Source organism: Myotis myotis, unplaced genomic scaffold (assembly GCF_014108235.1).
Source record: "Myotis myotis isolate mMyoMyo1 unplaced genomic scaffold, mMyoMyo1.p scaffold_m19_p_1, whole genome shotgun sequence".
NCBI classification, from domain to species: Eukaryota; Metazoa; Chordata; class Mammalia; order Chiroptera; family Vespertilionidae; genus Myotis; species Myotis myotis.
In genome coordinates, this window is record NW_023416313.1 from 206,094,024 (window position 1) to 206,195,911 (window position 101,888).

At 41.7% G+C, this 101,888-nt stretch overlaps 3 protein-coding genes across 6 annotated transcripts; 1 reads left to right on the forward strand and 2 right to left on the reverse strand.

Moving 5' to 3' along the window:
* Positions 1 to 228: 228 nt before the first annotated feature.
* On the reverse strand, positions 229 to 25,592 carry ALKBH1 (alkB homolog 1, histone H2A dioxygenase). Of its 4 annotated transcripts, none has more exons than XM_036314254.1 (6): positions 25,392 to 25,592; positions 21,801 to 21,909; positions 17,567 to 17,696; positions 8,202 to 8,292; positions 6,550 to 6,743; positions 229 to 4,513 (listed from the first exon to the last, which is right to left on the reverse strand). In XM_036314254.1, exons 1-6 carry the CDS (start codon positions 25,563 to 25,565, stop codon positions 4,084 to 4,086), a joined length of 1,128 nt encoding a protein of 375 aa, XP_036170147.1. In that variant the 5' UTR covers positions 25,566 to 25,592; the 3' UTR covers positions 229 to 4,083. The 4 variants fall into 4 exon arrangements, with proteins under 4 accessions (XP_036170147.1, XP_036170139.1, XP_036170155.1 ...); XM_036314246.1 differs by having other exon boundaries at positions 17,567 to 17,729; XM_036314262.1 differs by having other exon boundaries at positions 17,567 to 17,729; positions 21,779 to 21,909; positions 25,392 to 25,513.
* On the forward strand, positions 25,503 to 34,270 carry LOC118658710 (SRA stem-loop interacting RNA binding protein). The gene is made up of 4 exons (XM_036314286.1): positions 25,503 to 25,768; positions 30,495 to 30,553; positions 33,443 to 33,550; positions 34,165 to 34,270. Exons 1-4 carry the CDS (start codon positions 25,672 to 25,674, stop codon positions 34,234 to 34,236), a joined length of 336 nt encoding a protein of 111 aa, XP_036170179.1. The 5' UTR covers positions 25,503 to 25,671; the 3' UTR covers positions 34,237 to 34,270.
* SNW1 (SNW domain containing 1) lies at positions 34,271 to 72,264 on the reverse strand. Its single transcript, XM_036314234.1, has 14 exons — positions 72,177 to 72,264; positions 65,628 to 65,781; positions 61,222 to 61,383; positions 49,885 to 49,980; positions 49,686 to 49,792; positions 48,562 to 48,666; positions 47,708 to 47,777; positions 46,983 to 47,048; positions 45,352 to 45,468; positions 43,778 to 43,919; positions 40,257 to 40,353; positions 37,123 to 37,240; positions 35,035 to 35,198; positions 34,271 to 34,950 (listed from the first exon to the last, which is right to left on the reverse strand). Exons 1-14 carry the CDS (start codon positions 72,188 to 72,190, stop codon positions 34,752 to 34,754), a joined length of 1,611 nt encoding a protein of 536 aa, XP_036170127.1. The 5' UTR covers positions 72,191 to 72,264; the 3' UTR covers positions 34,271 to 34,751.
* Positions 72,265 to 101,888: the final 29,624 nt, after the last annotated feature.

The window sequence follows — 101,888 nt, forward strand, 5'->3', positions numbered from 1 at the left end:
CCCCACCTGCTCCACCATCCCTCGCAGCCAACACTCACCATGTTCCGTGCATGCCCCCTGGTGCTCAGCGCATGTCATAGTGACCAGTTGTTCCACTGTTCAGTCTATTTGCATATTAGCCTTTTATTATATAGGATATGATTCTTTATAGGGTTTTCTATGCCTAATTAAAACATTTCTGTAATGTGTAAATATGTTCTTATAAAAATATCACACAACACAAAAGCATCAAGAGTAAAAGTCTTTTTATCACCTCCCAACCTTTCTTCTCCCAACTATTACATTTGGATGTATCTTTCCCCCATTTCCTTACAAATATGTATGTGCATATTCAGAAAATAGTCTTGTTTAGTTTTTACATATTAGTTTTTTTTACTTACATAATAGTTTTACATAGTTTTTACATTATACATATAATCTTCCATTTCATGTTTTTCAATAACCAGTGCATCTTGGAGCCCTTTTCATGTCAGTACATTCTTGTAAAGAGCTGCATTGTATTAATATTCCATAGAATGTATGAACATAATTTAAATAACTCTTTCCCACTGATTAAAATTTGGGTGTTTCCAGTTTTCCACTATTATGAACAACATGATAATGAACATCTTTTTACACATTTCATTGTGTCCCTGTTTAGGCATTTCCATAGGGAAAATACCTAAAATCCCTGGGTCAAAATTTAGCTAAACACTGATAATAGCTTTATAAATTTACATTCCAAATAACTTTATCAATTTACTTCTCACAGTAGTGAATGAGTGCCCATTTTCACACATCCCACCAACACTGGACATCCATCCATTCAACAAATATGTATTGAGCAACTACTATGTGCCAGTCACTGTTCTAGAAAATTAGGGCACATCTATCCCGGTGGCACCTATAGCCTGGTAGAAGAAAACACTAATTATCATTTATCATATTCTCTTAAAAAGCATAATTTTCTAAGAGGACATATGTAATACTTTCAATAATAAATTTTTAAAAAGCATTCTTTTCTTATTTTGTCACTTATGTAGAATGTTGTCATAAATATTATGAAAAAAATACAATATGGTAAAGAAAATTAGGAATGCCAGTGGGACTGAGATTTGGAATAGTCAATATTTGAGCCTCCTTTGAGGGACATGAGTGCAAATCTTGAGGAGTGTCCTAGGCAAAGGAAACAAACCGCCTAGTGCAGAGGCTTGGCTAGGAATGTCCTGGGCCTGTTCAGAGGTGCAACAAGGAGGAAGCGTGGCTTGAACGGAGTTGGTGAAAGAACCAAGAGGAAACAGAGAGGTCAGATTAGGTAGGGACTTGCAAGCAACTGAAAGGATTTGGCTTCAACTCCGACGAGAAGTGACATTAAAGTTTTGAGCATGAGTGACATAATCTGTCTTGGGTGTTAATAGCCTCACTCTGGCTGCTATGTTAAGAACAAACTATGAGAGTAGGCGGTGGAGACAAGCATGGAAGAAGTCAGTTAGGCGGGTATAGCAATAATGTAGTTGAGAGATTATAGTGGCTTGGGCCAGTGCAGTAACAGTGAGGTGAATAGAGATAGGGTGTGAGTGATAGAGGAGTTGAGAGATTGTTTAATTTTGCCAAATGAATGGGTACAAATTTATATTTCATGCTTTAATTTATATTTCCCTAACTACTAATGAGTTTAGCATCTTTTCACATGTTTACTGGCTATTGTTCTCCTAAAAAGTTCATTTTGTTTACCTTTCCTATCCTTTGGTTGATTTCCTTACCAAAAATCTTGCCCATGGGGTAGCTTTGTTTGCTGTTTATCCAAACTCTGAAATTAATTTCTCATTTTAAAATGACAGCATTGCAGAGCTGGTACGTAATAGAGGATTACTTGGTAAAACCTCCTTATAGACGAGCAAACTGGGTCTTAAAAATAGTAATTGTGGCTTAAAAAAGGTCAACTGGGCCTCAGTTGAGTGACTTATTCAAGGTACACAGGTAAGTAATGGAGGTGTTATTAAAACTTAGCTTTCCTGATAACCACTCAATTTTACTTTCCATCGACAGTATCATTTTATCTTATTAAGAACTCTGTTTTTACCAATAAAACAAATTGAGACCTAACAAACTCTGCCCCATGAGGACTCAGATTTGGATAGGATAGTTGGTCAAAAGGGCTATCAATAAAAATTTACTACCCAGGCTAAGAAAATAGACTTGCATTGCTTTGTCTCCCACTGTAACCTTTGAAACGGAAGAAAACAGGTGAGAGGTTTTCCTGCCTAGCTCCTCTCGCCCGTCACGCTGAGATCAATAATCATTCCCCAGGCTCCTTTCTGCCTCATTACCATTCTAATTTGTCTTAGTCGAATCCACTTAGGGTATTAGGGTTTTATTTTTTTCCCTACTGTAATCAAAAGAAAAGAGAAAGGGGAAAAGAGAAAAGGATAAGACCAGCTTTATTTTAGTGAAAAGGGAACTGGGAATATTAGAACATGTGAACCAAGTCCTGCCGAGCCTGTCCTGTTCAGCAATACGTGCATGTCTCACTGAGGGCCTGGGACCCTTCTAGGAAAAACCCGATGCTGGAGGCTAGAAACAGGCAAGAGGCTCTGAGATAAGCAAGAGGGGTGAGAGGATCCATCTTAGCCAGACATATTTTAAAGCAATTGGAAGATCAGAGACGGAAAGGGCTTCAGACGGGAACAAAACTGATGAGAGCACATTTAGAAAGGTGGGTGGACACTTTACAAAGGTGCTGCTGCTGAGCTCAGTGTGTGCCTGCCTTCAAAACATCTCGAAAGCCCAGGTGGCGTGGCTCAGTGGTTGAGCATCGACCTATGAACCAGGAGGTCACAGTTTGAGTCCCGGTCAGGGCACATGCCTGGGTTGTGGGCTCGATCCCCAATGTGGGGTGTGTGGGAGGCGGCCAATCAGTGATTCCTTTCATTATTGATGTTTCTATTTCTTTCCCTCTCCCTTCCTCTCTAAAATCAATAAAAATATATTTTTAAAAAACCCCACAAAACAAACATCACAAAGGCCTTTTTCAAAAGTAATGTATGTTCACTATAGAGAATTTGGAATATATATTATGTATTAAAGACCTAGCCTTTTCTGTACATGTGCACACTACACACACGAACACTGGTAAAATGGTGTGGTCCAAAGAAATGTACAGTAATTTAGCTTAGGGTATAGTGAGTTGAGTTGGTGAGGGTAGAGAGATTAAAACTCACACTTTCATGTATTTTCCAAGTTGTCTGCAATCAAAAAAAGCCAGCAGTGACTGGGACACCAAGGAAAATTCTCTCCTCTGAGACAGCCCCAAAGAATACCTAGGGCAGAGCAGGATAGTGCAAGCATGTGAAGCTTGCAGCCCGTAGGCTGCATGCCTCCTTTACATAAATGAGGCATGTGGCCCGCCGATCACGAGTTTGACATGCTTGGTAGGGCTTCAACAGCTATGGGGCTTCAACAGTGAGAATAATACAGCAAGTAGAAATAGAAAAAAACGAATCCCAGATACACTAACCCTCAAAGACAGATACAGATCTTTAATTTAAAATTGAGTAAGTTTAATCACGGAGAAGAGAGTTACAGGACATCCTTGGACTTTTTTAGTCTAACAATTAAAATTGCATTTAAAAGCCAACAGCAAGAAGGCCAGAAAAGATGGAAGATCAAAAGATTTGATGTTAATTGGAATAATGGAGTGAGATGGATGGTTGATTCATGGAACCACAATTTTATCATAAAATCACTAGATGGGGTGGTAGGAGGGCTATTACGTTTCCCATCAATAAAATGTGAGATATTTAAAGACTCCACAGACATGGAAACTCACTTCTACCTCCCTCAGAGGTACTGGCAGGGGCTGAGAAGACTGTTGTGGAATGTCACACCTCCTTGGACTTCACATACATTACTGCTTGAGCAGGACTGAACACCTGTCTGGTCCAGTCCTGGTTAGGGAGGCATGTATGTGATGTCAGTTAACTAGCCAGAATGGGTTCCAAGGCAACAGTGTGATCAAGATGAGTTCTTCTTGTCTCTGTTTTTGGCTTGTCTTGGTGCTAAAGTAAATGCAATACAACAGCATGGTCATTTACACTCCAAGTCTCAGCTGTCAGGGTTTAACCTCGCTCGCTTTACGTGGCTCTTCTCGTCGTCCAGATGGCAGTAACCTTCGGTGGTGATGCCTCTTTTATTCTCCTCCATGGGTTCCAAAGGGAAGTCCTGGTCTGTGGCCAGCACCTGTCGGACAGTCATGTTAACACGAGCAGTTTTCAAGTAGCTGGCGCACACCTGCCAGTCCTCCATGGAACAGCACTCTACCACCGCGTCCCTGGGGAGGACAGCTGGGGGAGGTGTTTCTAGGCAGCAGGGCAGACTTTCCCCCTGTGAACTTGGAAGGACCTTTGGAACTGCATGGTTCAACAGGCGGCTGAAACCTGACATTACCATGATGTCACCGCTGTGCATAAACATGGCTGTGGGGGCTTCATCTCTTTTGAGGCCACCCAGGAGAAAGATGGCAGACTGCCCAAAGCTACAAAAAAAAAAAAAAAAATAAGTAAAACAATATAAGACAGTAAGTTTCTGTTACTAACCATGTAGGGAAAGTTATTGCTAATTGCATTATTTTCTAATTTCAACTTGATACTTATTAATTGTAAATCTTCCCTTTTTTTGGGTAAAATCTTCCTTTTTAAACTGTTCTATGATCCTTTCCTTTTGGCTTGTGTCTATAAATGACCAATCCATGATCTGCTACTTAGACTTATAGCCCACAGGATTATGGTGAAATAAAATATGAAGCAGTTAAATAAGCAAAATAAGCTTTTTTTAAAAAAAATCCTTACCTGAGGAGATTCATTGAGTTTTAGAGAGACAGGGAGGGGAGAAAGAGAGAGAGAGAGAAATATCAAACGCCCCCCCAACTAGGGAAAAACCCTGCAATCTAGGTATGTACCTGGGCCGGGAATCGAAACTGAGACCTTTTAGTGTAGTGGAGGACACGTCAACAAACTGAGCCCCGCCAGTCTGGGAAGAATTTATTTTTTTTGTTTTATTTTTAAAACTGATTTTAGAGAAAGAGAGACAAAGTGAGACAGGCAGGCAGATAGAGAGAAAAAAACAACAACAAAGCATTGATGAGTTGCCTCCAGTACACTCCCCACCGGGGATCAAATCCACAATCTGCGTATGTGCCCTGACTGGGAATTGAACCCACCACCTTTTGGTGTACAGGACAATGCTCCGGTTGGGAAGAATTCAGTTTTAATATTACCCATATAAGTTTTATTGATGATTCTGTAAGATTCAAGTCTTTCAATAAAATTAAAGTAGTCACCCTTTATCCAGTTTCACTTCCTGCAGTTTGTTACCTGTGGCTGACCGTGGTCCGAAAATATTAAATAGAAATAAACAATTCCAGAAATAAACTTCAATAAACAATTCATAAGTTTCAAATTGCATGCCATTCTGCCTTATTTTACTTACTAATGGCTCCAAAGAACAAAGCGATGGTGGCAAATCAGATACACCAAGAGAAGCCATATAGTGGTTCCTTTAAGTGAAAAGGTGAAAGTCTTGACTTAAGGAAAGAAAAAGAATTGTTGCTAAGATATGCAGTCAGAATGAATCTATCTGTGAACTAGTGAAGAACGAAAAAGACTTTTGTGCTAGTTCTGTTGTTGCACCTCCAACTGCAAAAGTTACGGCCACAGTGCCTGATAAGTGTGTAGTTAAGATGAAAAAGACATCAGATTTGTGGGTGGAAGTCATGAACAGAAAATGTGTTCTGACCAACAGCAGCGTGCTGCACCCAAAAGCACTGAGCCTATACAAAGACTTCAGCAAGGCTCCCATGAAACTAGTGACCACATTCACATAACTTTTATTACAACGTATTGTTATAATTATTCTACTTTATTAGTTATTGTTAATCTCTTACTGTGTCTAATTTATAAATTAAACTTTATCATAGGTATGTATGTATAGAGAAAAAAAGCATATGTACCGTTTGGTATTATCTGTAGTTTCAGGTATCCCCTGGGGGGGTCTTAGGATGTATCCCCTGTGGATAAGAGGGGACTATTGTGTTTAAGTTCTTTACTGTATTTATCACTCCTGTTCACTTTGAAGATAAGGTAATAATAAAAAATTCTGTTCAGGCACGTTCTCAGTTGGAACCAGAGGCAGTACTTTGCACAACTGTAAAGTTACGCTTAGGGAGACAAGAGGAGTAAGCTGTTCAGGCTTTTGTGCTTTGCTTTTCTCTATTCCAAAACAGATGTATGGCCTTCCCTCTGCCTATTCCACTGACACTTACGATACCTCTCATTACAAAAGGCAGACTCCATGCATCTTAAACAGAAATATTAACTGTAATTTGGCCATGATTCTTAGAGGATTAGCCTAATTTTACTTATGACGCATTGTTAAAATACCCAGAAGTGAAAGATTATAGAGTCCAGCCATTTTTTTTAAGTTTAATGTTTTTATTTTATTTTAGTTCAAAAATGCTTTAAAAAATGGAATGAGGTTATAAAACATAATACCAAATCCCCAGAACTAACTTACCTGAATGACAGCAGGGGTTTGGAGTGATCTAGTTCAGATTTGTCCACGTGAATTCCCAGTGTAGAATCTAATCGGTAGTAATTCAGGATACCTGCTTCTGCTTGGAAACCCTGAAATCCACAGGCAGCAGCTACTTGCTCTGAGAGGAAAGCCAGGTCAGAAGGGAAAGGTGTATAATGATCTGCTGAGTATTTCTTTAATAAAAGTAGGGAAAATAAGAAAAATAAACAATGATCTCAGGAAAGTAAAAAACTGTGCTATAAGATTAATTACCACTTAAAAATCATCCCGCCTACATGTAATATTAGCATGGCATGATTCAGTCATCCATATTTTGAATGGCTCATTATTAGATTACCGGATGCCTCAAAATATGGATGAATAAATCATGCTATTCTAGCACTACATCACCTATGCTATAATGAAATAATTACTTCTTTTGAGCGTGAACCCTCTCCAAGCTGTCTATGCACTATTCTTTCTTCTCTGATTACTCAATTTTTGATAATTTTCACTCCATGTTTTTCTTAGTAAATGAGGCCCATTTTGAGGTTCTTGGAGAATAACAATGTCAACAATAAAAATAATATAAAAAGCAATCAGCTAACATTTATTGTTAATGCATTTAACTGCTTAGAACAGCCAGGCACTGTTGTAATCACTACACAGGCATTAATCATTTAATTATCACAACTACCATCAAGGTAGGTACTATCCTTGTTGAAGGCATAATTCAAACCCAGGTTGTCTAACCTGAAGAAAATCATATGGCCATTTCCCCAAATACAGTTAATCTAGTTTTCCATTACTTGGCATCACTAAAACATAAGAGTTTTATAATGAACATTTTTGGGCAACACATCATTATTTTGATCAGTTAATATACTTGTTAATAAGCTGGGTTGACTGAAACTATAGAGCTTTTAGAAAGTAACTGGTTAGAAGCAAGGTGGTCTATTCCATTCTGTTTTATTCAGTTTACTCTCAGAATTAGTCTTTTTACTTGGTGGCAAATATCTCATTGAGACAAGAGGCACTGTGCTGCCACTGATAAAGGAGGCATTCTGTGAAGCAGAGGTCAGGAAAAAAACTACCTCAAACAAAACAAAACAAAGCAAAGCAAAGCAAAAACACACAACCATGAGATTTTGTTAATTTTAGGACATTCTTTCCCATCTCTCTCCTGCTCAGACCTATGTAGCAGGCAGTGGTATTTAGATTCTGAAAGTCCTTTTGTGAATTGATGAGAACACCAGAAGTATAGGGATCCACTTTTATTCCAGGAAGATATTACATAGAAAATAAATGCTCAACAATAAACAATGGAAACAAAGATCATAATTGACAACTGCTCTTGAGTATAGTATAAAAAAAAAAAAAATCGATATTCCTGAAACCTACTTAGAGAAAACACGGATAGTCTTTGATAAAATAACATAATGTGAGGGCATATGAAAAAGAAATTTTCTCTTGGTAAATTATCCATGTCTCTTGAGATTCTGTATCAAGGGGATTTTAGAAGGGAATAAATAAGAGAGATGCTTCCTAAAATAGATATGATATTGTAAGCTTGGCTAGGAAGAAATCCCACTATGTGTGCCCAAGAAGCATAAAAATGGAAAATAATGGAATTAGCAAGAAAATTTGAATACCTTACTGTCCCAGTTATAATGGTAGCCTAGGGTCACCCACCGCAGTTTCTCAAGTAAGCTTCGGGGTCTCCGTTTATTCACTTCTTTATATCTGCAAAAATTAGAGGATTTATTAAGATATATACATCGTAAATGGCAGCAACAACTGTTTGTATGGACCCTAGAATCCAAATTTTTGTATTCTATGGAATAAGCTGTTAGCCAAGGTCTTGATAGGGGAAATTAGAACAGAAAAGTGAGTTGACCAAGAATATAATATTAAAAAACACCTGGCCAGTGTGGCTCAATTGTTGAGCATTGACCCATGAACCAGGAAGTTACAGTTCGATTCCCAATCAGGGCACATGCCCAGGTTGAGGGCTCCATCCCCAATAGGGGGTGTGCAGGAGGCAGCTCATTCTCTCTCATCACTGATGTTTCTATTGTTCCCTCTCCCTTCATCTCCCTGAAATCAATAAAAACATAAACACAAGGTGACCAAGAAGGCTCAGTGTCGACAGAGTTGCCATATCCACCCATAGGAATGCAGGGAATATTTTGGCATCTAACCTAACTTTAAATCTTTATTCAATCATCTAAAAGAATGTTTTCAAGCAAGCGTGACACTAATTATTGGTTCTTACTGCCAACAGAAATGCTATGCTCCCTGCCCCTGCTGCTCCTCCAGCTACTAGCAGGATGATGGATGGGTGGACTGGTCACCTTCTTCCCTGGTGAATGTGCCCACACAGCAGTTTGCTCAATTTCTGTCATGGGTAAATGCTTTAGGTAAGTGTTGGCATTTCTCTCAGCAATCATGTTGCACAGCACTGCTTCAGCCAAACCCTAACTGTAGAAATAAACTCCTGTCCTGCTTGTCTACTCTCTGTGCAGTGGCTAGTTTGGGTGTCAAAATTAAGCACTGGTATTTTTTTTCTTGCCTCAAGGGACATTAGTGAATCATTGTGAAAACAAAAGTACTCAGGACATAAAAAGTCTAAAGCCGTTTATTAAACACACACACACACACACAAAACAAACAAAAAACCCTTTAAAATCCTATGGCAGGTATTTTTATTTTTTTATTTTTACAGGCTTGGGAATTGTATCTTTCACAACTGTGAATATTTCCCTCCATAACCACCGCTTTCTGTCCCAAAGTTCCATCTCTTGTCCCCAGAATTCCATTTTTTTCCCCCTGTATTTGAGTGCTTTCAGTTTGTCTCCTTTCTCAACCTGAATCTCCTGGTCGTCAATCACTGCAAATGAACATCAAATTTTATCTTAATTGCTAACATCCTTCTGCTATTTTGCAAATATTTGGTCTTATCTAATCTTTTGCCTTTTGCTTTGAACCTTCACCATTCATCTCAAGTTCTCAGTCCTTATTCCCTTCTAGGACACTGAGAACAGCAGTCTGATGAAATTGATACTGTTGTAATTAGCTAGTTATTAGTAATAAGAAAGGAGCGAAGGGAAGGGCAGACATATAGGCACGTCCCCTGCAAAACACCAGGGGAGGGATCCAATGAAGGGAAAATAGATGTATGTCCAGTAAAGTTGGGATGACATAGGGAAGGTACTTGCCTGCCACACCTGGGGACAGAGATGATTAGCCAGAATGGGCATGGCCATTGCAAGCACACTGAAATTTGGGATAGGAGTGAAGGAAGAAGTTCACTCTTGCTTCCTCTTGGCACACTTGGCTCATGGCTCATGCTTGGCTTTCCTGTGTGGCCCACGGCCATGCGGACCCTCACACGCAATAGACTAATGGACTGCAACTAACCTGATGCTGAACTGGACCCGGCTCCAACTTGGAAAGGAAACTGGACACTGGCTCTGATTTCAGCTCTAGTGAAATCCCACCTATACTTCTTCCATGACTGGACTAAGGGTAATGGGACTTTGGAAATTCAGGGGTGTAATTCCACAAAAATAAATATCTCATCCTCTGTAGGGCCCTCCGGAAATGCTTATTCCAGCGGTACCCCAAGAATCCCACTCCCATGAACACCAAGAGGAGACGAGGCATTTTTTCTGGTAACAAAATGATCCAGTGAACAATTTCAATTTTCCTCCCCTACACTTCTAAACTTTTCAAAATCTTTACTCCATCCTTCCCTCCTGGGGAAGCAGTGGAGTGGTCCCACTTCTTTCCACAAAGGCCAGCTTTCCAACTTGACCTCTCCATACCTAAGCAATAAAACCCCAATAAAAACTCAAGTCTGTCTATGCCCTGCTTTCCTCTGCCTCGTATCTCTTTCCCTTTACAATCAAACTTTTCTAAATGTGCTCAGTTTTTGCCACCCTCACTCTCCCCCATTTCCTGCAATCTGACTTTTGCTAACACCTCTCTACCCAAACTAGTTTCTTAGTTTAAATTAAGTGGTAATTGTCAAATTCTAGGCCTATAGAGATGGTTGGCTCTTCTCTTAGTCTGGAAACATATTCCTATCTTGGCTTCTAACAGCACATTTTTTGGGTTTTATTTTTTATATTTATTTTTTTCATCCAGAGCTCTTGCTTCCTTGAGCCATGACTGGACTCACTATAACAAATGCTATAATAGCTCCATAACAAAGTCTTGAAGGAGTAGAAAAGGGAAAGGATTAGTTCTGTTTCCACATTGAGAATATCAATTAAAAAAGCTTTCACACATAAAAAAATGGATACAAGGCATTTTATAAGCTTATGGAACAAAGTTGCTTTATTTAAGTTTATATTTCTTCTTGACTTATTCTTTAAAGTTATTTTTTATTAGATAATATATTCACAAAATCCAAAAGGTATAAAAAGGTATCCATTAACTAATTAATTCCATAAATATTTGTTAACTACCATGCACTGAAGAATAAAGCCATAGGGCAAGGGGATAAAGGAGGAGGGAAAAGAGGACTATTGTTAACAGAATGGTAAGGAAATCATTTCTCATAAGGTGATATTATAACAAAGACCTGAAGGAAGCAAGCCATTGGTTATCTAAAGAAAAAGCTTTCTAGGCAGAAGACCGTGCTGTGTTTAAGGAATGGAATGGAGGCCAGTATGTCTAGAGAGTTAAGAAAGAAGGAATGGTAGGAGATGAGATTGGAGAGATGGCTGGGGGCCAAATCATCTGGGTTTTGTAGGCTATGGTAATGACTTCTAATTTTTTTCTTTTTTCTAAGTATTTGGAGATTGTGATGTTAGGTCGGAGAGAGCCCAGGATCAGATACATGCATACGTGTGATGAGATAATAGACCCCACCCTCCTGGAATTTCTAACAGATCAACGTGCCAGACACAGATAGCAGCTTCTCCCTGGAATCCACACGACCCCCCCACACATACTGGCTCCTTCCAGAATACCCTGCTGACCCCCTGTGGCAGGGACTTCCTCAGTTCATGTCCCCGCCCCTCACTCAACTGCAGTATAAAACAAAGCCCCCCCTCCCTGTGGGCGAGAATCCACTGGCCCTGTCTTTGGGGTCTGTGGGTTGCCCGGGACGCAGAATAAACCTTTCCTTTTCTTTCTTTAACTTGGCTCTCTTTATTTCCTCCGCCTCCTGAGCCACCTAACATGTATAACAAAGAATTTGACTGGCCTTTGTCCTTGATATGTGGGAGGTTTTTAAACCCTAGGGAGACAGGATGTCTCTGTTATTCACTTGGGTCCCAGGACCACACCTGAGTTTATGCTAAAATGACTCATGATGTAGGCTTGTTCTGCTAGAAAAACCAACCATCTGATTAGAGGATTGAGTCTTTTGAGTAGTGAAATTAATTAGCCAGACCTCAGGGGATAGGTGGGAGCCAGAAATTGAGTTCAACTATGTGACTAATGATTCAACCAATCACGCTTAAGCAGTAAAAACCCAATAAAAACTCTGAACACTAAGGCCTGGGAGAGTTTCCTGGGTGACCCATCCTGAGTCCATGGGAAGAGGATATGGAGGCTCTGCATTCAGGACCCTTCCAGACATTGCCCTGTGTGTCCCTTCATTGGGTGGTCCTGATTTGTAACCTTTATAATAAAACTGTAATCATAGGTACATGAATGGTTCAAGAGAGCTACTGAACTGAGTCATGGGAACTCCCCTAAATCTGTAACCAGTTGGTCAGAAGTGTGGGTAACTTGGGGATCTCCCAAACTTGTGGCTGGTGAGAGCAGTTTGGTTGGAGACCACACCCATAATTTGCGATGTCCTGGCTTAACTCTGATGGTTTGCATCAGAAACGAATTGTGGTACTGCTGATGTGAAGCTGTGAGAAGTGACATGATTTCCACACTGTGAAAACAGATTGAAGAGGCACAGGAACAGACACCGGGAAATGGTGGTGGCTTAGATTAAGGTGGTAGTGATGGAGATGCTTAGAAATGATTTTATTCACTGTAACTGCAGACCCTACCAGATTTGCTAGAGGGCTGGAAGTAAGATTTTGTAGTGGCTGCATTCTGCTGCTAGGGTATATCATACCTGATTTATCTGACCCCCTGCTGACACTTAGGTTGTTTTTCATTTCCTCCCTCTTATAGACAATGTGGCAATGAAGATGTTTACACCTAACTATTATACTCTTAGTTAAGAATCTCTAGCTAGCCCTAACCGGTTTGCCTCAGTGGATAGAGCGTCGGCCTGTGGACTCAAGGATCCCAGGTTCGATTCCGGCCAAGGGCATGTACCTTGGTTGCGGGCACATCCCCAGTAGGGAGTGTGCAGGAGGCAGCTGATCAATGTTTCTTTTTCAACTGATGTTTCTAACTCTCCCTCTCCCTTCCTCTCTGTAAAGAAAATCAATAAAATATATTAAAAAAAAAAAAAAAAAAAGAATCTCTAGCTACAGTATTCCCTGACAATAAATTTTGAACAAAACAGAATTGAGGTGCCCTAATTTTGTGAACAGTCTATTTTTGCTTCTAAGTTCAAGTATTTCTTACTCATTTTCTACTTAAAAGTTTTGTTTTCCCTGACCATAGAAACGTAGAAAGTTGAAATTAAAAGTTGAAAAGATCCTCAGAGGTGCCCTAGTTCAATGGTTCTCCATGTGGATGACATGGTAAATAATCAGAATCTACAAGGGAATAATTTTAAACGACAGACCCCCTCTCTTTCTGATGTGCTCTGGGAACATGGGAAAAGCTGGCATTACTGTCCAGCTGGCATATACCCTAACTGACCATGATTCTACCACCTCAAATGGCTTATCCAGTACAATCCTTTTGTTTCCCAGATGAGGAAACAAACACATTATCAGGGAGTGACAGAAGAACTCAGTCCCTAATCTATTTTTAATGCTGTCAGCAATGTCTGAGCATATCAATTTCTTCCACCCTTCACAATAGAAGGTATGACTTTAACATTTTTTATTTCTTGTAATTTATTAGACAAAAGAACTATCTCACTATTGTTTACAGAATGATTTATTAAAGAGATTCGTCTGACCTATCTTAGAAGATGACAACTGGAATTTGTTGTCACAAGGAAAAAAACCCAATTATTTGAAAACACAGGCTGGTTTAATAACAAACTCTAAGCTCTCTTTAACTAACCCTTTGCGGTCGTATTAAATTTGGACATGGGTGTCGTACTGGTCGGAATTAATTTCCATTGAAAGAGCAGTGACACATAACATGCAAGATTATGAAGGATAAACAAGATTTATTAATTCATTGTTACTTTCAGATTCGCAGTACACTTCTTTCGGTAACTTTCTTTTTGCCATTTTGGAGTATTATTTTGAAATAACAAGCGAGAATGCCTAATTACAGTTAGACGTAATCTGTAAAGCTTTATTTGAAATTCTGCGAAGTATCTCTGAAGCTTGTCGATTTCTTCACTCTCAAAAGGCGACTGACTCGCCACGGTGTTTTGCATGGCGAGTGTGGAACGACCGCGTTTGTTTATATTGAGTTTCGATATCTCCGATTTGTCAGGGCAATGTTTTGGTTCGTGACAAGGTCGCTAAGACACTTATGAGCTTTCAGAGAAATTATGAACTGATACATGAATGAATAGAGTTAAGATTCGTACGGTTCCTTGCTGTGGTGGCGGAGAGCAGACATACGACCGGAACGGTAAAAAAGCTTTGGTGGCTGAGAGTAGACAAACGACAGCAAATGGCTAATTTCACTCAAACCGCACCATTAGAACCATTAAACTACAAATAGAACACACAAAACTGGTATAGAGTCTTAAGAGGCTGTTCTAGGACTTCTCACATACTACCTTATTTAATCCTCACATTATCAAATGAGGAAAGGATTACTATAAGGCACAGAAAAGTTAAGAAACTTGCCCTAACTGGTTTGGCTCAGTGGATAGAGCATTGGCCTGAGGACTGAAGGGTCCCAGGTTTGATTCCGGTCAGGGGCATGTACCTTGGTTGTGGGCACATCCTCAGTAGGGGGTGTGCAAGAGGCAGCTGATCCATGTTTCTCTCTCACTGATGTTTCTAACTCTATCCCTCTCCCTTCATCTCTGTAAAAAATCAATAAAATATATTTTAAAAAAAAGAAAAGAAAAGTTAAGAAACTTGCTCAATGGAACAGAGTGAGGAGTCTCAGAGGGAAGGCAGGGAAAGAAGGATGGGGAGGACCATAAAAAGACCATAGAAACTTTCTACATTTCTATGGTCAGGGAAAACGAAACTTTTAAGTAGAAAATGAGTAAGAAATACTTGAACTTAGAAGCAAAAATAGGTCTGTTCACAAAATTAGGGCACCTCAATTCTATGTTTTGTTCAACCAAAGACCTTGTATGCATATATGCATAATCCATGTACACAGACAATAAGATGCTGAAGGCCTGGGCAGGGGGCCGGGGATGGGCTGGAGGAGATCAATGGGGGGAAAAGGAGGACAAATGTAATACTTTCAACAATAAAGAATTATTAAAACAAAACAAATAAAAAAAAAAATTTGCTCAAGTTTACAGCTTTTAAATGGCAGAACCAGGATTTGAACCTAGGCAATCTGATTCTAGAACCAGTGCTTTACATAGCACTAAACCCTTTATACAGACAGTTCTCGGGTTATGTCAGACTCGACATATGTCATTTTGTGGATACATCCCCATCTCCCATTTATTTATATATGTATTAAAAAAGTTCCATCATTTCGACGTATGTACATATGTGCTTTGTTTTTTATTTATTTACAAGTAAAGGTCAGGAATTATCTTTCTTTTAAATTTTTTTTACTGTTTCACTTCATTACTGCTGTGTATGTGCTCCATGTGAGTGACGTAGGTGCTTATGTAGGTGGGTTCCAACTTACGGCAAAAATTACATTGCGCCGTAGGAATGGATCTCCGATGTAACCCAAGGACCTACTATAATCTGGTCTTAACATTCTCTTTCTGCTTCTCCTCTTGACAATTCTATTCATGACTTCCAGGAAGCATTTTCCATAATCTACCTCAATCTAGCTTCCTGACCATTCCCATAATCCTATATAATAAAAGCCTAATGTACAAATCGACCAAATGGCAGAATGACCAGTGGCTATGACACACACTGACCACCAGGGGGCAGACGCTCAACGCAGGAGCTGTCCCTGGCGGTCAGTGTGCTCCCATAAGGGGAGTGCCGCTCAGACAGAAGCTGGGCTCACGGCTGGTGAGTGCAGCGGCAGTGGTGGGTACCTCTCCTGCCTCCGCTGCAGGCGGGTGGTAAGAAGCAAGGGGGCCCAGACGACGAGAGCCCCGGACTGAGAGAGGGATGTCTGCCTGCCGGCTTACGCCCAGGGGACGCTCCTGCATTGAGCATCTGCCCCCTGGTGGTCAGTGCGCGTCATAGTAGCTGGTCATTCCGCTGTTTGGTTAATTTCCATATTAGCTTTTTGTTATATAGGATTCCTGTACCTGCCAAATTACATTATATGGTTACTGGAGGCCTGATGCATGAATTCGTGCACAGGTGGGGTCCGGCCAGCCTGCCCCAATTGGGGCTGATTGGGCTGGGCAGGCCAGGGGGAGGGGCTGCGGGAGGTTGGCTGGCCACAGTGCATGTCATAGTGACTGGTTGTTCTAGTTGCTTGGGTTTTATATATATAGATGTCTCTGTCCTTAACTAACCTACAAATTCCTGAAAGGCAGGAAGTGTCTTTGAATCTCTAACACTTAAACACAGTTATCTGACACATAGCAGAAACTCAGTAATTGTTGAATAAATGCACACATCCTGTGCTCCTATCTCACAGAACTTAATTTTTTACATATTACTTCTTTTTGAAGGCTACTTTCTGTACCCAAAACAGTGGTTTTGCTTTTCTGACTGGCCAAACTCCTAGTCATTTTTGAAGACCCAGTTCAAATAGACAGAGGGGAAAAGGAAGACAATGAACTAAAAATATCACTTTTTAATTCTCTGACACCTCCTTCCTGCCTGAAAGAATTATTTCTTCTTCTGGCCCCACAGCATTTTTCTTGCTGAGCTCTATTATAATTATTCCTGGTCATATTGAGTTCCTGCCACAGATGATGCATTCCAGAATACAGGGACAGTGGCCTACATATCTTTGTATTGCCAATGCTCAGCAATATGCCTGGTACATGACTGGCCCGTAAGAAATATTTGTGGAATGAAGGAATGTTGAAACAACATTAAGGTAAACATTAGTTCTCATGAAGAACAACTGACCTACCATAAAACAGCTGCTAGAATTGATTTTGTCTAGAAGAGCAGAAGTAAAGAGCTTTCAATGTTACTTTTTGCCAGGATACCAGTCTTCACAGGAACTCATTTTAAGTAGAAAAAAGGGCTGAAGGTGAATGAAAATGGATTATCTGATGATCACTGAGGATGAACTTGATATCTAAGCTATGATTAGCAAATCTTTGAAATGGACTTCAATCCTATATAAAAGCCTAATATGTAAATGACCAAACAGCAAAACAACTGGTTGCTATGACACACACTGACCCCAGGGAGCAGATGCTCAACACAGGAGCTGCCCCCTGGTGGTCAGTAGGCTCCCACAAGGGGGAGCGCTGCTCAGCCAGAAGCCGGGCTCAGCCTCTCCTACTTCCGCTGCAGGCAGGCAGTAAGGAGCAAGGGGTCCCAGACTGCGAGAGGGATGGGGGAATCCAGCTGAGGGGATCGGGCCTAAGCCGGCAGGCGACATCCCCCAAGGCATCCAGGACTGAGAGAGGGAGCAGGCCAGGCTGAGGGACACCCACCCCCAAGTGCACGAATATCGTGCACCAGGCCGCTAGTTTAATATAATTGTCAAAGCATCTGCCCAAATGTTCCAGAGGGAAGAATATAATTTTGCTGCATTTGCGTGGAAATGAGGGAAAAATAAACAGGCCAGTTACTTTCATTGCATTGTTATAAAATAGTTCCTTTAAAGATCTGTGATGACTTGAGCTGAATGCTAACATTTCATTGTGACTGATAAAACCTACCTTAGAAACTCTTTGCTCTGTTCCCATAGATCTTGGGTATCTTCTTTAGTCATGTGTTTGTCCAGGTTACATACATTAGGTTTCTGGGAATATAACTTAAGGCACTGCTTCACCCAGTGCCACTGGTAACCTGGGAGGAAGGGGTTTGGGATGAAAATAAAACCTATATAAAAGATGGGTGGGAAAGAAAGGAGAGGAGGAAATTCTCCATCAGTTACTCAGATAGTTTACTTCTGTTGACTTCCTTATACCCTCTACTTTATATTTACTTTCCATCTTCTTTTGCTCATGCTTCTAGTGGCTTCCATTCTTACAAGCAAATGTTCTCATTCCTATTCTCCAATTTTAGAAGAAGAGGAATTCCTTCAAGTTAGTAAAAAGTAAGTTTGATGATCACTAGCCATCTACTATTATGCAAATACCTTGGCTTTTTGGGTTACTCTCAAGAGAAACAAACATTCCACAATTATCATTTGTGTTATCCCAAAGCAAACTTTAGAACTGAAATCGCCAAAGTCACCCTTCAAATTTTCACCCAGTGTCACCATGTACAGAGGTGGTGGCTGCTTCTGCAGTTAATACCTTTAATATTTCAGTGTGCCCTTTTTGCCCTTTCCATTTTCTATTTTCTGGCTAATGAGTCTATAAATTATCACGGTTAAAATAATTGCTGTGATTTCTGCCTCCTGACTAATATAGCAGAGAAGGAATATGGTATGTACATCTGCTCAGTATGGCATGATGCAAATACCTACAGCATGTATGCTGAGAAGATCCTTATAACTTTGAAAGTAATTTCACCTCACTTTTCTCCTTTGTAAAAGAGCAATAATAACATTTAACTAGAATCCTATGCATGGCAAGGATTAATCCATCAAGCATTCAACAGACACACACTGTGCACTTTCTTAAGAACCAGAGATAAAGAGATGAAAAATTTTATCCTTCGTGAAATACCTGGAGATAGGACAATAGACAGTAATACAGATAATGTCATATATTTTTTAATTTTAATTGAATTTATTGGAGTGACATTGGTTAATAAAATTATATAGAGTTCAGGTATACAATTCTGCAATACATCATTTGTACAGTGGGGCCTTGACTTACAAGTGTCCCGACTAACAAGTTTTTTGAGATACCAGCTGTCTCTTGGCCAATTTTTTTGCATTGCATTGACAGAGTAATTTGAGTTAAGGAACTCCTTAACGAGCTTGGTCTCGGAACGAATTAAACTCGTAAGTCAAGGCCCCACTGTATATTGTATTGTGTTCACTACCCCAAGTCAAGTCTCCTTCCATTACCATCTTTCCCCGATTTCCCCTCTTTTACCTCTCCCCAACCCCCCTTTCCCTCTGGTAATCACCAAACTGTTGTCTGTGTCTATGAATATTTTTGTTTTGTTTTGCTTAATCCCTTCACCCTTTTCACTGAGCCCCTCAACCCCCCTCCCCTCTGACGAGATAATATCTTTTAAAAGCCTGGTTGAGAAAAGAAACAAAGGCTGAGGAGTAGTCAAAGAATAAAGAAATAAGGGGAGAGTTTATGGACTTTAGGGTTTAAAAAGACTGAAGCATGCTTATAGATTGTGAGGAAAGAGCCAGTTGAAGAGAACTGGCTAAAAGTGAAAGTGTGGAAAGGAACAGAGCAAGGTCTTGAAAGCCAGAGGAGGTGAAAGAAAGTGGGGTCAGAGGTGAAGGGACTGGCTGAGTTGACAGAACTCTTCTTTCTCTAAAGTTGGAGGACAGAAATGAGAATACTTGCTTGTAAATGTGGAGGTCACTTTTGCATTTCATGTACCAGTAAAATTATCCAAATAATTTAGGAGAGTGATAAGACTGTCTTTATTTTGAAAGAAAAAAGATATGAAACCCCCCAATAATCTACCATGCTATCACCATGTAAAAAGAAAAATTACAGCACACCCCCGCCCCCAAATATGAGATTAAAGGAAGAATACCCTGACCTAGTCCAAGCCTGAATAGTGATAGGAAATTTAATACCTTTTCAGGCAGTCTATTTTAGACAACTATTGTCATCCTTTCACTGAGTTAAAATTTGCCTCTTTCAAATGTTCATGAATTGGCCTTAGGTTCTGACACACAGAGCAAACCCACATTAGCTTTTACTTCTTCTTGATTAATACTTCAAGCTTTACAGCTAACATTTAATGACTATTTACTATGTGCCAGGCATTGACCTAAGCACTTTACTAGGATACTCTTGTGGGTACTACTTAAGAAACTTGCCCAAGGTCATATAATAGTAGATAGTAGAGCCAGGACATGAACCCAGGTAGTATGGTGTCAGAACCTAGGCCTTAACCACTAGTATGCACTACTTCCCATCCCTTCTTGTGCACAACTTTTCAAATGTTTGACACTGTCATGTTCCCCCTCAAGTCTACTCTTCCCCAGATTCAGTTTCTAGTCTTCAGAACCATGATCTTCCTGCTTACTCTCATAAGGACAAGATGTGGTGTGCCCAGGCTCCTTCAGAATTAATAGAATCCACAAGTAAACACAATCCTTCTAATCAAGTCAGAGTAAGAAGAAACTGTCATCCCCCATGTTTTGGACATTATTATAATTCTATTAAATGCAGCTTATAATGGCTAGGAAATCAGAATAAAGACTCTAGGGACACATTTAGGTACCAACTTAAATGATGTCGCTTAAGTGTAAAATCCTAGAAAAGCAAGGACACCAATTTGGAGAAAAGAAAACCAAAGAAGGGTTAACAATCTTGTAGCCTGAACAACTGGTTAAGGGAAGAAGGCACAATTACAGAAACATGGCCTTGAAAACAGGAGCTAGGTCTGAAAGGTAAAGGGCAACCTTCAAGAACAAAGTGATTAAAAGACTGATGGTGATGCATGCTCATTTACCTAAACTCATGGGGAGCAATGCTTTCATATGTAAAGGCCAAATGATTGTTTCCTCTGTGACTTCAGTCATAAGATCATCTTTAGTTCTTTAATACAGAACTAAAGTTCATGAGGCCTTATATAGGATGTATTAAAGCTGTTACACTTTCCAGCCCTGGACAGTGTGGTTCAGTTGGTTAGAGCACTGACCTGTACACTGAAATGTGGTAGGTTTAATTCCCGGTCAGGGCACATACCTAGGTTGTGGGTTCGGCTCCTGGATGGGGCATGTGAGGGAGGCAACCGATCGATGTTCCTCTTTCACATAGATGTCTCTCTCTCTCCCTCTCTCTCTCTCTCTCTCAAAATCAAGACATAAAAAACCCCCACCCAAACAATTTTTTAAAAAGATGTTACACCTTCCCATGTTATTAAAAAATACTTTAGTGGTCATACTATATTAAGAGCTATAATATAGACCTGGCCCTTAGCACAAAAATCAATATTTCTTTTTAGGGGTATCACTTGCTTTTAATCCATACTTGAAATCACAAATGCAATGTTAACTTTATGTCCTCTAGAAAGAAACAAGATGACAGATATAAGATTACTTGGCCAAATAAAGCATTTCCATATCTTCTTAATAGTTCATAATAATTAATCTCATTACTTTATCTGCAAAGTGAGCTACCCAATATCACTAAAATTTTAGGACTTTTGATCTCATTACTGTAATTCTTTTTTCAAATGTTCAGCCTTGATGATACCAATAATTTTTAAGTTGTTGTTATGCCATTTGAGAATACAGGGATTTTGTGACTGGAGTGAACATTTTTATTTTTTAAAAAATATTTTTAGTGATTTCAGAGAGGAAGAGAGATAGAAACATCAATGATGAGAGAGAATCATTGATTAGCTGCCTTCTGCACACCCCACACTGGGGATCCAGTCTGCAACATCGGCATGTAGCCTGACTGGGAATCGAACCATGACCTCCTGGTTCATAGGTTGACACTCAACCACAGAGCAATGCCAGCCAGTCTGGAGTGACCATTATTAATTATTCTATCACTCAAAGTGGTTTTTCTGCCAGAGTAGGTGGGTGTTCAGAGAGTTGTGGCAGGAAGCCCAGAGTTAATGTCCTATTTTTCATTTGTACCTGGTGTGCAATATAAGCAGCACTAGTGACTCCTGTTCTGTCCTTTAGGAGTGCTACATAAATGGAAATCTTAGATGAGGCAGAATTTAGGAGGGGTTGGACAGTGGAATGTTTCGGTGTGTTTGCTGTTCTTCTTTTGTGTATTTACTAGCTCCTCTTCTAAAATTAGATAAATGATTGAATTCACCTTGTAGGTCAGCTGCACTCACCAGGATAGCCTTCCAGTCCATAAGCTCGCCAACTGCTGACCGGCTGAAGTCCTGCTCTGTGTGCATCGTGGTCACTGACTGAGGACACACTCAGCTGAGATCTGACCACCTGGCAGGAAGGAAACAAGTTAGAGGGCTAAAGTTATTTTACAGATCAAATCTGAGAACTTCAAAGCTCTAAAGATATTTCTGGTATGGGGCAAAGTTAGGAGTCTTAAGTCCGGGATCCTAAACTTAGTCCCATCACTTACTTGATATAAGACTTCGATAAGTCACTTCTTAGAGCCTCAGTTTCCTCACCCATATACTAACAAACATTAGAGAGCTATACAGAATTAAGATAAGTAGTAATAAGAAGCAAGCTGATTTTTGCCTTAAAGATTACCTTTTCTTATGATACCATACCTTTGTGATTTCTTTTAGGCAGGGGTCCTCAAACTACGGCCCGCGGGCCACATGCAAATACAAGTATTGTTTTTGTTCCCGTTTTGTTTTTTTACTTCAAAATAAGATATGTGCAGTGTGCATAGGAATTTGTTCATAGTTTTTTTTTTTAAACTATAGTCCGGCCCTCCAACGGTCTGAGGGACAGTGAACTGGCCCCCTGTTTAAAGAGTTTGAGGACCCCTGCTCTTAGGACTCTAGTGTTTGGTGTGCTGGAATACCGAGTCACAATGCTGTTTACTTCCGTTAGGGCTAATAATGCTTCTGAGGTATTTGTATACAGTTGGTGTTTATTTTAATTTTAATATAAATTGATTTCAGAGAGGAAGGGAAGAGAGATAGAGATATCGATGAGAGAGAATCATTGATTGGCTGCCTCCTGCACATCCCCTACTGGGGTTCGAGCCCACAACCCAGGCACATGCCCTTGACCGGAATCGAACTCGAGACCCTTCAGTCCTCAGGCCGACGCTCTGTCCACTGAGCCAAACCAGCTAGGGCTACAGCTGGTGTTTAAACAGAGCTATGAGGAACACCAGGCTGGAGAGGGTGAGAATGGAAAGAGAGTACTCTAACCATACAATCTGTCAATAAAACATTAGGAGCCCTGTTTGTTAAAAGTACAATATGTATTCTCTTTTATTTGCTTATTTATTTAAATATATTTTTTATTGATTTCAGAGAGGGAGAGGGTGAAAGAGATAGAAACATCAATGATGAGAGAATCATTGATCAGCTGCCTGCTGCATGCCCCCTACCCGGGATTGTGGGCATATGCCCCCTGATCAGGAATCGAACCCTCCCTTCCTGGTTCATAGATTTATGTTCAACCACTGAACCACACCGGCCTGGCTATTTGCATCTTTTAGATAAAACTTCAAATTGAAACTTGAAACCTTTTGTCTTTGTTAATTAATTAGGGATTAAGTTTTTCAGGGGCTCATGGGAGTTTTGCTTGCATATAGAGCACCTTATAGATGGCTCATTAAATTGGTTAAGAGATCCAATGCAGTCACTAAAATAGAGACATTTAGAAAAAAACAACTTTAATCTTCCATGAATAAACTTAGGTCTGGCTTGCCTTAGAATACATCAAATGATCTCTTCCAAAAAGATGTTATCTCTCATCCTATTAACTTCACCAAGTGTGGAGATTTCCAGACAAAATACCAACAAGTGGCTGGTGTTTAACTAGTCTGCATAATAAAATGGCTATCTGGAACTCTCTGAGAGTCCTGACCAAGCTAACTTTTCCAGGTACCTAAAGGTTGATAAAATGTTTTTTAACATTTTGTGATTTCTTAAATAGACCATACTTAATAGTGTATTGTAATTCAGCAACACCCTAAAGGACCTAAAATATAATATGCTAAACTGAACCAAACCCTGAGATTTTCTTTTTAAATGTCTTTATTGATTTCAGAGGGGAAGGGAGGAGAGAAACATCAATGATGAGAATCATTGATTGGCTGCCTTTTGCAGGCCCCCTACTGGGGATCGAGCATGCAACCTTGGCATGTGCCCTTGACCGGAATGGGACCCTTCAGTCCATAGGCCAAAGCTCTATCCACTGAGCCAAACTGGCTAGGGCAATCCTGACCTTTTAAAAATATTTCTGTTGTCCCCTCGCCCCCATCCCTTGCCAAACTGTTGCCATTACTTCCTCCACTGCTCTCATTAGGTGTCTTTTAATAGTAACTTTCTTCTCTAAGTTGCTACTTTTTTTTCTTTCTTTCTTTCTTTTTTTTTTTTTTTTACAAATACCATTATCATTTAATTTATATGTGGAATATAAAAATTAAATAAATGAACAAACAAAACAGAAACAAACTCAGGTACAGAGAACACACTGATGATTGTCAGATGGGAGGGTGCTGGGGGACTGGGTGAAAAAGGGGAAAGGATTAATTGGCAGTTCCAAAATAGTCACAGGATGTAAAATACAGCTTCAGGAATATAGTCAATAATATTGTAATAACTATGCATGGTGTCAGGTTGGTACTAGACTTATAAGGTGATTACTTCATGCGTTATATAAATGTCTAACCACTATGCTGTACACCTGAAACCCATATAATATTAAATGTCAGAAGTTGCTACTTTCAATCTGTTTTGAGCTGGGTAACTAAATACCAAAGGTTTTATTACTCCATAGTGTATTTATTGAGTACTTACTGGTACTGTTCTAGGTACGTGCTACACACAATGTCTCCTTCTCAGGTGACTTAATTCTAAAAGTATGTATGATGGTCAAGTTATGGGCAAAAGTAGCCGAGTAAGGGTCTGAGGGACTCTCCCATGAATCAACTGTATCATTGCAGGGGTGCAGACTTTCTGCATGCTGTTCTGACAACTCTAAGACCATTTCTGCTAACAGGCGAAGCTGCTTAAGAAGCTGCGTTCCGGACAAACGTGGTGGTACGGTGGCATTCCAATCTTACTGAGAACTATTACGAAGCTTGGAAAGAATGCCTCATCCAGCCACCTGCGGACAACACCAAGGGCAAATTATGGGATCGGGCATCCTCAAGGGTTAAAGTAACTGCAAAGGAAATACACACTACACTGTAGCTGCGATTCTCCCCGTGCGCCCTGCGCCCCGCCCACAGGTAGAAATAATGGGTGATGCTTAGACTCGTTATCCCTTCCCTTTCAACTTGGAGAGATGACCTCTGAATAACCTCTGAACGCCTTCTTCCCAGGAGGCTCAGCCAAGACCGGTACCAGTTTCATGGACAACAGCGATCCCTCTCAGCTCGGGGATTATTCGGGTGGTTGGCTTTTTCAAAACTGCTGAGCGCTACCCGAACGTCTACGAACACGGTTTACGGTTTTTTTTTACCCAAATCGAAGTAGAAAGGCAAGTGGACAGCTAATGCAAGGAATAAACACCCATTCCCAGGCATTTTTTGACCCAGGGCACCGCCACGAATGGCCACGTGGAGAAACCAGCGGCAGAGCTCTTCATCGCCAAAGCGGGACGTTTCGTGGGCAGTTCAACTCCGTGCCCGCGGAGGGCGGCGGTCGCTCAATCACCTCCAGTCTGGAAGCGAAAAGGGGTGAGGAGGGCACTGAACCCGCCCCCGCCCCCCCCCCCCCAGGAAGCGAGGCAAGCCGTCGGGGAGGCGCGCCCGCCCCTCTCCGTACCTTGTGGGCCACGGGCCCCGAGCCGCGGGCCGCCGAGAAGTCGATGACCCCGCCCAGGTCTGCGGTCCCGGGGCGGCTCTGCCGGTAGAAGCGGAAAAGCTTCCGAAAGGCGTCCTCCCCAGGCTCTGTCGCTAGCGTAGCCACGGAGCCCAGGGCCGCCGCCATCTTCCCCATCTCGCTGCCCGGCCCCCTCTGACCCGGAAGCAGATCCCCGCGCTCTGGCGGCGGCAGGTTTTTCCGGGGTCGCGACCTCAGGTCGCCGAGGTCCCTCAAGCTGAAGATGGCGGCGTCGGCAGCGAGGGCCGCTATGGCCCTGCGGGCCAGTAGCAGTCGGCCCGTGGCCTTTGTCAGGAAAATCCCCTGGACCGCCTCTTCAAGTGAGTGATGGGGACGTGGCGGGCGGACTTTCCGGGTGCAAGCGACCCCCCGGAGCTCTGCTTTCGGCGCAGCCCTGCGGCCGCTGGTGGCCGCCTGAGGAGGCTGGGTCCGCTTCTGCGCTCACCGAGGAGCAGAAGGACATGCTTGCGGGTAACCGTGTAGGGATGTCCCTGGAGCTTTTGGGGCGCGTGTTCACGCTCTCCTGCCCATCGGGGTGATTTGGTGGAAAGGCTCTTCCTCGGGAACGTTAAGATTTACCATTGAGAAGGGTTTGATTTGATTGCGGTGCTGGGGATGAATTCAAAGGGGCAAGATGGGAGGCGAGGAGACGAACTGAAATGCAGCTTCAGGCATTTAGCTCAAAGATGAGGCGCTGAACTAGCGGAGTGGTAGAAGGGAGGTCGGAACCATTGATGCGAACAAAACAAAATCGACAGCTTTACGTGATGTCTTGAAAGGCGGTAGAGCACCCGGTGAGGGGAAGGGAGGGATGGCTTCCAGGCTTCAACGTTGGCGGATTCCGTGGTTAGAATGTAGGGGAAGCGGGTGGCAGGGAGAGGAGTTAAGTTGGAATGTGTCGGACAGAGGAGGTTGCGTGTGGCCGAGTGGGAAGTGTGGCCTGAAGCCGTACTGCGTGGCTAGAATTCCTCGCCGGCCATTCAATCCTGCAACCCGACTCGCGGGCGGCACCTGGGGAAAGGGCTCGCCACCGTGCCTCCATGTCATCCCCTGTAAAATGGAGCCAGGACCTTCCTCATGCGACTGGGAACGAGTTTCTATGTATAGTGCTTAAACTTGTGCTAAATGTAGAGTAAGTACTCAATAAATGGTAGTTATTTTCATGATTACTAAAGTGGAAGCTCATGGGAGAGGCATAGGCGGGAGATAGAAGGTTAGGAGTAATCAGTACTGAAATCTCTCACCAACATTGGTGGGGTTTTTTTGGCTGCTGTTTTGGGGTAAGGTTTTTACCTTTGCTTACCAGAATTTACATCAGCAGTTTTACAATTTACATCTTTATGACTTAAGATTTTACATTTGCTTACAGTCACATGGATAATCCATGTGTTGAGTCAGTTCCCTTAAAACAATAGAACAGGGGTAGCTTCTCTTAATTTTTGTGGCCCAGATATGATAGTAGGATGGGAAGTAGATCAGTTTGTGTCTCACCTTCTCAATAGGTTGTGGGTGAAGACCAAACCCAGTAAAATGTCTTGCTTAGGCCCTGTGAAACTGTAGAAAGGCTCAGGGGTTTCTTCAGCATCTTGCAAATGTGAGATTCCAGACCGTAATGGGGGATTAAAAACCCTCCAAGAGCCCGGCCGGCATGGCTCAGTGATTGAGCGTGGACCTATGAACAAGGAAGTCACAGTTGGATTCCGGGTCAGGGCACATGCCCCAGTTGCGGGCTCGATCCCCAGTGAAGGGTGTGCAGGAGGCAGCCAATCAATGATTCTCATCATTGATGTTTCTTCCCCTCTCCTTTTCTCTCTGAAATTTATATACACATATATATGTATGTGTGTATATACCTATACATATGCATATATGTTACAGAGAACCCGAATAAATCAAGCAGTGCTCAGAGAGTTTGGAGTTACACTTTATTCACCGCGGTGGGCTTAGAGAAAATGAATTCAAATTCTAAGCAAAGCTACAAGCAGAACTTCCCTTTTTATGAAAGAGCCAGCCCTATGTGTGCTTAGTGGTTGTCTTGCTGGTGGCCTTGAAAACATTACAGTTCTATCCAATTAAAAAATACACCTGGCATGGCACTGAGAGTATGGGCCTATCTAGTCTCTGGCCTACAAGGTCAGACAGCTGCGTTTATCTTCCTCATTATTCAAGCAGGCTAAAGCAGGCTAGGAAGCAAAGTTATTTTTTTTAGAATAAGAGGCCGTCTAAAGAATAGCAGAGAATTCCAAACAGTAGTTTTACAAAATAGGGGTTAGCCTGTATGTATGTGTGTGTGTGTGTGTGTGTATATATACACACACACACACACACACACACACACACACACACGAGTGGCCAGTTTATTATGACCACCTGACGTTTGTAGGCAAATTAGCTATAATTTCCGCACTGAAGTTGCTAGAGGGCCAGACCATTATAAATAGGGAAGCAGGTTGTTTACCACGACAGAAGTGATTTTTTTCTGAAGATATAGGTGAACAACGCGATTTAACAGCCTTTGAACATACATACTGAGTGGCCAGATTATTATGACCACCTAGCCGTTTGTAGGCAAATTAGCCGTACACTGCATCATATGGGGTATGGAAGCCTAACGCCTGTTCGAACACCTTTGCTGTCTGCAGTTACCAAGATAAAACATCTCCAATTTGCACAGGAGCACAAGGATTGGACAGTCGAGCATTGGAAAAAAGTCATGTGGTCCGATGAATCACGTTTCCAGTTGCATCATGCAGATGGCAGAGTGAGAATTTGGCGGTCACAGCATGAAAGCATGCACCCCACATGCATGAGTACAACCCTTCAAGCTGGTGGGGGCAGTGTTATAGTTTGGGGCATGTTTTCCTGGCATGATTTGGCCCTTTAATTCGTGTGGAACAACGTCTGAATAGCACAACATACCTAAGTATCATTGCTGATTAGGTTCATCCTATCATGTTGATGGCGTATCCTAATGGAGATGGCTTCTTCCAAGACAATGCGCCATGCCATGGTGCTTGTATTGTGCAGGAGTGGTTTCAAGAACATGAGGGAGACTTTACCTTGCTTAGGTGGCCCCCACAATCACCAGATCTCAATCCAATTGAGCATTTGTGGGACAAAGTTAAAAGAGCCATCAGGCAGTTGGTTCCACAACCATCAAATCTCACAGAACTGGACAGTGCTATTCATCAGGCATGGTGTCAGATTCCTCGCATCACCTTTCAACATCTCGTGGAGTCGATGCAAAGAAGAATCGCCGCAGTATTGAAGGCAAAAGGTGGCCCAACGAAGTACTGATGGGTGGTCATAATAATCTGGCCACACAGTGTATATATATATATATATATCCCATGTTCAAAGGCTGTTAAATCGCGTTGTTCACCCATATCTTCAGAAAAAAATCACTTCTGTCGTGGAAAACAACCTGCTTCCCTATTTATAATGGTCTGGCCCTCTAGCAACTTCAGTGCGGAAATTATAGCTAATTTGCCTACAAATGTCAGGTGGTCATAATAATCTGGCCACTCAGTGTATAATCTCCAAGAGAGTCTGTAGAACGTTCAATTTTGAAAGTCTCTCTCAGTTCATTCATTCATCAAATATTTAAAGGGTATCTATTATGTGGTAGGCATTGTTCCTCGTGCTTGTAGCTGTTTTTTCAAAAAAATTGTAGTTAATTTGGGGAAAGGTTTACCTTCCAGAGCTGGTTTGTTTTGGAAGTGAATGTTTTCTAAAACTTTAATACCTGGTTTAAGACATGTATGTTTAACACTGTTTTGTTTATCCTCCAGTAACATGTTCTGTGAGATTCTGATCTTGCCACCTGGTTTGACCAACTATAGAGCTCTTAAGAAATTTAGTCTCTGGATTGTTGAAGGGTTAGCAGACATTTATTCATTTAGCAAATATTTCCCAACTGTGTATCAATCACTGTGGGCATAGTGGACTCAACACTCAGGAGCTTTCACTGTAGTGGTAGAGGGGAGGAGGCTTACAAACAAGTGTAGGTGGTTGTTGAACCAGTGAGGTTAGATGAACTAGGCCCTGCAGTGGTCGGCAAACTGCGGCTCGTGAGCCACATGCGGCTCTTTGGCCCCTTGAGTGTGGCTCTTCCACAAAATACCGACTTCTGCGCATGGGCCACAAAGTTTCAATTGCACTGTACATGTGCGCCCACACGTGGTATTTTGTGGAAGAGCCACACTCAAGGGGCGAAAGAGCCGCATGTGGCTCTCGAGCTGAAGTTTGCCGACCACTAAACTAGGGGAAATAAGCAAGTATTATGAATGCAAATCAGATAGTACAAGCCTTGTAGTTCAGAAGAGAAAGAGATCATGTTTTTTGGTCTTTAACTTTATCCACTGCTCATACCCACCTCATAGGGTACTGTATGTTGTCTTGTCTTTCAGTAGAAGCTCAATGAAATAATATTCAATGGATGTATTTGGCCTGGGTCTTGAAGGATAATTACAGTTTAGGCAGGAGGAGATAGGATTACTGACACGTCAAGGAGAAGGAATGACATGCAAAGATGGGAAGTGACAGCATGCATACACAGAATTTCATTTGCTGAATAGCAATGGGAGATAAGGCAGGAAGGTTGTAGGTAGGATCAACTCAACAAATTTTAGAAAACCAATTATTTAACTTAGTGTAAACTTTAAATTATGAAAGGCAAGTATTGAGATTTTATTTGGAAATCTCTTTGTTGTAATTGCCTTCTATGTGATCTTCTCATAGGGATTATAATGCAGGCACTTAGTACAATGTCTGGTATGATGATATTTGTTGGGGATGAAGACTACAGTTAACTCAGCAATTTATCAGTCCATGTCCCTACCCCATCACCTCCGCAAATCTGGTACATTACAGCTTCATAGTCAACACCTTAGCTGCCTCCTAAATCTTAAGGCTTTAGGAAATGCCAAGTAGCTCCTGTTCACAAGAAGTTTGGAGTTCTAGGACACCTTTTGCTTTCTATCTACAATCCAGGATGGAGGATACAAAATGCATTAACTACTTTTAATGTTTTCTCTTCCTATACAGGTGAGCTGAGAGAACACTTTGCACAGTTTGGCCATATACGAAAGTGCACTGTACCTTTTGTGAGTATTTTTAAAGTATTAATGTTATTCTTTAATTCCTTTTTATTGTTTTTGTCAAAGCATGTCAACTACCTGTTTGTCTAATGGAGTGAAGCTGTTTAGTCTTTGTTGGTAAAATTTGGGTGATACTGATTAAAAAGTGAAAAAACAGCCGTAACCAGTTTGGCTCAGTGGATAGAGCATCGGCCTGTGGACTGAAAGGTCCCAGGTTCGATTCCGGTCAAGGGCATGTACGTTGGTTGCGGGTACATCCCCAGTGAGAGGTGTGCAGGAGGCAGCTTATCGATGTTTCTCTCTCATTGATGTTTCTAACTATCCTTCTCCCTTCCTCTCTGTAAAAAATCAATAAAATATTTATTTTTTTAAAAAGTGAGAAAAACAACACCACCATATCCTAGGCATTTGTGCTAGTTTTCCTTTTTTTAAATTTTTTAAAAAAATACATTTTTATTGATTTCAGAGAGGAAGGAAGAGGGAGAGATAGAAACGTCAATGATGAGGGAATATCATTGATTGGCTGCCTCCTGCACGCCCCCTACTAGGGATTGAGCCCGCAACCCGAGCATGTGCCCTTGACTGGAATCGAACCTGGGACCTTCCAGTCCGCAGTCCAATGCTCTAGCCACTGAGCCAAACCAAACCAGTGAGGGCTTGTGCTAATTTTTATTGTTGCAGAACAAATTACCACAAATTTAGTGGCTCAAAGGATATATATTATCTCACGGTTTCTGTAAATCAGGATTCTGTGCACACACTAGCCGAGTCCTCTGTTGAGTGACTACGTAACTGCAGCCTGTCATCTGGGACTTTCGTCTCATCAGAGGCTCAACTGGGGAAGATTGGTTTCCAAGCTCCTACAGGTTTTGGCAGTTGTTGTCTTTCAACTGTGGGACTGAGCTTTTCTTTTCTTGCTGGCTTTCAGCTGGAGGCTGCTCTCAGATCGTAGGGCAGTGATGGCGAACCTTTTGAGCTCGGCGTGTCAGCATTTTGAAAAACCCTAACTTAACTCTGGTGCCGTGTCACATATAGAAATTTTTTGATATTTGCAGCCATAGTAAAACAAAGACTTATATTTTTGATATTTATTTTATATATTTAAATGCCATTTAACAAAGAAAAATCAACCAAAAAAATGAGTTTGCATGTCACCTCTGACACGTGTGTCATAGGTTCGCCATCACTGTCCTAGGGACTACCTGCAGTTTTTTGTTTCCTGGCTTCTCTGTAGGCTATTTCCCAAGATGGCAGCTTGCTTCCTCAAAGTCAGCAAGGGAGTTTCTTTCTTCTGTGTGCTAAGATAAGTCTTATAATATAGTCACAGATTGACACCCCATCACACCCCATCACCGTTGCCATATAACCTGATCAAGGGAGCAATGTCCCATCACTTTTGCCATGTATTCTTTTAGTTAGAATAGCACCGGTCCGTGTCCCCCGCTCCTCCTCCAGTCAACCAGAGGGGATTATATAGGGAGTAACAAGGGGATCATGGGGCCATCTTAGAATTCTGCCTGCTACAGTATTATAATAATGAGATCGTAGAGGATAGTTTATCATAAAATTGGTGGAGAATATCTATTTTAACTTTTATCCTCATTAGGTTGGGTGCGTTTTAAAAAAACTTTTCATATTGATTACATTCCCATTGCTTTCTCATGATGGTTTAGAAATCAATCTATAATTTGTTCTACTTTATCCTGAGCTGAATTTTTCTGTAGGCTTTCTAGAATTAACTGTTTTTAGCAGGTGATAATGGTAGTGGTGATGAGGGTGATTGGTGTCAGAAATATAACAAGATTCTGAAGCTTAAATTTTGTTTCTAGAAGTGAGGAAGTTAGAAACAGGGAGAGTACTTCTTTTTGTGATCAGAATTTCCTTTGACTATTACTGCTACTGTGATTTGTATCTAGAATGGCACAGGAAGCTCATTCTCATTTCTCCAATGGTGGCAAAAAAGCAGAGAGAATCCTATATAATAAAAGGCTAGTATGCAAATAGACTGGATGGTGGAACAGCCAGTCACGATGACGCACACTGATCACCAGAGGGCAGTTGCTCAACACAGGAGCTGCCCCGTGATGGTCAGTGTGCTCCCATAGGGGGAGCACTGCTCAGCCAGAGCCGGACTCACAGCTGACGAGTGCAGCGGCAGTGGCGGGAGCCTCTCCCACCTCCGAGGCAGTGCTAAGGAGCAGCGAGCCCAGCTTCTAGCTGAGTGTGCTCCCACAGGGAGACTGTCACTCAGCCAGAAGCTGGGCTCACAGCTGGTGAGCACAGCAGAGGTGGCAGGAGCCTCTCCCCCCTCTATGGCAGCGCTAAGGACCCCTCAGGGGATGTCCGACTACTGGCTTAGGTCCGGGCCTAAGCCGGCAGTCAGATATCCCCCAAGGAGTCCCAGACTGTGAGAGGGCACAGGTCAGGCTGAGGGACACCATTTCCCCCCCCGCGCGCCCCCCCCCCCCCCCCCGCATGAATGTTGTGCACCGGGCCTCTAGTGTTAAGATGAACGTAGGGATTAAGCTTTGGGTAATTAGGAGAGTGAATATCCATTAAAGTAAGGTTTTTGTTTTTTATTGATTTCAGAGAAAGAGGGTGGAAAACTTAATGATTAGAAAGAACCACCCATTGGCTGCCTCCTGCACACCCCCTACTGGGGGTCGAGCCTGCAACCCAGGCATGTGCCCAGACCAGAAATCAAACCAGTGACCTCCTGGTTCCTGGGTTGATGCTCAGCCACTGAGCCACAGGGACTGGGCTAAAGCAAGGTTTTTGACATTCATTAAAATGTCTGTTATCCCATTTTGGCAAATAAAACATTGGTAGTTTGATTTGGAGCTTATATAAACTTTCTCAAGTTCATGATTATTTTCTTACATTTTGAATTTTTAGGACAAAGAGACTGGCTTTCACAGAGGTATGGGTTGGATTCACTTTTCTTCAGAAGAAGAACTTCAGAATGCACTACAACATGACAATCATGTTATTGATGGAGTAAAAGTAAGTATTTTTCTATATATCGTGTACTTACTGTATATCAATTAAATAGGTCAGAAGTGTGAAATGACAGAGATTTGGGGTGATCTTTTAAAGAATGGCGGTGGTGGTAGAGTGCCCAGTACTAAAAGGTCTGGGGAGGGAAGTAAGGAAGACTCGGTCATGGGTAGCAAGCATATGTAACACCAAGCAGTGGAAATGGCAGCCTATTTATCAGAGGATGAAATCCTAGCTTTTCCACTTATTATGTGGCCTTGGGTCAGGCTGATTTACAATTTTTTTAAATAAATGTTTTTATAGATTTTATAGAGAGGAAGGAAGAGGGAGAGATATATAGAAACACCGATTGGCTGCTTCCTGCATGCCCCCTACTGGGGACTGAGTCCCCATGTGCCCTGACTGGGAATCGAACTGGGTGACCTGGTGCATCAAACCACCAACTGAGGCTGGGCTAATTTACAGTTTTTAATTGAAATTCAGGGAGTCTTACAAAGAACATCCTCTTGACTTATTGGTGCTGACTTCCTAAAAAAAAGGCAGTCTTAAGGGTTTTCAGTTTTAATGTTTTTGCAGACATTGGCTTTCTTTACAGTGCTTAATTGATTTTTTTTTTCCAGCTCCATGTTCAAGCTCAGAGACCAAAAGTTTTGCAAGGGGATCAAACATCTGATGAAGAGAAAGATTTTTAAGACTATTACTATTACATAAAAGAACAAAACAAAATTTTGTCTAAATGTTTTTATTTGAAACAAATAGGTGCACCAAGCAAGCGCTTACTTTTCCCCACTCCAAATTAAAACACAGGGGCATACGTCATTTGGCAGGACAGTTCCAATAGGTGAACATCCTTCTACTCACTGTGGTTGGGTTAACTTTACTCATAAGCAAGCAGTCATTCTTACACAAAATATTAACCCCAAAGTACTAATGTCACATAAAAGGAAGTGGTCTTAATTTCATTTATGGGGCAGTATGTTCTATAAATGCCAAAAGGTGGGAGAAGCACAAACACAACCCACTCTTTAAAAAAACTAAATAGTTCAAAGTAGAATTTTCCATTCCCCCCTTTCTGCTGTAATAAAAAGTAGTGCTGGGATCTGACCCCAGATTTGGTTTTTATCTGGCCCGTTTACAAAGTGTTTGCCCATATGACTTGCATCATTAGGGTTATGGGTAATAGTCCATTCACTGTGAAGAGGTGTATCTATTCCTTCCTCCTCTTTTTGCCTTCATGCTCATGTTCCTTGGGGCGGCTGCTATCTGAGGGTCTTTTAGAGCCACCGTGCTGTTTGGCTTCTTCCAAGAACTTGTCCAAACCAAAAGGATCTTCCTCAAACTGAACTGGTCCTTCTCTACCTCTTTGCCTACGGTCTGAACCAGAAAACTCCTTATCGGGAACGAATCTAGGGAAAAAGAGAAAGAGCCAAATTATAAACTACTTCACTTGCACTCATGCAAACCTTGAAACTGAACCGTTTGCTTGGTACCTGTTGGTCTTTATTCTGGCTTCTAGATCATCACCATACATGTCCTTATCCAGATTTTTACTGGGCCTATAAATATTCTGGGCCATATCTTTACCACCTCTCCAGGCTTGATCATAAACATTGTAAATTTCATCTTCTCCACCTGCAAAACCACTGTCCATGCCCTGTAGAGAACATTATAAGTATATGTTATAATTTATTAAAAGTTGAATCTGACTACATTCATTTATAGCTCACATTTTCAACAACCTTCATTTAAAAAGTCCATAAACTTGTTCATATCACCTTCGGGTTCTTAGCTTAAATTAGGTACTCATTAACAAGTTTGACTAGCAAAGTAGTCATTAAAACTGCGGGACTCTAGTATAAGCAGTTACTTGGCAATTTGAATCTGTATAGACATAGTGGCAAAAAGATGAAAGTACCATAAAACATCTGATGCCATTCCGAATAATAATATGCCCCTTAACTGCCTGAGAACATCACTATCATAGCATGAGGTAACAGGGCTCTCAATGAAAATCTTAAGTCAACAAACTTATTCCATATATTTAGAGAAATTTAAATGATTTAAGCCTAAAGTTGTAAAGGGTAACTGTCAAATATTTACTTATGCGGAGCTTTCGTGCCTAACCCCCTTTGCTCAGACTGGTAAAATGCCATTGTGTATAGTGTTTAAGAAGACAAGCTTTTTGACATCAAGACAGCCCATCAATGAAATCTGAGTTCCATTAGTTACGAGCTAAACCTCTATGTGTCAGAATTTCCTCATCTTCAAATAGAGGTAATAATAGCGTGACTTCATGGGGTTTTTGTAAGGATTAAATAAGGTAATACAAGTAAAAGGCTTAGAACAATGCTGAGACTATAAGAAGCACCCAGTAACTTATTAACTAAAAGAACTTACTCAAATGCTACCTTCAGATCTTAAAAACTCCCCAGTCATAATTAACCTCTCCGCTATATCCCAGTAGAACTTTACACTTTTATATTCTTACCACAGTCTTGTTTTTATTTATATACATTAATCTTGTCTTTTCCAGTAGACTTTGAGGACAAAGGCATGAGGACAAAGGCATATCTAGCACCCCCCCCCCCCCGCCCCCATATTTTGAGGGCAGGCACCTACCTTGCTTAAAAATTTTTTTTTATTTAATCCTCACTTGAGGATATGTTTTTATTGATTTTTATAGAGAAGAGGAAGGGGTAAGGGTAGGGAGGGGAGAGAAACCAATGAAAGAGAGAAAAGTCGATATGGGCCCCAATGGAGGATCAAACCTGCAAACATTTTTTTATATATATTTTATTGATTTTTTACAGAGAGGAAGGGAGAGGGTTAGTGAGTTAGAAACATCAATGGGAGAGAAACATTGATCAGCTGCATCCTGCACACCCCCTACTGGGTATGTGCCCGTAACCAAGGTACATGCCCTTGACCGGAATTGAACCTGGGACCCTTCAGTCCACAGGCCAACACTCTATCCACTAAGCCAAACCGGTTAGGGCAAACCTGCGAGCTTTTGGTGTACAGGACAATGCTCCACCTAACTGAGCCATCTGACCAGGGCCAGAGCCAAGTTTTATAACCTAATTTCTTTCCTTTTCCACTAATGTCTCAAATCTTAGCTAATTCTAAGAGGTAAAAATCAGAGCTGTTTCATTTTCTTTCTTAAGTTATAATATACAACTTACAATTTTTTTCTATCATCTGCATTAGGTTGATCCAAATCTATATGTTCATTTTTTTCCCCCAGAGGTTTGGTATTCATATCAATACTTAAGGTAACTCTATGTTTTTTGTGGGTGTTAACCCTCACCCGAGGATGTTTTTTCCATTGATTTTTAGAGATTGGAAAGAAGGGAGGAAGAAGGTGAGGGGGGAGAAGGGGAGAAAGAGAGAAACATTGATGTGAGAGACACATCATTTACTTGCTTCCTGCACATGCCTCAACTGGGCCAGTGATTGAACCTGCAATCCAGGTATATGCCCTTGGCTAGGAATAGAATCTTTGACCCTTTGGTGTGCAGGCAACGCTCTAACCATCGAGCAACACCGGCCAGAGCAAAATAACACTATTTCTATTGTACCTTGGATTGGTTGAACAGCCTTTGGTCATATTGAACTTCATTGGAAGTCCGAGGATTGGGCACACCAAGAGCAATGACCTCACTGATATCTCGATTTTCATTTCTCTGCAGTTTCGACCTGTTTCAAAATACAATGTTACTAACTGAAAACTCTTCACAGACAAGCTGAATTTCAATTTTAAAAACATAAGCAATCTCAGAAGCTAAGGAAATGTGTATGTCCTGTTAATATCTCAAACATATATTCCCTGATAACGCATAATACCCTGATAATGCTGACAGCCCTTTAACAGCATTTCAGCTAGATGATTACTGGGAGAGGTAGGTAGGGTTTTATAATTAGACCCTCCTGTTAGCTGGAAGGAATTGCTAAGAGATTCATTCTTGACACGGAAGTCTTTAATACAAACAAGCACCTTACAATACATGCTGAGATATGAAACTGCTACAGTCTATATTTGCTATTATTAAAAGAGGATGGGTAGGACTGGATACAAATTAATTGTATCACACGAATCATTTTCAATAAGCTGGAATCAGGTTTTTTTACATAACCACATTTAGTAATTTTATCCTATTAGAATTTTGAGGAAAACACATCAATGACTGGATTACTCATTATGATTTTAGACATTCAGATTAATTCCCCTGCTGTTTCAGTGTGTAATGCAATCTACATTGCAATGAAACCATGGTAACTGTCGTCATTTATTTTGCTAGAAGCTCGGGTCTTAAAAATGACTTCTATAGACAATCTGATTTCATTAAATCACAAGTTTACAGCTTTCCTATGCTTTCAATTCTCAGCCACTTAAATGGTCCAATTTATATACAGAGCTATTTTGATTTTTGTAGCTTAGGAATTTCAGACCAAAAGTATATTAACTGCACACTTTCATACTTCATTCCTCTTTCTTCTTCACTATACATTTAACCACAACTCTAAATTCAGATTTTCTGCTTCTCCATGACTTCACTTATCCAGAGAGATGAAATATGCCATTAAACAACGAACACCACCACCAACAGGAATCTTCTTTTTCGTTTTAAGATATGAATGGGAAAAATGGACTGTATCAGCTCTTAGGATGATGAGAGCCTTGAAAACTGCTCATTTGGAAATAAGATGTTTTATATTTGCATTTAACTCTCATTCAGAATTTTACCTCCATATGACAGCATTTCTTCAACTTTTCAGCAATTTCAGTCCTAAACCTTTGGTGAAGCACAGACTTCACCAATCCCTACTTTATTTCAAGTTTGTTCTGTACAAGTCTGTACTTATTAAGAGTGCTTTGTCTGTATGTCAACTATATTTTAATTTTAAACAAAGTGCTGTGTCAATTTTCCGAATTCATTTTATTAAAAAAATTTTTTTATCCATCATCCTATCCTATCTAATAAAAGAGAAACATGGTAATTAGCCATACCTCTGCTACCCTTCCCATTGGCTAATCAGGGCGATATGCAAATTAACTGCCAGCCAAGATGGCGGCCGGCAGCCAGGAAGCTTGAAGCGAACATGAGGCTTGCTTGCTTCAGTGACGGAGGACTCCAACGTTGCCCGCCTGCCGCTGCCGGCCTCTGAGCTTGCAGTTTGAAACATTGTTACAAATATAGAAGCTAAATAAAACCCCAGAAACCTGCTTTCAGCCAGCTGGGATCTCAGAGCTGGAGTTGAAACAGCGTTTCGATTATAGAACCCAAACAAACCAGATACCTGCTTTCAGCAGCGGAGGCCTAAGAGCTGGAGCCAAGCCTCAGAGCTAAAGATGGCCCAGAATAAAAAAGAAAAAGAAAAAAAGTAGCGGTTGGGAGCTTCAGTCACCTGCCAGCCTGAAAACAGCCCTCAGCCCCTCACCCAGACTGGCCAGGCACCCCAGTGGGGACCCCCACCCTGAAGGGGGTATGACCAGCTGCAAACAGCCATCATCCCCTCATCCAGGCTGGCCAGGCACCCCAGTGGGGACCCCCACCCTGATCCAGGACACCCTTCAGGGCAAACCAGCCAGCCCCCACCCGTGAACCAGGCCTCTATCCTATATAGTAAAAGGGTAATATGCCTCCCAGCACCGGGATCAGCGGAGCCGCGAGGCCTCCTGGCACCGGGATCAGCGTGACAGGGGGCAGCGCCCAAACCCCCTGATCGCCCTGTGGCTCTGTGTGTGACAGGGGGCGGGGCCACAACCTCCCTATCTGCCCTGCTCTGCTCGTGACAGGGGAAGGCGCCCCAACCCCCTGATTGGCCCTGCTCTGTGCGTGACAGGGGGTGGTGCCACAACCTCCTCATCGACCCTGCCTTGAGTGTGACAGGGGGCGGTGCCCCAACCCCCTAATTGGCCCTACCCTGAGCATGACTGAGGGTGGCAACGCAACCTCCCGATCCGCCCTGCTCTGTGCATGATGGGGCGGCGCCCCAACTCCCCAATCAGCCCTGCTCTGAGCCCGACCAGGGGCTGCACCTAGGGATTGGGCCTGCCCTCTGCCACTCGGGAGCAGGCCTAAGCCAGCAGGTCGTTATCTCCCGAGGGGTCCCAGACTGTGAGAGGGCACAGGCTGGGCTGAGGGATCACCCTACCTCCCGAGTGCACAAATTTTTGTGCACCGGGCCTCTAGTTTTATATAATAGCTCTGCCTTTCTGAATTTTAAGTGAAACTGCTCATGAGAAGCAGCCGATTTTCACTTCTTACAAAACCTGCTTTTCTCCCCCATTGTACTTCATAGAGTGCTCTGCATGTAAAAGGCCCTCAATAAAGGTATTGTAGCTTATATTTTCTGTCTAAAGGAACCGGCACGTAATAAATTTGTCTCACCATTTGAAATTGGAAAAGAACAGACCAGAACAGTCCTATCCATTACCTTCTTCTCACAAACATGATCTGCATTTCCTTTTCTATATTCCCATCATTCTCAATTCTAGCTGACTCTACAAGGCGATGGAAGAAAAGATTACTTCCATGGATAGTCAATTCTGCTAAGACAAGGTAAGTAGTTATGTGCAAGAAAATAAGTGCTGATTTATTAAGTCATCAAACTAAGAGAAGAAAATTGGTATTAGTGGACTAAACCTCCTCTCTAAAAGGTTCACAAAGGCCAATCTTCATAATTCATATTTATCTCAAATAGTACCTACCTCTTATCAGGCGCTGCCCTGGAAAGATTCCGGTCATGCTGTCTCTCTTTCCGCCTGTCATGCCGAATTTCATCCCTCTCACGTGCCTCCCCGTCCTCTGTGTGGACAGAGTTGAAAATTACTTCACCACTATGTTACCAATTAATATTTTAAACAAGGTAATATAATCTTTAACCTTAAACAATTCCATGAACTTCACTGTAGTCACATTCAGCCCTTTCAACTTTACTTCCAATTACTTTAAATCCAATAGTATTGGTTTAATTTTGGAATGTGAATCCCAGAATCATGCATGTAGCTTAAGTATTTAGGGGTAAGTGTACTGATACTTTTAACTTATTTTAAAATGCATCAAAGTATTAAGGTGTACTAAAAGATAAAGAGATGGGTAGATATGTGAGAAAGCTAATTTAGCTATGTTAATGATTAAAAAGAAATTTTAATACAGAATCTAGGTGATAGAGATAACGGTGTTTGTTTTACAATTCTTTCCACTTTTCTATGTGTTTTAACATTTTTGTAATAAAATGTTAGGAAAAAGAATTATGTATAAGTTTGTTTTCAAAGTAGAGGGTCCTTTCCCCACTATGTGCTGCTGGGGGTGGAGTCCTTACGATATTTCGAGAAAAAGAATTTTCTGAGAATAAGTGATTTTTATTTGCATCATTTCTAAAGTCACCTTTCCCTCATAGAAGTGTAGCTGGGATTTCAGTAAAGCTAGAAGCAAAGCACTGTCCAAAATTTCCTTTCTATGTTGAAGACCAGTCCAGTACAGTATCAGGCTAGTTGCAGTCCATTAATCCATTGTGTGTGGAGATCCACATGGCCCTGGGCCATGTGGGTAAAAGCAGGAGAGTGCAGTAAGAGAGTCCCAAGGGTCCCGAAAACAAAAGAGCGTAAGAGAGCGAACTCCTTTGTTCAGGGGATTAAATATCCCAAATTTCACACCCTTGCTGTGGCCATGCTCATTCTGACCAATGATCTTTGTTCTCAGGTGTGACAGACAGTAAGCAAGTTTCCTATGTCACCCCAATTTTACTGGGCATGCTTCTATCTCTCCTTTGTTGGCCCCCTGGGGAGTATAAAGTTTTAGCTTTCTGGCGAAGCTGCCCAAATGACATGTCTATAATATCTGGCCTTTTATTTTTCTTCTTTCCTATTATTAATAACTAGTTAATTACAACGGTATCAAGTTTAGCCTTACATATTCAAAGACCAGTTGCCTTTGAATAAAGAACCCTCTCCTTGTGATCCCTAGGGGCTGGTTGCATCTTGATCTCTATCTACTGTTTTTATGTCTATCTTCATTTTCTCTATCATCTCCAGTCTGAAGGTATAGTATAGTTAAGAGCATGAGCTTTGGAAACAGCCTGTCAAGATTCAAAGTCTATTTCTGTAACAGATTGGCAATGTAACCTTGTGTGGGTTACTTAACAACTCTGAGTCTTAGTCTCCTTCTCCATAAAAATAGTGGCAATAATAGTACCACTGCATCTGGTTGCTGTAGGATTATATTAGGCAATCCATGCGAAGTGTTCAGAGTGGTGCCTGCCATAATAAGCACTCAATAAATGTTTGTTTTTATTAATATACAGCAACAGCTTTTTAAAATTTTAATTCACTTCTCAAGAACAGTTCTGCCGTGTTTTTTTCTTATCAGTTTAGAGAACTCAGATACAAGAGGTTTTTACTTCTAATTGCTTTCAGTGGTTAGGTGTACAACAGGCAGGTATTTATATCTTGCCTCAGTAAGTCATTCATATCTGGTTCAAGGAAGTGGATTATTACTTAAAACCCTGGTTACTTCTTTAGAGTTGAACTCCAGACTTCTGTAACCAAAAGCCTGCTCAACACCTACATTTAAAATTTAACATGTCCACATCTAAACTCCTAATCTTTCTCTCCCAAACTTCTTTATCCTGCAGTCTTCCCAATAAGTAAATGGCAACGCAATCGTTCCCATTGCTCACGTCAGAAGTTTTGAAGTCATCCTTGATTCCTCCTTTTCTCTCATACTTTTACCTAATCCATAAGCATATTTTGTCAGTTCTACCTCCAAAATATATCAACTATCCGACCATGTTTTCACTACCTCTCATCATCTCTGGATTATTGCAATAGCCTTCCAATGGTTTCCCTGCCCATTCAACAGGCTTGTCAGATCATGTCACTCTGTTCAAAACCCTTCAACTACTCCCCTTCTTACTTGAAGTAAAAGCCATGTCCTAACAGTGACTAACATCATTTGAACACTACTCTTCCTATTTGACCTAACTACTCTGACACCTCATCTCCTACTACTCTTTCTTACTTCAATCCAGCCATACTGGCCTCCCTGCTTTATTTGAACACACCAGGCATATTCCCAACTCAGGGCCTTTGCACTTGCTGTTCCTTCTTTCTGGGATCCTCTTCTCCCAGAAATCCACATGGCTTACTTCCTTCCTTCAAGTTTTTGGGTTAATGTTAGCATCTCAAAAGTGAGGCCTATTGTGACTACCCCCTCTCCTGGCACTTAAAAAAAAAAAAAAAAAAAAAAAAATATATATATATATATATATATATATATATATATATATATATTTATTGATTTCAGAGAGGAAGGGAGAGAGGGAATGAAATATCAATGATGAGAGAGAATCATTGATCAGCTGCCTCCTGCACGCCCCCTACTGGGTTCGAGCCCGCAACCCAGGCACATGCCCTTGACAGGAATTGAACCCGCGACCCTTCAGTCTGTAGGCCAACACTCTATCCACTAAGCCAAGCCAGCTAGGGCTCTCCTGGCACTTTCATCCCCCTTCCCTGTTTTATTTTTTCCCACAGTGGTTATTACCTTCTAACACATTACAGGATTTTTTGGGGGGGTCTGTCTACATTCCTTAGAATGTTCACTGCTATACCTTCTCCATGCCCCCCCGAACCCTGCATGTAGTAGATCTTCAATATGAACTGAATGAATAAAATTGTACTAGTCAAGGATTTCTTAATAAAACAAAAACCACCCTCACAATTTTCTTGAGTTAATATTATTCTCCTCACTCTAGCTGAATTAACATACCCGTGCAGACCAATAAACAAAGCAAGGGAAAAAACATGGATAGATTTAATGATTAGAGGTATATTAGCCTATGAGATAGAAAAACTGGGTTATTTTACCATGTAGGGGAACTAATTATTCACTTGAGACTTCATTTCTCTTTGGAAGTTTCAAGAAAAATAGTTTCAAGAGAAAATCAAGCCTATATTTAAGTTAATAAGCAGTTTTTAAAAGTACATGGCTCAGAACTTAAAAAACTTCAAGAGTAGTCCTATACTGAAGGTACAGAGTTAAATACATACTTTATTTTTTGCTGCTTCAGCTTAGTGAGAAGTTACTTTCATTTCCACACAATTTCTGAAACAGCTATATTTTTTATATGTATATACTAATTTTGTATGCAGTAAAAATCAATAGGGAATTTCTAGAATGAGATCTATATCTTACAAGTAAATTCAAGTTGGTAATGAGAATGTCATACCTTTTTCCACATGGGTTTTGATCCCAGCTCTTCTCTCCCTAGCTTTCTGGGCCATTTCTCTCAGTTTCTCTTCATGTTTCTCTTTTTCTTTTTGAGCCATCTTTCTCTCTACTTGAGCACGCATTTCCACAGCTTCACGAGCCTGTTAGTGAAGTCGGATGTTAAATAAGATGCTATCAGGGGATAGATTATAGCTATCATAACATCTGGCTTGAGAAAGCAGCTAGACAGAATTCAGATTTGTTATTGCTAAGTAACACAAAGATTCTTGTCCACTAAAAGATAGCTTTACTGGAAGACACCGTAAACTTGGATTTTTCACTCTGGGAAATGTCTTATTAGTTAAAACTATAGACCTCCTCCAACCCCCCCAATTTTGAAAGTCCATATTACACTAATGCTTTCTTATAAACAATCTAAAAAAAAAAAAATCAAAGAAAATTACAGTAAAGTAATTTTTAATATCAATAACATAACAGGAACTGATTATGTTCTCAAAATCAATCAAGTGACCTCAAGATAAAGCTTTAACCTATAAGAGATAATTTTTATAAGGGTGTTCATTGTAATACAAAAGATATACTTTTCTATGTTCTAAACATGTGCTATGATGTATGTGAATTTCAAAGTCACATATTAATACCATAATATTAAGACAGCCAATACTATGAATTCCATATTCTATACCATTCAACTCATCAAAATGTTTACTTGCCCTTTCCTGCTACTGACTTTTTGGGAAACATCTACATCTAAAATAGAGAAAAAGTATAAAACCTAATAACAGCAGCTGGCAATCTTCACAAAATGAGATCGGCCTAGTAAACCATTATTCTGAAATTTGAGGCAACTCCAGTAGTGAGATTTGTGTATGAGTCTGTAAAGGCTGAGACCAGATACAGAGCTGCAACTAGCTGCCATCTCTGGCTCTCATACCACAGGTGAGTCTCTTTAGGTCAGTGATGGCAAACCTTTTGAGCTCAGCGTGTCAGCATTTTGAAAAACCCTAACTTAACACTGGTGCCGTGTCACATATAGAAATTTTTTGATATTTGCAACCATAGTAAAACAAAGATTTATATTTTTGCTATTTATTTTATATATTTAAATGCCATTTAACAAAGAAAAATCAACCAAAAAAATGAGTCTGCGTGTCACCTCTGACACGCGTGTCATAGGTTTGCCATCACTACTCTAGGTACTCAGTACAGTAGCTACAATAACAGTATCTTAGGTATCCAAGGATGTATTTACAAATTATCAAGAGCATTATATAATCTACACTAATAAAAGAGAAAGATGCAAATTGACCATACCTTCACGATACCCACCAGCCAACCAAGAGTGATTATGCAAATTAATCTAACAAAGATGTTGGGTTAATTTGCATATGCAGGTACCGAGCAGCCGGGGGCGTTCTGCACTTCCCCAGGTGCTCTGGGCTCCTGGGCAGCGTGGGAAGGCAGAAAGGTGGCTCCGGGCCAGAGTGAAGGCAGTGCTGGCAGCCAGCGGAAGGCCCATTCTTGCACGAATCTTCGCGCATCGGGCCTCTAGTTAAATTATAATAGACCAACCTTCCGATCAGCAATGTAGAGGGCTTCAGCCAGTTTAGCAAAATTTTCATTGATGTGAACTGTCTGCAATCCTCTTCCATCAGCAGCCAGACGTTTGTCTAATGGAATTGTATAACCCTAGTGTGAAACAGACAGAGAAAACAGTCACAAAGGAGAGACAATAGATTCTTTAAAATTAGATTTAAATATGTCCATTCTGACATATTTAAATATAAACCACTTAGTTGAATTTCTTTTCCTTACATCTTTCTTCCTAATTATGCAACAGCAGCAGCTAACACTAACACTGAGTGCTTTGTGTGGAGGATTGTTTAAGCACTTTACATGTTATGGTCTCATTTAACCTTCAGAGTAATTCTATAAAGCTGATAACATTACTGTTTTCATTTTATAGATAAAGATACTAAAATAGAAAGGTTGGTTGTGTAATGTCCCTAAGGACATATAGGAAAATAAGTGGATGAGCTAGGATTTAAACTCAGACAGTATAATTTCAGAGCTCATGTTCTGGGAAAATAGATTCTCAGGTAAATAACTATGACTTGTATTAAGAGGAAATCACTATCAAATAGCTAAATACTTGTTCCTAAGTAAATATAACAGCCACACGAAGGTATAACAATCCCTAAAATAATAGTATCTATAGGTAGTATAATTTGCTGTGCTGTTTTAATGCCTTGGTAGATTCTTGGAACCTTGTTTTAATAGAGGATGAGCCCATAACTTCCTTTAGGGAATAATTTATATGTAATCCATAAGTTAAAGTGGCTTTCACCTATCCAATATAGAAACATGAAATATGATTTGGGAGAAAAAAGGAAATAATGATTAGGAAGTTTATTCCACATCATTTTATAGATTCTTCATGACTTCTGGAAGCTTTGGCAGTTAGTAGATATATAGGATTTAAATAGCTTACACATGCAATGTTATGAACAGAAACAAATAGTTTAAAAGTTAAAGTACTGGATATATCTAAGCATTTACTGCATTTTGCCAAATAATGATTTAAATTGATTTATTTTAAAAAAATTTAAGTTTTTAAAAAAATACTATCTTTCATTGATCTTTTGATATGTTACTTTATTCTATCTTTTCCTTTTCTATGTACTTCTGATAATAACTCACTAAAAGAATCTATGGTATTCATGTGCCTGGCATACTAACATTTCTATTACATTGGGGGGGAAAAAGAAAAATCACATGTGGGTGTTCCTTTTTTTCCTTTTAATAAAGATATTTTATTCTTTTAAAATTTTAGAAAATGTATTTTTATTGACTTCAGAGAGGAAAGGAGAGGGAGAGACAGATGGAAACATCAATGATTAGAGTGAATCATTGATCAGCTGCCTCCTGCACAACCCACACTGGGGATCCAGCCTGCAACCCAGCATGTGCTCTGACTGGGAATCAAACCATGACCTCCTGGTTCATAGGTTGATGCCAATCACTGAGCCATGCCGGCTGGGAGGGGTGTTCCTTTTTGAAAATACTCAGCTAAGTGAGATACTGAGGTTTCACCTAAAATTATCCAGGCTGAAGCTCAAAGTTATCCAGACTGAGGTTCCTTTCCTGGGTGTTTTCCAGTAGGTTGTAATACTAAAAGACTGATTATATAACAACATCATTACCTTTGCATTTTTCCAGTTTGAAATACAAGGAGGAATCTTCCACTCTTGTTGTTCCTTCACAGTCATCTGAGTTGAGAAAACAGTAGAAAAGACATTTTTAAATTTATAGTCTAGCTAAAAACCCAAGTGTACTCGTTCTTCAAAGGCAGACAGATATATGGATGAATTTAGTCAAAGACTAAAATTCCATTTGTTTGGTAGCTCTATATTCTATGTTCCTACATCATGAGGTCTAGTAATAACTTTAACATAAAAAATGGAAAATAATCTATAAATTATTTTTGACAGTTATAAATAGTGGTTAGTATTTTTCCATACTTAAAGTGATATAACTTCTTTCAGATGAATACTTGTTCTTTAGTTGGGTCATAAAACATTTTTAAAAGCCACTCAGATGATCAATCAGAGACCTAACAATTCCAGGTGCTTACTTCCTGTAACTATGATAACATCCTTCATGTCAAATAGCAGACCCTACTCATCCATTAAAAACAGGGGCTAAGTTAATAATAAAACTAATAACTAACATTTTACATACATTTTCATAAGCACTCTGCAACTACACATTATAGCCTTAAGTGGGTCCCTATTTGTTCTTGAAAAACAAATTAAGAAAGAAAACAATACATAAGTTTAAAGGCATTTAGACTTTATTCTACAGGAAGTTATTTATAAAATTAATAACCATGAGTCCAAAATAATCTTTTACAAATAGCAAAGATTACCTTTCGGCTAGGAGAATGCATGACAGGTGCAGGAGGAGAAGGTGGTCCTCGGGGAATTTTCTTATTAATCCTGAAACATAAATCAAAGCACAACTGTAGAGTGATACATTTGTTTCCCTTTTAGTTAGTTAAGTCTCAAGTCTCCCCCCTCATTGTTTATTATGTAAAGCTTCAAACACATACAAAAACAGAGAGTATACAAAGAATGTTCATCTTCTTATACAACAGTCACTCAGCTTCATCAATTATTAAAACATGGCCAACTTGTCATCATCACTACCCAACTCATCTCCACAATATTATCATTTCATGGAGTAATATACTTTTTCCTATTTAAAAATCAGCTTTATTTAACTACAACTGACATGCAATTAATTATAAATACATATTTACAGGGTACAATTTGACTAAGTTTTGACACAAGTATATATTTGTGAAACCATCATCACAATAAAAATAGTGAGCATACTCATCACCTCCAAAAGTTTCTGTGTGCCCTCTTATTCATATCTCCTCTGCCGTGCCCCCCTTCCTCCCCACAGGCAATCACTAATCTATTTCCTGTCATTACAGGTTAGTTTGCATTTCCTAGGGTTTTATATAAATGGAGTCATACAGTATGTAATTCTTTTTGTCTGGCTTCTTTCACTCAGCATAATTATTTTGAGATGCATCCATGCTATTGCATATTATTAAAATTTTATTCCGTTTTATTGCTCAATAAAATTGCTCATTCCATGTATAGATGTCCCACAATTTGTTATCCATTCACCTGTTAATGGACAATTGGGACGTTTCTCCTGGGACATCTTTTTAAAGACTAGTGGTTCATTCACATGAAGCCACCTACTTACTTGAACCTTGGAGGTTCCATTGGATCTTTCTGCATTTCCACCATACGAATAACCCTCTGTTTTGCTCCAGAGTTGAAAGCCACTCCTTGCTGAGATGGTGTGTATCTGAGGAATACAAATGGAACTAAAGGTATAACTATAGTTCAAACTTTCAATAGGTATTTTTCTTCTACTACAATCCTAAGATAAACTATTGTCAATTCCTTGCACAAAATATTAACAGAAAATTGCAAAATATTTAGGCAGAGCAGATAGCAACAGAGATAAGAGAACTAACAGCAATTATGAGTTACAAGCAAGATGTAAACTAAAGTCATATTAGTTTGCATCTCTATCCATTTTCCACCACGGAAGGCACAATGTTCAATTTCAGAGATAAGAGATCTAGACAATAGTACCTATTTTGTAAGTCTGCATTTGAGGAAAAAACGATCCATAACATTCTCAGCAGACAACTATAGTCAGGAACTTTTCACTGATTATAGGTTGTAAAACGGAGAAAGAATAATGGTAGCAGCCCTACCAGCTCCTAATTTTCTCTTAATATGTATTTGTGAATTATCCCTCCACACAAAAATTTCATTGAGTGAAACACCTCAAAATTTAGAAGTATGATAAGGATGTCTATTATTATTAATTATCACCATTATGCAATATATTATCATACTATTTTTTTTTTTTCCGATGCAAAAGTAAAGAGTCTTTATTCGAGCTAGCTTGGCTCCCCGACGCAGCAGCTATCATACTATTATTATATAAGTATTACATTATATAACATTAACAACATAAAATATTTATATTACATAAATATATAAATATATAATGCCTATTGTATATAAATGGAAAAATTGTAATTATGGTTTGGATCATATACTGTAAGTAACTGTTAATTTCTAGAAACAAAAAAATATTTTGAAAATAGCAGAACTAATATCTTAAAAGTGATACCTTAAAAATGTTTTTTTTTTCTGCTTTCAATTGTCTGCACAGAGTCAATAGACTTTAAGTCATTATTTAAAAATTGCATTTACAATTGTGACTAAGTAGAACAGTGAAAGAATACCAGGATCCCCCACCCCAATCAAGTCTGACATGAAACTAAGACTTCCAGGCATGATTCCTACCGGATATACTGAGCGGGAGCCAGTTTATCAGCTGCTCGAACTGGCATGGCTGCAGCAACCTTCTGTGATACAGATTTTTCTAAGGCCACCCTTGTCTTTTCTGTTATCTGAAATATGAAACATGGCATTGAATGGTTTGAAAGTTATTTTCAATGAGTTTTTACATCTTTATTAATTCTATATAGCAATTCCCAGTTACCTCTTTAATAGCTTCTTCATCAGGTCTTTGCAGGTCTGGGTCATCTGCATTCATGACCTCCTTGGGAACCAGGTCAGTGTACTTGCTATAAATGACCTAAAATGTTTAAGCATAAGCAAACTTTAGAAAATCAAGGAATGAAGAGAAGGAATCTGTCCAGGCCGGTGTGGCTCAATTGATTGGGTATCATCCTATGCACCGAAAGGTTGCCAGTTCGATTCTAGGTAGGGGGCGTACAGGAGGCAGCTTATTGATGCCTCGCTCTCACATGATGTTTCTGTCTCTCCCTTTTCCTTCCTCTCTCTCTAAAAATCAATGAAAAACCTTAAAAAAAAAAAAGCAACATCATTAAGTCATTTCAGAAGTCAACATGTCCTCTCAGCAAACTTATAAATTAGGACAAAGATTCGGTCTTTGAGATTTTAAAACCAAAAAAGCTTAAAATATATTCACAAATTGCTGCCCTGGCTATTAAGTTAATAATTTTCCTTTGACCTCATGCATTTAAATTATTTGAGATCTTCAAATCAAGTCAGTGTCCAAATACATTGTGCCAACAAAACCTTATGCATCAGTGATCCCTACTTTTGAGGCTCACTAGGACTTGAAATTAATGATGATATAAATTGCCCATGGCACCATTATCTTGGATTACAAACTCATCTGAATTTAAGTCAGGTTACCAAATAACTTCCAAATTCATTGGGCCTGAAAATTTCATTGACCTCACCCTACTCAGAATGTTTGTTTTTTTCTGGCATTAACTCTATTCATAGACTAAGAAAAGGAACATGAGCCACTGTCATAAATCCCAGAACATACCCTAGCCAGTTTGGCTCAGTGGATAGAGTGTCAGCCTGTGGGCTGAAGGGCCCAGGGTGAGATTCCAGCCAAGGGCACATGCCCGGGTTTCAGGCTCAATCCCAGTAGGGGGTGTGCAGGAGGCAGCCAATCAATGATTCTCTCTCACCATTGATGTTTCTCTCTCTCTCTCTCTCCCTCTCACTTCCTCCCTGAAATCAATAAAAATATGTATTAAAGAAAAGGTCCCAGAACACGTTCTTCCATGAAAAAAACCCAAAAACAAAACATTCTATCTATACAACATATTTTACACTCATTACCCAAATTCAGGACTGCTATTTGATTTCTACTAGGCCAGTGGTCGGCAAACTGCAGCTCATGAGCCACATGCAGCTCTTTGGCCCCTTGAGTGTGGCTCTTCCACAAAATACCGACTTCTGCGCATGGGCCACGAAGTTTCAATCACACTTTACATGCGTGCCCGCACGTGGTATTCTGTGGAAGAGCCACACCTAAGGAGCCAAAGAGCCACCTGTGGCTCGTGAGCTGAAGTTTGCCGATCACTGTACTAGGCTCAACATGGTTTCTATCAGGCTGACAATGATGTGGTAGGCCCCTGACAAAAAAAGAGAATATTATGTACTTTTATGCCCATCTATACTTCTCTAATCCTATATCTAATAAAGAGGGAATATGCTAATTGACCCCCACACCATCGCAAAGATGGTAGCGCCCACAGCCAATAAGAAGGGAATATGCTAATTGACTGCCATGCCCTCAAAGATGGTGGTGCTCACAGCCACAAGTGAGCGGCACTCACAGCCAGTCCCCTCAGCCCCGCTGCTCGCCTGCCTCTGGAGTCCCCCAGCCTCCTCAGCCCCCAGCCTCCCAGGGCCGGCCCGAGGTGCAGGGAAGCCTCGGATGGCGGCTGCCCGGCCGCCCTGGGCCGCCTGAGCCTCAGGTAACCAGGGCCGGCCGAGGCTTGTGCTGCTGGCAGTGGCAGCAGCAGAGGTGTGATGGGGGCATCACCTTCCCCTGACGCCGGGTCACCTCCCGCCCCTGAGGGCTCCCGGAATGTGAGAGGGGGCAGGCCGGGCTGAGGGAACCCCCCCTCTAGTGCATGGATTTTCATTCACTGGGCCTCTAGTGCTTTCATAAAAACTTACATGGCCCTGGCTGGCTTGGCTCAGTGGATAGAGCGTTGGCCTGTGGACTGAAGGTTCCTGGGTTCGATTCCAGTCAAGGGCATATGCCTGGGTTGCAGCTCAGTCCCCAGTAGGGGGTGTGCAGGAGGCAGCCAATCAATGATTCTCTCTCATCATTGATGTTTCTATTTCTCCCCCTTCCTTCCTCTCTGAAATCAATAAAAAATATTTTTTTAAAAGAAACTTACATGGCAAATTTTGTAGGAAAAAAGAAGTGGTACTGAAAATTTAACAAATAATCAGCATTGTACATTTTGCTGCTTAAGCCAGAAATTCTTTGACACAAATAAAAAGGACAACTTATGAATATGAAAGAAAACCAGATTTCTGGGTACTTGAGATCTTCAAAAATTTTCTGCAGAAAAAAACTGTTTACTATAGAAGACAAAGTCTTATATCAATAATTGTATTCTATTATAACATTCCTTAAAATTGCTTAAAAACTGCATGGTAGTCTTACCTTCTTACTACAAACAACAGAGCAAAAAAACACTTTATGGCCTATCTGACCTGATCTGGCTTTGCCTACAGCTTCAACCTCCCCCTGTATCTCTTACTCCCTCATTCATTATGCTTCACTCACATGGCTCTTCTGTTTTTTGAACACAATATACTTTCCCCCAATTCTGAGCCTTTATAAAGTGTTGTTTCCAGTTCTTCAAGTGAGTGCTCAATCTCTAAGTCTCAGTTCACAGGTCATGCGTGCATTGGTGAGGCATCCCCTGGCAATACTCACTAAAGCAGCAACCACTCCCCACCCAGTCATTCAGTGTCAAGCACTCTGTTTAGTATCTTCAAAGCACTGCTCACAGTATAAAATTATCTATTTTACTTGTTTATCTCTATCCTCTATTAAAGTAATAGCAGTAATAAAAGCTACCATATATTAAGCACTTACTTTGTGCCTCTGTTCCTTTGCTTTATATATATAATTAATTTAACTTTCATATCAACCCTATGAGGTATGCACAACAATTATACCTACACTAGAGGCCCGGTAAACGGATTTCTGCACAGGTGGGGTCACTTGGCCTGGCCTGCAGGGATCAGGCTGAAACCGGCTCTCCGACATCCCCCGGGGGGGGGGCCTGAATTGCAAGAGGGCGGTTCTCAGGTGACGCACCCCAGAATCAGGCTCCCTCCTCTCTGGTTCTGGGTGCGTCACTCGAGAACTGCAGCTGCCAAGTCACCGCAGTTCGGCAGCTTCTGCATTGAGCGTCTGCCCCCTGGTGGTCAGTGCACATCATAGCTACCGGTCGGATGGTCAAACAGTCTGACGGTCGCATAGGCTTTTATATGTATAGATTACAGATGAGGAATCTCTTATTCATAAAGTATCTCTAGTGCCTATAACAATATCTGGTCCACAGGAGGTATTCAGTCAGTATTTGTTGTACAAATGAATGAATATATGAATTTTAGAAATGATCTACTCGATGCTAGAAGTGAGTATATTTTAGGCCCTGCAGAACATTCTCTATAAGCTGTTGATTTCCCAGAAAAAACTGTCATGGTGATAGACCGAAATCTCTAGTTTTTTTTTTTTTTTAGGAATTAGACAAGTAACAGGTAAGAAACTATAGATGATGGACCGCAAAACATGTACTATTGATATGTGAGCTACTAGTGTCACCATCTTTTCAGAGGTCACATTTGGAAGTGATCCTAAAGCTCACTCTAGTGGGAAGAATGAGACTCAGTGCATTAAGATCATGCAGCTGGTGCCCTAGCTGGTTTGGCTCAGTGGATAGAGCATTGGCCTGCGGACTGAAGGGTTACGGGTTCGATTCCAGTTGGACACATGTCCATGTTGTGGGCTCAACCCCCAGTAGGGGGCGTGCAGAAGGCAGCCAATCAATGATTCTCTCTCATCATTGATGTTTCTCTCTCTTTATCTCCCTTCCTCTCTGAAATCAATAATATATATATACACACACACACACACACACACACATATATAAAAAGATCATGCAGCTGGTAACTGACTACAAAAAGTCTCATTTTTTCAGGATGGAAAAATCTACATGACAAGAATCTAAAATTATATAACAATACTCTTAAAATAATACCAAGGCTATGAAGAGTTAACTACTTTTACACAGCAATCATTACAGGAAGAGATTCTGAGTAAATGGCTCCCTGGTAGTCATATATGCTCAACATAAAGTTTCAATACTAATTTAGCATACAAGAGCCATTTGCTGCTTCTTATTTGGGTATTCCAAAGTTAATAACCCTTTAAATGAGCATCAATAAGATTCTAGCATCTCACAAAGACAAGTGAAGGACATCTGAAGAGCAAGATTTCTCCATGGTAATTAACTATAAAACCCCCAATTTTTTTGCCAGAGAACCAAATGTGCTGAAGAAAATCAGTATATCCCAGGAGGCAAAGGAGCTGGGGAGGAATATCTGAAAAATAGAATATATTCTTGAAGGTATCAGGAGGACAAATGAGCTTTGTGAAAAGATAAAGCAATAACTCATCTGTGAAACAGGGTTTTTTTTTATTACTGAAAACTGGCAAAGAACTGGATTGACTAAAAGAACAAGCCTATCAACATATTCACCATTTCAGAGGTAGAAAGAAAACACTATCTTTTGGCTTAGCTAGTTTGTGAACTCACATGGAAGGGTAATAAATAACATAGAAAATTATCTTGGGGTTAGTTTAAAGTTGTTGGATTTTGGGGGGCAGGAGAGGTTGAAGGCATTCTTTTTAGGTAGTAACATGTAACATTTCCTATGGAACTATTTCAAGAGGAAAAATGTAAACACCAAGGCTTTTTATGTTAAGACTTATCACTCAAGTCACAACTGAAAAAATCTTGGAAGTTCTATCAATATTTATTTCAAGAGATCTTTTCCTTCTCAATTTTGTATTTTGAATAAATCATGTACACAATATTTACTTTACATGGAGAGAGATCAATGGCCTTAGTCTTGTCCTAGAATATTATCCCTTTGGAATCCTTCCTTGTTCTTTACCTCTTACACCTAGGGCTACAATTTTCCATTCTTGCTCTTTCACTATTAATATTTCAGTGAGAACTCCCTGGTTTCTGAAGAATACCCTTTGCTATAAATCAGAAATCTTTGTATATACTGCAAATTCAATAATCCAATAAACTATTTTCATCCTATGTCAAGGATTCTGCATATCAGTCTCCTGAATAAGATTTTTAAAACCCCATTTTGTACATTTAGTAGCCAATTCCTTCTTCTAAACTAGGAAAACCAGTTTTAAAACAGGGTATTGCTGCCACCTCCAATTCCCCTCCCCCCAGCCCTTTGTAAATACTAGTATAAGAGGTATTTCTAGTTAAATCAATGGGATGGGGAGGGCAATACTGGCATTTAACAGGTAGTGCCAGTTATATTAAATGTATACAATGCTCAAGACAGTCCCAAACAATCAAGAATTGTCCCCCCTCCAAATGCCAATGCCTACTGGGTGCTCAGCTAATGCTGAATTATTAAATGCAGTAAAAAACTCCATGTTAACTAATCTACTTTTTAAAAAATTAAAAAAGTACATATTGATTAAATTTGTATAAGAAATTTAAATGCATACTCCAGAGTATAAAGTCCAGCAAGAAAATACATCCACGAGAAGCAATGTTAGAACAGTCCAGGTAGTCGATCTATTCAGTATCTTTCTTCTCAATTCATTGAAAGCTCTATTCATTTTTTTAAACAATCTTTTTTGTTGTTGTTATTTTTAAGACTTTATGTTTTTAGAGTTTACGGTTTACAGCAAAATTAACAGACAGGTAGAAATTTCAACCCCCTACCCCTACACATGTATAGATTCTCACATTAGGGTCAAGATTATTATGAACCTGAGTGGTACCTCTGTACACTACTAGTTTGGGGTTCATTTCTGGTGCCTGTGTTATGGACAAACATGTAATGCTTTTACTGTATAAAGGAACAATACTTGAGAGACTGAAATCTAAAACAGTTCAGTTTTAACATTTCTACTTTACTTTCAACACAAGAGTATCACCAATATACATGGTTATTAGAGAAGAAAAAAACACCAAAAACTTCCAGACATACTCTGGAAAGCGGATAAAATTTGTGGTTGCCAAACTTGAAATATAATGCATAAGGGCTAAAACTCTATTTCACTCAAAATTACACAACCTGCCAATGCCAAATTATTGTCTTAAAGGCTGCTTTATCCTAACAGACAGGAGAAGAGAGGCAGCACATATCAAGAAATAGGGATTATTCCACAGAAGGAGAGATGCACCAGAACAAAGGCAGCTGGAGCCAAGTGAAGGCCTCGACGGGTAAATTCTAGTACATGTCCTGCATGCACAGGGACCTAGTTTCCTTTGCACAAGTGGACTATGCTTCTTTACTGGCGTCAGAAGTAGTTTCTGTTAGTCAGTGAAAACCGCTTCATTCCTGCAACCACACACTGGTGAATGGCACTGTGTCAAGTTGCCAGATACTAAGTTAGATGCCTAAGAGGAAAATACAAAGATATAATCTCTGATCTCTAAGAGGTTATAGTTAATGACATAGATCATTAGTGAATAGATAATTACAACAGAAGGTTATGACTGCTACAATGGAGTAAACGGAATAGGGAGGAAGGATACCCAATCTAGCCAGGAAGATAAGGGTGGGTATCCTGGAAAGTGACGAGTTGCAATTTGAAGCAATAGATTTAGACAGACAAAGATTAGGGGGCCTTTCTAAGCATAGGGCTTTACCCATGGGAAGTTCCCAAGGTAAGAGAGAATGTACCATATTAGGAGAACTGCAAGTAGTTCCTTATGGCATTTACAAGGAATGCCCAAAAGTTATTTCTTCTCTACCACCTACAATGGTGATTATTTTGTATTGAAAACAAATAGAATGGCTAACACTGGACTTTTTATTTTTAGATTTCAGTATCCTGGTCATGAAAGTTGAGGCTAGGCTAGGAAGGTAAACAAGGGGTCAAATATGCCATAAGGAGCTTAGCTCGTTCTTACCCTAATGGCCATGGAAAGATTTCAAGAGTGCAAGATTTCAAGAAGAGAAAGATAAACAGATAAACATGCATGAACTTGTTTTTTCAGGCAGGCACGACAAATGCCAAGGAGATGGGTTCAGATTCTGTTGCAGTAATTCTAGCAAGAAATGATAGGGGCCTGGGTTAAGTAGCAGAGAAAGGAATGCACTTGAGAGGTGTTAAGAAAATAAGATAGATCACAGTGACTAAACAGATGGAAGGTCTGAGGAAAACACAATGGAATGCTTGTTAACCAAAAGTTCTTTAGAGAACATACTGGCATATGTATCACACTTGATATTTGAATATCCTTTGACCCAATAAGTCCAATTTATTTTTTTATTTTAAATTTTAAAAATATGGTTTTATTGATTTCAGTGAGAGGGAGAGAGAGATAGAAACATCAATGATGAGAGAGAATCATCAATTGGCTGCCTCCTGCACACCCCCCTGGGAATCGTGCCCTCAACATAGGCATGTGCCCTGACCAGGAATTGAACTGTGATCTACTAGTTCATGGGTTGACATTCAAACACTGAGCCACACTGGCCGGACTAAGTCCAATTTATTTTATACAAATACTCATGTGCTAAAAAGATGTTTATGGATCTTGAATAAAATATAGCTTGTAAAGCTAAAAACCTGGAAAGCACCAGTGCTTTAAAAAAAAACTAGGGAGTAAGCACACCATGGAATTCTATAGATATTTTTTAAAAAATGAAGTAGATCTGTATGTACCAACAAAAATCTTCAAAATATATAAAGTAAAAAAAGCAAGTGTATGAAGTTATGGGTATTAAAATCTTATTCATGTAAAAAAAGGTATATATGTTTGTATTTGTGTATGTGAGTGTAAGTGAAGTGGGAATACATATACATATATACCTAAATCCATAACAAAGGTTTGGAAAGATACGTATCATTATAGTAACAGTAGTTACCTCTGGGAAGTAAAGTGGGAGAAGTAGGCAGGACTGTATGTATATATTTATGTAATACTGGTATCTTTTACCATAAGAATATATTAGTATATTTTTTTAAATCAATAAAATGGGGAAGGGGGGGAAGACTCCCAGGCTTTTAGGAAGTCAATTAGGAAGGTACTACAGCCAATCACTGAGAGAACAAGAAAGGTATGCCTTTAGTTTTAGATCTGATTGGGCAGTACTTGGGGAAATCTAGATAGATCTGCCCTTATAAGGACCTAGAGTACAGGAGAGAAAGCTGGGCTGAAGACACAGATTTGACAATCATCAGCACATGATTGACATTTAGCCAAGGTACTAAATTAGATTAGTCAAAGAGAATTGGGGGGGGAGGGGGCACCACTCTGCCATCGATCGGGGTGGGAGAATCCAATCACGGTCCGGCCGGCCAGGGGGAGGAGCCACCCCTGGCCCCACCCCCTGATCAGGCCAGTTCGCTGGCCACAGTGGGCATCATATGACCGGTCGTTCTGGTCATTATGAATGCTGGCTTTTTATATATATTGATAAGATAGATGGGGAGTCACCTTGTTAAGCTGACAGTGGATAGACAGGCATAGGAGTTAAAGCTTAGAGCAGTGGTTCTCAACCTTCTGGCCCTTTAAATACAGTTCCTCATATTGTGACCCAACCATAAAATTATTTTTGTTGCTACTTCATAAATGTAATGTTGCTACTGTTATGAATCGTAATGTAAATATCTGATATGCAGGATGGTCTTAGGCGACCCCTGTGAAAAGGTCACTGGACCGCCAAAGGGGTCGTGACCCACAGGTTGAGAACCGCTGGCTTAGAGGAACACAGGGTGTGCTCTCCCTCCTGGGAGCAGGCCAGTAGTACCTTTCTTCCTTCTCAGGCGTGCATCTTCTAAACCAGTGGTTCTCAATCTTGGCTGCACATTAGAATCACCTGGGAATCTTTAAAATCCTGATTTCTGGCCCTCATCCTCCGGAAATTCTGTTTCTTTCTTATGGGGTGGGGCCACAACATTAGTAACAAAGAAACAGAATTTCTGGAGGATGCGGCCCAGAAATCAGGATTTTAAAAAAGATTCCCAGGTGCCGTAACCGGTTTGGCTGTGGACAGAGCGCCGGCCTGCGAACTGAAGGGTCCCAGGTTTGATTCTGGTCAAGGGCATGTACCTTGGTTTCGGGCACATCCCCAGTAGGGGGTGTGCAGGAGGCAGCCGATCGATGTTTTTCTCTCATCGATGTTTCTAACTCTCTATCCCTTTCCCTTCCTCTCTGTAAAAAAATCAATAAAATATATTTAAAAAAAAAAGATTCCCAGGTGATTCTAATGTGCAGCCAAGGTTGAGAACCACTGTTCTAAACTCTAAGGGACCCCATGAGATTTACACCAGGGAGCAATGGGCAGCAGCAGTTTGTCCCAAGCTAACCCCCTGAACCTGTCTCCAAGGCCTCCTTTTCTCTGACTTTCCAGTAAGCCAAAGCAGCCCCACCTGGACTCACTTCTTTCGTATAACATTTCTAGAGAGAAAAATCAGGTCCACCTAGGGCCTAGGCTTTCTCCTGTTGCTCCTTCTAAGCCTTTCCTTATAAATATACTCTCATAAAAAAAAAAAAAAAAAAAAGGCTTGGAGAAACACCCAGTTCAAACCTCAGCTATAAATTGCATGACTACATAATTGTTTTCTTTTTATTTAATTGATTTTAGAGAGAGGAAGGGGGAGGGAGAGGAGAAATATTGATCGGTTGTCTCACGCATGTACCCTGACCTACTACCTGGGTATATGCCCTGATTGGGAATTGAACCAGTGACCCCTCGGTGCATGGAACAACACTCAACCAACTGATCCACACCAGTCAGGACTTCAAAATTGTTTTCTCAAAAACTCATCAGCCATGACTAGGAACAAAGGGTTATCATTAGTCTTAGAGGGTAAAATAAAACTGGGAGAGCAAGCCAGGTCAGGAAAGCTCTTAAATATTTTCCCCAACATCTTCAATTCTAAAGAGATCTTTTACCTCTATTTGGGGTATTTATCTACAAGAAAAAAACTAGGTATTTTTAAAAACAGTGTCTTGGCTCCAAGTGTAGCTGCTCTGTGATGAGATTATTTTAAGCACATTTTATTTTTGGACTGTGGATGACACCATAAGCAGGGCCATCCTAAATGTGGATAGCAAGTATCAGTTTTATACTTAATCAAGGAAAAAAGAAGTTTGTGTAATTCATTTTATTCAAATGAGTTATTAAAATAATTAAGTATCTATAAGTATTTTGTAAGTACGTGGGGAAGGATTAAAAGATACCATACTCAAAATTAAATATGGATTTATAGTTTTAAAAATGTAAAATAAAATCCTAAACATATATAAGCTATTGTCGTTTTGGGAAATTTCAAAGGAAAAAGTCATTGCTGTTATAAAGTCATAATGTAATGTTTATATGGTTATAAAGTCATAGCTAAGTAAATTTTACTGCTACTTTTTAAAATATATATATATATATTCTTAATGATTTCAGAAATGAAGGGAGAAGGAAAGAGAGAAGTATCAAGGATTAGAGAGAATCGCTGATCGGCTGCCTCCTGCACGCCCCACATTGGAGATCGAGCCGCAACCTGGGTATGTGCCCTGACTGGGAATCGAACCGTGACCTCCTGGTTCAGTGGTCAGCAAACTCATTAGTCAACAGAGCCAAAAATCAACAGTACTTCTTCAAAATAGACTCACCCAGGCTGAAAACTGACTTCTGCGCATGGGCCACGAAGTTTCAATTGCACTGTATGTGCGTGCCCGCGCGTGGTATTTTGTGGAAGAGCCACACTCAAGGGGCCAAAGAGTCGCATGTGGCTCGCGAGCCACAGTTTGCTGACCACGGTCCTGGTTCATAGGTTGATGCTCAACCACTGAGCCAAGCCGGCTGGGCCACTGCTACTTTTAACATAAACTAAATGGACAGAGATTTATTATATCAACACTAGTAGCCCTGCGCACGAATCCGTGAGCCAGTAGGTTGCTGCCGCCCTCCTGTAGCTCTCTGGCTGCTGTCCCGCTCTCCTGTAGCTCCCCCCACCCCCCTCCTTCCTATCCCCCTCCTAGCTTGCTGCCCTTCCCCCTCCTATAGCTCTCTGCAGCTTGCCTGTACCTCACTGGCCCACCCTCCTGCTGATTCGTGATCCAGTCCTGATGCGCTTGGTTGTTACACCTCAGGGTGTAATGGCTAATTAGCATATTCCTCTCTTATTATATAGGACAGTTAAAGAAATTCTTCCTGGCAGGATAAATGGAGATGGAAAAAAGTAAAGAAAAAAAAATTCTTCACAAAATAATTATCATTGGAAAAAAAAAATCATTGAGGTTACCTTATCTTTTGACTGTCCTTGCCGAGCAATTGCATCATATTTAATTTTTCCTTCAGCATCCACCTGAATGGCCAGTGCATTTGACATTTTTTTCTTTCGTCCCATATCCAGTGGATACTGGGCGACATGGATCTCTGGAAAAGCACCTCCATCTCCAAAATCCTATATATTAAAAAGAAAATTTAACAATTAATAGTAATTTGAGATTCAAGATATATTCACTCAATAAATAGTTATGAAGCTTTTATGCAAAAAGCTTGAGATACAGCAATAAATAGGGTTCTCTAATCTTGGGGAGTGTATATTCATTCTACTGAGCAAATACATAAAAGCATAATCTGTGGCTTGTGATAAATGCCTTGAAAGTATTAAAGGGACTGGAAAGAGGGGCTACTTTCGATAGTGTGGCTGTGACTGCCTTTGTGAAGAGGTAACGTGAACTAAAAGCCTGAAAGGTGAGAAATTAGTCATGGGAAGCTCTGAGGGAAGCATCCTCTAGAAAAATCAAATAGCAAGTGTGAAGGCCCTGCTGCAAGAATAAGCTTAGCATGTTTTGGAAACAAGAGTCCAGTGGGGCTGTAGCTTGTTGAGGACAGAGGGGGAGACACACAGTTGATAAGGCTGCATGGATAGATAGACAAATACCAAATCATGGAAGGGTTTTGAGACAATGGCAAGGAATCTGGTTTTCATACATGAGGCAGGAAAAAATTAAGTAAAATGTTTAAGCTAAGAAAAAGATTTTTAGTTTTAGCATAAATAATTTTCTTAGTGAGGAATAGGTCAAGCTATAGTTAGGGCAAAATGTAAAGATTTTTTTTCTTAGAACTGATTTTAACTATATGATATTAGTATTCCATATTCCTTGAAAAGCAAATGAAATAAATAGAAGAGGAAAAAACAAAAATGAATGTAACATATTTCTAACGGTGATTATATACAATTACTTAGAACTAAGACTTCAAAAGTCAAACAAGCTAAGTAAAGTCTGTCAATGAAGTTTAGTGTTACAAAAAAAGATAATCAAATGAACATATGAATATTAATGTAATTTTATTAAAATTAGTAATATTTGCTTAGTACCTTATTATAATTTACAAAATATAATCCACACATACATTATCCTATTTAATTCTTGTAATTTTTGAATACCTCATATTTTCATATGGGAAAAATTCAAGTTTAGTAAAGTTAAGGAATTTTCCCAAGGTCTCATGGCTAGCATATGCAGGATCTGAACCCCGATCTTCTTGACTCAAAAAAAAATTATTTTTGTATTTTCTATTAAATTGATATACCTTCCTTTTAGCTTAAAAAAGAGCAAATTAGTACTATTTCAAAATAAGAAAAACATACCAAAATAAATCATTTAGAGGGGGTTTGGTGAAAAATAATTTATGAAAATAATCACTTTTCTAAGACCTACCCCTTCAAGAAATATGCCATTAGATCATGAATATATGATTTCCTATTTACAATATGCTTAATTGATAAAGATGACATTTTTTAAAGCAAACAATAGAGCTGAGGGAGACATTTTGTTATAAATTATGCAGAAATGGTTAAAAGAGTATCCAAAAAGGTACTACTTGTTCCCAAGCCATCAATCTGTCACAAGCTCATATTTGCTGGTGTTCTTCAACTATATAAGCACTTCAGAACTGTACATGTGGCATTATGTGGTCATTAAGCTTGCCAGAAAAATCACAGCTTTTACTTTGAAAACTAGAACAAAATGCTTTCTTCTGCAGAACATTCACTCCCCCTCAAAAAGGTTCATGGTATTTCCAGATTAGCTGGCCATTTTGGTATGATTTTCAAATAAACTGTTCTGTTCTGCCAGGACATATGAAACCTTTAATAATCAAGTTAAGATTTTAAAAATCTAATAGTACCTGAATGTCATAATGCTGAAATGGAAACAAGGATGAGATTTCTGTTGCATGTAAAATGATGCCTGCCACCTGTGATCTTTGAGGCCAAATGAAGAATATCTACAATTCCTCAAAAGAGACCTGAAGTCCTCTATTAGATATGCCAGTCACTACCTTTTTATCCCAAAAAAGCCTCCCTGATGATCTTTTTATTTTTTGCTTCTCACAAATTACACTATCAGCAAAAACAAAAGCAACAACAAAAATCCTTCAATAACTGTTGTAAGATTGGCCTTCACATTCTAGAATTAACAAGGGCCAGAGGATAGTCGGGAAAAAACCCCCAAACAGGGAATATGTTAGAAGAAGACGTCATCTAGTTGGGTGTTCATCTTCTAGACCAGTGATGGCGAACCTTTTGAGCTCGGCGTGTCAGCATTTTGAAAAACCCTAACTTAACTCTGGTGCCATGTCACATATAGAAATTTTTTGATATTTGCAACCATAGTAAAACAAAGGTTTATATTTTTGATATTTATTTTATATATTTAAATGCCATTTAACAAAGAAAAATCAACCAAAAAAATGAGTTCGCGTGTCACCTCTGACACACGTGTCATAGGTTCGCCATCACTGTTCTAGACTCTCTAAAGAGTTTTGGTAGGTAGAAGGAATGACAAACATGCGCCAGGCTGAGAATACAGATGGCTTCTTGCAGGGTGCTAAGCAACAAACTTCAATCCAATGACTACTTAGTTCATTCACTATGATCACATATCTTAGGCATATAAAAAAAAAAACCTTCACACTTGTACAGTAAAGATCATAACCAGATGATAGACTATACCAAAGTGATAAAATAACTCAGTGCAAAATAAATAATGTAGAGGAAAATCTGCAGTAGTCAGAATGAATTTTGGAAGAAGAAAAAGGCTTGATGATACAGAAGAGGTCTTGGGGAGGCAAAATAAATTACACCTCAAATATTTGCTTTTCTTCCTAGATCAAAAAGGAGTCAAATATGAGAAAGTATGTCCAGGAATTAAGGAAAGGAAAATGTATTGACCTGATTTACAGGAACCTGAGTAATCAGAAGGATAGATGCTGCCAAAGAAGTTTGTTCTTTGAGAAACAGCTAAAGATATAAATAGATGATTACAGACGCTTTCCTCCCCACTTCTTGCCTCCAAATCAACCATCAAATTCTATCTATTACACCTCTTAAAAATGTGTCTAATATGAATATTAGACATATAGTTGTCAAAATGAAGACAAGAAAAGAGATGAATAGATGTTAGGATTTACCCAGGGTCATACAATTAGAAAGAAGCACAGTATGATGCAAAACCATTTTTTTTTTAAAACTTCTTGTCAGTGCTCTTTCCACTACAGGCAGTCCTCTGATTATGTCGAACTTGACGTATTACGTCACCATCTCCCATTTATTTATAAAAAAAAGTTCCATCATTTTGACATATGTAAGTACATATGTGCTTTATGTTTTTTATTATTTATTTACAAGTAAAGGTCAGGAATTGTTATCTTTCTTTTAAATTTTTTTTACTGTTTCACTTCATTACTGCTGTGTATCTGCTCCATGTGAGTGACGTAGGTGCTTATGTAGGTGGGTTCTGACTTATGGCGAAAATCATGTTATGTCACACCATAGGAATGGATCTCTGATGTAACCCGAGGACCTAATGTATACTCAACTAGAGGCCTGGTGCACGGATTCATGCACTGGTGGGGTCCCCCAGCTTGGCCTGTGCCCTCTCGCAACCCAGGACCCCTCGGGGGATGTCGGACTGCTGGTTTTGGCCCAGTCCCTGCAGGCCAGGCCAAGGGACCCCACCAGTGCACAAATTCATGCACTGGGCCTCTAGTACACATATAAAATCTTTGGCTAATCACTTTCGCCCTCCCCCATCCCCTCTCCCCTCTGAGATTAATCAGTCTGTTCCATGTTTCCACGTGTGTGCATTGAACGTCTGTCCCCTGGTGGTCAGTGCGCATCATAGCTACCAGTTGAACGATCAACCAGTCACTTAGGCTTTTATATATATGTAGATGAGAAAGAAATCAGAACTAGCAATGCTACTGGTATTTGCTTTGAAGGAATGTTGTCTCTTCAGAGTAATGTTGTATTGTGCATGTAGGGAAGAGGATGAAGGGAAAAGTACCAAAACATGTAATCATTCTTTCATTCCCCACCCCCCTCACTTTCTCATTATTTTTTATAAGCTATAATCCCTAGATTTATAAAACGTATATTAGTTTCTTTTATATATATTTAAAGTTTGACATAGGAGAGATATAAACTAGTATAATTATCCAGTGATCACAAAGCAGTGATGATAATAAACAAGAAAAAGATTCTTCTGAGGGAAGTATATGTCTTTGGAGCTCACAACCAGAATTTCTATCAGACTGACATTCACATGTGGAGATTCTAGGGTTTAAATTTATTTAACAAATGTATTATAATAAATTTCAGCACAATTTAATATATCCAAACTGAAGGTCCATATTTACCTCTAATAACCGAGGTATCCAGCCTTTCCGGTACCCGTATGGGGGAGGTTCTCTTCGGGAGGAGACCAGTGAGGTCTGCCGTGATCTCTGGGATCTTGCCTTTTCCTCAGCCTCAAGCTGGTCCTGAGATAGCTGAGTAGGTGCAGGTAAAAAGCTATAAGCAAAGAAAAAAAAAAAGGCAGAATTTTTAAAAACGCTTATAATTAATTTGATTATTGCAATTTGGCCACCAGAGAGTATTTTCCTACAAGATTTTTTCCTTTGAGCAAAATAGCAAACTTTTCATAATCTATGGCAGTATCCAATATCAGTAATTTCGTTATGCCTGGAAAGAAATAAGTACTCAGATACCTACAGCAGCGCTGGCGAACGGTTTGAGCTCGGCGTGTCAGCATTTTGAAAAACCCTAACTTAACTCTGGTGCCATGTCACATATAGAATTTTTTTGATATTTGCAACCATAGTAAAACAAAGACTTCTATTTTTGATATTTATTTTATATATTTAAATGTCATTTAACAAAGAAAAATCAACCAAAAAAATGAGTTCGCGTGTCATAGATTCACCGTCACTGACCTAGAGAAAAAACATTTGACTAGAATGCAGGCAAATGGTACCCAGAAATAAAAATTAACAGATATTTCACATACTAGAGACAAACTATTGAGATTTTATGTTTCCACACTTCTTTTCTGGAAACAAGCAAGTAAACATCCTCAATTACCCAGGGGCCAACTCTATAATACACGGTTTTCCTAGTGTCTTTACACTTCTTGGTGTTCTTACACTTCTTATTTTTCATTATTTTACTCTTATGCTTCTTACTTTTAACTATAGTTCTTTTATAGTTATAAAAGAACAAGAATTAGAACTGAATGTAAGAGAATGACAAAAGGAAGAAACACAAGTTGCATATTTAAGTGCGCTTTCCCACGGGTATCTAGTTTAGAATGCAATTTAAAAGGTAAGAGGTCATAGATTTAAAGTCTAAAAATATAATTTGTCATTCTTTATATAAAACAGTCTTTCTACAAAATCAGTAATTGTCAACCTTTTTCATCTTGTGGCATACATAAACTAATTACTAAAATTCTGCAGCACACCAAAAAACCCACACACATATATTTTTTGCTGATCTGACACACATACACACACACACACACACACACACACACAAAAGGATTGCTATTTTGGGTTGACAGTTGTCATTCTTTTATTTGATAATCTAAGGGAAAAGAGGTCAGTGCCCCTGACTAAATAGTCAGGTATTGGATGTTTAAAAAATTTGTGCAGCACACTGGTTGCAAATTGCTGTACTAAACCATTCCTAACAACTTTTAAGTATGATGTTATTATAGGATACTCTAAAGTACCACAAAAGGACGGCAATAAATAATATGTTTGATGGAAAAGTTAAAATCTTGTAATTCTTGGATAGTGAGCATATTTGCAGAAGCAGTAGAGCTTATTTATTAAAAAATATTTATTGATCACTTGAGTCCAGGCATTGTGGTAGGCAGGCAATGAGACTATAAACTGAGATATACAGCTTACAGTCTTGCAGGTGAGAGACAATCCAATATTCACACAAGTCCATAATTACAAATTATATTTTACACGATGAAGGAAAAGTTCAGAGTGCTATGAACTCTGAGTATACATCAGAGGAATCTAATTCAGTGGGGAAGGGGGATGTCAGGTAATGTGATGGCTAAGAGATCAGAGTTCAAATCCCATCTATGCCACTTACTGACCTGGATAAACTACTTACCTCTCTGAACCTCAGTTTTCTCACTTGTATATCATAGGGTTGTTATAAATATTAAATGAGAAAATTCATGAACTTGGCAGTGTCTAAATATCATTCAACCCATGTTCCATAAATATTTGGTTATTAGGAGCTATTCTGATTCTCTCGGTTGTAGTTGCCCCCTATCCATACTCCCACAAGACACTCCGTGTACCACTACTATAACATCTACCTGACTGTATTACAATCGTCTCTTCATTTACCTTTTTCCCCCTCAAACAAGACTGTAAGCAACTCCAGGACAGGAATAGAGCCTTAGGCTTCTTACATCCCTACCTCTCCTGGCATAGCTCACAGCAGGGGCTAAATGTTTTTAGGAGAAAGAAACTCACTCTCCCCTTCACACTAACCATCTTTATGTCACCAGAGCCTTCATGTCTTTCTTAAACCATCTCAAGGATTTGTATTTGCTATTCCCTCTGCCATAAACAGTCTATTTACTTACTAAGAACATTATAGTGCTTTTATAGAGAACGCTTCCCCAGATCTTTTAGTGCTAGCTCCTTGGCATTCATATCTCTGCTCAATTACTCTTCCCTAGAGCTATTTTATGACCATCTTGTCCAAAACAGCACTCCACCTCAGCCCTTATTTTATTCCTAATATTTACTACTTATTAACTTATTTACTCATATAGAGTCTGTTTCTTCCAGAATGTAAACTCGGAGGACAAGTTTGCCTGACTGACTCAATACTATAAAACCTTCACTTGCAACAGTGCCTGGCACATGGTAGATTTTCAATAAATAACAGAATGAATGAATGAATGAGTCCAAAGTTTTGGGCTTCTACCATAGTTATTTTCAGTAAATCATATATGTTTAATACATAGGAGGGATACAAAGACAGTTACAAAGAAGCCTTCTGCTGGAAGAATTGGTTAATAAAATGATCAAAAAGCCGTCAGCCTGCCAAAACACAGTTTGGACAATCCAGTGAACAGGTAAACTGTCCTGGATTAAGGTCAAAACAAATTCTAGCCTATTAGAGGGTTAACGTCAGAACATATTCTAGCCTTTCAGAGGGTCTTAACCTTGTTGTTCCCAGTAAAGGATGACGTTCTCACAAAGAAGCACACTCCTGGGGTGGGGAGGGGATGGGGGGGCAGAGGTGGTACATAGAAGGATGCATATGCAAGCAGAAAGTTTATTCAGTGATTCTTAGCTGGGAGAAAAGAATAGATATTTGGCAATGTCTGGAGACATTTTGTCAGGATTTGAGGTTAGGGTGAAGAGGGGGTAGGGGTGTCACTGGCAGTTAGTGGGTAGAGGCCAAAGATGCTGCTTAACATCCTATCTAATAAAAGAGAAACATGGTAATTAGTGTACGACCGCTACCCTTCCCATTGGCTAATCAGGGAGATATGCAAATTAACTGCCAGCCAAGATGGCGGCCGGCAGCCAGGCAGTTTGAAACTAACATGAGGCTTGCTTGCTTCAGTGATGGAGGACTCCAACGTTTCCCCGCCTGCTGCTGCAGGCCTCTGAGCTGCAACTCTAAGCAACTATGTAACAAATATAGAAGCTAAACAAAACCCCAGAAACCTGCTTTAGTCACCGGGCTTCAGCCAGCAGGATCGCAACATTGTAAGCAAAGGCCAGAAACCTACTTTCAGCAGCGGAGGCCTAAGAGCTGGAGCCAAGCCTCAAAGCTAAAGCTGGCCCAGAATAAAAAAAAAAAAAGAAAAAAAGGAGCAGTTGGGAGCTTCAGCCACCCCCAGCCTGAAAACAGCCCTCATCCCCTCACCCAGACTGGCCAGGCACCCCAGTGGGGACCCCCACCCTAAAGGGTGTGTGACCAGCTGCAAACAGCCATCATCCCCTCACCCACGCTGGCCAGGCACCCCAGTGGGGACCCCCACCCTGATCCAGGACACCTTTCAGGGCAAACCAGCCAGCACCCACCCATGCACCAGGCCTCTACCCTATATAGTAAAAGGGTAATATGCCTCCCAGCACCGGGATCAGTGGAGCCGCGAGGCCTCCCGGCACCGGGATCAGCGTGACAGGGGGCAGTGCCCAAACCCCCTGATCGCCCTGCGGCTCTGTGTGTGACAGGGGGCGGGGCCACAACCTCCCTATCCGCCCTGCTCTGTTCGTGACAGGGGAAGGCGCCCCAACCCCCTGATCAGCCCTGCTCTGTGCCTGATAGGGGGGAGTTCCCCAACCCCCTGATCGCCCTGTGGCTCTGTGTGTGACAGGGTGCGGCGCCCCAACTCCCCTCCCCCACGGGCCCTGCTCTGTGTGTGATGGGGTAGAGCCATAACCTCCCCATCGGCCCTGCCCTGAGTGTGAGAGTGGTGGCGCCCCAACCCCCTGATGGGCCCTGCTCTGTGCGTGACAGGGGGCAGCGCCCCAACCCCGATTGGCCCTGCTCTGTGCGTGACAGGGTACAGAGCCCCAACCCCCCTGATGGGCCCTGCTCTGTGAGTGACAGGGGGCAGTGCCCCAACCCCCCGATTGGCCCTGCTCTGTGCGTGACAGGGGGTGGCGCCGCAACCTTCCCATCGACCCTGCCTTGAGTGTGACAGTGGACGGTGCCCCAACCCCCCAATCGGCCCTACCTTGAGCGTGACTGAGGGTGGCATCACAACCTCCCAATCGGCCCTGCTCTGAGCCCGACCAGGGGCTGCACCTAGGGATTGGGCCTGCCCTCTGCCACCCAGGAGCAGGCCTAAGCCAGCAGGTCATTATCTCCCGAGGGGTCCCAGACTGTGAGAGGGCACAGGCCAGGCTGAGGAACCCCCCCTTCCCCCCGAGTGCACAAATTTTTGTGCACCGGGCCTCTCGTCCTTATATAATAAAAGGCTAATATGTAAATTGACCGAATGGCAGAACGACCGGTCACTATGATGCGCACTGGCCACCAGGGAGCAGACACTCAACAAAAGAGCTGCCCCCTGGTGGTCAGTGAGCTCCTACAGGGGGAGAGCCGCTCAGCCAGAAGCCCTGAGTTGGACATCCCCCAAGGGCTCTCGGACTGCGAGAGGGCGCAGGACAGGCTGAGGAATACCCTCCACCCCCCGCCCAAGTGCACGAATTTTGTGCACTGGGCCTCCAGTCTCACATAAAAGGACAACTCCATAAAAGAATGACTTATCCAGTCCAAATGTCGATAGAACCACTGTTGAGACATCTTTGTACCCCTACCCCTTCACTAAAAAAAGCATATTACATATAATTAGATACATAACCTTAAATGCAAATGATATAATTAGATACATAACCTTAAATACATTTGCATTTAGACAATTAAACCCATATGACTTTAACAATCGCTGGTGACAACAAGACTGTAACACGTCAGTATGTAAGTCCCTGCTACTAATCCCGGGTAGATTCCGAAAATAATAACATTCGTCTGGAAACTTGAGACTACCTCTAAAAATCAAATCAGTAAGAAGGAACTCTACAAAACCAGAAACCTATGTAATCCCTAAGACAAGCTATATAAAGACTGCACTCTGCCATTGCAATTTTAAGCACACAATACCCACTTCATCTGGGTATTCTTCCCCCTGCATGTCCTTTTCAAATTTCACCTTTTCCACAAAACCACAAAGCCTTTCCTCATAACTCCACTAATCTCTGTTACAGTGCCTTCCACCTAGAGGGCACCCAATCAAAAGTTAGATGCCCACAACATTCACTACTAAAGGAAACTCCGGTCCACTCAGCTCATTCCATCGAATTCTCTCTGCGTTTAAGGTTAATACTACACAAATAAGCATTCTGGGCTCTTTGTTTCATGTCTGTACGCCTTGTTCACCATCTTTCCTGCTGCCAAAGACTGTCCCATCTCCTTCGGCATACACGCAAGCCCTCGGATGGAGCAAGGCACCAAAAATTAATTCTTAAAAGAATTTCCCGATTCAAACGTTTTTAGGATTCCTAACTGTCACCAGCCAGGAAATACGTATGTGAGGAGAGTGACGTGTGTTTAAGGAGCTCAAGTGGATGTCCCAAAATGCTTTCTTTCCAACACCTCTTCGACCCTCAACTTCCCCTACTGCGTTCGCATGCAAAGTTTTTCTACGTAGACGGGGCAGCAAGGTCGCGGACCCGCAGGAGTTACGTAACTCCTCGGGATCTCCCACTTCAGCTATCTTTTTCTTAAAGGCGGGGGCCACTTTCCATGCCGTTACCAAGGCAACCAGGAGCAGCAAAAATCTGAAGTGGTTCTATCTACGGAAGAAACTCCAAGGTCCGAACTGTAGCTAGGCTCTCTGTTCAGTGCCATCCCGACCACTTTTGTTTCTCTTTCCTTTTTTGTTCAGGAATCCTTGTTTCGGGACAGACCCCAGAGAGACCTCAGCTGACAATCGGCCGTCCAACAAGGCAGTCGCCTCCTCCCCGCTTCACTCCCACTGCCCCCCACACCCCCATTGCGCCCACCGAGCCGCGCACTCGAGGGAGCGCCCCCCACCCCCGCCCCCCAGTGCTTAAGCGAAAAACAACTGCGACTCCTCGGCAGCTGAGGCTAGAGAACTATCCACCACGCCGCTGCCTTCGGCCCTAGCGAAGGGGCAAACTGAACCCGGGAAGCCACTCAGGAAAGACCCCAGCTTCGGCGAGGCCTAGTCGCCCCGGTGGCGGGTGGGAGGGTCAGGCCGAGATCTCGGCCCCTGTCGTTCTGTGCCCTGGGCCCGGTCACCGCTAGGAGAGTGTGGACAGAAAAACGAAAAAAGTGGTACTTCCAGACCCTTCCGTATTGACTGAGGACCCGAATTGTGAACCCACCTGGTGAGCGCCATCTTCTTCCGCTTGCTTTCAGCGCCCGCGACAGCACCGCGGGGCGGGTCTTTCCCCAAGACGAGTTAAGAAAAGGACGGAGCGCGTAATACGCAGGCGCGTTAGCCGCAAGGTGTTCTGGGATTCGTAGTTCTTGGACTAAGACGACCATTCGGTTCTATTCTATCCAGACCAAGCTGTAATGGGATAAGTGATTCATTTAAAAGCACAAGCTTCGCCCTAGCCGGCTTGGCTCAGTGGATAGAGCGTCGGCCTGCGGACTGAAGGTTTGATTCCGGCCAAGGGCACATGCCTGGGTTGCAGCTTGGTCCCCAGTGGGGGGTGTGCAGGAGGCGGTCGATCAATGATCATTGATGTTTCTCTCTCTCCTCTCTTTCTCTTTCTCTCTGAAATCAATAAAGAAATACCAAAAAAAAAAAAAAAAAAAAAAAAAAAAAGCACATGCTTCACTTATCTGCTGTAAAAGGCGGCCTTTCAAACTCTTATTCTATTCCCTAGTCATTTCTCTTATAGGGGTCCCAAATATAAGAGTCTTCCTGAGACAGCAATATTAAAGGATGAGGATTTTATTTTATTTTTTAAATATAGTTTTATTGATTTCAGACAGGCAGGGAGAAGGAAAGATAGAAATATCGACAATGAGAGAGAATCATTGATTGACTGGCTTCTGCACCCCCCCCCTCCCCCCAGAATTGAACCTGGGAGCTTTCAGTCCACAGGCTGATGCTCTTTCCACTGAGACAAACCACTGAGACAAACTGGCTAGGATGAAGGGTTTTAAAACAGTAGAAAATCATAAGACTGGCGAATGGAGAGTTCTTGGATGCTGGAAGCCGGTCCATCCTTGCTGCTTGACACAGTCGCTGCAGTGAAGAAACATCTGCACAGCATATGTTTCAAGGGACCTGGCATATGTGACATACTGTTCTTAATATGTTTGCTCCCCTTCTTGGCACTATGTTTTAACCAAGGTCACCTCTCCGAGAAAGGTTGTTTCCCCAGGTAGGGATTTTTCCCTGAATTTAGGGAAGGAATAAAACCCCTTAACTAAGTGCCAGGCAGGTAGTTAATCACTTTAACTACAAACAATCAGGCTTAAGCTACATAATCTTTACTCCCTGGAATGGAGATACGAAATGCCCTAACCTTTGGAATAGAAATTGATAGGATTAAAATCAACTGGTATAAATACAGATGTAACAAGACAATAAAAAAACAGAAGCTGGCAACACAGAACCTGGCTGGAGAACCTGGAGAACCTGACTCGAGAACCTAGCGAGAGAACATGGCTACAGAACCTGGCTGGAGATCCTAGACAGAACTTGGCTGGAGATCCTGGCTAGGTTGCTGATCAACTGAACGCTGCCTCCGTGTCATTCCTTCTTCACTGACTCTGTCCACACCTTTGGGGACCCCTGGATCTGTTGGGGTTGGACCCCAACACTTGGACACTCTGAAAATATTTACACTCAAATTTTTCTTTAAATTTTATCCCGTACCATAAGACACCCCCCTCTCTTTATTCTCCTGAGGAGGTATTGTGTAATCCTTATTGTCACCTTTAGAACTGTGAGCCTGAGAAAGAAGACACCAACTAAAAAGGGCTCCCAGTGGCTAACTGGGCTCAAATTTAAAACAAATAAAGAAACCAGTTTAGCCTCCATTTTTACACACGGGCCTCCACGAAAGTGCACTTCAGGAAGACTTCTGCACTGTTTTTTGACCCTGAGATAGCCTTTATAAAGGAGTTTCTGGAATCCTATTTCAACTAATAGGTCTGAGGCTTTTCCCATCCAATCAGAGCTGCACAGTTTTGACCAACCAGAGTGGCTCTATTCTGACCATTCAGGACAGTGACTTTCAGACCAATCAAACTTCAAGAATTTGGAGTCCTCATTTGCATGAGGACAGACCAATCAGGGCCCAGGTCCAGGGACTTCTGTCCATATAAACCAGCTCACCTTGGGAGTAGAAAAAGGGCAAAGCAGATCTGCAAGGAACATAGCTGAGCAGTATAATGGGAGAGGGGCCTAACACCAGGGCTGCCTCACAGCTGTGCTTTTTGCATAGGGGTGCTGTATCACAATTGAGTTTTCTTGCACTGAATAGTTTTCCTTTTCACTGCACCCCAGGTTAGGGATTCCTGCTGGCGTTGAATTGATACCAATGACAAGCCATTGACACGCATGCATTATTTATGTATGTTTTTATGTATGAACTAGAGGCCCAGTGCATGAAAATTCATGCACTGGAGGGGGTACCTTAGCCTGGCCTGCCCCCTCTCACAGTCTAGGAGCCCTCAGGGATGAGAGGCGACCTGGCAATCAGGGGAAGGTGATGCCCCATCACACTACTGCTGCTGCCACTGCCGGCAGCACAGCCTCAGCTGGCCCTGGTTTCCTGAGCCTCAGGAGGCTCTGGACAGCTGGGCAGCCACCATCCAAGGCTTGTCTGCTCCTCGGGTGTCAGCTGGGCAGCCTCCATCTGATGCTTGCCTGTGCCTCTGGCTGGCCCTGGGCGCTGGGGAGCTGAGGAGACTGGGGTACTCCAGAGGCAGGCGTGTGGAGCCACTGGACCCACCTGGGGGCGGGTCCATCTGTGCTGTGCGTCTGGGCTGAGGGCACTGGGCGCTGCCATCTTGTGGCTGTAGGCATTGCCATCTTTGAAGGCATGGCAGTCAGTTACCATATTCCCTCATTATTGGCTGTGGGGGCCGCCATCTTTGTGCGGGCTTGATGGTCAATTAGCATATTCCCTCTTTATTAGATAGGATGTATGTGTTTTAGATAGTGTTTTACATAGATTATGGGTCAAACATAATCTTTGATGCAGTGATAGGATAACTGGCATCTGCTTCAAAATATTGGAAAGAGGAAAGTGGGTGAAGTATAGACGAAATGAGAATAGCCTTGAATTTTGATCACCATTGAAGCTGGAAATGGGGACATGGATGTTAACTATAGTGTTCTACTTTTGCATGAGTTTGAAATTTTCTATGATAAAAAATAGAAGCAAACTTTTAATTGCAGTATAGTACACATAGAAAGCACACACTCTAAATCAGGGGTCCTCAAACTTTTTAAACAGGGGGCCAGTTCACTGTCCCTCAGACTGTTGGAGGGCCGGACTATAGTTTTAAAAAAAACTATGAACAAATTCCTATGCACACAGCAGCGGCAAAAACACCCGGTGGGGCGGATAAATGTTTTCGGCGGTCTGCATGTGGCCCGGGGGCCGTAGTTTGAGGACCCCTGTTCTAAATCTATCGTTATTTGAATTTTCCCAAACCAAACCCTAGTCCAGAAGAAGCACCCCCTCTACACCCACCAGGATGACTTCATTTCTGGTGTGACAAGATTGTTCTAGGCTCATCTAATACTTTTTTTCTGCCCCAGACCTACAATCACTCACTCCTTCAAGGAGTTTTCCTTTAAGTGGGAAAGTGATATTGAGAGGAAACAATCTGGATTCTGCAAGTGCTCATCATGTTACCGGGTTGATTATTGTTTGTAAGGCTTTTCAGTGGACAGAGCTAAAAAATTCTCACGCACATTTTTTGAGAAAATGCATCATACTTTCATACCATTATTTCCCAAACAGCAGATTCAGGATTACACAGATTTTACTTAACTTTGATTTTATGTGTATCTCTTCTGAAAATCGTGGTATTTAGTGGCATACTTGTGTATGTAAAACCGTGGATAAGGGGAGACTACTGTAACATAAACACAGTTTGGGGACTGATATTCCATCATGTTCACATACCCACGGATTATGCAGGACATATAAATGGGAGGTGGGGGGGAGGGCAGGGAAGAGAGGAGGGAAGAGATCTTGGGAAAGATCTTAGAATCCTGCCTGCCATAGGATATAAACCAAAGGAAAAATAGACTTTTTTTTTTTTTGGTAAATGCAGGATTGTTGATCACATTGTGTAGGGTAACAAGCATGATCTGGAAGTCTGAAGATACATATTCAAGCTATATATAATAATAAAAGTAAAATATGCTAATTAGACCAGGTAGCTGAACAACCTTCCGGACGTCATTCCAGATGAAGCCACAGTGGTGGGGGCGGAAGCAGAGGCAGTTAGGGGCAATCAGGCAGGCAGGCGAGTGGTTGGGGTGATGAGGCAGGCAGGCGAGCAGTTAGGAGTGATGAGGCAGGCAGGCAGGGCAGTTAGGGGTGATGAGGAACATAGGCAAACATTAGGGGTGATCAGGCAGGCAGTCAGGCCAGTGGTTAGGAGCCAGTAGTACTGGATTGTGAGAGGGATGTCCAAGGAGTCCCAGATTGTGAGAGGTGCAGGCCGGGCTAAGGGATTCCACCCCCACCCCCGGCCTGTGCACGAATTTTGTGCACCAGGCCTCTAGCAACTTCAAAATAAGCTGTATTATCAGCTGTATTATCATGGTCTAGACCAGGGGTGGGCAAACTTTTTGACTCGAGGGCCACAATGGCTTCTTAAACTGGACCGGAGGGCCGGAACAAAAGCATGGATGGAGTGTTTGTGTGAACTAATATAAGTTCAAATTAAACATCATTACATAAAAGGGTACGGTCTTTTTTTTTTTAGTTTTATTCATTTCAAACAGGCCGGATCTGGCCCGCGGGCCGTAGTTTGCCCACAGCTGGTCTAGACCAGTGGTTCTCAACCTTGGTTGCAAATTAGAATCACCTGGGAATCTTTTTAAAATCCTAATTTCTGGGCCTCATTCTCCAGAAATTCTGTTTCTTTGTTATGGGGTGGGGCCACAACATTAGTAACAAAGAAACAGAATTTCTGGAGGATGAGGCCCAGAAATCAGGATTTTAAAAAGATTCTCAGGTGATTCTAATGTGCAGCCAAGGTTGAGAACCACTGGTCTAGATACTGAACTTCTTTGGCTCCAATTTTATCAAACTAAACGCTTATCCTGTTAACTGCTTAATATATTTATCATAGCATGATTATGACAATCAACTCTAAAATACTATGTAAATATACTAGTTATCACAGTTAATATTATGGTTGACAGTGATCTGCCTTAATTTTGCTTCAGGAGCCTATTATTTCTAAAAAGAGAATAAAAGAGGAGCAAATTAGATAAGATCCCAGAAGCCAAGATTAAGGAGCTTAGATTTAATTCAGCAGGTATTTTGAAGCCAAAGGGGGATTTAACTGGGTCTAAGAAACTGGCATGAAAGATGATTCTTAAGACAGATGGGTTTCTATGGTGATGAGGGACAAAAAAGGCCACTGAGGACAAGGTTAAAATAATTAACATGGGAAATCAGTCAGATACAGACCAAGACCTGGAATGTAGGGTTGAAAGAAAAAGGTGGAAAAGGGTATTTATTTATTTTTGATTCTTTATTGTTTAAAGTATTACATATTTCTCCCCATTGACCTCTCCCCAGTCATTCCCACTTTCCCAGCACATACTCTCATCCCCCTACTGTTTGTGTCCGTGGTTATGCTTATATGCAGAGCTTTTATTATTTTTAAATTAATTTTATTGTTGAGAGTATTACAGATGTCCCCTATTTTCCCTCCTTTGCCCCCCTCTACTCATCTCCCCCGCCCTCATCCCAGGCCTTCACCTGTCTATGGTCTGTGTCCATGGGCTATTACTCATTTGTGCTTCTAAACCCCTTCACTTTTTTTACCCAACCCGTGCCCACCCCCACAAATATGACCACCATCAAAATGTTCTCTTATCCATGAGTCTGTTTCTGTTTTGCTTGTTTGTCTATTTTGATTTTTAGATTCAATTGTTGACAAATATGCATTTATTGCCATTTTATTGTTCCTCTTCTTGATCTCTCCTTCTCCTCCTCCTCCTCCTCCTCCTCCTCCTCCTCCTCCTCCTCCTCCTCCTCCTTCTAGAACACCTTTTACCATTTCATGTAATATTGGTTTGGTGGTGATTAATTCCTTTAGCTTTTTCTTGTCCGTGAAGCTCTTTATCTGATCTTCTATTCTAATTGATAGCTTTGCTGGATAAAATATTCTTGGTTGTAGGTCCTTGCTTTTCGTCACTTTGAATATTTCTTGCCACTCTCTTCTGGCCTGCAAATTTCTGTTGAGAAATAAACTGACAGTCATATGGGTGCTCCCTTATAGATAACTAACTGCCTTTCTCTTGCTGTTTTAAGATTCTCTCTTTGTCTTTAACTATTGGCATTTTAATTATGATGTGTCTTGATGTAGGCCTCTTTGTGTTCCTCTTGTTTGTGTTTCTCTGTGCTTCCTGGTCGTGTGTGTCTGTTTCTTTCACCAGGTAAGGGAAGTTATCTGTCATTATTTTTTCAAATAGATTCTCAATTTCTTGCTCCCTCCCTGGAGAAGAGCCTTTAAAATACACTCTCATTTTTCACAGAGGCACATACATGTGAAGCATTTCTACCAGTCCTGGTCCCTCACTGTCCTTGGGGCATATAGAGAATAGCAACTGAATTTAATAGCAATCTTAGGAAAACATAAGAAAGCAAATCTACTGCAAAAGTAAGACGATATTCTACCCCAAGGCTAAGTACTTTATTCATGTTTGTGGGGGTGGGGTCTTCCTTACAGCATTCATCCCTCATTACTACAGTTAGCAGCTGCTTGCACATAAATAGAGAACCCAGTGTAGGCCAGAATTGGTGGTGCTCCATGTTGCAAGTAGCAATCCACTGATTCTGCTTTTAGTAATCCAGAAAGTTGCCCTCAAAGAGCCTGGGGCATAACTAGTAGTGTTACCGGGAGGCACAAGACCTCTGTTCTTGTCTTCTTGAAGGAAATATTTCAATCAAGAGACAAAATGCAACAAAGCAAGCAAGAATTTATTGGCTGCAGCAAAAACACACTTAGACCAGTGAAACAAGGAAGGCCATAGAAGAAGCAACAGGAGAGCCTAGGAGGAGCTGCTCTGGCTCACTGAGAAGTCAGAGAAAAGAGGCTGTGCAGACAGGTTCAAGGGGTTAATCCAGGACAAGCTGCCACTGACCACTACTCTCTTGGATGCAAGTCTTGTGAGGTCCTTTAGTGAGAAGAAGGGGAGACAGAAACAGCGCATACATGCTCCCCTGGGGGAGAGTGAGATCCTTTGTGTTGAGGGTATTTATCTCTCTCTTTTGGATGGGAATCTTAGTGGGGAGGGGGGGGCAGTCTCAGGAGAGGGTCTCAATAGAATATTCATCAGCTTTCGGGTGTGCTCTTTCAGGGTCATGATCTCCACTGACTGATTGGCATCAGGGCAGGCGATCATTCGTCAGTGTAGCTGGTCCTAAGGCAGCCATGGGTCACTTGCCTGGTTTTGCTGCTTTTTTTGGGTGTGGAGCTGAAATACAACTGAGACCTAGATGTTATCTTTAGGGAGAAAAAGGTCAGGAGGTCTAAATTGCATGACCACCGACATGCTAAGGGAAGGAAAGTTACCCTTGGGATGAGGTTCTTATTTTGCCAGTTTTGCCCCTTGTTAGGCATCTGGAGCTTTCTGCCCTGGTGATTTTCTGAACCTGGCCCATGGTCCTTGCTCTGCTTATGTCTGTCTAACTGCCTATAACAGTAGTAGTAGGGTGGAGTAATTGTACACACACATTCTGAAGTCAGTGTTTCTGGGTTCCCTTCCCAGCACCCTAATCTGCTAGTTGTGCATCCTGGGCAAGTTACTTAACTTTTCTCTCAGTTTTCTCACTGGCCAGAAAAAATGGGGAAAGTAAGTATAATCTAGTCCCACAAAGTTGTTGAGATAATTAAATGAGTTAATCATGTAAAGTGATTAGAACAAGCCAGCATAGAGTAAGCATTCAAAAAGTAATTATTTTCTGGTCTTAATTTAATTGGCTTTAACAACATTTATTAAGCTTCTTGAACTTCAGATTTTGTAGTAAAGTAAGGCAATTACACTCAGTTTTATTTCTAAGGTACCTTCCAACTAACATTCTTTTCTGCTGTATGATTGTATGTTTCTATTTATTGTAATGTCAGTATTTTATGCTCTGATGCCATTATGCTTTACTTGTTGCTGCTTTATTTATTACCTATTTATTTATTATGTTTTTATTGATCTTAGAGAAAGAGAAATATTGATGTGAAAAAGAAACAATTGATTCACTGCCTCCTGCAAGCCCCCTATTTGGGATTGAGCTCTGAAACCTGGGCATGTGCCCTGATAGGGAATCAAACCAGCTACCTTTTGGAACATGGACAATGCTCCACCAATTAAGCTACACTAGCCAGGGCTGCTGCTTTATTTAAATTCATTCTCGCCGGAACCGGTTTGGCTCAGTGGATAGAGCGTCAGCTTGCGGACTGAAAGGTCCCAGGTTCGATTCCGGTCAAGGGCATGTACCTGGGTTGCGGGCACATCCCCCAGTGGGAGATGTGCAGGAGGCAGCTGATCGATGTTCCTCTCTCATCGATGTTTCTAACTCTCTATCTCTCTCCCTTCCTCTCTGTGAAAAATCAATAAAATATATTTAAAAAAAAAAAAAAAAAAAAAAACACATTTAAAAAAAAAAAAAAAGTAAATTCATTCTCTGGTGAAAAATGGTATTGACCCACCTCACTGTTTCTCCTTATTAGAAGTCTTTCATTTGCCTTTACAATCTTTAAAAAAAAAAAAAAGGAAAAGCAACATGTCTGTTTCTATTACTGTACTAGAGGCCCGGTGCATGAATTTGTGCACCGGTGGGGTCCAGCCGGCCCGTCCTGATGGGGTCTATCAGGCCAGGCCAGCTGGGGGGAGGGGCCGTGGGAGGTTGGCCAGCTGGCCCCGCCCTCGATCAAGCCGGACTCAGAGAGTGAAGGAGCTGGATGCACAGGTGGCCAGGCCAAGCCCCCCCCCCCCTCCCCCCCCCCCCCGCTTCTCAGTCTCACTCGTGTGGATTGGGCCAAAGCCTGCTGCCCGAGACTGGGGAGGGTTGCAGCAGGGAGGGTGTGCCCTGACCTGCCAGCCTTGGTGACAATCATCTCTGTGCCCAACTGATTGAAGTCGTCCCACAGAGCATTCATCTCAAGCTGCACACTCACGCTGGTCACCTTCACGTTCTTCTTTACCAGTGCCTTGGCAGCAGCTGTGCAACTGGCCCCGGGGCCCTCGGGCTCGGCAGCCGTGCTGGTGGTGACCCCTGCAGCCGATGCATCATAGCAATCAGTTGTTCTGGTCAATATGCCATAATGGTCACTGGGCTTTTATTATATAGACTAGAGGCCCGGTGCACAAAAATTTGTGCACTCAGGGGGAAGGGTGGTCCCTCAGCCCGGCCTGTACCTTCTCATAGTCTGGGACCCCTTGGGAGATAACGACCTGCTGTTTTAGGCCTGCTCCCGGGTGGCAGAGGGCAGGCCCAATCCATAGGTGCAGCCCCTGGTCGGGCTCAGAGCAGGGCTGATTGGGGAGTTGGGGCGCTGCCCCCTGTCATGCACAGAGCAGGGCGAATCGGGAGGTTGTGATGCCACCCTCAGTCATGCTCAGGGTAGGGCCGATTGGGGGGTTGGGGCACCGCCCCCTGTCACACTCAAGGCAGGGTCGATGGGGAGGTTGTGGCGCCACCCCCTGTCACGCACAGAGCAGGGCCAATCAGGGGGTTGGGGCTCTGTACCCTGTCACGCACAGAGCAGGGTCCATGAGGGGGTTGGGGAGCTCCCCCCTGTCACTCACAGAGTAGGGCCGATCAGGGGTTGGGGCGCTGCCACTGTCACACTCAGGGCAGGGCCAATGGGGAGGTTATGGCTTTACCCCATCACACACAGAACAGGGCCTGTGGGGGCGGGGTTGGGGCGCCGCCCTCTATCACCCACAGAGCAGGGCCGATCAGGGGGTTGGGGCGCCGCCAGTGTCACACTCAGGACAGGGCCGATGGGGAGGTTATGGCTCTACCCCATCACACACAGAGCAGGGCCCATGGCGGGGAGGTTGGGGCGCCATACCCTGTCACACACAGAGCCGCAAGGCAATCAGGGGGTTGGGATGCTCCCCCCTATCAGGCACAGAGCAGGGCTGATCAGGAGGTTGGGGCACCTTTCCCTGTCACGAACAGAGCAGGGCGGATAGGGAGGTTGTGGCCCCGCCCCCCTCTCATACACAGAGCCGCAGGGCAATCAGGGGGTTTGTGCGCTGCCCCCTGTCACGCTGATCCCGCTGCCAGGAGGCCTCGCGGCTCCACTGATCCCGGTGCTTGGAGGCACATTAGCCTTTTACTATATAGGATAGAGGCCTGGTGCATGGGTGGGGGCTGGCTGGTTTGCCCTGAAGGGTGTCCTGGATCAGGGTGGGGGTCCCCACTGGGGTGCCTGGCCAGCCTGGATGAGGGGATGATGGCTATTTGCAGCTGGTCACACACCCTTCAGTGTGGGGGTCCCCACTGGGGTGCCTGGCCAGTCTGGGTGAGGGCTGTTTTCAGGCTGGCAGGTGGCTGAAGCTCCCAACTGCTCCTTTTTTTCTTTTTTTATTCTGGGCCAGCTTTAGCTCTGAGGCTCGGCTCCAGCTCTGAGGCCTCTGCTGCTGAAAGCAGGTATCTGGTTTGTTTGGGTTCTATAATCGAAACACTGTATCAACTCCAGCTCTGAGATCCCAGCTGGCTGAAAGCAGGTTTCTGGGTTTAGCTTCTATATTTGTAACAATGTTTCAAACTGCAAGCTCAGAGGCCGGTAAGGCAGGCGGGGAAGGTTGGAGTCCTCTGTCACTGAAGCAAGCAAGCCTCATGTTAGCTTCAAGCTGCCTGGCTGCCGGCCGCCACCTTGGCTGGCAGTTAATTTGCATATCACCCTGATTAGCCAATGGGAAGGGTAGTGGAGGTATGGCTAATTACCATGTTTCTCTTTTATTAGATAGGACTAGAGGTCCAGTGCATGAAATTCATGCACTGGGGGAGGGGGGGCGGTCCCTCAGTCAGGCCTGTGCCCTCTTGCAGTCTGGGATCCCTCTTGCAGTCTGGGACCCCTCACTCCTTACTGCCCGCCTACTTGCTGCTCCTTAGCGCTGCCCTGGAGGCAGGAGAGGCTCCTACCACCGCTGCTGCTCTTCCCAGTCATGAGCCCAGCTTCTGGCTGACTGGCCCTCCCCCTGTAGGAGCACACTGACCACTAGGGGGCAGCTCCTTCATTGAGCGTCTGCCCCCTGGTGGTCAGTGCGTGTCATAATGACCTGTCGTTCCACCAGTCAGTCAATTTGCATATTAGGCTTTTATTATATAGGACTAGAAGTCACTGGGGGGGAGGGGCAGTGTCCCTCAACCCAGCCTGCACCCTCTCCTTGGCTAATTTTCTTTAAAGTATTAATGACATTGTGGTTATGTAGGAGTAGGTAAGAATAATATCCTTGGGGCATCCCTCTCACAATTCAGGACTGCTGGCTCCTAACTGCTCACCTGCCTGTCTGCCTGATTGCCCCTAACCACTTCTGCCTGCCAGTCTGATCACCCCCTAACTACTCCCCTGCTGGCCTGATTGACACCTAACTGCTCCTCTGCCAGTCCAATCGCCCCCAACTGCCTTCCCCTGACAGCAGCCACCTAGTGATGACGTTGGGGTGGCCATCTTGTGACAACATGGGGGTGATCATCTTGTGATGATGCAAGGGCGAGACACCACCTAGGCTTTTATTAATATAGATAGTTTAAAAAATTAGACCTCCAGATTACTTGGTAACTGCAACAGAAGAGATGTGGCTGTCATCACCTTGGTATTTCTAATAGAGGGACAATCTGGCATTAGGTGCTTCCATTACCTGATCTAGGCAGCTCTAACTTCCAGTTCACAAGAAATTCAGGAGATATAGGAGCAAGATAAACAGCACAAGGAAACAATCAGAAAAATCTAGAATGTGAAACATTCTATAGGACAACTGGCTTAGGATCTTTGAAATATCAGTGTTATAAAAAAAAAGTAATAGAGTAAATGAAAGAGAGACCAAATGCATGAGTAAAAAGCTCAATTGGATTCTGGTTCAGCTGGTAAAAATGATAAAAGATATTTGTGGGACATTTGGACAAATTTGAATATGGACTTGTGGTAGACTACATTATGAAATGTTGGCTAATTTTCTTTAAAGTATTAATGACATTGTGGTTATGTAAGAGTAGGTAAGAATAATGTCCTTACTCTTTAAAAAAATTATTTATTATTTACTTTAAATATATTTTTTATTGATTTCAGAGAGGAAGGGAGAGAGAGAGAAACATCAATGATGAGAGAGAATCATTGATCGGCTGCCTTTTGCACACTCCACACTGAAGATCACATGCCCCACACTGGAGATCAAGCCGGCAACCCAGGCAGGTGCCCTGATCGGGAATCGAACTGTGACCTTCTGGTTCATAGGTCGATGCTCAGTCACTGAGCCATGGAGGCTGGGTGATGTCCATAGTTTTTATTGAATCTCCATTACCTAGGCATGACTGCCTATGTGGCTGATCTCAGTATCCAGCCCCTCCAGACAGCTACTGATACTGCATGACCGATAGCCCCCATGCTAAATCACATTGCAGGTCTTTCTGGATAGCCACCACCCTAATACTATTTGATGTGGCCAGCTGCTAACTTAAATCATATTTTTGAGACTATCTGGCCCTGGCCGGTGTGGCTCAGTTGGTTGGGTGTCATGCCATGCACAGAAAGGTTGCCAGTTTCATTCCAGGTCAGGGCACATGCCCGAGTTGTTGGGCTTGGTCACATAGATGTTTCTTTCTCCCTCTCCTTTTCCCTCTCTCTAAAAAATCAATTTAAAAATCACCAAAAAAAGGGGAAAAAAGACTATCTGGTGACTCGAGGCTCCAAGGCAAAGACCCTGGTATTAGGCATGACATTTCAAGAGCTTAGAGATTACTTCCCAGAAGCTGAGGACAAAGGCCAGACCTCTGTTTGGGCAAGGTTAAATTCTTGACTACAGAAACTTTGAAAACATTGAGCTAAGTGAAAAGAGCCAGTCACAAAAGGCCAGCTATTGTTACAGCTACACAATGGAATATTATGCTGCTGTAAAAAAGAAAGAATTCTTACCATTCGCAACAGCATGGATGGACCTGGAGAGCATTATGCCAAGTGAAATAAGCCAGTCAGAGGAAGATAAATATTACAGGATCTCACTCATTTGTGGAATATAATGAACAATATAAACTGATGAACAAAAATAGATCCAGAGACAGACCGTTAAACCTCAGAGGGAAGGCAGGGGAGGATGGAAGGGGTGGTAAGAGATTAACCAAAGCACTTGTATGCATGCATATAAGCATAACCAATGGACACAGACAGCTGAGGGTGAGGGCATGTGCTGGGGTGTGTGAGCAGCCAGAGAGAGGTCGATGGGGGGAAAAAGGAGACATATGTATTATCTTAATAAATAATTAAATTAAAAAAGGCCAGCTATTGCATAATTCCATTTATATAAAATTTACAGAATAGACAAATCCATGGAGACAAGAAGTAGATTAATAGTTAGCTGAAAGTCGGGGAGAGAACCAAGATGGCGGCATAGGTTAACGCTGGAGTTTGCTGCTTTGAACAACTACTTCAAAAGTGAAACCAAAAAACGGAAGGGACATCACCCAGAACCACAGGAACGCTGCCTGAGTGGAAGTCCTACAACTAGGAGGAAAGAGAAACGCATACGGACACTCAGAGGAGGCGCAGTGCTGAAGTCAAATTCTGAGGTGCGGAGTGCGTGGAGCGGGCTGGCGGCGGAGGGCGCGGTTGGCGTTTTCAATCGGGAGGGAGTCGCAGACTCTGAGCTCCAGATCCGGGCGAGTCTTTAGGGACCCAGACTCAAACGGGAGAAGCGGGACTGTCTGGCTTCGGTCAGAGCGAGTGCAGCTTTCTCTCTGAGCTTTGCTGGGACTCAGAGAGGCAGAGCCCCTGGGGACAGGACTGAGAGCCGCCATAACTGCTCTCTCCGGCCCACCCTGTTGATCCTGTGCGACCCGCCCCGCCCAAGCCCTGCACACAGGCATTTGCCGGATAGCCTCAGGCAAACGCCAGATTAGCACCTCCCTAGAGGACAGAAGTTCTCTCACTGCTGACACAGCTGATTCTCATAGCCACTTGGCCTGGAGGTCAAACCCTCCCTGGAATTAGCTACAACAATCAAGATTTAACTATAAGACTGTGAACAAAGACCACTAGGGGGTGCACCAAGGAAGCATAACAAAATGCGGAGACAAAGAAACAGGACAAAATTGTCAATGGAAGATATAGAGTTCAGAACCACACTTTTAAGGTCTCTCAAGAACTGTTTAGAAGCCATCGATAATCTTAATGAGATCTACAAGAAAACTAATAAGACCCTCGATCTTATATTGGGGAACCAACTAGAAATTAAGCATACACGGACTGAAATAACGAATATTATACAGACTCCCGACAGCAGACCAGAGGAGCGCAAGAATCAAGTCAATGATTTGAAATGCGAGGAAGCAAAAAACACCCAACCGGAAAAGCAAAATGAAAAAAGAATCCAAAAATGCGAGGATAGTGTAAGGAGCCGCTGGGACAGCTTCAAGCGTACCAACATCAGAATTATAGGGGTGCCAGAAGATGAGAGAGAGCAAGATATTGAAAACCTATTTGAAGAAATAATGACAGAAAACTTCCCCCACCTGGTGAAAGAAATGGACTTACAGGTCCAAGAAGCGCGGAGAACCCCAAACAAAAGGAATCCAAAGAGGACCACACCAAGACACATCATAATTAAAATGCCAAGAGCAAAAGATAAAGAGAGAATCTTAAAAACAGCAAGAGAAAGAAACTCAGTTACCTACAAGGGAATACCCATACGACTGTCAGCTGATTTCTCAACAGAAACTTTGCAGGCCAGAAGGGAGTGGCAAGAAATATTCAAAGTGATGAATACCAAGAACCTACAACCAAGATTACTTTATCCAGCAAAGCTATCATTCAGAATTGAAGGTCAGATAAAGAGCTTCACAGATAAGGAAAAGCTAAAGGAGTTCATCACCACCAAACCAGGATTATATGAAATGCTGAAAGGTATCCTTTAAGAAGGGGAAGAGGAAGAAAAAGGTAAAGATACAAATTATGAACAACAAATATGCATCTATCAACAAGTGAATCTAAGAATCAAGTGAATAAATAATCTGATGAACAGAATAAACTGTTGATTATAATAGAATCAGGGACATAGAAAGGGAATGGACTGACTATTCCTGGGGGGGAAAGGGGTGTGGGAGATGCGGGAAGAGACTGGACAAAAATCGTGCACCTATGGATGAGGACAGTGGGTGGGGAGTGAGGGCGGAGGGTGGGGCGGGAACTGGGAGGAGGGGAGTTATGGGGGGGAAAAAAAGAGGAACAAATGTAATAATCTGAACAATAAAGATTTAATTAAAAATAAATAAAAAAAAAATTTAGATGAAGTTAAAAAAAAAAAAAAAAAAAAAAAAATAGTTAGCTGAGACTAGGTTGGGTGGGGGTGGGGGATGGGAAAGATAAATGACTGCTAGGTGGGTACCGGGTTTCTTTTAAGAGTGTTGGAAAATTATATAGTGCTGATCATGGCACAACTCTGAGAATATACTAAAAACGACGTTGAAAAGGTGAATTTTATGGAATGTCAAATATATCTTAATAAAGCTACAAAAGGTAAAGTCAAGTAAAATGCAAAATTTATTAAATGGATAAGTGAATAAAAAGTATGATCTAGTATCCCTTCATTAATTTTTTTCTAAATGAGCTTTAGAATTATTTTTGAGTTATTTTTAAAAAGTCTGTAGAAATATTGTCATTGGCTTGATCATAAACTAACTTAGAAAGCTGGTATCTTTACAATTTTATGTCTCAGGAGCACTATTTAGGTTTGACTTATTAAAATCTTTCATATTGCACTAGCCAGTTTGGCTCTAACCTTTAGGGGATTTGAAACACAAGGCTCCAGCAGGGATTAGGTTTTAGAACTAAGATAACAATCCCTTTTCTTATGCAGCAGCCTGGCAGGGGAACAATTTGCCCCTTGCCCTGAGCACTGTTGTTTGTTTTGATCATTTTCATTCTTATCAAATGTACTGCAGGCTCTGAAGGCAGCCATCTGATACGTGAAGTGGCTCCCTTGTCTTTTCTCTAGTAACAAGATATTCCACCAAAATATACCTGTTTGTGGAGCAAGGAGCTACAGTGGGTGTAGATGGCTATGATTTAATAATCCTAAGGGGGAAAATACTGGGATAATAAGAATAAGAATAGTTACTGTTTGTTGATGAGGTCCTCTGTGCCTATTTATCTCATTTTACCCTACAGCAGCCTTATTAACCCCATTTTACAGATTGACATGTGGAGGTTTAGAGATATATTATTTCCCAAGATGACAAATACAAAATGACTAATCTGGAACTTAAATCCAAAGAATATGATCTTAATCACTATTTCCTACTGGCTCCCAAGTGGGAGATTCTATCTTTCTATGAAATCTGAAGTGAGACCTGAGTGTGAAGTCAGACAGACCTACTTCCCTGGCTTCTTAGCTCTGTAATCTTCAGCAAGTCTACCTACTTCATAAAGCTGTGAAGATGACATGAGATAATAAATGTAAAGTGTTTGGTTCACAATGAGTACCAAATAAATATCAGCTGTTATTCTTCAAAAATGTATCAAAATTTTATCAAGTGCTTTTTCTATATTAGACCCTGTGCTAATTTAGGGGGACTCAAGAATTAAGTGCTGCTCTAACTGGTTTGGCTCAATGGGTAGAGCATCGGCCTGTGCACTGAAGAGTCCCCGGTTCGATTCCAGTCAAGGGCACATGCCCTGGTTGTGGGCTCGATTTCCAGTGGGGGATGTGCAGGAGGCTGCCGATCAGTGATTCTCTCTCATCATTGATGTTTCTATCTCTCTCTCCCTCTTCCTTCCTCCCTGAAATCAATAAAAAAAAAAAAAAAAAAAAATTAAGTGCTGTACATCCTGAGTCCTAAAGACCAGGGGCTTGGTAGAGCTGGGGTTTGTGGATTGAACCTGGCCTTCAGAAGTGTTCTGTTTCTCTCAGACTGACAAATCTTGGGGTAGGGAGTGGTGAGAAAAGATAAACCAAAGAACGTAAATACTTATATGCATAACCCATGGAGACAGACAATAGTGTGGTGAAGGTCTGGGGTGGGGTAGGGGCTGGGTGAAAGTGATAAAGGGGGGTGGGATGGGGGACATCTGTAATACTGTCAATTGTTAAAAAGAAATAGCCCAGCGCGGCCGGCATGGTTCAGTGGTTGAGCATTGACCTATGAACCAGGAAGTCACAGTTTGAATCCCAGTCAGGTCACATGCCAGGGTTGTGGGCTCCATCCCCAGTTGGGGCGTGCAGGAGGCAGCCGATCAATGATTCTCTCTTAGTATTGATGTTTCTATATCTCTCTCCCTCTCCCTACCTCTCTGAAATCAATAAATATATATATTAAAAAAGAAAAGAACAAAAGAAATAGCCCAGCTGGTGTGGCTCAGTGGTTGAGTGTAGGCCTATGATCCAGGAGGTCACGGTTTGATTCCCAGTCAGGTCACATGCTGGGAATTTCAAGCTGGATCCCCAGTGGTGGTGGTGGTGGTGGTGGGGGAGGGGGGGCACGTGCAGTAGGCAACCGATAAATAATTCTCATCATTGATGTTGCTATCTTTCTCCCTCTCTCTCCCTTCCTCTCTCTGAAACTGAAAGATCAGACAGAGGGTGAAAACCAGGACTACAGGCTTTATTAGAGGAGAAGGACCTGCCTGGCTGTCTTGCAAGGGGAGAACAGCAGCACACGTAGGGGTGGGCACCCCTTTTGAGGGGCAGAATGGGAAGGGGTGGGGGGCTTAGTGTACGGCACACACTGATTGGTGACTTACTGCATTGTCCATATAGGACAAGGGCTTAGGCAGGGGTGGGCAAACTTTTTGACTCGAGGGCCACAATGGGTTCTTAAACTGGACCGGAGGGCCGGAATAAAAGCATGGATGGAGTGTTTGTGTGAACTAATATAAATTCAAAGTAAACATCATTACATAAAAGGGTACGGTCTTTTATTTCAATAGTTTTATTCATTTCAAATGGGCCGGATCTGGCCCGCGGGCCGTAGTTTGCCCACAGCTGGCTTGGGGTAATTGGCAGGTGTGGATTGGTGGTCCAATGTATAGTCCATATAAGGTACATGGTTAGTCACTCAGGTATTTCCGGGCTGCAGGTTACGTCATACTCTGTCCACTAGTTGGGGGAAGGGAGGATCTATCAGAAACTAATACAAAAAATATTCAAACAAATATATATGGTCTGGCCAGCATGGCTCAGTAGTTGAGCATTGACCTATGAACCGGGAGGTCTCGGTTCGATTCTCGGTCAAGGCACTTGGCGGGTTGTGGGCTTGATCCCCAGTGGGGGCTGTGGAGGAAGCAGCTGATTGATGATTCTCATCATTGATGTTTTTTATTTATTTATTAAATCTTTATTGTTCAGATTATTACATTTGTTCCTCTTTTTCCCCCCCATAACTCCCCTGCACCCAGTTCCCACCCCACCCTCCGCCCTCACTCCCCACCCACTGTCCGCATCCATAGGTGTACAATTTTTGTCCAGTCTCTTCCCGCATCCCCCACACCCCTTTCCCCCCCAAGAATAGTCAAACCATTCCCTTTCTATGCCCCTGATTCTATTATAATCATGAGTTCATTCTGTTCATCAGATTATTTATTCACTTGATTTTTAAATTCACTTTTTGATAGATATGTATTTGTTGTTCATAATTTGTATCTTTACCTTTTTCATCTTCTTCCTCTTCTTAAAGGACATCTTTCAGCATTTCATATAATACTGGTTTGGTGGTGATGAGCTTCTTTAGCTTTTTCTTATCTGTGAAGCTGTTTATCTGACCTTCAATTCTGAATGATAGCTTTACTGGATAAAGTAATCTTGGTTGTAGGTTCTTGGCATTCATCACTTTGAATACTTCTTGCCCTTCCTTCTGGCCTGCAAAGTTTCTGTTGAGAAATCAGCTGACAGTTGTATGGGTACTCCCTTGTAGGTAATTGACTGTCTTTCTCTTGCTGCTTTTAAGATTCTCTCTTTGTCTTTTGCTCTTGGCATTTTAATTATGATGTGTCTTGGTGTGGTCCTCTTTGGATTCCTTTTGTTTGGGGTTCTCTCTGCTTCCTGGACTTGTAAGTCTATTTCTTTCACCAGGTAAGGGAAGTTTTCTGTCATTATTTCTTCAAATAGGTTTTCAATATCTTGCTCTCTCTCTTCTTCTGGCACCCCTATAATTCGGATGTTGGTGCGCTTGAAGCTGTCCCAGAGGCCCCTAACGCTATCTTCGTATTTTTGGATTCTTTTTTCATTTTGCTTTTCCGGTTGGGTGTTTTTTGCTTCTTCGTATTTCAAATCTTTGTCTTGATTCTTGCGATCCTCTAGTCTGCTATTGGAACTCTGCATAATATCCTTTATTTCAGTCAGTGTATGCTTAATTTCTAGTTGGTCCTTGTTCATTACCTCGAGGGTCTCATTAGATTTCTTGAGGGTCTCACTACATTTATCAGCGGTTTCTAGAAAGTTCTTGAAAAACCTTAAAAGTATGGTTTTGAACTCTATATCCAGTAGTTTGCTTTCCTCCATTTCTGTCATTTGTGTCCTGTTTCTTTGTCTCCACCTTTTTTATGCTTCCCTGTGTTGGTAGAGTAGCTTTGTGTGCTAGGTGTCCTATAGGGCCCAGTGGCTCAGCCTCCCCAATTACCTGAGGTGGACACTCTTGGTGCACCCCTTTGTGAGCTTTGTGCACAGTCTTGTTGTAGTTAAGCCTTGACTGTTGTAGGTATCACTGAGAGGAATTGACCTAAAGGCTAGTTGGCTGTGAGAATCAGCTGTGTCTACGGTGGAGAACTTCTGTGCTGAAGACACCCTTATGGGGCAAAACTTGCTTTAGTGGGGCTTTGGTGCTCACTGAGACTGCCCCTGAGTGTGTCCCTTATGGATCTGAAGAGTTGTAATCTCGATGGTCCCACTCTGACCACTGGGTACACTGGCTCTTGGATCTAAGGAGGTGCTAATTTAGCCTCTTCTTGAGGCTACCCAGCAGGAGCTATGGAGAGATCTGCAGATTCCCCTTCCTTGTTTGGGGTTTGGAGGTGCCCAAATGAGGCCCAGCTGTGAAGCAATGCAAGCTGCTGTGGGGCCTTGGGCCTTCTCTTGGACGTTCTGGGTCTGTCTGGACCAGCTGCAGTTTGTTAGGTAATTTTCAGGTTGCAAAGAGCCAGGGCATTCATATGCAAAAGCCTCTGCTGCAGTTTGGATGGGGCGGGGTCTCAGGGGATCAACAGGGCGAAGCAAGCAGCTATGGCTGATCCTCAGTCCTGCCCTAAGGGGCCCCGCGTCTCAGTGTCCCGGTAATTGCTGCAAGCACCTCTGAGGGAAAGCCGCCCTTAAGTTCCGAGTTCTGCCCACTGCAGTTTCTCCCCGTATGAGTCTAGGTCCTCAGAGACTCACCCGGAACTGGAGTTCAGAGCAGTCGGGGGCTTGTGGCTCCCTCCTGATTCAAAAAGACAGCTGCGTCCTCAGTTGCCAGCCCTTGCCGCATGCGCCTCCGGACCTCTGCACTTTACTTCTGCACCTCCTCTGAGTCTCAGTGTGCTTTTCTCTTTCCTTCTAGTTGTAGAATTTACACTCAGCCAGCCTTCCTGTAGTTCTGGATAATGTCCGTTTTGTCTTTTAGTTGTATTTTTGAATTTGTTGTGGGAGGCAGCAATTTCCGGTGTTTACCTATGCTGCCATCTTGGTTTTTCCCCTATATATTAAAATTTATATTTAGCATATAGTAAGTGCTCTATAAGTATTAGATATTATTATTTACTTATTTTTATTGCAGAGGGTGATGGCTAATTTGTCCAAGACTTGATCTGTTCTGCTGTTGATGAACATTTAAACTTTCCAATTTGGGATTATTCTATTAAATAATATGGTTTTGAATATTTCTGCACTTTCTCTATACATTAGGGGTGGACTACAGGTATGTGGATCTTTCTATAGATAAAAGGCTAATATGCTAAGTGGCCCTCTTGCTGTCTGACCGGTCGCTATGATGTGCACTGACTATCAGGGGGCAGACACTTTGTGCAGTAGCTGCCAAGCTGCAGTGATTTGGCAGTGGTGGTTCTCGGGTGATGTACCCCAAATCCATAGAGGAGGAAGCCTGATTCCTCACAGGGCTGTATGATTCCACCTTCGGCCGTGGGTTATGTTGTTGCTGGGGCACTGTCGGCCCCGAATCTGCTTTACTGCACACTTGTGTTGCGTTCCACACACTGTATGATAGCAACTTTGCACAGTGCCCTGTTGCACATCCGGGTTCTTTGGGGGATGTTGGAGAGCCGGTTTCAGTCCGATCCCCGCAGGCCAGGCCAAGAGACCCCACCTGCCAGAGAGATCCTGCTCACTCCACAGGTGAAGGGGAAGGACCACGGGAGGTTGGCTCCAGGGTGTGTCCGGCCTGTCTCACCCAGTCCCACCCTGCCAGCCACCTTCTAATTAATTTCCTTTCAGTGTTCCTGAATCCATGCACCAGGACACTAGTTTCCAGATAAAGCCAAACTATTTTCCAGAGCAGTTGATTCAGTTCATACTCCCACTCCCACACTTGATATGCTCATCTTGTAACATTTAACATCTGGTATGTAATGGTGGCATCAATTTTAATTTGTTTTTCCCTGATTAATAATGAGGGGAGCACTTTTGATTTCATCTTTAAATATACATTATTGATTTCAGAGAGGAAGGCAGGAGAGAGAGATAGGAACATCAATGATGAGAGAGAATCACTGATTGGCTTCCCCACACTGGGGATGGAGCCCGAAACCTGGGCTTGTGCCCTGACTGGGAATTGAACCAGTGACCTCTCAGTTCCTGTATTGACACTCAACCTCTGAGCCACGCCAGCTGGGCTGATTTTCATTTTTTTTAAAATTTATTTTATTGATTTTTTACAGAGAGGAAGGGAGAGAGATAGAGAGTTAGAAACATCAATGAGAGAGAAACATCGATCAGCTGCCTCCTGCACATCTCCTACTGGGGATATGCCCGCAACCCAGGCACATGCCCTTGACCGGAATCGAACCTGGGACCTTTCAGTCTGCAGGCCGACGCTCTATCCACTGAGCCAAACCGGTTTCGGCTGATTTTCATTTTTTGTGAAGTTCCTGTTCAAGTATCTTGTTCATTTCTTTCTTGGTTAGATGTCTTTATGTTGTTTATTTGTGAGAATTCGTGTGGTTTGGAAACCAGTCCTTGATCTACAGCAAGTATCTTTTGATGAACAGAACATTTTAATTCCTAAGTAAGCAGACTTATGAATCATATGTATTATGATTAGTGCTTTTTGTTTCTTGATTAAGAAATTCTTTCTTGTTCCAAGGTTTTGACTATGCTTTCCTGTTAGTATCTGGTAAACATTTTATAGTTTTTCCTTTTATACTTACTTAGGTCAATTTCACCTGGAATTGACTATTGTGTATGATGTGAGATAGGTGTGCAATTTTAATTTTCCAACATAGATGCTTATTTTATCAGTACCATTCATGAACAAGTTTGTTCTCTTCTTACTGATTTGCAGGCCACCTCTGTTGTGTAGCAAGTGTCCATACGTGTAGGTCTGTTTGGGGCCTCTTCATTCTGTTCCTCTTACAGCAACTCCTACCTTAACTTTATTCAATAATGTGTTTTGTCTTGGCCCTTTACTTTGAAAATCAGCTTATTAAGCCCTCCCCTCCCCCCAAAAATATAAGTAAATAAATAAATAAAACAGTTTTCAGAATCAGTATACATCTCAGGATCTAATTGAAGGATCTTTCTTTTTCACCTGGAAGTGAAGGAAGAAGAATGTAGATTCAGTTGCTATTGAAAGTTGCCCTATTCTGGGGACATCATTGTGACTTTGAAAACAAAAGTCAGAGAAGGACAGAGCCCAGGGAATCACTGAGAACAGAGTCAGACCTTGTCTTTTGAGTTCCTTTTATCTCTGAGTGCTGCAGCTCTGTCAATTTGACTTGGAGTTTCTGTTTCTTGCAACCAAAAGCATCCTTACGCCATCTTAAATACAGACTCAAATGCAGAAGCAAGTAAAAAGGCCTCTTCATGAAAAGGAAAACAGCTGTGCCCAAAACTATAAATTTCATTTTATAGGAAGGCAATATGTAATAATAATGATGATGGTTATAGCTAACATTTATTAAGCCATTTACTGTGCTATGCAATGTACAGATAATATATCATTATATTTATTATCTTATTCAATGGTTGTGACCTCCCAATATTGTTTTTTTTTCCAGACCCAGAGATGTTAAGTAACTCTTACAATGTCACACAGCTAACAGGATTCAGATATACTAGTAGGTCTGTCTGATTCCACCACACTTATCAATTGTTTATTTTTTTTTTTTACTTAACATTCTTTATTAAATAGAGAAAATTAAATGCTTCCAAAAGAGTAAGAGTAAGGTTTTGGGAAAAGGGGAATTCTACCTCACTACTAGTAGGAACATAAATGAATATAACCTTTCTAGAGAGCAGTTTGACAGTATGTAATAAAATGTTTATATTCTGAAAATATATTATTTTAACGACTAACTCTACTTTTTAAAAATGAATAGTTCCCCAAAATAAAGATTTTCAAGGACATTTATAGCAGCAAAAATTTTAGTAGCAAAAATAGAGTTTTGATGAAATAAATGTTAGGAACTAAAATACTAATGCAACTATAGAATAATATTTTAGAATTTTTAATGACAAGGAAAAATATACTATTTAAGTGAAAAAAGCAGATACAAAACAATATTCACAGCAGGACTTCTATTACATATTTAAAAGGCTAGACAGACATAGTGTAAAATGATAGTGATTATCTCTGCAGGGTGGGTTTATGGATAATTTACATTTTCTTCTTTTACTTTTCTGAAATCTTCAAGTTTTAACCATAAATTTGCAGAACACTTTATTTAGGAAAATTTCAAACATATTCTAAAGTAGAAAGAATAGAAAAATGAACCTGAATGAATTCATCACCAGCTTTAACAATTTTCAACACTGAGCCAATCTTGTTCATCTTACCCTCTCCTACTCTCTCCCTCGGATTATTTTGAAACAAATCTCAAACATCATATTTTATATTGCATGTGTCTCTAAAAGATAAAAACTCCTTTTAAAAAACCACAGTACCATTATCACACCTAAATTAAAAAATAATTCCTTAATATCATATTTTATATTGCATGTGTCTCTAAAAGATAAAAACTCCTTTTAAAAAACCACAGTACCATTATCACACCTAAATTAAAAAATAATTCCTTAATATCACAATATCATCACATATCCAATCAGTGTTGGCATTTCCATCTCTCAACATCTTTATGTTTTATGTGTTCTTGGTTTTGCTTATTGCGTAAATATAGTTGGCTTATTTGAATTGAGATCCAAATAAGTTTTATCTATTGTGATTGTTTGATATGTCTCTTATATATCTTTGCTTATAGCTTCCCATTCATCTCTATTTTTTTAATGCAATAATTTATTGAAGAAACTAGATCATTTGCCTTGTAGAGTTTTTCATAGCCTTGATTTTATCTTTGTGATGTTGTTCCTTCTTTTTCATTTCTTATAAATTTCTCCATTAGATCTAGAGGCTTGATCAGATTCAGAGTTTTGTTTTGCTCTGTTTTTGAGGTGGGATACGGGAGGGATAAAGGAACTTCAGAGATGGTGGTATTTCTATGAAAGATTTAAAGTCTGGTGGTCTTTCTTATGAGGTTAGCAGCCATTTATGATCATTGCTACACTCATAGTTATTAGGAATTACAAATTGGTGATATCCTATCATTCCTTTTCCATTTATTAGCTGGAATATTTCTGTAAAAGAGAATTTTCCCTTCATCAACTATTTGATTACTATTTAGGACAGACAACAAAGAGTGAATGAATGCCTGATTTTTTCTCTTTAATGATTATAGTTTTAAAAATAATTAGGTCATTTCCTAGCATTCTTCAGAAGTGACTTAATTTTTTTTTCCAGAGTATAATTATAAACTGATGGATTTAAACATACTTGATGTGCTTTAATTCATTGATGTTTTTAGCTGATGGATGAACAAATTGTCCCACTTGCTTAAAGGCTCTGCATGTTGACTTCTGAGTCCTTTTGACCCAACCCCAATAGTCTCTGATAACTTCTATGCCTTCCTTTATAACAAGATATTCTAGGATCATCATATTCATTTCTATCTTCAGATCTGGAATGACTCATTTATTTAAATAGTCCCATTTTCTTTTAGTGGGACAACCTGTGTATTAAGAGGTAGTAAATAAATGATGTTTTATAAAAAGGAATAACAGTAGCGGTTGTTGAGTGGCAGGAGGCGGGGGAGGGGGTGCTCTCTGAGCCCCATGGAGGGGTGGTGCGGGGGAGAGAGGAGTGCAGAGTGAGAGAGTGCAGGATGCTCCAAGAGGCAGGGGGCAGGGGGAGCAGCGGGAAAAAAGGATTAAAATAAAATAAAATAAGGAATAGCAGACACTGGATGGTGAATAAAAGTAAAAGATAAACTATAAAAGTGTCATAGTCCAGGATCCTTCTAGAGGACATAGTTCCATATAACTCAATAGGAATGCCCACTCCATATCATGGATATGACCTCCAGTCACCAAGAAAACACACTGTTCAGCAAACTTACTTGACAAAGGTGTGTAAAAATTTAAAAAAAGGTATATATGTAGATAAGCCCTAGTTACCTAGAAAATTAATGTAAATAGAATGCTCCATTCACCTTAACAGTGGTTCTCAGGCTTATGGTACAGAAAAGAATCATTTAGGGAACTTGTCAAAATACATATTTCTGCCCCCACCCCCTGCCCTGTCTGAATCTGGGAGCAGAATTTGTATTTTAATAAGACTTCCAAGTGATTTTGAAGAAGGTGGTCTTATAAACTACCCTTTGAGGTACACTGCCAGATATACAGAGAGACAAAGCATGGGGAGGAAGGGATATGCCTCAGAAGAGTGGGACTTGGAGCATAGTTCTGAGAATTACACCACATTAAGATAAGAAAATTTGGTGAGTCTCTTTTTCTGGTTTCAAAAGGATTTTATTCTCTGCAGAAAATTTTTTAAAAATAGAAAAGCAGCCGAAAATGGTTTGGCTCAGTGGATAGAGCGTCAGCCTGCGGACTGAAAGGTCCCAGGTTCGATTCTGGTCAAGGGCATGTACCTGGGTTGCGGGCACATCCCCAGTAGGAGATGTGCAGGAGGCAGCTGATCGATGTTTCTCTCTCATCGATGTTTCTAGCTCTCTATCTCTCTCCCTTCCTCTCTGTAAAAAACCAATAAAATATATTTAAAAAAAAAAAATAGAAAAGCAAACAGAAGAAAATAAAACCACTAGCAATCCTATTACCCAGAGACAATGCCCATTATGTTGATGTATATCCTTCCAGACTTCTAAAGGGCATTTCAATTGCTCTCTCTCTCTCTTTTTGCCAGCAGACACCATCAGTGACTTGCCTGGGGACTCTCAGCTAGTGAGTGGGAGAGACCACACTGGAACCCAGCTGCTGGAACCTGAACTTCATTATGGAGATTCCCCACCTCCCCCACCCCCAGTATTACTGTACACACATATCTATACTAGAGGCTTGGTGCACAAAAATTCATGTACTCGGTGGGGTGGGGAGGTCCCTCAGCCTGGCCTGTGCCCTTCACAGTCTGGGACCCCTTGGGGGATGTCCACCTGCCAGCTTAGGCCCGCTCCCTGGGGGATCAGACCTAAGCTGGCAGTCACACATCTCTCTGGCAGCCCAGGACCCCTTGGGGGATGTCCAACGTAGGCACACAGGGAGCAGGCCTAAGCAGCAATCAGACATTCTTAGTGCTGCTGAGGAGGCAGGAGAGGCTTCTGCCATGCCACTGAGCTCGCCAGCCATGAACCTGGCTTCTGGCTGAGCAGAGCTCCCACTGTGGGAGAGCACTGATCACCAGGGGGCAGTTCCTGCATTGAGTGTCTGCTTCTAGTGGTTAGTGTGCATCATAGCAACCGGTTGTTTCACCATTAGGGTCAATTTGCATATTACCTTTTTATTATATGGGAATAGCACTTTAAAATTAATTGTAAACTTTTAAAAAATTATCTGTGTCTACCACCAGACTATGGATTTCTCAGCAGGGCAGGAGTATCTTCTTATTTATACTAGTATCCTCAAAACAAGGCCTGGTGCTCAATAGTGGCTCAGTACTTGGAACATAGTAGACATCCAATGACTATTCCTTCCAGTCAGGGAGACAACTAGGTCTCCATGGCCTCTCATGGAACTGAATTGCAGGTGTTCTCAATTTTCCAAGACTGACCTAGTTTTATCCCAAAGAAACAGTTTGTAGCATCCACGTGTTCAAGAAACAGAATATATTCCTGAAAGCATAATGTGGGAATGGGGAGAGTGTAACTGTCCAGACATTTCTTTTTTTTTTTTTTTTTAAATATATTTTATTGATTTTTTACAGAAAGAAAGGGAAAGGATAGAGAGTTAGAAATATCAATGAGAGAGAAACATCGATCAGCTGCCTCGTGTACACCCTCTACTGGGGATGTGCCCGCAACCAAGATACATGCCCTTGACCGGAATTGAACCTGGGACCCTTGAGCCTGCAGGCTGACGCTCTATCCACTGAGCCAAACCTGTCAGGGCCAGACATTTCTTGATGAGAGCCAGTTTTCCGGAGAATGGGGCAGTTGTGAGCTGTCAGCAGCCACCACTCACAGCAGTTGAGTGGTGGGGTACTGGCCTGCTAAAGGGGACTGGGGCAGGACACTAACTGTGTGTACCTCACCACCTAAAAGCATCCAGTGTACCACCAGGGGCACTTGTACCAAACTCACCATATAGAGAAAGGCATTGTGGATGTGGTGTTTTAGGTGGCTCTTTGTGGGATGTATTTGAGGGGGTGGGTTCTGGAGGAAGGGGGACTGGATGGAAGTCTGTGGAAAAGTCTAGGCATAAATGTATGGGGAGCTTGATAGTGTTTGTGGTGATAGGAATGGGGAGAAAGGGAACGATGGGAAGGGTATATAGACAGAAGTGTAATAGGCTGAGTTAATTAGCAATGAGGGACTGAGAAGAATGAAAAGGATGACTGAAAATTGGAACCTGGGGCCTTGGAAGAATAGTGCCTGGGCAGACACAGAGATTCAGGGCCAGGAAGCTAGCTTGGTCCTTCTGGGAAGACCAAGAGAACAATTCTCTAGCACTAATGTTTGTGGGAATCATCTCTCCTTTGCTTTTGTCTAGAATATTCATTGTTAAAGATAAGGATTTGCTCCTCAGATTTTAGCAAAAGAGGTATGATAGGTGGATGACAAAACCCATGTGCCTCCACTTGCTAAGGAAATGTCTCCCCTCCCCTACACCTGTCCTATAAGCAGAGTAGGACCCGGGTGTCTGTCAGTAGCTCTCAGGGGAAACCATAAGACCCTTTCCTCTTTCAGGATCAAATTAGCTGCTAACATGAGTCACACTTCCAATTGCTTTTCTTTTCTGATGAGAGGGTGCTCAGTGCCTCCTCTGCCCTCCTTTCCTGGCAATAGGAGGGTGGTGTGAGATTTAATTTCTCAAGAAAACTAAAAAAGACACAAAGATCCCCTCTCTCCATCTCACATGAGCCAAGACCTTTGGGTGTAGAGGGTCAGTGCAGACAAAGGCACTCTGATCACATGCGATGGTTTCTCACTCTAATTATAGAAAGTATTTAGCTATTGTTCCCTAATTGCTGTCTGCAGTTGGGTTTGAGCATTGTTTTTTTGACAAAAAAAAAAAAACCACACACACAAAAAAACTCCAGTGAGTTGTTCTTTTTTCCTTTTCTCTGCTTTGGTCCATCGCCATTCCAACCCTCGGCTATCTCATTGGAGAACTGAAGGAGGTGGTATGGTATTTCTGGAGAAAATTTAACTTACCTAATTGTTTTCATGGCTTCCCCTGTCCTCCTCCTAGTTGTCTAATAGAGAGGGAGGGGATGAACACTTACTGAGCATCTACTTAGTATGTGCCAGGCTAGTATGTACGAGCCCTCACTTAGGTTGTCTTATTCAATCCTTGCAGCAAGCCTGAGAGGCACATACTATTATCTTCATTTTACAGATGAGGAATCTAAGCACAAGAAGGTCTCACAGCCAGTGAGTAGCTGACCTAGGATTTAAACCGAGTGAATTGGAGCCAGGATCGAAACCCAGGTCTCTCGGACTCCATGTAGTCTCTCTTAAGAGAGCCTGATAGCTTTTATAGACTTTGATTAATAGAACATTGGTGTTGATGCTCCCACCACTATGGGAGATTTGGGAAATCCTGCTCCCTCACCCAGAAAGTACCTATTTCTAGGTTCTCTGCTGGAGGTCTGGGATTTCCGTGTTGTTTCATGACAGGTGGAGAGATTTTCAATATCATGATAGCAATTACAAGAAGGAATGCCACCTCACCATTAGGGGCTATGGCAGTCAGGGTCCTACAGGAAATAGATAGGGTTGCAATGCAGTGTTGAGTGAATCGAGTGTGTGGAAGAGGTTTGTGCATTTAAGGGAACAACAAGGGTGTGGGGGAGCAGGTGGGCACAATCAGGAAGCCATCACCACCCCTAGGTCTAAAGGGGCACCATGTGTGTTCCTGAGCCCAGCAAGAACTGGGGCTAGGGCAGAGGTACCCTGACAGAAGCTGTGGCAGGAGAGGAACCCAGCTACTGTTGCAATGCAGATAGGAA

What these genes read in the sequence shown, in the direction of transcription:
- LOC118658710 (XM_036314286.1), top strand. Translation starts at nt 25,672, where the DNA reads ATGGCGGCGTCGGCAGCGAGGGCCGCTATGGCCCTGCGGGCCAGTAGC. An exon ending in GAAAGTGCACTGTACCTTTT is followed by an intron (nt 30,554 to 33,442) that starts GTGAGTATTTTT and finishes TTGAATTTTTAG; the next exon opens with GACAAAGAGACTGGCTTTCA. An exon ending in ATGTTATTGATGGAGTAAAA is followed by an intron (nt 33,551 to 34,164) that starts GTAAGTATTTTT and finishes TTTTTTTTCCAG; the next exon opens with CTCCATGTTCAAGCTCAGAG.
- SNW1 (XM_036314234.1), bottom strand. An exon ending in GCTCCCGCTCAGTATATCCG is followed by an intron (nt 48,667 to 49,685) that starts GTAGGAATCATG and finishes TGTATTCCTCAG; the next exon opens with ATACACACCATCTCAGCAAG. An exon ending in CAAACTGGAAAAATGCAAAG is followed by an intron (nt 45,469 to 46,982) that starts GTAATGATGTTG and finishes GTTTCACACTAG; the next exon opens with GGTTATACAATTCCATTAGA.
- ALKBH1 (XM_036314246.1), bottom strand. Translation starts at nt 25,565, where the DNA reads ATGGGGAAGATGGCGGCGGCCCTGGGCTCCGTGGCTACGCTAGCGACA. An exon ending in CGGGGCCCGTGGCCCACAAG is followed by an intron (nt 21,910 to 25,391) that starts GTACGGAGAGGG and finishes CCTTCCTGCCAG; the next exon opens with GTGGTCAGATCTCAGCTGAG. An exon ending in CAGAGCAAAGAGTTTCTAAG is followed by an intron (nt 8,293 to 17,566) that starts GTAGGTTTTATC and finishes TAATTTTTGCAG; the next exon opens with ATATAAAGAAGTGAATAAAC.